The following is a 135,508-nucleotide window of genomic DNA, read 5'->3' as shown; positions in this document are numbered from 1 at the left end:
ATATGGACTGATGCAAAGTGAAAAGGTGGTCTGTGGTCTGACAAGTCCACATTTCAAATTATATTTGGAAACTGTGGACGTAGTGTCCTCCGGAACAAAAAGGAAAATAACCATCTGGATTGTTATAGGCGTGAAGTTTAAAAGCCAGCATCTGTGATGGTATGGGGGTGTATTAGTGCCCAAGGCATGGGTAACTTATACATCTGTGAAGGCACCATTAATGCTGAATGGTCCATACAGGTTTTGGAGCAACATATGTTGTCATCCAAGCAACGTTATCATGGGTGCCACTGCTTATTTCAGCAAGACAATGCCAAGCCACGTGTTCCAACAGCGTGGTTTCGTAGTAAAACGGGTGCGGGTACTTTCCTGGCCTGCCTGCAGTCCAGATCTGTCTCCCATCGAAAATGTGTGGTGCATTATGAAGCGTAAAATACGACAACAGAGACCCCGGACTGTTGAACGACTGAAGCTCTACATAAAACAAGAATGGGAAAGAATTCCACTTTCAAAGCTTCAACAATTAGTTTCCTCAGTTCCCTAAACTTTTATTGAGTGTTGTTAAAAGAAAAGGTGATGTAACACAGTAGTGAACATGCCCTTTCCCAACTACTTTGGCACGTGTTGCAGCCATGAAATTCTAAGTTAATTATTATTTGCAAAGAAAAATAAAGTTTATGAGTTTGAACATCAAATATCTTGTCTTTGTAGTGCATTCAATTGAATATGGGTTGAACAGGATTTGCAAATCATTGTATTCCGTTTATATTTACATCTAACACAATTTTTCAACTCATATGGAAACGGGGTTTGTAGAACACTGGGGTCCAAACTTGTGATTTACATAACTGAGGCGTATTGCAAAGCACTCCTTTAAGTCCTCCCCTTTTTGGCAGTTAGAAATACTTTTCGGAATGTAAATTATGTGAGTAAGATCTTGCTGTAGCTTGTTTACTTCCAAAGCAGTCAGTTGTCATTTATTCAACATATTTACTTCGACAAGTGGTGTTCCTCAAGGTTCCAATTTAGGTCCTCTCTTTTTCATTGTTACTGCTGTCTAACCGGTGACCCGCAATTTCAGTACAAAAAACTGCAAAAAATGCTGTCATAGAGATGTTGATTTACTAGTTTTTTTGCAAAAAGGTCTTTGAACACAGCAGAGTGCTCCTTTAACGCTGAGAAAACAAATAAACCAAAATCAACTGTCTACTGTAGAGGACGCTAGTTCTACGGAATATACAAAATAAGACTAATAGGGCTGCAACGCATTGTGGGAGCCGGGCAGTCCTTTTTGCTGGACGTAGGTTGTGTTTACATGGCTGTACCGTACCCGCGGTAATTGTGAGAGAGAGCAACAAACTGGATCCAAATGGATCCTACAAAATAAAAAAGGGACTGCACTGGGAAAAACTGTAGCCACTTCCAACGTCTCCCTATCTGGAAAAAATAAGTTACATTGGTGGAATTGATCCATATGAGCACGTCCGATAGACAATATATTTGAGAGAGCTGCCGCCATTGTCGGAGTCAAACTTGTGTTTATTTTTTCAACAGAGTCAGATTTTATACGGGTGAAGAATTTCAGAATACAAAGTCTGTTACGGCTCATAGTCTTCCATTCAAATTGCGCATAATCTGCTGCTTAAGTTTCCGAGATGGAGTTAGGGTGCCCAGTCCAATTTCATTCCTATTATTCCTTTCAAATACTTTGATCATTGTGCTACAGCACTAAAAATAATACAAATTTATTTTTGTCCTGTAAGAAAACAGACATCATACTTTTTTCTAAAATACTATACAGTGTTTGTCGCCTGCAGCGAACTTGGCTAAGCTGACAGGTTGCTAAATCTTACGTGTGTAACTGAATAAATTCTGCTTTGATTAACAGTGTGAAAATGCAGGGAACACACCAACCATCATGTACCAGGTGATGGCGTTAAAAGTCATGTTTGATCGTCTCACGGCCGCTATCCATACTGAGTGTCAAGCAGGGAGGTAATTGGTCCCATTTCTATAGTCTTTGGTATGACTCGGACGGGGTTTGAATTCAAGACCTACCCTTCTTAGGGCGGACAATATTTTCGCCACACCTAAATGTGTGTGTGACAATCATAGGTTCGCATTCACAGATTAGCTGTCTCTTTATTAGTTTCATAACCTGACTTTCTTTGGCTTTGAGAAAAATCTCACCAAATATTTTCTTCCTTGAAGCGATAATGGCCACGATTGATGCCGTATGTTTGTTCCACGTTTTGAACTTGTTAAAGAATAAAACAAAACTTGACCACAGAGTCTTGCATTGAGCCAGGTGATCAGGCGATTGATTGGTTGAAATTTTTATTAGTAGATTGCACAGTACAGTACTTATTCCATACAATTGGCCACTAAATGGTAAAACCCCAATAAGTTTTTCAACTTTTTTAAGTCGGGGTCCACGTTAATCAATTCATGGTAAATTCAGAGTCCAGCAAGACCCACAATGCAATGCCTTTCCATGTCACATTTTCCAGCAAGAAGTCTGGCTCCCTGGTCCTTTGCTTTGTGGAAATGTGGCCCCCGGCACGATTTGGTTGAATATCCCTGCTGTATACTGGCTACTCTAAAGTTGACTGGTCTGTGATGTTGATTGAAAAGATGTTTTAAAAAGGACGCGACTCGCTTCTGTGAGATACTGTTATTGACCGGAGAAAAGATCGGTTGGTTAGTTAGTTAGGCGTGCTGGTTCCCCTCTGTGCAGTGGCACTGGAGCATGCGCTTAATTAAAAGGCTGCAAAAAAAAAAGACTGCAACCGAGTTCTTTCTCCAGGAATGTCAATCATTAGCTGACTGCGCAGTCCTTAAAGGGGAACATTATCACAATTTCAAAAGGGTTAAAAACAATAAAAATCAGTTCCCAGTGGCTTGTTGTATTTTTTGAAGTTTTTTTTCAAAATTTTACCAGTCCCGGAATATCCCTAAATAAAGCTTTAAAGTGCCTTATTTTCGCTATCTTCGAAACCACTATCCATTTCCCTGTGACGTCATACAGTGCTGCCTATACAAACAACATGGCGGTTACCACAGCAAGATATAGCGACATTAGCTCGGATTCAGACTCAGATTTCAGCGGCTTAAGCGATTCAACAGATTACGCATGTATTGAAACGGATGGTCGGAGTATGGAGGCAGATAGCGAAAACGAAATTGAAGAAGAAATTGAAGCTATTGAGCGAATAGCTATTGACGCTATTCGGCCATAGCGTGGGTGTACCTAATGAAGTGGCCCATAGAATGGCTGCCTTATCAGCATCGCCGGTAAAATGTGCGGACCAAACGATCAGGACTTTCGCATCTTGTGACACTGGAGCAACTTGTATCCGTCGATTGGTAAGTGTTTGTTTTGCTTTAAATGTGGGTATCTAGTTATAAATGTACATACAGCTAGCGTAAATAGCATGTTAGCATTGATTAGCATAGCATGTTAGCATCGATTAGCTGGCAGTCATGCCGTGACCAAATATGTCTGATTAGCACATAAGTCAACAACATCAACAAAACTCACCTTTGTGATTTCGTTGACTTAACGGTTGCAAATGCATCTGCAGGTTATCCATACATCTCTGTGCCATGTCTGTCTTAGCATCGCCGGTCAAATGTGAAGACACTTTGCTACATTCAATGGGGGTCTGGCGGCAGATTTCTTGCCAGTGGTGCAACTTGAATCCCTCCGACAACACACCGACGAGGCATGATGTCTCCAAGGTTCCAAAAAATAGTCGAAAAAAACGGAAAATAACAGAGCTAAGACCCGGTGTTTGTAATGTGAAAATGAATATAGCGGGTGTGTTACCTCGGTGACGTCACGTTCTGACGTCATCGCTAAAAGAGCGATAAACAGAAAGGCGTTTAATTTGCCAAAATTCACCCATTTAGAGTTCGGAAATCGGTTAAAAAAAATACATGGTCTTTTTTCTGCAACATCAAGGTATATATTGACGCTTGCATAGGTGTGGTGATAATGTTCCCCTTTAACTGTTACAGACCATCACCGTATTCCGCCCTCTGCCTTTTGAAGCTGTGTAGTTTTGGGGCAAAAACGCTTCCACATGTTTCGAGACTCTTTCACCTCGTACAATAAGTCGTCTCTTCCGATCGTGGCTTGCTTTCTTGCGGCTCTTCTGGATGTGGCCGCCATATGAGGACTGCAGTGAGGTCTGGTGGTCGCCTGACTCCTCGAAAGGCGTGAGGTCATAAGCCGCAGTGAAATGTGGTCGATGCTGGATGGCGCCTTTTCAACAGCCAGGTTCAAACTTTTACACGCAGGTACCAAAACATAAAAAAAGCGCCTTTAAGGAACAAGGCAGACAATAAATCGCACACTTTGGTCCTCTCCAAGTTTGTCCAGGGTGGACCACACATGACAGGGCTCGCCTTTTGCTCATCCAGGGCTTTTGTCAGCATGAGTGTAGTGGTGTTGCCCCACAGCCCATTCACCCTGCGTCCTCTCCGTGTGCAGACAGCCACAGGCTTTTGTTGAGTTATAGTGTCCTCAAATAAAGGGGCTTCCTCCCTTTAACAGCCCCCAGGAGCTCTGGTGCTCCACTTCCCATTGTTTCCAATGAGGTCCCGCTTTTACAACTAGGTGAGAGGGTGTCAAATTGAGAATGAAATATGGCCGGCTCCCCAAACGTGCGTCTCCGTGATTTTCGGCGGCGGCCGTTTGATGGGGAGCGGTAACGCGAGCTGAGAGAGGTTTTTCATACTGAATTACGTCACGTTGGTATCCAAAGGATTGCATAAACCAAGGTACATTTAGTAAGATCACAATCCCCGAGTTAAAGGCCTACTGAAATGAGATTTTCTTATTTAAAACGGGGATAGCAGGTCCATTCTATGTGTCATACTTGATCATATTGCCATATTTTTGCTGAAAGGATTTAGTAGAGAACATCAACGATAAAGTTTGCAACTTTTGGTCGCTAATAAAAAAGTCTTGCCTGTACCGGAAGTAGCAGACGATGTGCGCGTGACGTCACGGGTTGTGGAGCTCCTCACATCCTCACATTGTTTATAATCATGGCCACCAGCAGCGAGAGTGATTCGGACCGAGAAAGCGACAATTTCCCCATTAATTTGAGCGAGGATGAAAGATTTGTGGATGAGGAAAGTGAGAGTGAAGGACTAGAAAAAAAGTGGGAACGATTCAGATGTTATTAGACACATTTGCTAGGATAATTCTGGAAAATCCCTTATCTGCTTATTGTGTTATTAGTGTTTTAGTGAGATTATATAGTCGTACCTGAAAGTTGGAGGGGTGTGGCCTCGGGTGTGGTGACCGCCAGTGTCTCTGAGGGAAGCCACGTTTCTCGACGAGGCGAAGCGAAGGCAGCCGTTGGGGCCGGGCTGAGCTTTTTTTTCCCCTCCTCTACGGTGGAAGCATCCCACGTTCAGGGGCGGCGGTCGGAGGAGGCAAGAGAGTAGCAGCTGCCTCTTTGACAGGTGCAAGAGGAACGACGCAAGCTCCGTTCATTTTTACGGTAAGAGCCGACTTATTACCACAATTTTCTCACCGAAACCTGCCAGTCACATGTGGTAGAGAACCATGTTCGCTTGACCGCTCTGTTCCATAGTAAAGCTTCACCTTCGGGAACGGGAACAAGGAAACACCGGCTGTGTTTGTGTTGCTAAAGGCAGCCGCAATACACTGCTTTCCACCTACATCTTTCTTCTTTGACGTCTCCATTATTAATTGAACAAATTGCAACGGATTCAGCAACACAGATTTCCAGAATACTGTGTAATTATGCGATTAAAGCAGACGATTTATAGCTGGGATCGGGCTGGAACAAAATGTAAGCTGCAATCCGAGACGTCACGCGCCCGCGTCATCGTACCGTCGTTTGACAACAGGATACTTCGCGCGAAATTTAAAATTGTAATTTAGTAAACTAAACCGGCCGTATTGGCATGTGTTGCAATGTTAATATTTCATCATTGATATATAAACTATCAGATTGTGTGGTCGGTAGTAGTGGGTTTCAGTAGGCCTTTAAAGGGGAACTGCACTTTTTTTGGCATTTTACCTATACTTCACAATAATTATGAGAGACAAGAACACACGTCATTTTTTTTATTTTTTAAAGGATTTTAAAGATGAAAAAAAAAATTTAAAAGATGCGGCTATTGTGAGTCACCGTTGCAGCCTTCAAAGCCTCAAATAACTTCAAAACCCTCCATTAACATTTCATATAAACACTGCAAGTATATATATATATATATATATGTATATATACATATATATAATGTAATGTACTAACAGACACCTTCATAACAACATGTTACATGTACAGTATACACACTGCAAGTATATATATAATGTAGTAACAGACACCTTTATAACAATATTTAATAAGTACAATATACACCTGCAAGTACACATATAATGTAGTAGCAAACACCTTCATAACAATATGTAATATGTTTTATATTTTAGATTTAGAACTATTGGTCCCCTTTGGGGAAATTCATTTTTATATATACACAACTGCAAATATATACACTACAGGCCAAAAGTTTGGACACACCTCGTTCAATGCGTTTTCTTTATTTTCATGACTATTTAGATCAGGGGTGTCAAACTCAAATACAGAGTGGGCCAAAATTTGAAACTGAACAAAGCCGCGGGCCAAGGTTGAACAAATTAACCTTTTAATAGGGACCCAAACAAGTTTTGCATTAAATATTGAACAAGCGAGACTTATATAACTTTATAGTGACATGCAAAATCGAGTTTCAAATAATACTAATATAAAAATAGCAATGGCATATCAAATCAAATTTAAATAGAAATTGAATGCCTCTTTTCTATTTGCAGCCTTCTCAGGTAAATATCAAAATAAACTTTTCCCACCGGCTAATAATACATTTTTGTATTGTAGCGTCCAGGAAGAGGTAATGCTGCAAGGGATTCTGTGTATTTGTTCTGTTGTGTTTATGTTGTGTTACAGTGCAGATGTTCTCCCGAAATTTGCTTGTCATTCTCGTTTAGTGTTGGTTCACAGTGTGGCGCATATTTGTAACAGTCTTAAAGTTGTTGGCGCAGTGGGAGAGTGGCCGTGCGCAACCCAAATGTCGCTGGTTCAAATCCCACCTAGTACCAACCTCGTCACGTATGTTGTGTCCTGAGCAAGACACTTCACCCTTGCTCCTGATGGGTGCTCCTTGGCGCCTTGCATGGCAGCTCCCTCCATCAGTGTGTGAATGTGTGTGTGAATGGGTAAATGTGGAAGTAGTGTCAAAGCGCTTTGAGTACCTTGAAGGTAGAAAAGCGCTATACAAGTACAACCCATTTATTTATTTATTTATACAGCCACCCTCAGTGTGACCTGCATGGCTGTTGACCAAGCTTGCATTGCATTAGCGTGTGTGTGTGTGTAAAAGCCACATATATCATGTGACTAAGCTGGCACGCTGTTTCTACGTAGGAAAAGCGGACGTGACGAAAGGTTTTAGAGGACGCTTGAGGCAGTGCCTTTAAGGCACGACCCCAATATTGTTGTCCAGGTGGGAATCGGGAGACATTTGGGAGAATGGTTGCCCCCTGTGATTTTCGTGAGGGGCAATGAAATTTGGGAGTCTCCTACGAATGAACACATGTGGAAATATGTACTTAACAACACAATAGAATAGAGTTTTATTTGTTATTATTACAGTGAACAGGAAAATGGAGCAGATCCCCTAAGGTGCATAAAAAATAATTTAGTAATATAAAAGTAAAAAAAAGAAGATATGTATCTATATATATGTATATATCCACACACATGTATATATCCATACATATGCATATATATACATATACAAATATAACATTATTGCACATTAGTCGGAAAAAATTCAAAGACATGACACATGAGGACATGACGGACACATTGTGCTCACAATGTCACATAACTGAAAACATGTTTCATATTTTAGTTTCTTCAAAATAACCACCCTTTGCTCCGATTACTTTTTTGCACACTCTTGGCATTCTCTCGATGAGCTTCAAGAGGTAGTCACCTGAAAATGGTTTTCACTTCACAGGTGTGCTTGAAGCTCATCAAGAGAATGCCAAGAGGGTGCAAAGCCGTAATCACAGCAAAGGGTGGCTATTTTGAAGAAAGTATAATATAAAACATGTTTTCAGGACGTAACTCCACATGTGTTCATTCATAGTTTTGATGCCTTCAGTGACAATCTACAATGTAAATCAGGGGTCACCAACGCGGTGCCCGCGGGCACCAGGTAGCCCATCAGGACCAGATGAGTAGCCCGCTGGCCTGTTCTAAAAATAGCTCAAATAGCAGCACTTACCAGTGAGCTGCCTCTATTTTTTAAATTTTATTTATTTACTAGCAAGCTGGTCTCGCTTTGCTCGACATTTTTAATTCTAAGAGAGACAAAACTCAAATAGAATTTGAAAATCCGAGAAAATATTTTAAAGACTTGGTCTTCACTTGATTAAATAAATTCATTTTTTTTTTTTTACTTTGCTTCTAATTAACTTTCAGAAAGACAATTTCAGAGAAAAAATACAACCTTAAAAATAATTTAAGGACTTTTAAACACATATACCTTTTTACCTTTTAAATTCCTTCTTCTTCTTTCCTCACAATTTAAATCAATGTTCAAGTAAATTTATTTTTTTATTGTAAAGAATAATAAATAAATTTAAATTTAATTCTTCATCTTAGCTTCTATTTTTGACGAAGAATATTTGTGAAATATTTCTTCAAACTTATGATTAAAATTCAAAAAGATTATTCTGGAAAATCTAGAAAATCTGTAGAATCAAATTTAAATTTATTTCAAAGTCTTTTGATTTTCTTTTAAAAATTTTGTTCTGGAAAATCTAGAAGAAATAATGATTTGTCTTTGTTAGAAATATAGCTTGGTCCAATTTGTTATATATTCTACAAAGTGCAGATTGGATTTTAACCTATTTAAAACATGTCATCAAAATGTATATTTATTGTGAGAAATCATTAAGATGATCAGTGTTTCCACAAAGATGAATATCATTAATTATTAATAATAACATAGAAATGAATGTAAATTGAGCAAATTGGCTATTTCTGGCAATGTATTTAAGTGTGTATCAAACTGGTAGCCCTTCGCATTAATCAGTACCCAAGAAATAGCTCTTGGTTTCAAAAAGGTTGGTGACCCCTGATGTTAATAGTCATGAAAATAAAGAAAACGCATTGAATTTGGAGAAGGTACGTTTTTATTGTAACTTTTTTTTACTAGCTAATCCACGAGTCACGGTATTAGAGATGAGGAAATGTCCTTGATCCAATGGGAAAATGTGCGTTTAATTGAATGACATTGGATGCTAAATGTCTTTATGGAAGTCCTGAATTTTTGTTTCGAATCTATAGTCTACTTGCAAATTAACAGTCAGAAGTGCTTAAACTTTTTCCACCAAGAGCCACATACACAAAAATTAAAGAATGCGTGGCCATTTTTGATATTTTCCTACTGAAAAAATGCCAAAAACAGGAAGATAATATATATATATATATATATATATATATATATATATATATATATATATATATATATATATGTGTGTATATATAGTATATATACACATACATACTGTATATATGTAAAGACAAAACTGTATGTTATAAGTGATTAAGTATATTATTATTGATTATTAATTTGACATGTTCAGCTTTTCTTATTAAATTATAATTTTTTGGCTTTTTCTTAATTTTTAGAATTGTATTTTTCCAACAACATGCTGTGGGCCAACAAAACTCGGGCTGCAAATGGCCCCCGAGCCGTAATTTGCACACACCTGGTCGAGCTCTACCACTGTATTTTCCCAGTTATAGAGTGCACCGGTTTATAAACAGCACCCACAAAACTGTAGAAGAAAAGAAGAAAAAAATGTGTTTCCATATATTAGCCGTACCGGACTAAAAGCCACTGATATATACGTTGGTAGCTCAGAGAGGAGATGTTTATGTACATACCTTAATTGGTTCCAAACGGTGCTTGTCACATGGCAGTAAAACAGCTGATCAAACAACACAGAAGTCATCGTCATGGTCCCGGAAGCTTGCTCTCCAATCAGCTGAACAGACTCTCCATGGTGACGTTTTGGTGAATGTGTTAAATTGAAAGGATGCAAAAATAATGCCATTGTATGTTAATAATACTAACACATACTCTCGTAAATGTGTTAGCATAGTAGCTAGTGCTAACAACGCTAGCTTAAATACATTACGAGAGCACATACAATTATTGCTTGAGAACACTCCTAAACACATCACACATGGGTTGGTTTAGTAAGTATGAATTGTTTTAGTTTTATTGTACAAATTTCAATGGAGTGATGAAAGAAGACTCAATACAATGGATGTCTAGAAGAAGGAATGGCACTTCTACACCCGGTTCAAAGCACTAAACAGAAGTAAATACCATAGGTTTTCGCTCCCCAGCACCTGCAGTGAGCAAACTCGTCCAAAAGATGGCGCCATAACACAAACAATAACACACTGTCAGTGTCTGTTGAAAACTATTTGTTGAATTCAAAACAATATAGCCTTTATCAAGATTTGTCACAAATCTTGTCTGATTGAGATTTTATGTTTTATCATTTTTGGGGGGAACTTTGAGTACATGTACTATTTCATGATCTTGGCAATGTTTATGATGCTTGTCATGTGGTAGGTGTTTGCATAGCGTATCTAAGATGTTACTTTATCCGTATGTTTAAATGGATGCCCTGATCTTGCTGGCCGCAAAACAAGTTTACCTTCGGGTACTAATAAAGTAACCTAACCTGACCTAACCTATGAATTAGCTGCACGGTTTTATAAGCCGCAGGGTACAAAGCGTAGGAAAAAAGTAGCAGCTTAAAGTTGGGATTTTAGGATAGTAGACTATGCCAGACTAGATCTGACCAATTTAAGTCTATGAGCATGAACTGATGAGGCCACCTCGGACGTTCTAAGACAGTGGTTCTTAACCTGGGTTCGATCGAACCCTAGGGGTTCGGTGAGTCGGCCTCAGGGGTTCGGCGGAGGTCAAAACACACCCGACCGATCGTGTCAATAAAAACTTCTCCCTATTAGGGTTTTACGGATACGGCAACAGCAGAAGTCACACTGATCTGTAATTTGTTGTGAATTTATGCACTGTGTTGGTTTTGTTCTTTGAACAAGGTGATGTTCATGCACGGTTCATTTTGTGCACCAGTAAAAAAACATGGTAACACTTTAGTATGAGGAACATATTCACCATTAATTAGTGGCTTATTAACATGTAAATTAGTAACAAATTGCCCCTTAACTAGTCATCATTAAGTACCGTTTAATGCCTTATTCGGCATGGCCTCATTATAACCCTAACCCTCTAACCCAGGGGTCACCAACCTTTTTGAAACCAAGAGCTACTTCTTGGGTACTGATTAATGCGAAGGGCTACCAGTTTGATACACACTTAAATAAATTGCCAGAAATAGCCAGTTTGCTCATTTACCTTTAATAAATAAATAAATAAATAAATAAATATATATATATATATATATATATATATATATATATATATATATATATATATATGTATATATATATATATATAAATGGGTATTTCTTTCTGTCATTCCGTCGTACATTTTTTTTTCCTTTTACGAAAGGTTTTTCGTAGCGAATAAATGATGAAAAAAACACTTCATTGAACGGTTTAAAAAAGGAGAAAACAGGAAAAAAATGAAAATAAAATTTTGAAATATAGTTTATCTTCAATTTCGACTCTTTAAAATGAAGAGAAAAACTAGCTAATTTGAATCTTTTTAAAACATTTTTAAAAAGAATTTATGGAACATCATTAGTAATTTTTCCTGATTAAGATTCACTTTAGAATTTTGATGACATGTTTTAAATAGGTTAAAATCCAATCTGCACTTTGTTAGAATATACAACAAATTGGACCAAGCTATATTTCTAACAAAGACAAATCATTATTTCTTCTAGATTTTCCAGAACAAAAATAAAAATAAAAAAAAATTCAAAAGACTTTGAAATAAGATTTCAATTTGATTCAAAAGATTTTCTAGATTTGCCAGAATAGTTTTTTTTTTATTTTAATCATAAGTTTGAAGACATATTTCACAAATATTCTTTGTCGAAAAAACGAAGCTAAAATGAAGAATTATATTAAAATGTTTTTATTATTCTTTACAATAAAAAAATAAATTTACTTGAACATTGATTTAAATTGTCAGGAAAGAAGAGGAAGGAATGTAAAAGTTAAAAAGGTATATGTGTTTAAAAATCCTAAAATCATTTTGAAGGTTGTATTTTTTCTCTAAAATTGTCTTTCTGAAAGTTATAAGAAGCAAAGTAAAAAAATAAATGAATTTATTTAAACAAGTGAAGACCAAATATTTTCTTGGATTTTCAAATTCTATTTGAGTTTTGTCTTTTTTAGAATTAAAAATGTGGAGCAAAGCGAGACCAGCTTGCTAGTAAATAAACACAATTTAAAAAATAGAGGCAGCTCACTGGTAAGTGTTGCTATTTGAGCTATTTTTAGAACAGCCCAGCGGGCTACTCATCTGGTCCTTACGGGCGACCTGGTGCCCGCGGGCCCCGCGTTGGTGACCCCTGCTTTAACCCTAACCCTAACCAAATAACTCTAAATTAAGTCTTTGTTACTTAGAATATGTTCCCCTAGTGTCCCAAAAACCTCTAAATTAAGTCTTTGTTACTTAGAACAATGGTTCTGAAATGGGGGTACACGTACCCCTGGGGGTACTTGAAGGTATGCCAAGGGGTACGTGAGATTTTTTTTTAAATATTCTAAAAATAGAAATAATTCAAAAATCCTTTATAAATATATTTATTGAATAATACTTCAACAAAATATGAATGTAAGTTCATAAAGTGTGAAAAGAAATGCAACAATGCAATATCCAGTGTTGACAGCTAGATTTTTTTTTGTGGACTTGTTCCATAAATATTGATGTTAAAGATTTATTTTTTTGTGAAGAAATGTTTAGAATTGAGTTGATCAATTCAGATGGATCTCTATTACAATCCCCAAAGAGGGCACTTTAAGTTGATGATTACTTCTATGTGTAGAAATCTTTATGTAGAATTGAATCACTTGTTTATTTTTCAACAAGTTTTTTAGTTATTTTTATATATTTTTTTCCAAATAGGTCAAGAAAGACCACTATGAATGAGCAATATTTTGCACTGTTATACAATTTAATAAATCAGAAACTGATGACATAGTGCTGTATTTTACTTCTTTATCTCTTTTTTTCAACTAAAAACGCTTTGCTCTGATTAGGGGGTACTTGAATTAAAAAATTGTTCACAGGGGGTACATCACTGAAAAAAGGTTGAGAACCACTGACTTAGAACATGTTCTCCATACTAAAGTGTTACCAAAAACATTACTTTGTCTTGAATTTGAAAAAAAACATTTTCTTTTTCACTAAGAAGGGTTCGATGAATGCGCATATGAAACTAATGGGGTTTGGTACCTCCAACAAGGTCAAGAACCACTCTTCTAAGACAAACCAAACAGTCCAGTTGCGATCGATGCAATGCCCTGAGGTGACAATGACCTGGATAAACGACAACATTCATAGACATCTACTATTTTGTCACGTGATATAAACCAACAGTAGTCTCCATGTTTAGAAAAACACCTGATGTCAGGAAAATAGCCGGGATCCTAAGAATCAGCTGTCTGCAGCAAGTCAAGAGTGAATCCGTTCAAAAAGGGGGTTACTGGAAGGTTATGGGGCTAACAAGCCTCCCAGTCTGACCTGAGTTTGCCAGCCGCAAACCAGCTAAGTCAATATCAAGACGCTGGCTGCCCCACCAGTTGACCTTTTTCTGCCTCTCTCAAGGCGTAAAAAAGGATTGTTGTTACAGTAGAGTGATAGGCTTTTATTGGCCTTTATAGCCGAGGCTTTTGTCAGGCCTGTGTCCTGCTAATACCCGTTGGCAAGTCATTTAAAACCCGGAGAATGCCTACTTTTTATAAGGTAGCTCACACACAAGTGAGAGCCATTCTTTGCCGCCGTCCCCAATGACGGTCGAGTTAAAGACTGACCTTCCTTTTGCCCCTCTGCGGCCTGGATTTATGGCGCGTCTTGGGACTTTAATTTGACTCGTTTAAATAGATTACATTAGGCTCAAACCGCCGTCTGGCTTTGAGCGTTCAGCTTCCCTACGCGGGGGTCTTTTGATGGCGGACGTGTTCGGACCGGAGAGGAATGCGGCTTTATCGTCAGGTGACGATGACCACGTCCTGTCATTGTCAGGCCACGACGGTCAGGGGCTACCTCGCCGTTAGCTTTTATTTTTTTTTTACACACGGCGAGAAGGTGCGGACCAGGTGTGAGGTGCTGCTCAGGTCGTTGCGGCTATGACAGGGGAGAACGGGCCGTAAAGGCCCCGGGGCCACGGATTTATTGGTCATCTGCTGCTCTCAAAAAGGTCAAGGGTCAGGGATGCTTGACTTGTGCGACTTTATATTAGTCAGCTATCTTAGGTGAACTTAGAACTGTAGCTTAGTGCTGCAATTACACTTGTGCTTTGGTACTTTTGTCAAGGCAAAACATTAAAAAAAGATACCTGGTGCAGGTTTTGGTGTTTTTGTCGTTGGACCAAAGTTAAGAACATGCATAAAGTAAGGATTTGCTGTAACTGTCCTGATTAGAAGTGGGTAGTAATGCGCTACATTTATTTAAAGTAACTTTTTAGATAAATTGTACTTGCCAGAGTAGTTTTAATGTAACATCCTTTTAACTTTTACTTGAGTATATTTGAGATGAAGAAATGCTACTATTACTATGTTACTTTTATTAATAACACAATTATTTTATTTTCTTAGACTGACCATACGACCTCTTTTCACCATAAATGATTCCCGGGCGCGGGACCGCTGCTGCCCACTGCTCCCCTCACTCCCCAGGGGGTGTTCAAGTGGATGGGTCAAATGCAGAGGACAAATTTTACCACATCTAGTGTGTGTGTGACAATCATTGGTACTTTAAGTTTAACTTGATCTTTTCCTGGGACATGTCCTCTTTTGCGGGGCTGTCCGGGCTGTCCGGGTGGAGTTTCTTAAATGCCTCAAATGTCCGGCATTTTGAGTTAGGGTTGCGTGTATTTTCAATGTACCTTCAGGGTTAAGAAGGGTTAAAAACAAAACAAATTGTGAAAGGTGTGCGCACAGCAGCATTCACGATGGAGGGGCAGAGACAGAGAGTTATGATAAACATGCATGCATCGCCGGGCTCTGCTTTTTATCGATAGATTTGTCAGATACATTTTTTTATTATCAATAGCAGGGGTGTCGAAAGTGTGCCCCTGAGGCCATTTGCGGCCCACAGCTAATGTTTAAAAGGCCCACAGCACATTCTAAACATACTATTATCCATCCATTCATTTTCTACCGCTTATTCCCTTTGGGGTCGCGGGGGGCGCTGGTGCTTATCTCGGCTACAATCACATACTATTATAATAAACAAAAACATAACAAAAATGAAACAAAAAAGCTTAAAGGTGAAATGTAATTTTGAAAAAGTTGCATTGTTGACTAATAAAACAGAGCTGGTTTTTTTTTTTCAAACTGCTCAAAACATAATATTGAATCAATATCAATTGTATTATGAATTATTGACCTATCCAAGGTTCCGATTACTTGACATCAAAAATTCCACTTTGAAAAGTATTTTTGGTGGAAGGGTTTGCATATTTTGTGTGTTTGCTATTAAAAACATAATTTTGTTTGACACAAAACGGCGGAAAAAAAACAAACAAAAAAACTAAAACACTTTGAAATGAGAGATACGTCTCAAGTTGATGTAGATTTAAGCGTTAAATATAAAATGCATGTATGCCCTGGCACACCATTATCATCATTTCATGACCAAAGCAAAACACTTTTATACTGAAATAAATACACCTACAACTTATAAAATAAAACCATAGAAAAAACTACCAGCAGCAATAAAATTTAGATACATGAAGGAAAGAAGAAAGTGAATTAATGTTTATAACTGTATACATTTACATATGGATAAAAATTTCTTCTTTTTTTATCATTTTTAAATTAATTAAGTAACGATTATAACAACCTTTTTCCAAAACACAACGTTTATAATTTTTTTGCAAAACGCTTACAAATAAATGGGACCCCAAAAATTCACTATGGGACACCATTTTTATGACTTGATGGGGTCCCTGGGACCCCATTATGAAAATTCCTGGCGCCAACACTGCCGTCAACAGAGGAGAAAAAATTCTTTATTTAAATAAATATATTATTTATAAAGCATGTTCGGGTATCATTTGCAAATTTTCACCCTTGGCACGCATATATGTGTCCTCTTTTTTGGACTTCAGAATATGGTCAGCCTAAATTATTTATTTTTATGTCAGCGACCATGAATTGATTTAGGTGGACCCCGACTTAAACAAGTTCATTTAGTGTTTAATTGTACGGAATATGTACTGAACTGTGCAATAATAAAAGTTTCAATCAATCAATCAATCAATCAAAGCGAGTCTGGTTCTGGCAGCCACTGTCACGTGACTCTGTTTGACCAATCCGACGTAATCAGTAGTGACGTTTGATTACATTTCGCCAATAAAACAATCACATAGTACAGTTATAGGAAGCTGGAATAGGTCAGTATTTTTAATGTGAATGAAAAAATACACTGATTTACTTGTTAATAAGTGTCAGAATGTTCCCAAATAAGACACTTTTATTACATGACATGACACCAGCACATCCGGGCTGTTTGAGACAACTGCTGAATAGAAACCTAAAACAGTTTACCAAAAAATCGATCTTTTTGTATGTCTCTGATGAGCCTAATAACCACAAGTGTCATTTAAACACATTAAAACATTTCCAACAGCATCAAAAATCATTGGAAAGTTAAACTTATCTGTTCCGTAGATCCGTAATGTTAAAGTTACAAACACTAGCTTTTTACAAGTAGCATTATCTTCTTCTTCTTATCTTCTTTTTTTTTTTTTTTTTTTCCCTTGGCCTCAGTCTGCACCCCCACTCCAGGGCCTAGGCTAAGACCGATTTTTTAATTTTATTTTAATCTTCTACATGTTCGCTTGACCACTCCGCTTCACAACAAACAAAGAAACACCGGCTGTGTCTCGGTGCTAAAGACTGCTGCAATCCTCCGCTTTCCACCAACAGCATTGTTCTTTATAGTCTCCATTATTAATTGAACAAATTGCAAAAGATTCAGCAACACAGATGTCCAAAATACTGTGTAATTATGCGGTTAAAGCAAATGACTTTTAGCCGAGTAGTGCAGCGCTAATATTTCCTGACAGTCCATGATGTCACGCGTACGCGTTATCATTCCGCAACGTTTTCAACAAGAAACTTGCAGGAAATTAAAAATTGCAATTTAGTAAACTAAAAAAGCCGTATTGGCATGTGTTGCAATGTTAATATTTCATCATTGATATATAAACTATCAGACTGCGTGGTCGGTAGTAGTGGGTTTCAGTAGGCCTTTAAGAGCATGGAAACTAGAACTTCACATGTTGCTGGGAAAATAGAAGAAACAGAATTATTTGACACATCAGACTCATTTAGTACGTAGGAACGTACTGACTGTAAAAATAGAAAGTGACATGATGTCAGACAAGGCAGCAAAAAATCTTCAATGAGAAATTTAAAGGCCTACTGAAACCCACTACTACCGACCACGCAGTCTGATATATATATATACATTTTGGCCAAAACAGAGCGCATTTTAATTTCTTACACACTTATTTTATATGTTGACCAGAGGGGGAGCACTTTTAAAACCGGCACGCAGTCAATTTGAAAAATCCCTCCTTTTTGGAACCACCATAATTTTGATAGATTTCACCACCAAATGAGACATTCTCTCCAAGATGCAATAGTTTTCTCTATTTGGACCATGACTTCGGTCCTAACTTGTTCACCGGTCCTCATATGGACGGTACCTTTCCTTGTTGATGTCTCAAGAAGGGTAGAAATACAAGAACACACACACTCACACCAACTACAATTGTAGTCCAAGGAACATTAAAAAATAACTACTAAATAAATCAGAAGTTACACAATACTTGAGTAGTTATTTCACAGAATACTCTTACTTGAGTATAATTCGGGCTACTCTGGTCGTGATATAAACCAACTCTTAACTTTTAATGGCTACTACTAAGATTGCCTTGGTTTTAACATGTCATTTAGAACATGTCCCCGCCCCTTAAAGACTTGCTAATGGGACAGGCTGCCGGGTCTTTAGGACGAGCACAAAGGACTGAAGGTCTGCTGTGAAAGGCCAGCTTGTCCTCCCTGGCCTTGGCCGCTACAATGGCTTTGTGCCAAACAGTACGGAAGCATGGGGGCTCGAGTGCCTTCAGCAATCAAAAAGAATTCCCGGGACAATTATTAGATAAATATGTCTTTTTCCAACACAAGCTGCTCGAGCTTCCTCTTCCCGGACAGATCGCGTCGTCCGCCCACCTTGTGTTATTTGGACACGAAAAAGCGTGTGAAGAGCACAGACGGCTGCGAAGACGGCCAATGACAGACTGTCAATCAGACACGGAATATTATCTGGACTTATGTTCAGACTTAGTGACATTTCAAGTCAGTCTACAGAGCATTGTGCGAAACTGATAGGAACGTAAGCGTTAAAAAAAGTTGGTCTGCAGGCAGTGGTTTGCACTTCCTCTTTTCAACATGTTCCAAAAGGAGTAGGAAGAAGCAGAGCTTATTGAATCCTACCTTTTCCATCACATAGCAAATACTCACTTCCTGTTCTCAATTTTTTTTTTACAATATATACACTCCATAAATATTAACGTCAAAAATAAATCAATAATAATCAGTGAAGTAAGTTGTATTTCATACGGGAGATAAATACTATTCCTAATAATAATAATGGATTAGATTTGTATAGCGTTTTTTAGACCAGTGGTTTTCAAATAGGGGTACGCGTACCCCTGGGGGTACTTGAAGGTATGCCAAGGGGTACGTGAGATTTTTTCAAATATTCTAAAAATAGCGTTACATTCAAAAAATATGAATGTACGTTCATAAACTGTGAAAAGAAAGGCAACAATGTAATACTCAGTGTTGACAGCTAGATTTTTGGGGGACATGTTCTATAGATATTGATGTTAAAGATCTCTTTTATGTGAAGAAATGTTTGGAATTAAGTTCATGAATCTCTATTACAATCCCCAAAATTGATGATTACTTCTATGTGTAGAAATCTTTATTCATAATTTTTAGTTATTTTTATATCTTTTTTTCCCAAATAGTTCAAGAAAGACCACAACAAATGAGCAATATTTTGCACTGTTTTAAAATGTAAGAATCTGATGACATAGTGCTGTATTTTACTTCTTTATCTTTTTTCATCCAAAAATGCTTTGCTCTGATTAGGGGGTACTTGAATTAAAAAAAAAAGTTCACATGGGGTACATCACTGAAAAAAGGTTGCGAACCACTGCTTTAGAAGACCCTATGTTGTCAATATTCAGTGTTTTATCGTTCATAGATAATATTGTAAATGCCACATTCTGTACTTTCTGGGTGTCTCATTCAGTAAAAAAATAAATAAATTCCATTCCGTTTTTTAAGGCTGTTTGTCATAACGTTTTTAGCATTCAGTCAGACATTATTGTGATGTTTTGTATTAGTGTTCCTAAAAATCAGATATACCCGCCCACAGACAATTTTTTTTTCTCGAAGTTAGGCCCCTGAGTCAAAATAATTTCCCAAGCCTGGTCTAAAATGTTCATGATGGAAGAAAGCCCGTCGACCTTCCCTGCTTCCTTCTAAAGTCCTTTGTTTTATCGTCATGGAGCAGACCAGGAACATCCTTTTGCTTTCTTAAAAGACGCTCGCTGGGAGTTGAACTTTGCCGACAACAAAGTCAACCGAAAAAGTTGCGACTGTCCTAAGATTTGACCTGAAGCCGTCACTTTTGTTTTCTGAGGCAACAGGAAGAGCCTCATGTTGTGACATTCCTGCAGAGGTCAGCTGCAAACTCCCCAGGGAGTTTGACTGGATGGGCAGGTATGTACAGTTAGGGTTGCGTTGAGGAGTAGAAGGTGTGCTTCCACCCCTTTGGACGGGAGGAAACGGGGCTAATAATTGACGTGGTTAATCGTGGAAACTTTACTTTTTGAGTGGAAGGAGTTCGAAATGACTTGCGATGACAGTTCCTTCCAATAAGACTTTTCTATTGAATTGACTCCGGGTTCAAGTAACTCTCTTGCCGTCTCAATGGTTTTCAGTGAGGCAGTGTTGACATACTTGCCAACACTCCCAAATTTTCCGGGAAACTCCCAAAAATCTACTGGGACAACCGTTCTCCCGGATTTCTCCCGATTTCCGGCCAGACCTGAGTGAGGAAAGCCTGTTGTCACGTATATATGTCTCCGTTATCCATAGGTTTATCTATAACCCATAGAGTAGGCAGTAGAGATGCACGGATAGCCAATTATTTCATCCGCATCCGCATCTCCAAGGTCGTCAGCCACCCGCCGTCCACCCAAACCAACATTTTATCAGGATCGTACTAGCGGGGTGTATAAAAAAGTCAGGATGTGTCATGAATACAAAGGATTCTGGGTATTTGTTGTTTTGCGTTTATGTTGTGTTACTGTGAGGTTGTTCTCCCGAACTGTGTTTGTCGTTCTTAATTGGTGTGGCTTCACAGCGTGGCGCATATTACTAACAGTGTTAAAATTGTTTATATCACAACCATTAGTGTACTCTGTGTCACCCAGTATTCCTTGCAGTCGTGTGCCTGTTGCCGCGGAAGCCACACACAACATGATGCTGGACTGACAAGCAGATTGTACATGTTGAAGAAGGCGACAAAGCCAATGGCTCCATTGCACGCCCTAATACTTATTATCTGGGTGACTGCCGGCAGTCATTCAAGAGAATAGTAGCGTCTCCTATTGTCTTCTTCGCTTTATGACACAGGTCTTGAATGGCTCTTTGAATGGCAAAGGATACCGATCCCAGAACCATGTATATCAAATATTTCCGGATGGTTCAACCGCCACCCGCCCGAATCTAAGTCAAATCTATTTTTTCGTCATGTCAACCGCCCGACCCGCGGTTTATCCGCGAACTCTGTGGATGAGACCGCAAACCGCGCATCTCTATTAGGCAGGCACGGAGCTATTTATCAGCGTGTGTTTATCCCAGACGGAACGTTAATACACTGACACACAACATCCAGGTTCCCATCGTGCATTGCTTCAAAACTACGGCAAGTAGTAATGTCCAAAAAAACGTAACAGAGACGAAGCAGAAGAACGAAGAAGAGACACGGCGACGACGAGTAAGAAGAAGAAGTACGTTTGCAAGTTAAAAAATGATTGGAAAAAAATAATTCCAGTTCATTCAGGATAGTTTGAAGGGAAAGGGGTATGCTGCCTGCAAATTTTGTAGATTGGACTTCTCCATAGAACACGGTGGCCTGAACCGATATACTCATTCATGAACAGATTATTTATATATATAAATATATATGTAAGAAACACTTGAAAATATATAAGCCCACCCCCCAACCCCCATCTCCCGAATTCTGAGGTCTCAAGGTTGGCAAGTATGTACATCAGTGAAATGAATACACCGCCGTATACTTAAAATGGCCAAAATATTTAAATATTACATGTTTTTACAAATTACTACATCATATATATATATATATATATATATATATATATATATATATATATATATATATATATATATACATATATATATATATATATATATATATATATATATATATATATATATATATATATATATATATATATAAAAACATACATACAGCCTGTAAATAAAATAGTGTTGGAGGGTTTTTTTAAAAGGGCTTTATAGGCAGAATAGAGCAAATCTCATTACTTCCAGTGTTAGCTACCTCGTACTTGCCAAAAAATAAGAATGCTTTAAAAAAAGCATTCTTATTTTTGTCTCACATGAACGATAGACAAAATTCCCCAAAAGGTGCTGTTCTCATTTCAGTTACAATATCCATCCATCCGTCTTCTTCCGCTTATCCGAGGTCAAGTAATAATGTTCAAAAACATAACAGAGATGAAACAGAAGAACAAAGAAGAGACAGTCATGGCGACAACGAGTAAGAAGAAGAAGTACGCTTGCAAGTTCCAAAACGATTGGAAACAAGAATTTCAGTTCATCCAGGACAGCTCGAAGGGGAAGGGGTATGCTAGGGAGAGATGAAAGATTCCAGACTGTGGTGCATTTGATGAAGGCACTTTTGTGCGTGCCAAACAGCAATGTTTTAGTACGACTTTGGCAAGCTACGAAGTCGCACCACTTGATGGATTATACTGTGCTTCAACATACGAGTATTATTATGGTGTGTGTATAAGGTAAAACATATTATCTGGCGTTTTGTTTTGCAATATTATGCAAAAGCAATTTTTCTCACCTTCTGGTACCTGCTGATCTGCATTTGGGATCTGCATAAGACCTGAAAAATTGCGCAAGTCCGCCTTTGTAGTTTGTGGCGACACCATAGTCGATAAACTTCTTTTTTTCATCATCAGAGAGGGTGTTCTGCATGGTTAGTGACAGAGAATAGAACGAGGATGGACAATTCAACCCTAAACTCACTCCTTTCCTGCAAATTAAATTTCACAGATGTTGCCCATACCTATGCTCCTTCAAAAGCTGTGCTACTGGCTGCAAAGCATGGCACTTTCAAATACCACAATGAGTAGAGGAGTGTAATGTGTGTGTATATCTGTAAATAAATTCTAGCTATAAATATACTCCTCCCCCCTTAAGCCCACCGTATTTATTGACTTATTTGACTGGGACAGTACAATTAAACATTGCTACCCATTGGTAACAAATTTCAAAGAACATAAGACTTCTAGCCACAGGCTCCGGTCCTCTCCTAGGTTTTATCATAGTCATCCACATGACATTCCACTGGGTTGTGAGTTTTTCCTTGCCCTTATGTGGGATCTGAACCGAGGATTTTGTTGTGGCTTGTGCAGCCCTTTGAGACACTTGTGATTTAGGGCTATATAAATAAACATTGATTGATTGATTGATTGACATCACTACAGGACACGTTCGGCAGCTTTCCCAAATCTCATCAATTGAACGTGCTCATATCGGTCAATTCCACCAGTATTACCTATTTTTTAAGGTGGTGAGTCTTTGGAACAGTGCTCTCCCTTGATTTGTTTCTTCTTCGATACGGTCCTTTTTAATCCAGTTGGTAGATCTCTTCCAGAATATGGGTAGTGAGTACAGCCATGTAAACTAAAGCGTCTAGCAACAATAGGCCCTTTTCCACCGCAGGGACTTTTCTAGGAACTTTGGGCAAGTTGTTCTGTTGAAGGTTGATTGGTTGAACACAGTTGGGGGCATTCCTAAAACTTCTCTTTCAAACACATGACCGCCATCGGAATGTAAGTGACGACTTGTTTATTTTGTTATTTCTTGTGTATTTCTATGACAACAAACTTGACAATGGAGAGAAAGAAGAATGAAAGGAACTTTTGAAATGCAGCAACTTTTGTGGGACATCTTTGTGTTGAAGAACTCTGATCAGTGGAACTATCTTGTAGTGTTTTTACTCAGCAGTAGTCTTCAAACTATGTGTACGTTTTTTATTAGTTTTACAAACTTGCGAAGCTACGAGAAGTGGATGGACTCTTTTAAACGTATTTAAGGAGGAGTATGAAATGGCGACATCAGCTGCTTACTACTCGGACTTTGTTGGATAAATGTGAAATAAAGGAGGAAAATAAAACATCAAATATTAACTATTGACTTTATTATATGTTGTAAAAGTAGTCAATGACACTCTATTTGTGTTATTAGCCTCAACCCCAATCAACAGAATGCTAATGCTAACAAGCTAACGCTAAAGCTGTTGTATTCATGTTGTCAATGTGAGATAAACACTCAATCAATCAATCAATGTTTATTTACATAGCCATAAATCACAAGTGTCTCAAAGGGCTGTACAAGCCACAACAACATCCTCGGTAGAGCCCACATAAGGGGCAAGGAAAAACTCATCCCAGTGGGACGTCGGTGACAGTGAAAATGATGACTACGAAAAACCTTGGAGAGGGCCGCATATGTGACATTTATTATTTATATATTATTTACATACAAACACTGATATGTGTTATTTATACATCGTTATTTCCAGATAAACACTGACATTTATTATTTATATATTATTATTTACAGATAAACACTGACATGTATTATTTATATATTATTTACATACAAACACTGGCATGTGTTATTTATGTATTGTTATTTATAGATAAACACTGACATGTATTATTTATATATTGTTATTTACAAATAAACACTGACATTAATTATTTATATATTATTTACATACAAACACTGATATGTGTTATTTATATATTGTTATTTACAGATAAACACTGACATGTGTTATTTATATATTGTTATTTACAAATAAACATTGACATGTATTATTTATGTATTATTTACATAAACACTGACATGTGTTATTTATATATTGTTATTTACAGAGAAACACTGACATGTATTATTTATATATTGTTAATTACAGATAAACACTGACATTTATTATTTAAATATTGTTATTTACAGATAAACACTGGCACGTATTATTTATATATTGTTATTTACAGATAAAAACTGACATTTATTATTTATATATTATTTACATACAAACTCTGACATGTGTTATTTATATATTATTATTTACAGATAAACACTGACATGTATTATTTATATATTGTTTTTTACAAATAAACACCAACATTTATATATTATTTACATACAAACACTGACATGTGTTATCTATATAATGTTATTTACAGATAAATACTGACATGTATTATTTATATATTGTTATTTACATATAACCACTGACATTTATTATTGATATGTTTTTATTTACAAATGAACACTGACATTTATTTTTGATATTTGTTATTTAAAAATAAACACTGACATTTGTTATTTATATTTTATTTACATATAAACACTGACCTGTAATATTTATATATTGTTATTTACAGATAAACACTGACACTTATTATTCATATATTGTTATTTAAAGTTCAAGTAAAGTTAAAGTACCAATGATTGTCACACACACACTAGGTGTGGTGAAATGTGTCCTCTGCATTTGACCCATCCCCTTGATCACCCCCTGGGAAGTGAGGGGAGCAGTGGGCAGCAGCAGTGCCGTGCCCGGGGAATCATTTATGGTGATGTAATCCCCAATTCCAACCCTTGATGCTGAGTGCCAAGCAGGGAGGTAATGGGTCCCATTCTAATAGTCTTTGGTATGACTCGGCCGGGGTTTGAACTCACAACCTATCAATGTCAGGGCGGACACTCTAACCACCACATTTCATTTAAGAATTTGCACACAAAACAATTATGACGTGCGCATTTTCCGCGGACGGAGAGGGTAGGGCATCTTGAACGGTGGCATTGTGTGTGTGTGGACAAAGATAAGGTAGGTGGGACAGAGCCTGGATAACCTATGTAAAGTGTAGAGTCTCCAATTGACATGGGAAAAAAATAGAGTACCTTGAGAAAGCCCACCGGCGGCCGGAAATGAGAGACTCAAAATAATCTGCGAGTCAAATCGGGGCACGGTCGCCCACTACCATCTATGTTTGTGTTCTTTGTCAAAACGGCAATTTATTCATGGAAATAACAAACCATGTCAGGGAAATTGGGGTAACACAGCACAAGCTCAGGGGCCGGTGCCGGAACCAGTGCCCAAGTACCAATTCCAATACGGCATGAATAGGGCCAGAATCGTCCTGAGCAGACACGGTATAAATAAATATAAATGGTTGGATTTGGCCTGCGAGCCGTCTCTAGGGGACCATTGGCCTAAAGAGTGTTTGCCCTAAGAGACCCGCTTCCATTCAGAGATAGACTTCTATCGGTTCTTCTCACAGGATCCAGTGTTTGAAGTGTCAGAGGAGGGGCAGATGCCTTACCGCCACTGCATTACCCTGCTGTGACTGGCTGCTCTGAGGTTAAGGGGGCCGGGCTGAGGTTAAGGGGGGCGGTGGCTTTAGGTAAGTGAAGGAGACAAGAGTTTGGGAGAACCATCTGGTTTGCACTCCTGCATGTACACACATCTCCCAAACACTCCCAGTCTCGTGACGTGATGTCGGTCCAGTGGAGACAGCTGACTGATGCTACTCCCACCCCGGAATAAGAGCGCTGAGGATCATGCGTAGTACCAGTTGCAGAGGAAACGAGGACAGACCGCTGATAAGATCTCTTTTCCTGCTTGCCTCAGGAGAGTTGGCCCAGACTGAGGTAAGAATGACAAGGGGATGTAATCTTAAGAGTTTTGTCAGTGACAGGAAAAGTGTCGTTGAAGGACACACACTAGCAGGTCCTGGTTTCCCTTTGGAGGGTTCCAGAGATTTTTGTCCAAACTGGATTTGCCAGGATGCCAAGTGATGGCAGCCTGTGTGTCTGCATGCACACCCTGGTGGTCCCACCCGGGTAGATTCTAAGTCAGGGTTGTCACCACGTATCCATTTGGTGGAAGAAAAACAACCCTCTCACCACAAAAAGGGTCAGACCAAACAAAAAAGAAGTAAACTCCTGCCTGGTTCTCTGGTTGAGTTGCCCTCATTTCAACTGTTTTTAAATCTAAACAGGTTTGCAATGTTTTCCCTGCCGGGCAACTTTTTGACAGGGCCTTGAAGTGCTTGCATACTTTTCTAAAACTATCTTGTCAAACGCGAAAATGGATTAGTCCGGCGAACGAAAAAAATGGTGTTTTCAGCGTCATGCGGAGCCTGCATTGCTGAGCTGGCAGCAGCCAAGTTAAACACTTCGGGCCGGACTAAACTGACTGAGAGCTCTGTGTCGGGCTTGTGTGCGCGTCCATCATCGCAGCCTAGACAGTGATTCAGACCAGAAGCTGCTTATTTTTCCTGTGCAGCCTCCCTGAACTTTGTCACAGCCTACGCTCCGGTGTCTGGACATCACAGGACTCCATGGTTTAAGAGTGCTGCTGAATACTTTTGAAAATGCCAAGGGCAGCCTAATTTATTGGCGATCCATAGTAAGAGGTCCTGTGAGTGCCACAAAGTCGTAAATAACATAACACGTGATGCAGGGGAGAGGTGACTGCAGATCAGAGAGAGGCTCGTTTGTTCTAAAATAGCTTCTGGGAAGCATAACTCATTAGAGCCAGTGCATTACAAATATCTTGTGGGGTTTTCTAGGCTGCGTTCGAGCAGCATCAAATGTGTATTTCCCTTAACTTCCATCAAAGGGGTCTCCTTTGCCCTCAGTCAGATATGCAGGCCCAGAGCTTCCAAAGCCATGTTAACAAGCGCCTTCACAAAAGAGCTGAGGGGAGGTTAACATCCAGGACTGCAGGGGTCTGGCTAGTGTGGGTGGAGGGTGGCGGTTCAGAGGGTACGGGAGTGGCAGGGGGGGGGGGGCGGTCGGTTATGGTCTGAGGTGAGAAGGAGGGAGTTTAGGACTAATGTCACAAAACATAGGCCCCTTGTTCACAGAGCAGGGGGTCCGGACATTTAAAAGGCAACACAAGTGATGAGTCAGTGAGTTGGCAAGTCAAGCTAAGCATGGCCAAGTTAGCTGGCTCAGTGCTTCTGTCATTCAAGGGAGCACTGGAGGCAACACTCAGAGGAAATGAGGCTGTATGGAAACCAATGGAACAATTAGCATGTGAGCAGATGTTGCTTGTATAAGAAAAGAAGGGAGCTCTGACGAACACGAGGCCATGAACATCCTGGATTGCAATTTGCAGTCCTTGGCTGAAAGTTGACATTCCTGCGATTTAGGTTTGCTTCTGTACCAAACAACCTTGTCCAGACTAAACATCTTCTTGTAGAGCCCGGCCGGAGTCTTGGTCTGAACCTGCCTCCCAACCAAGGGCGCATTTTTTGCAGGTTATTTTGGAGGGATTTGCAAGTCAATGGACGCGAGCGAAAGACAACGGATTGCCTTTCTTCTCTTCCAGGACAGGTTATCTGGCTTTGTGGGCTTTAAGTGACACGTATGAGATAAGACACCACAAAAAAAAAAAGACGAAAAGTGAGATAAACAAGCTCTTGATGGTACAAGCCACCAGCGGACTCCTCGACAAAGGCGCCATTGTTGGGTGATTAATGGGAGATGTCATAAAGCAAAGGTGCTTGACTTGACATTTTGTTCCAACTTGAAACAGTAAAGTGGGGGCGCGTCCAAACTGCTGACCCGCATCTCGTATCGCAACATTTCACTGAAAACTAAACAAGTGAAATAAGAGAAAACGTTTAAAGGTTACAAATCACACGAATGCTAAAAATTATGGGGTTTTTTCAACTGGAGGTTTTTATTCTTTTAAAATATGTTAAACTACTTGACATACAGTACAGGCCAGTTTGGACACGCCTTCTCATTTAATACGTTTTCTTTATTTTCATGACAGAAGGCATCAAAACTATGAATGAACACATGTGGAGTTATGCACTAAACAAAAACAGGTGAAGTAACTCAAAACATGTTTTATATTTTAGTTTCTTCAAAATAGCCACCCTTTGCTCTGATTACTGCCTTGCACACTTTTGGCATTCTCTCCATGAGCTTCAAGCACACCTGTGAAGTGAAAACCATTTCAGGTGACTACCTCTTGATGGATAGATAGAGATCCACTCACACACAGTATATATACATACATAATATATATATACATACATACATACATACATACATACATATATATATATATATATACACACACATATATATATTGGGACGGCGTGGCACAGTGTGAGAGTGGCTGTGTGCAACCCGAGGGTCCCTGGTTCAATCCCCAACTAGTACCAACCTCGTCACGTCCGTTGTGTCCTGAGCAAGACACTTCACCCTTGCTCGTGATGGGTGCTGGTTAGCGCCTTGCATGGCAGCTCCCTCCATCAGTGTGTGAATGGGTAAATGTGGAAGTAGTGTCAAAGCGATTTGAGTACCTTGAAGGTAAAAAAGCGCTATACAAGTACAACTCATTTATTTATATATACATACATAATATATATATATATATATATATATATATATATATATATATATATATATATATATATATATATATATATATATATATATATATATATATATATATATATATATATATATATATATATATATACATACATACATACATATATATATATATATATATATATATATATATATATATATATATATATATATATATATATATATCCACACATGAATTTTTTTTACCATGAATTAATTCACATGGACCCCGACTTAAACAAGTTGAAAAACTTATTTGGGTGTTACCATTTAGTGGTCAATTGTACGGAATATGTACTGAACTGTGCAATCTACTAATACAAGTTTCAATCATTCAATCAAAATATATACACACACACACACATGTATATACATACACATATACATATATATACACATACATAGATATATTTATACATATATATTTTTTTTTTGGGGGGGGGGCATTATTGTTCACATGTCAAAGGTGTACAAAATACAAGCATGTTTAACACATATAGATTATTTTCTTTCATGAAGAAAAGAATATAAGTTGTTGTATTACCTGATTCGGATGACTTGCATTAATTGGAATCAGACAAGATTCCCAGTAGTGCTAAAAACTTCCCCATGTTCACCCTTGAGTCAAGGATGTCGTTTGAGGCTTGTGCAGCCCTTTGAGACATTTGTGATTAAGGGCTATATAAGTCAACGTTGATTGATTGCTCTGATTACTGCTTTGCACACTCTCGGCATTCTCTCGATGAGCTTCAAGAGGTAGTCCCCTAAATGGTTTTCACTTCACAGGTGTGCTTGAACCTCATCGAGAGAATGCCAAGGGTGTGCAAAACAGTAATCAGAGCAAAGGGTGGCTATTCTGAAGAAACTAGAATACAAAACATGTTTTCAGTTATTTCACCATTTTTTGTTAAGTACATAACTCCACATGTGTTCATTCATAGTTTTGATGCCTTCAGTGACAATCTACAATGTAAATAGTCATCAAAATAAAGAAAACACATTGAATTAGAAGGTGTGTCCAAACTTTTGGCCTGTACTGTATGTTGACCTACAATAGGTTCCTAGGACATTTAAGATCTAATAAAATAAAGTAAAAAGTAGCAAAGTGGCCCCCCCATTATCGCGAACAGGGGAGCGTTGCTTCGGCGTAACCCCAAGGATGCAATGAAAGGCAGGCGGAATGCGAGTAAAACAAGATGTATTACTTACGAGGACGCGTGGAACCAAAACAGCACACGAGGCATCAGTCTCGAAAGGAAGAATGGTGGAACTAAATGGAACCAATTAAACAAGGACAGGTGTGCTGACAGAACATGGAACATAAAGTAAAAGTGCTGCAAAACACAGAGAACAAACAGGAAACGCTGACAAAACAAGAGCACCAGGACAGGAAGTGATTATAAACGAAGGAAAAGCCAAACAAAGTATTCATTATGTACCAGCATAATGACAACATTAAAATACAGTAGTGTAGTAGACCTAAGTACTCATTAAGTACCATCATAATGACAACTTTAAAATACAGTAGTGTAGTAGACCTAAGTATTCATTAAGTACCCCCATAATGACAACATTAAAATACAGTAGTGTAGTAGACCTAAGTACTCATTAAGTACCATCATAATGACAACATTAAAATACAGTAGTGTAGTAGACATAAGTACTCATTAAGCACCATAATAATGACAACATTAAAATACAGTAGTGTAGTATACCTAAGTATTCATTAAGTACCCCCATAATGACAACATTTAAATACAGTAGTGTAGTGAGCCTAAGTATTCATCAAGTACCACCATAATGACAACATTAAAATACAGTAGTGTAGTAGACCTAAGTATTCATTAGGTACCACCCTAATGACAACATTAAAATACAGTAGTGTAGTAGACCTAAGTATTTATTAAGTACCACCATAATGACAACATTAAAATACAGTAGTGTAGTAGACCTAAGTATTAATTAAGTACCACCATAATGACAACATTAAAATACAGTAGTGTAGTAGACCTAAGTATTCATTTAGTACCACCATAATGACAACATTAAAATACAGTAGTGTAGTAGACCTAAGTATTCATTAAGTACCACCATAATGACAACATTAAAATATAGTAATGTAGTAGACCTAAGTATTCATTAAGTATCACCATAATGACAACATTAAAATACAGTAGGGTAGTAGACCTAAGTACTTATTAAGTACCACCATAATGACAACATTTAAATACAGTAGTGTAGTGAGCCTAAGTATTCATCAAGTACCACAATAATGACTGTTAATATCTTGTTACTTTCTCTTTTAAGATGTTCTATCTACACTTCTGTTAAAATGTAATAATCATTTATTCTTCTGTTGTTTGATACTTTACATCAGTTTTGGATGATACCACAAATTTAGGTAACGATCAGATACCAAGTAGTTACAGGATCATACATTGGTCATATTCAAAGACCTCATGTGTCCATGGACATATTTACTGAGTTTATAAACATAATATATTTTTTTTTAAAATGTAAAAAGATTTTTTGATGCTAAAAAATATAGATGTAATCAAAGTAGTATCGACTAAATACACTCTTGTACTTGGTATCATTACAGTGGATGTCAGGTGTAGATCCACCCATGGCATTTGTTTACATTGTGACGCCTGTGAGCTATTGTATCCTCCTATGGTGTGTAGTGAAGCATGTTTAGCAAGTCCTCGTCCTGCAGTGATAATAATACTTGCAAGAAACTTACTTTATTTGTCACTATGAAGGCCAGGATTAGTGATTTATAAGTAGTTAAAACACTGTGAATGGATGTTAGCTGCTAGCTTGTTAGCCATGTCTTAGAGCAGTGGTCCCCAACCTTTCTTGTAGCTAAATAATATATAATCCATCCATTTTCTACCGCTTATTTATTTATTTATTTTTTTTGTCATGAAAAAGGGAGGATTTTTGAGTTGATGCACTAATTGTAAGTGTATCTTGTATTTTTTGTATTGATTAAATAAAATTAAAAAATAAAATAAAAATAAAAATAAATTAATAAAAAATTCCTCTGCAGCCTGGTACCAATCGAGCCGCGGCCCGGTACCGTCTTACAGCACCTCTTCCTGAGGGCGTTTCAGTGTTATAACTTCACCTTTATCTTTAGTTTTTAAACCAAAATGGGTCTGTTCTCCCTTTTCTGTCTACACTCTGCTTCTAAGTACTCTGTGAACATGCTCCCCTGCTTGTAAAACCAGCAATATCACGGCATGACGACGCAGCGTCATGGCCAAGAATTGGCACTTTTTAAACAGAGTATAGTACCGTTTTTGATTCATTAGTACCGTGATACTATATTAGTACCGGTATATCATACAACCATAGTCCATCCATCCATCCATCCATTTTCTTCCGCTTATCTGAGGTTGGGTCGTGGGGGCAGCAGCCTAAACAGGGTAGCCCAGACTTCCCTCTCCCCAACCACTTCGTCCAGCTCCTCCCGGGGGATCCCGAGGCGTTCCCAGGCCAGCTGGGAGACATGGTCTTCCCAACGTGTCCTGGGTCTTCCCCGTGGCCTCTTACCGGTTGAACGTGCCCTAAACACTTCCCTAGGGAGGCGTTCGGGTGGCATCCTGACCAGATGCCCGAACCACCTCATCTGGCTCCTCTCGATGTGGAGCAGCCCCATCCTGACCATTGGTGAGGATGGGAACGTAGATCGACCGGTAAATTGAGAGCTTTGCCTTCCGACTCAGCTCCTTCTTCACCACAACGGACCGATACGGCGTCCGCAATACTGAAGACGCCGCACCGATCCACCTGTCGACCTCACAATCCACTCTTCTCTCACTCGTGAACAAGACTTGAACTCCTCCACTTGGGGCAAGATCTTCTCCCTCCCCCCAGATGGCACTTCACCCTTTTCCGGGCGAGAGCCATGGACTTGGACTTGGAAGTGCTGATTTCTGTATATTCCTTTAAATATTCAACCCTAGTTTGAATATTTAATAATAAAGCACCAATTACTTAATTGATTCTTTGGCATACCACTAGTGGTAACCGTACCACGGCTTGAGAATCTCTAAACTAGACCAATACCTAAGGTGTGGAATGTCAGTCACAGATCAGAGTCAGGCTAGTTTTTTTATCTAAACACGCCAAGAAGAGGTTTGGCATACTACTGCTACTATCTGACAAAAAGTCGCTCTAAACAACGATGCGTGTACTGGCCTGGTGGTGAGTCTTCGGGTGTGCGTCCTCTTCGACCATCATGTCTGTGTTCAAAGGCTCAGTGTGTCTGGTTTGGTCAGCTGTCCCTCTCTGTGGCCCCAGGTGCCCTTTTCAACCATATGGGGGGTGGTTGTAGTCAAGGCTGCTGGACACTGGCCGGACTCCTTTTTGATCTCAGCTAGAGTCCATTGGTCTTTGAGAAACGGCCACAACTGGACACGCAATCACCTCATGGTCTGTTGTGTGCACTCGGCATTTACGAGGCACAACACGCAAACATGCTGCCCTTTGAAGGACAACACGACACTGTCAAGTTATTCATCGTACGTTTCACTAGTAGATGTAGCAGCAAGGAGGAATTTAAACAAATGAAGTCATCATCCAGCCATCCATTCATCCAAATTCTTCCGCTTATCTGAGGTCAGGCCACGGGGGCAGCAGCCTAAGCAGGGGAGCCCAGAATCCCCTCTCCCCAGCCTCTTCGTCCAGCTCTTCCCGGGGGATCTCGAGGTGTTCCCAGGCCAGCCGGGAGGCATAGTCTTCCCAACGTGTCCTGGGTCTTCCCTGTGGCCTTCTACTAGTCCGATGTGCCCAAACACCTTCCTAGGGAGGCGTTCGGGTGGCATCTTGACCAGATGCCCGAACCACCTCATCTGGGTCCTCTCGATATGTAGGAGCTGGTTTTAATTTGAGCTCCTCCCTCCTTCTCACCCTATCTCTAAGGGAGAGACCCACCACCCGGCGGAGAAAACTCATACCCGCCGCTTGTACCCGTGATCTTGTCCTTTCAGTCATAACCCAAAGCTCATGACCATAGGTGAAGATGGGAATGTAGATCGAATGCTAAATGGAGAGCTTTGCCTTCCGGCTCAGCTCCTTCTTCACCACAACGGATCGATACAGCGCCCACATTACCGATCCGCCTGTCGATCTCACGATCCACTCTTCCCTCACTCGTGAACAAGACTCCGAGGTACTTGAACTCCTCCACTTGGGACAGGGTCTCCTTCCCAACCCGGAGATGGGACTCCACCCTTTTGCGGGCGAGAACCGTGGACTCAAACTTGGAGGTGCTGATTCTCATCCCAGTCGCTTCACAGTCGGCTGCGAACCAATCCAGTGAGAGCTGAAGATCCTGGCCAGATGAAGCCTTCAGGACCACATCATCTGCAAAAAGCAGAGACCCAATCCAGCAGCCACCCAACCGGATCCCCTCAACGCCTTGACTGCGCCTAGAAATTCTGCCCATAAAAAGTTATGAACAGAATCGGTGACAAAGGGCAGCCTTGGCGGAGTCCAACCCTCACTGGAAACGGGTCCGACTTACTGCCGGCGATGCGGAACAAGTTCTGACACTGATTCTACAAGGAGCGGACCACCACAATCAGACAATGAAGTGATCATGGTTATTGTTATTATCGCCATATTGTTGAATGTAATACTTCATTTGTGGTCCTGAATCAAACTAAGACGGGGAAGGTGTGACGCTGGTTGGGAGAGTGGCCGTGCCAGCAACCTGAGGGTTCCTGGTTCGATCCCCACCTTCTACAAACCCCGTCTCGTCCGTTATGTACTTGAGCAAGACACTTCCCCCTTGCTCCTGACGGGTCGTGGTTAGGGCCTTGCATGGCAACCCCCGCCATCAGTGTGTGAATGTGTGTGTGAATGGCTGAATGTAGAAATAGTGTCAAAGCGCTTTGAGTACCTTGAAGTAGAGATTTCCAATAATATCTGGCTGCCTATATTATATACTTTAAAATTTAATATCGGAAAGTATCGGTTTCAAAGTAATTGCTATCATTTTTAAAAAGTTAAATTCATGACTTTTTAAAACTCCGCTGTATACACGGACGTAGGGAGAAATACAGAGTGTCATTAAACCTTAAAGGCACTGCCTTTGAGTGCCAGCCAATTTACTAAATATCTACGGCTTTTCACACACACAACAGCCATACAGGTCACACTGAGGGTGGCTGTATAAACAACTTTAACACTGTTCCAAATATGCGCCATACTGTGAACCCACACCAAACAAGAATGACAAACACATTTCGGCAGAACATCCGCACCTTAACACAACATAAACACACTGGAACAAATACCCAGAACCCCTTGTAGCACTAACTCTTTCAGGACGCTACAATATACACCCTCCGCTACCCCCTACCCAAAACTCGCCCCCCTCAACCTCCTCATGCTCTATCAGGGAGAGCATGTCCCAAATTCCAAGCTGCTGTTTTGAGGCAAGTTAAAAGAAATAATGCACTTTGTGACTTCAATAATAAATATGGCAGTGCCATGTTGGCATCACAACGAAATTAGGCATAATAATGTGTTAATTCCACGACTGTATATATCGGTGTCGGTTGATATCAGAATCGGTAATTAAGAGTTGGACAATATCGGATATCGGCAAAAAAAGCCATTATCGGACATCTTTAGTTAAAAGGTAAAGTACCAATGATTGCCACACACACACAAGCTGTGGCAAAATTATTCTCTGCATCACCCTTGATCACCCCCTGGGAAGTGGGGGAGGTGAGGGGAGCAGTGAGCAGCAGTTGTGGCTGCGCCCAGGAATCATTTTTGGTGATTCAACCCCCAATTCTAACCCTTGATCCTGAGTGCCAAGCAGGGAGGTAATGGCTCCCATTTTTATAGTCTTTGGTATGGTGGTTCTTTGGTCAAAGTGTTGCATAGACGATGTTTTACAGATCATCTTCAAGCCGCTTTCTGACAGTCGCTTCCGGATGCGTCGTTTTGTGGGCGGTCTTATTTACGTGTGGACAGCGTCATCTTTGTTGTAGAGGTGTAGCGTGCAAGGACGGGAGTGAAAGAAGTGTCAAAATATGGCGCTAACTTTTTTAATGACATTCAGACTTTTTTTCAATCAATAACGGTGCAACATCTTCTCATCCGTGGCTCATTAGTGCAACAACGCCGGAAATGTGTCCCGTGAAAAAACTTCCAAACAAAACTCTAATAACTAAAGTTCCTTGGGTGAATAATGTAAACTCACTACACCGGTAGTTTTTTAAAACTTCCTTAGCGAGTCTACTGACAGATGTAAGTAAGAACTTTACACTACTTTATAGTAGAAATGGCAACAGCGGAGGATGAATGTCTCATAACAAGAAGATGTAGAAAAAGAAGTGTCACGGAGCGGTGGTGACGAACCCCAAGATGCAGAGATGACAGGCTTGGAAAATGAAAGCATGATTTTAATGTTAAAATAAAAGGCAAGGAAAACGCAAACCAGAAACCAGGAAACAGCAAACAGGGACAGGAGTCAGGATCCAGGGAATAGCTCTCAGTTTCCAAAAAAAAGGCAGTCCACAGCATACAGCAAACAATACTCCAGCACTCACTGGAGGGCAAGGCAGGTTTAAATAATGCCTCTGATTAGTGCTCAGGCAGCAGGTGAGCGGGTGAACACTAATCAGAGGCAGGTGGAAATAATAAGTAACCATGGTAACTAAAACAAACAAGGGTGCACAAAAAACAGGAACCGAAGGGAGTCTTAGATTGAAAATAAAAAAACTTAATCCAGACCACAGATCATGACAAGAAGGAGCTTAGCCACTACAAAGGCGGACGCGCGCATATTTTGAGGATTTATGCAGATTCCAAATACACATCAGCAGGTACCAGAAAGTAAGAAAAAATGTGTTTTGTATAATATTGTGAAACAAAACTCCAGATATTAAGTCTCCTAATAGGTGCCATTTGGGGGTCCTTATACACACACCATAATAATACCGTATGTCTGATTACATCAATATTACTTGGCATCACAACATTTTCTTTCACTTTTTTAAAATTTATACTACGTTTATAAACTGAGGAAATACATCCCTGGACGGACCGACCGACAGACCGACCGACCGACAGACCGACAGCCCGACAGAGAGACAGACAGACAGACAGACAGACAGACAGACAGACAGACAGACAGACAGACAGACAGACAGACCGACTGACCGACAGACCGACTGACAGACAGACCGACTGACCGACAGACCGACCGACGGACAGACAGATTGATCGATAGATCGATAGATAGTACTTTATTGATTCCTTCAAGAGAGTTCCCTCATGAAAATTAAACATGAGGACTTTGAATATGACCAATGTATGATCTTATAACTACTCGAAATCAGATTGATACCTAAATTTGTGGTATCATCCAAAACTAATGTAAAATATCCAACAACAGAAGAATAAGTGATTATTACATTTTAACACAAGTGTAAATAGAACGTGTTAAAACAGAAAATAACCAGATATTAACAGTAAATGAACAAGTAGAGTAATAATGAATTTTTACAGTTTGTCCCTCATCATTTTAACAAAAATAATAGAATGATAAATGACACAATATGTTACTGCATAGGTCAACAGCTCAATTTTGAGTCTTTGTTCGCTTGCTTACTTCTAAAAGACAAGTTGTGTAGTATGTTCACTGTTTTATTTAAGGACAAACTTGCAATAAGAAACCTATGTTTAATGTACCCTAAGATTTTTTGTGGTCCCCTTTATTACGAAAAGTATCGAAATGTACTGAAAAGTATCAAAATAAATTTGGTATCGGGACAACACAACTTAGGCCCTGTGATGAGGTGGCGACTTGTCCAGGGTGTAGCTGAGATAGGCTCCAGCGACCCCGAAGGGAATAAGCGGTAGTAAACGGATGGATGGACAACACAACTTACTTGTGTGTTTTCCCACTAAAATGCGTGCAAACGTTTGTCAATACTAACTCCTCCCTAAACTCTTTCCAATGTCAACATAACCAAAGAAATTGTTACTGATCAGTCCGCGTTTGTCGGCCCTTCAGCTGACCCGTGCTTGCAAAAACAGAGCGCGAGGCCACCCCTGCGCTGGGTTGCCCCCCACCCTCTGTGACGTCGTCGCTCTGGTGGTCCGGCCCTCTCTCCAGCCTCACCTGTCTGCCAAGGCGGTGTCCACCCGCGGGACGACAGGGCGGATCAGACGGTTTGCCGACGGCAGGTTGGAAAACAAACAGTCCCGGGCGGAAAGGGTGATGAAGGGAGAGACATTCCGCATATGGTGGCCTTGTCCGGGTGTCAGGCCAGTGTTGACACAGACCGCCGGTTCAACTGATCAAGCCGGGTCACTTCTTTTTACACACTGAAGGACACACAGCTATGCTTGTCACATTCAAAGTGTCTAAACCAGGGGTGTCCAACGTACTGCCCGCGAACAGGTTTTATCCGGCCCGCAGGATGAGTTCCCTAAGTATAAATATGAGCCGAAATTCTTGAATGAAAGAAACTGCTTTTCTAAATGTGTCCACTAGATGCCGCAATAGCAATTCTTTGTATCTTTGTAGATCAGGGGTGTCAAACTCAAATACAGAGTGGGCCAAAATATAAAACTGAACAAAGCCGCGGGCCGAGGTTGAACAAATTATTAATAGGGACCCAAACAAGTTTTGCGTTGAATATTGAACAAGCAAGGCTTATATAACTTTATAGTGACATGGAACATCTAGTTTAAAATAATAATAATAATAACAATTTAAAAATATCAATGGCATATCAAACAAAATTTAAATAAAAATCGTATGCCTCTTTTCTATTTGCAGCCTTCTGAGGTACATATCAAAAATAAACTTTTTCCACAGGCTAATAATACATTTGAAAATAAAATAACAACAATGAATCAAACTGAAGCCTTGAAGTAGCAATAGAGAGTGCATGAATAAAACCTTAATTATTGCTCAGTTTGCTACACTGATTTGCTTTAACACTGAATATGGAACAAGCAACGCTTACATAACTTAATCATGCAAAAGCAACCATCAAAAAACAAACGAAAAAACATCATTGGTACATTAAATAAAATAAAAATAAAAAAATTATTAATGCTTCTTTTCCATTTGCAGCCCTATGAGGTAAATATCAACATTAACGTTTTCACAGGCTAATGAATTTGAAAATAAAATAACAATGAGGTGGGCGGGGTTGGGGGGACGGGGTGTGTATATTGTAGCGTCCCAGAAGAGTTAGTGCTGCAAGGGATTCGGGTATTTGTTCTGTATGTTGTGTTCAGTGCGGATGTGTCTGTCATTCTTGTGTGGTGTGGGCTCACAGTGTGGCGCATATTTGTAACAGTGTTAAAGTTGTTTATACGGCCACCCTCAGTGTGACCTGTATGGCAGTTGACCAAGTATGCGTGGCATTCAATTAAGTGTGTGTAAAAGCTGCATATATTACCTGGCTTTGCCGGCACGCAGTTTGTATGGAGGAAAAGCGGACGTGACGACAGGTTGTAGAGGACGCTAAAGGCAGTGCCTATAAGGCACGCCCCCAATTTGTTGTCCAAGTGGAAATCGGGAGAAATTTGGGAGAATGGTTGCCCCGGGAGATTTTCGGGAGGGGCACTGAACTTCAGGAGTCTCCCGGGAAGTATTAGCCGTGAATGCGGTGTTACAGCGGCACTGCCGCTGTATAATACCGGTTGGCCAGGATCTAATGTTAATTTAATATTGCCTCAAGGGCCAAATTAAATTACACGGCGGGCCAAATTTGGCCCGCGGGCGAGAGTTTGACACCCATGTTGAAGATGATGCTACATATGTAAAAAAAAAATAAACCACATGATGTTAGTGCACCAGTTGAGGAAAATAAGCAAACTACATAAATAACATCCTGTAATTTGATTTTGAAATTATTATTTTTTATCTTTATAGATTGAAAATGAAGACTAATGAGCTGACTGATAAACATTATCACATCATTTATTCAGAAAGTATAAATAATGACAAGTTGATAGAATACTAGTAACCACAACATGTAAGCTTAAAAAAACCCCAACAACATTATGATTTGTAGAATTTCAGAATGTGCTTGTTCTATTTTTAAACAAATAAAACAATCTGAAGTTGTCTTTATTTTTAAGTTATTGTGCCGTGATTTTACCAGTCTGGCCCACTTGGGAGGAGATTTTTCTCCATGTGGCCCCTGGTCTAAAAACTTCATTGTGGTCTACATAACATGTGATGATGGTCAAAATGTTGCATGGATGATGTTTTACGGACCGTCTTCAAGTCGCGTTGTGGGCGGTCTTATTTACGTTGCTCACATTGGACGGCGTCTTCTCCCCGCCATCCATGTTGTAGTTTTAGCGCCTCCATAGCATACTTGCCAACCTTGAGACCTTCGAATTCGGGGTTGAGGCGCAGGCAACATACCGATTCCCCTTCGAGCCGTCTTGACTGAAATTAAATTCTTTTTTACCAATCATTTTGGAAGCGTACTTCTTCTTATTATTATTATTATTATTATTCGTCGTCGCCATGTCTCGTCGTCATTCTTCCGCTTTGTCTCTTTCTTGTTGTGTGTGCAGTTGTGCACTGAGCTCCAAAAGCCGTAGATGTTATTGTAGGGTACCGGAAGAGTTAGTGCTGCAAGGGGCTCTGGGTATTTGTTCTGTTGTGTTTATGTTGAGTTACGCCATTCTTGTTCAGTGTGGGTTCGCAGCGTGGCGCATATTTGGAACAGTGTTAAAGTTGTTTATACGGCCACCCTCAGTGTGACCTGTATGCCTGTTGTACAAGTATGCATTGCATTCACTGGTGTGTACGTATGTGTGCTTAAGCCAGTCAAAATATCATACACCATGTCACTAGTTCTTGACATCTTCGAGTAAAGACGATTGTTAAACCCGTCCAACGCTACATTATTGAGGAACTGGGCCGGCACAATGTTAATATGGAGGAAAAAACGGACGCCTGGACAGCATGGGACTGTAAAGTGGTGAAGGTTTCAGGTGAGAGAGGACGCTAAAGGCCCCCAATAATTGGTGTCCAGGTGGAAATCGGGAGAAATTCGGGAGAATGGTTGCCCCGGGAGATTTTCAGGAGGGGCACTGAGATTCGAGAGTCTCACGGGAAAATCGGAAGGGTTGGCAAGTATGCTCCAGAGCGAGTCTACTTGTAGATAAAAGTTAAAATCATACGCTGCTTTATATTAGAAATACCACCGGAGGATGCACGTGCATGTACGAGACAGTCTGCCCCACGACAAGAGGATGGTGAAAGAGAAGGAGCTTATTGGATACAATGGCGGACTTTGGGTAAAATCATCATCATCGGCGGTCACTAGAACCAGTATGACGATCCTCCTGGTAGGGGTGTATCCCTTTATGGAGGATGCCTGCACGTGACTTTGTTTATCGTAGGGAGACTGGTGCACGGACAGACACCACACGATCCTTGACAGAATCGGGTCGGAGTCCAAGATGACTGGGCACCCTTTTCTGCTGCAGCCTTCTTCCGCCGTCGTAGCCGTAGTGATAGTTCTTAAAATCTACCGTCTTCCGCCTGCTCCGCTGTTGAGGTCTTCACCGTATCCCTGGCTAGGAGGGCAGTTAGGTACTAGGCCTCTGCCAAGGGGCACCTAGGGTAACAGTAGTTAAGGGGTTAAGGTCCTCCATAGAGGAGCCTCCACTGCCGGATGCACTTTAACCTCATGCCCAGGACACAAATATATATTATTACTATTAATATTATTATTAATTATATATTAATACCATATATGGGCATATCCACTGACGTCAGAGGGCAGAGCCAATTCCAAACGGTTCGATAAGCGGAAGTGTGAAGGAAAGCAAAAATGTTTTGTAAAGATCTCCGCCGTGCCTTCACCGTTCAAATTCAAATTTCCAGGACTTATGCAGATCCCAAACACAAAGATAGGAAAAGATGGGTTTTGCATAACAGGGCCCCTTTAAGTCATGGTACATTTAACAAGGGAGTGAAACGATTCCTAGACTAATCAGTTTAACTCCATTTCAGAAAATCCATCCATCCATCCATTTTTCTACCGCTTGTCTCTTTTGGGGACGCGGAGGTTCTGGAGCCTAGCTCAGCTGCATTCGGGCGGAAGGCGTCGCACACCCTGGACAAGTCGCCACCTCATCACAGGGCCAACACAGAAAGACAGACCTCATTCGCACACGAGGGCCAATTTAGTGTTGCCAATCAACCTATTCTCAGGTGCGTGTTTTTGGGCGGTGGGAGGAAGCCGGAGTACCCGAAGGAAACCCACGCAGCCACGGGGAGAACATGCAAACTCCACACAGAAAGATCCTGAGCCCGGGATTGAACTCAGGACCTTCGTATTGTGAGGCACATGCACTAACCCCTGTGCCACCGTGCGGCCCCATTTCAAGAAATGATAGATTTTTTTCTGCTATTTAAAAAAGAAATACAGCTAAATAGCTCAAACTGTTAACATGTAGCATGAGTGCGAGGCTACGTTCACACTGCAAGGTCCAATTCAGATTATTTGGTCAAATCTCATCTTTTTAGTGGCCGTTCACACTACCAAAAAAAAAAAAAAAAAGGGATTTCTGATGTGAATGCAATCGGACCCGCATGCGGACATGACGTCACACGTGCTGCAGTGTTCACGGAAATAAATGGAAAATGGGTTATACTTGTATAGCGTTTTTCTACCTTCGAGGTACTCAAAGCGCTTTGACACTATTTCCACATTGTCTTGCCCAAAGGCACAACGGACGTGAGGAGGTTGTTAGAAGGTGGGGATTGAACCAGAAACCCTAAGATTGCTGGCACGGCCACTCTCCCAACCGCGCCACGCCATTGCTTCCACTCTAGTCCGTCTCAGGTGTGGCGCATTTGTGGCAATTTCAAAGGTTTTGTGCAATCAAAGTCGACATTTTCTGAACCATATTATTGTGTGCAGAACATGGGTGTCAAACCTGCGGCCCGCCGGACGAGTTTGCTAACTTTAAAAATGCGCCAACATTTTGAATGAAAGAAACTGCTGTTCTAAATGTGTCCACTAGATGTCGCAATAGCAATTCTTTGTATCTTTGTAGATGAGGCTACATATGTAAAAAAATAAAAATAAACCACATGATGTTATTGCACCAGTCGAGGAAAATTATCAAACTCCATAAATAACATCCTGTAATTTTATTTTTATATTATTTTTTTATCTTGATAAATTGAACATTAACGCCAATGAGTTGACTGATGAGTATTATCACGTAATTTATTCAGAAAGTATAAATGACGACAAATTAAGGTAGAATACTACTAACTACAACATGTAAGTGTAAAAAAATAAATAATAAATGAATAAAATAAACATTATGATTTGTACATTTTCAGAATGTGCTTGTTGTATTTTTGAACAAAGAAAACAATCTGAAGTTGTCTTTATATTTAAGTTATCGTGCCGTGATCTTACCAGTCTTCTACTGCCTTGGTGTAGAATATTAAAGGGGGCAAGGATTCTGGCTCTGGCAGTTTTTTGGGGTATTTTGCTTCAAAGAGAGAGACAGGAGGGGTTGACGTTTCATGCGAGTTCCTAAAAACATATTGTTTTTACCACTTTTATGCATCCGTTGTCAACTATTTATTTTGTGATCGTCTATCTTGGCCAATAATTATGACACTTTCTGATGGTGTTCTGGTTGGATAAATGCAACCTGAGTGCGGAATTGTTCGTATTGAGGACTGTAAAAGTCTTATATAAGTGTTATAATGAAGACAACTCATGATGTAAGTGTCTATATTAGTTATACTAGCCTACTATCAAAATGACTTTAAAAGTCTTATAAAAGTGTTATGATGAAGACAACACATGATGTAAGTGTCTATATTAGTTATATTAGCCTACTATCAAAATGACTTTAAAAGTCTTATATATGTGTTATAATGAAGACAACACATGATGTAAGTGTCTATATTAGTTATACCAGCCTACTATCAAAATTACTTTAAAGGTCTTATATATGTGTTATGATGAAGACAACACATGATGTAAGTGTCTGTATTAATTATATTAGCCTACTATCAATGTGACTTTAAAAGTCTTATATATGTGTTTTGATGAAGACAACACATCATGTAACTGTCTATATTAGTTATATTAGCCTACTATCAAAATTACTTTAAAAGTCTTATATACGTGTTATAATGAAGACAACACATGATGTGAGTGTCTATATTAATTATATTAGCCTACTATCAAAATGACTTTAATAGTCTTATATACGTGTTATAATGAAGACAACACATGATGTAAGTGTCTGTATTAGTTATATTAGCCTACCATCAAAATTACTTTAAAAGTCTTATATACGTGTTATAATGAAGACAACACATTATGTAAGTGTCTATATTAGTTATACCAGCCTACTCTCAAAATGACTTTAAAGGTCTTATATATGTGTTTTGATGAAGACAACTCATGATGTAAGTGTCTATATTAATTATATCAGCCTACTATCAAAATGACTTTAAAAGTCTTATATATGTGTTTTGATTAAGACAACACATGATGTAAGTGTCCATATTAGTTATATTAGGCTACTATCAAAATTACTTTAAAAGTCTTATATAAGTGTTATAATGAAGACAACACATGATGTAAGTGTCTATATTAGTTATATTAGCCTGCTATCAAAATGACTTTAAAAGTCTTATATATGTGTTATAATGAAGACAACACATGATGTAAGTGTCTATATTAGTTATACCAGCCTACTATCAAAATTACTTTAAAGGTCTTATATATGTGTTATGATGAAGACAACACATGATGTAAGTGTCTGTATTAATTATATTAGCCTACTATCAATGTGACTTTAAAAGTCTTATATATGTGTTTTGATGAAGACAACACATGATGTAACTGTCTATATTAGTTATATTAGCCTACTATCAAAATTACTTTAAAAGTCTTATATACGTGTTATAATGAAGACAACACATGATGTGAGTGTCTATATTAATTATATTAGCCTACTATCAAAATGACTTTAATAGTCTTATATACGTGTTATAATGAAGACAACACATGATGTAAGTGTCTGTATTAGTTATATTAGCCTACCATCAAAATTACTTTAAAAGTCTTATATACGTGTTATAATGAAGACAACACATTATGTAAGTGTCTATATTAGTTATACCAGCCTACTCTCAAAATGACTTTAAAGGTCTTATATATGTGTTTTGATGAAGACAACTCATGATGTAAGTGTCTATATTAATTATATCAGCCTACTATCAAAATGACTTTAAAAGTCTTATATATGTGTTTTGATTAAGACAACACATGATGTAAGTGTCCATATTAGTTATATTAGGCTACTATCAAAATTACTTTAAAAGTCTTATATAAGTGTTATAATGAAGACAACACATGATGTAAGTGTCTATATTAGTTATATTAGCCTGCTATCAAAATGACTTTAAAAGTCTTATATATGTGTTATAATGAAGACAACACATGATGTAAGTGTCTATATTGGTTATATTAGCCTACTATCAAAATGGCTTGAAAAGTCTTATATAAGTAATAGTCAAATCAACGTCAGAACCCGACATTGTTTAAACGTTGTCAGAAAGCATGTTTTTTCAATGTTGTATTTTTGTTGTAGAATATTGGTTGGGAAATGACCAAAATTCAATGGTTAAATCAAAATCACAACCTGACATTGATTAAACATCAATAAGCATGTTGTTTCAAGGTTGTATTAATGTTGTAGAGTTTTGGTTGGGAAATGACCAAATTTAAATGATCAAATCAACGTTGTATTTTTGTTGTAGAATATTGGTTGGGAAATGACCACATTTCAATGGTCAAATCAACATCAGAACATGACATTGATTAAACGTTGTCAAAAAGCATGTTGTTTCAACGTTGTATTTGTGTTGTAGAATAGTGGTTGGGAAATGACCATATTTCAATGGTCAAATCAACGTCAGAAGCCAACATTGATTAAACGTCGTCAAAAAGCATGTTGTTTCAACGTTGTATTTGTATTGTAGAATATTGGTTGAGAAATGACCACATTTAAATAATCAAATCAATGTTGTCAAAAAGAATGTTATTTCAACATTGTATTTGTATTGTAGAATATTGGTTGGGAAATGACCAAAATTCAATGATAAAATCAATGTTGTCAAAAAGCATGTTGTTTCAACGTTGTATTTGTGTTGTAGCATATTGGTTGAGAAATTACCAATTTTCAATGATCAAATCAATGTTGTCAAAAAACATGTTATTTCAACGTTGTTTTTGTATTGTAGGATATTGGTTGGGAAATGACCACATTTCAATGGTCAAATCAACATCAGAACTTGACATTGATTAAACGTTGTCAAAAAGCATGTTGTTTCAACATTATGTTTGTGTTGTAGAATATTGGTTGGGAAATGACCAAATTTCAATGGCCTAATCAACGTCAGAACCTGACATTAATTAAACGTTGTCAAAAAGCATGTTGTTTCAACATTGTATTTGTATTGTAGACTATTGGTTGGGAAATGACCCAATTTCAATGATCAAATCAATGTTGCCAAAAAGCATGTTATTTCAACGTTGTATTTGTATTGTAGGATATCGGTTGGGAAATGACCACATTTCAATGGTCAAATCAACATCAGAACTTGACATTGATTAAACGTCAAAAAGCATGTTGTTTCAACGTTATGTTTGTGTTGTAGAATATTGGTTGGGAAATTACCAAATTTCAATGGCCTAATCAACGTCAGAACCTGACATTGATTAAACGTTGTCAAAAAGTACACTGTTTCCACGTTGTGTTTGTGTTGTACAATATTGGTTAAGAAATGACCACGTATCAATGGTGAAATCAACGTCACATCCTGACATTGATTACATGTTGTCAAAAAGCATGTTGTTTCAACGTTGTATTTGTGTTGTAGAATATTGGTTGGGAAATGACCACTTTTCAATGATCAAATCAATGTTGTCAAATAGCATGTTATTTCAACATTATATTTGTACTGTAGTATTTTGGTTGGGAAATGACTAAATTTCAATGGTCAAATCAACTTCAGAAGCCAACATTGATTAAACGTCGTCAAAAATCATGTTGTTTCAACGTTGCTCCACATCAGCATTTAATTCAACAAGTTGTCAACGTTGTTTCAATGTCTTGTGCCTGCAGGGATTGAGTCAAGTGTGAGACAGACGGGTCCCATGCAACGTCAAATGAGATCTGTGGCTCTTTAGCACCGCCCTGGTGGCCACCTGGAACTTTTTCAAAAATGAAAAAATATGGGGGGGAAAATATATTTGTTTTTTTTTTTCTTGTGGCTTGTGCAGCCCTTTGAGACACTCATGATTTCAGGCTATATATGTAAACATTGACTGACTGATTGATTGTTTTTATATTCTTTCTCTACTAGGACAAACATGAAACCTTTCTAATTGTTGGAAAGCCCATTGTCTAATATGTTTGTGTTTATGCTTCACTGATGACAGTATTTGTCCGACTAATTTTGGCGGTCCTTGAACTCACCGTCATTGGTTTACATGTACAACTTTCTCCGACGCTGCCACAGAAAGACCTGTTTTATGCCACTCAATATTTGACTCATTTTGCCCACCAAATGTTTTATGCTGTATGTGAATGCACAAACGTTGGGTTTGTTAAAGGTATACATGTGTGTGGAGAGGCGGAGCTGGCAGTCCGACAGCGAGGTAGGCATACTTGCCAACCCTCCCGGATTTTCCGGGAAACCCCCGAAACTCAGCGCCTCTCCTGAAAACCTCCCGGAAGAAATATTCTGCCAAAAATCTCCCAAAATTCAGCGGAGCTGGATGTCGCGGACTAGAGTGGGGACAGCCTGTTTTCACGTCCGCTTTCCCACTATATAAACAGCTTGCCTGCCCAATCACGTTACAACATCTACGGATTTTAATAAAAAACTGCACACACAAGGAGACGAAGCAGAAGAACGAGGAACTTACAGCCATGGCGACGCCGTCTGTAATAGAGTGATTCTATGTTGTCTGTCGCCATCTCCTGGTGAATGTTGGCTATAACGTTATGGGGTTGCTTTTTGATTGGCCAATGATGAATGTGGTGTTGCGCACCTGACGGCAATTTCGGCAAGTGACTCTCGCCAGTACGCAAATGGCAGAAAAAAGGTTACTCAAATGAAAGGTAATTGTTTTGTTTTTTTAGTAACCAGCAAGCACAGTACAGCTAGTAGGACAACTGTGTTTTTATTACTGTGTATTTTTTAGATGCCGTCTGAAATTCAGCTATTTCTTTTATATATATATATATATATATATATATATATATATATATATATATATATAATAAAATAAATATATATAGCTAGAATTCACTGAAAGTCAAGTATTTCATACACGCCCCTGACCACGCCCCCCCACCTCCGGAAATCGGAGTTCCCAAGGTTGGCAAGTATGGAGGCAAGGCACACCGCTGCCCGCTGCAAGATGCCGGCGAGGAGGTGTGGCCGGCAGTCCGACAGCGAGGCAGGGCAGGCCTCCTCGCTGCCATCTTGGGCCGGGCTCCGGCGTGCCCTGCCAGCTCCGCCTCTCCACACACATGTATACCTTTAGTAATAATTTCCAGGAGGTATCTAACCCTCTGAGACAATTACTTACATGTATTGTCTTCATTTTAACACTTACATAAGGCTTTTAAATTTTTGCGGCTCCAGACAGATTTGTTTTTTGTACTTTTGGTCCAATATTGCTCTTTTAACATTTTGGGTTGCCGACCCCTTACGTTAGGCTCTCAGCAGTTTGTTCTTTGTGAGTGACTTCACAGACTTTTGAAGGCCGGATACAAATGTCATTATCATGACTTCTTCCCCTCCCTCTCTCCTGTGTCTAGTGAGAAGCAGAGTCTGATGAGCCTAGCGGGCGCAACAGTGGTGGCGGCGGCGGCGGGCTATCAGGGCGGAGGAGGGGCGCGCCAGAGAGATTTGATCATGGAGCAGAAAGTCAGCAAACTGACGTCCGGCTTCCAGCGCAGTTCCACCTCGGACGACGACTCGGGCTGCGCGCTGGAGGAGTACGCCTGGGTACCGCCCGGTCTTCGCCCTGAGCAGGTGAACAAAGATGCTGCAACCAACTTTGCCGATCGTGGAAACGAGGCTTCGGGTTTTAGGGCTAGTTGAGGGATGTCTAAGAATGACCCCTTGATTTTTACACTCATGTACGGTATTCGCAGCGCTTCACTTTCCCCACATTTTTATGTTACACAGCCTCATTGGTTGTTGTCCTCAAAATTCTACACACAATACCCCATAATGACAATGTGAAACATTTTGGGTTTTTTTTATTTGCAAATGTATTAAAAATCAAAAACTACAAATTCACATGTACATAAGCATTGCTCAATTATTTCTTGATGCACCTTTGGTTGCAATTACAGCCTCAAGTCTTTTTGAATTCTAAATCTTTGGGCACTTTCACTCAGTCCTCTTTGCAGCAACTCCCAAGCTCCATTATGTTGGATGGGAAGGGTTGGTTTTCATCCAGCATGTCTCTGTACAATCCTGCATTTATCTTTCTCTCTATCCTGACTAGTCTCCCAGTTTTTGCCGCTGAAAACCATGATGCTGCCACCACCAATGTTTCAAAGTAGGGATGGTATTGGCCATGGTTTTCTCCAAACATGACATCCGGCATTCACGCCAAAGACTTCAACCTTTGTCTCATCAGACCAGAGAATTAATTTCTCATGGTCTAAGAGTCTTTCAGGTACATTTTTGCAAACGTTTTTTTACTAAGAAATGGCTTCCGTCTGGCCACTCTACCATACAGCTTGAACCTCTCTCCACAGAAGTGAAGTGAACTATATTTATATAGCGCTTTTTCTCTAGTGACTCAAAGCACCTTACATAGTGAAACCCAATATCTAAGTTACATTTTAAACCAGTGTGGGTGGCACTGGGAGCAACGGCAGTGACTAGAATGGCGGAAGCGGGGATCGAACCTGCAACCCTCAAGTTGCTGGCACGGCCGCTCTACCAACCGAGCTATACCACCCCGAGAGGAATCCTGTAGCTCTGACAGAGTGACCATGGTCTTGGTCACCTCCCTGACTCGACTAAAACGAATGCAGCAATGTTCAGAGACATCCCGGATGAAAACTTCCACTTCCCATCCAACCTGATGGAGCTTGAAATGTGCTGGAAAGAGAGAAAGTGCCCAAAGATAGGTGTGCCGAGCTTGTGGCATCGTATTCAAAAAGACTTGAAGCTTTAATTGCTGCATAAACAAAGTGAATACTTATGTACATGTGATTAGTTTGTGTTTTATTTTTCATATATGTGTAGATAAATAAATAAAAAAAAGTTTCACATTGTCATTATGGGGTGTTGTGTGTAGAATTTTGAGGACAATAAGGCTGTAAGTGAAGTGAAGTGAATTATATTTATATAGCGCTTTTCTCAAGTGACTCAAAGCGCTTGACATAGTGACACCCAATATCTAAGTTACATTTAAACCAGTGTGGGTGGCACCGGGAGCAGGTGGGTAAAGTGTCTTGCCCAAGGACACAACGGCAGTAACTAGGATGGCACAAGCGAGAATCGAACCTGCAACCCTCAAGTTGCTGGCACGGCCGCTCTACCAACCGAGCTACACAAAAAGTGAAGCTTTGTGAATACTTTCTGTAATTAATCGCCGACACAACCAATCCTCAATGAGGCGGGTCGTTATTCTGGTTGAGGTGTTCTCATGCCAGACTTTTATAAATATTCATACTCAGTTCCAAATATGGTCAACATTTTTCTTAGCCTACACTCAGTTGAGCGCCATTCTTGCGAACCGTGATAACAAATGATCTTTTTCCTACGTACGCTGAATATCCCCTGGATGGAGGATAAAAATAGCAATGACTTCATTCTCATTCCTGACTCGGCGAGTGCTTGGCCCAGATAAATGATGCTCGGCCAGTTGAGGTCTCAGAGAAAGGAAGCGAGCCCTCACGGAAGATCAGAACAACACAATTCAGAAAAGCTCAATCAGCTTAAAAGGTAAACTTAGACTACGTTTACACTGCAGGCAGAAGTGGGCCAGATCTGATTTTTCTTATTTTTGGATCTGATTTTTCACAAAGGGGGCCCAATGTGGCCTCCATATCACTTGCATGTGCACTTTAATAAAGTAAAAACTAAGGAAATAGACCAGGAGGAAATCGCTAGTCGCTAACACTACAAAATAAAATAAAAAAGTGTTGTTTTATGTGAAAGTAAAGTAGAGTAATATGAAGTATAAATGGATGGACAGGCATGGTCAAAAGTTTACATACACTTGTAAAGAACATAATGTCATGGCTGTCTGGAATTTTCAATACTTTCTACAACTCTTATTTTTTGGTGATAGAGTGATTGGAGCACATACTTGTTGGTCACAAAAAATATTCATGAAGTTTTTTTTTTTAATGAATTTATTATGGGTCTACTCAAAATGTGACCAAAAGTACACATACAGCAATATTTGCTTACGTGTCCCTTGGCAAGTTTCACTGCAATAAGGGACTTTTGGTAGCCATCCACAAGCTTCTGGTTGAGTTTTTGACCACTCCTCTTGACAAAATTGGTGCAGTTCAGCTAAATGTGTTTTTTTTCCTGACATGGACTTGTTTCTTCAGCATTGTCCACGCCTTTAAGTCAGGAAAACCGTAATTTTAGCCTGATTTAGCCATTCCTTTACCAAGTTTGACATGTGTTTGGGGTCATTGTCCTGTTGGAACACCCAACTGTGCCCAAGACCCAACCTCCGGGCTGAGGATTTTAGGTAGTCTTAAAGAATTTGGAGGTAATCCTCCTTTTTCATTGTCCCATTTACTCTCTGTAAAGCACCAGTTCCATTGGCAGCAAAACAGGCCCAGAGCATAAACCTACCACCATCATGCTTGACGGTAGGTTTGATGTTCCTGGGATTAAAGGCCTCACCTTTTCTCCTCCAAACAAATACATGGGTATTGTGGCCAAACAGCTACATTTTTGTTTCACCTGACTTCACATGGAAAAAGATAAGACCTTCTGGAGAAAACAAAAACAACAACTTTAGCTGAACTTCACCACTTTTGTCAAGAGGAGTGGTCAAAAAAATCTACCAGAAGCTTGTGGATGGCTACCAAAAGCGCCTTATTGCAGTGAAACTTGCCAAGGGGCATGTAAGCAAATATTAACATTGTTGTATGTATACTTTTGACCCAGCAGATTTGCTCACATTTTCACTAGACTCATAATAAATTAATAAAAGAACCAAACTTCATGAATGTTTTTTGTGACCAACAAGTATGTGCTCCGATCACAAAAAAATAAGAGTTGTAGAAATTATTGGAAACTCAAGACAGCCAAGAACAGGCGAGCGGTCCACCCCCTGGTCCTGACTCTGGACAGCCAGGACTTCCTCCATGGCCCCCTTCCACAAAAAAGAGGGGGGCAGCGTAGAAAAGAAAAGAAAAGAAATGGCAGATCAACTGGTATAAAAAGGCGGGTCTATTTAAAGGCTAGAGTATACAAATGAGTTTTAAGATAAGACTTAAATGCTTTCTACCCTAAAATGTTGTTAAAATAAAGCCAATAATGCCTTTTTTTTTGTGGCCCCCTTTATTTAGAAATGTATCGAAGAGTTTCGAAATAAATGTTGGTACCGGTAACAAAATATTGGTATTGGGACAACCCTTGTCTGAATCCAATGCGACCGGAATGTGACTTTTTTGTCATCTTGTGGCGAGCCACGTCACGCCGGAAAAATACAGTTGCCAGGAAGTGGATCCGGTTTCGGTGAGCAAAGTCTATTTAAGACGATCTCATTTCCAGTGCATCACTTGTCAAGAGTGCACAAATAATAGTCTATATATAGTACATGAATATATGTTTGGATTCTGAAGAAATAGCGATTGTTGGAAGACCGAAATTGACCAGTCCCCAACCACCGGTCTGGAAAACGGTAGCAGTCCGTGACGCATTTGCAACCGGGCCGCACAGAAACAAAAATTAATTCATAAACTACGACTTGACTTTGGCCTGTCCCACTAAACACACCTATAAGATTGTTAATAGATGTACAGTTGTGTTCATAAGTTTACATACCCTGGGAGAATTTATTCTTCTCGACCATGCAGCCCATTTTTCTTCAAGTGAAGTGAAGTGAATATATAGCGCTTTTTCTCTAGTGACTCAAAGCACTTTACATAGTGAAACCCAATATCTAAATTTTACATTTAAACCAGTGTGGGTGGCACTGGGAGCAGGTGGGTAAAGTGTCTTGCCCAAGGACACAACGGCAGTGACTAGGATGGCGGAAGCAGGGATCGAACCTGCAACGCTCAAGTTGCTGGCACGGCCGCTCTACCAACCGAGCTATACCGCCTCAAGTACTTCCTTATTGTGCATCTTGAAACAGCCACACAACAATTTGTTAGAGAGTCCTCTATTTCAGCTGAAATTATTCGTGTATTTTTATTTTTTTATCTCGAACAATTTTCCTGTCAGTGTGGCTGAAATCTTTGCTGGTCTAAATGTATCCCTCATTTTCCACTTCTTAATCAGCGTTTGAACACTGCTGATTGGCAGTCTCAATTCCTTGGCTATCTTTTTATACCCCTTTCCTGTTTTATGCAGTTCAATTAACTTTTCAATTACCTTTGACAATTCTTTTGCCTTCCCCAATACTCGGAATCCAGAAACATCCGTGCAGTACTGGATGAAAGATGCAATGGTCTGTCAGAAGCCCAGAAACTCACTGACCTTTCATACACACACATCAATTACAAACAAACATGTCACAGGTGAGGATTGGAACCTTGATGAGCCATTCAAACCTGTTTTTGTCAACTTTTGGGCATGTTATCAGATCAAAGTCACTGGGGTGTGTCAACTTTTGATCAGGGTCATTTGGGTACTTTCTTTTGTCATTTTTAATTGAAAAGAATAAATACAGTTGTTTGCCAATAAATAGCTTCACACAACCATTAAGCATGAATGGAAGAAGGGTTCTAATCCGCACCTGTGACATGTTTGTTTGGCAGACCATTGCATCTGCACGGATGTTTATGGATTCCGAGTCATGGGAAAGGCAAAAGAATTGTCGAAGGATCTGCAAGAAAAGGTCATTGAACTTCATAACATAGGAAAGGGGTATAAAAAGATAGCCCAGGAATTGAGAATGCCAATCAGTAGTGTTCAAACGCTGATTAAGAAATGGAGAATGAGGGATTCATTTAGACCAGCAAAGATTTCAGCCACACCAGCCAGTAAAATTGTTTGAGATGAAAAATAAAAATTCACGAATAACTTCAGCTGAAATACAGTACTCTCTGAAAAATTGGGGTGTGGCTGTTTCAAGATGCACAATAAGGAGGCACTTGAAGAAAAATGGGCTGCATGGTCGAGAAGAAATAAATTCTCCCAGGGTATGTAAACTTATTAGCACGACTGTATGTTACAACTCCTTTGTTATAGTACATTATCAATCAATCAATGATTATTTATATAGCCCTAAATCACTAGTGTCTCAAAGGGCTGCACAAACCACAACACAAATCACAACGACATAAGGGAAAGGAAAACTCACACCCAGTGGGACGTCGGTGACAATGATGACTATGAGAAACCTTGGAGAGGACCGCATATGTGGGCAACCCCTCCCCCCCTCTAGGGGAACCGAAAGCAATGGATGTCGAGCGGGTCCAACATGATACTGTGAAAGTTCAACCATAGTGGATCCAACACAACCGTGAGAGTCCCGTCCACAGTGGAGCCAGCAGGAAACCACCCCAAGCTCTGGACGAGTGGTCCATCCTGGGTCCCGAATCAGGACAGCCAGCACCTCATCCATGGCCACCGGACCGGACCCCTTCCAGTGGGACAGAGGAGAAAAATAATAGAAACGGCAGATCAACTGGTCTAAAAAGGGAGTCTATTTAAAGGCTAGAGCAGGGGTAGGGAACCTATGGCTCTAGAGCCAGATGTGGCTCTTTTGATGACTGCATCTGGCTCTCGGATAAATCTGAGCTGACATTGCTTAACATGATAAGTAATGAATGATTCCACTTGTAATCACAGTCTTAAAAATACCGCACCTGTTCAAGAAGTTGCGTAATGGTAAGAAGTTATTCATTTATTATTGGTTAGTGTGGGGCTTTCCCCTCTGGGGGTTCTTCAGACCACCAAGCACCGAAATGAGAGCCTGTTTCAGGGTTACAATATTGTTTTATTTTTCAATAAGTCTCTCAGTTGCTGTCCAGAAATTGTATTTTTGTCTTTCGTTCTCGCTCGCGCTCTGGCTCCAGCCCCAACCCCGTCTCTCCTACTGGCTGCTGCTTATAACAGAGCGACAGGTCAAGGCCCAGGTGGACCATCTACGCACCTGTCGCTGATTTCGAGGCCTGTCCTGGCACACCCCAGTTAGCTTCAGAATAACAATGTTATTACAAAGAATAAGAGACCTCTTATACCCTAGAAATGTTGGTCTTACTTACAAATGCACACATTTAGTTGTGTTCAGTGTTAAGAAAAATATTATATGGCTCTTACGGAAATACTTTTTGAAATATTTGGCTTTTTGGCTCTCTCAGCCAAAAAGGTTCCTGACCCCTGGGCTAGAGTATACAAATAAGTTTTAAGGTGAGACTTAAATGCTTCTACTGAGGTAGCATCTTGAGGGCATTCCAGAGTACTGGAGCCCGAACGGAAAACGCTCTATAGCCCGCAGACTTTTTTTGGGCTCTGGGAATCACTAATAAGCCGGAGTCCTTTGAACGGCAGATTTCTTGCCGGGACAATACAATCGGCAAGATAGGCTGGAGCTATATATATATACACACATATACGTATACAATGTTCATGTGCCAAAGGTTTTTATAGAAAGCGGGTCCGTGGAAATAATGCCGACATTAAAGCGATCCCTGGTGGAAAAAACAAACTTGTCTCAACAGACAGGATGTGAGGGTTTTCTTCACAAACTGCAGTCTGGTCAAGTCTGCTTGTGATTATCAGAGATCTGTTGTGGAGGACTCGGTGGGTCCAGCATCCTGCTGCTCGCAGGATCGGGAATTGGGGGGCCGACTTTTTAACAAGCCTTTTCCTCCACAAACACAAGCAGGGCTGTTAGTCGAGCCCGGAGGGCAGCCGGAGTAATGTGGCATGTTTCCTAAACCCGGCTCTCCCCGGTTCCTCTATCTCTGTGTTGAACCACACACATGGACGCCAAGGAGGGGATGGAGAAGCACAATAAATAATACAGGGCTTTTTTTTTTTTTCTTTGGCTCAACTGTAATGTCTTTACTGCACCCGTCATTCTGGGAAAGGAACACATAGCCGAGCCCCCGTGGAGCGAGATGAGGGGTAATAGCGGCGTCAAAATGTGCATAATTTACGACGGGGTGGTGGTGATGGGCTTGATTGTCAGGCTAAATTGCTGTTCGCTCCCCTTCTGGAGCTGCAGGAAGTCCCCCGACACACAAGACCAGCACGTCCCACCTCTTTATCTGGCGGGCCGTAATGGCCCATCCCTCATAAAGTTTACTCTCCGAGTGGTCGGCCCCCGAAAAAAAAAAGGTCAAAGTGCCAGCAAAGACCGGCGTGCATTGTCCTGTCCCTATAGAGACAAGCTTATGATTGTAAAAACTCATTTGACCTGTTGACCCGGGATGATTTATGAAGAACCCGCTTCCCCGGTTTTCCGTAACTAGGAATAAAGCAAATGTAACTGGATTACCGATGCCATCATTTCCATGAATTGATCAACGTGGACCCCGACTTAAAGAAGTTGGAAAAACTTATACGGGTGTTACCATTGAGTGGTCAATTGTACGGAATATCTACTATACCGTGCAATCTACTAATAAAAGTTTAAATCAATCAATCAATCCACTCTTCATCCTGGGCACAGCAGTGGAGATCGTAAGCAGCACTAAGTTCCTGGGAGCGCAGATAACTGACAATATGACCTGGTCCCAACACTGCAAAAACTGAAATCTAAGTAAGATTAAATATATCTCAAATAAGGGTGATATTTGCTTATTTTCTGTCTGATTAGATCATTTTAAGCAGATTTTAAGTATTTTACTTGAGGCTGCGGAACCTCTTTCTAGAGTCCAGCAGTGAAAACAGTCTAAGGAGTCTCTACGGATTTTCTTAGCCCTGGTCAGGCGGCGGCTTTTTGCGTTTTCCTAGATAGGAGGAAGAGGTCCTCACCACTCTGCAGAGACTTCCACATTCCAAAAACTGAAATCTAAGTAAGATTAAATATTTCAAATAATTGCGATATTTGCTTATTTTCTGTCTAATTAGATAATTTTTCTCACTAAGCAGATCTTAAGTGTTTTACTTGAGGATGCGGAACCTCTTTCTAGAGTCCAGCAGTGAAAACAGTCTAAGGAGTCTCTACGGATTTTCTGAGCCCTGGTCAGGCGGCGGCTTTTCGCGTTTCCCTAGATAGGAGGAAGAGGTCCTCACCACTCTGCAGAGACTTCCACATTGCAAAAACTGAAATCTAAGTAAGATTAAATATTTCAAATAAGGGTGATATTTGCTTATTTTCTGTCTGATTAGATCATTCTTCTCACTAAGCAGATTTTAAGTGTTTTACTAGAGGCTGCAGAACCTCTTTGTAGAGTCCAGCAGTGAAAACAGTCTAAGGAGTTTCTATGGATTTTCTGAGCCCTGGTCAGGCGGCGGCTTTTTGCGTTTCCCTAGATAGGAGGAAGACGTCCTCACCACTCTGCAGAGACTTCCACACTGCAAAAACTGAAATATAAGTAAGATTAAATATCTCAAATAAGGGTGATATTTGCTTATTTTCTCTCGGATAAGATCATTCTTCTCACTAAGTAGATTTTATGTTAGAGTGTTTTACTTATTTTAAGGGTTTTGGTACTAAATGATCTCAGTAAGATAGTACAGCTTGTTGCTGATATGTTATGAACTATATTGAGCAAAACATGCTTGGAACGAGAATATAAACTGTTGCAAAGCTGTGTCATCAACCCTCACAAGTATAACACTGCTTTTTCAAAGTAATAATTTCTTATTTCAAGCATGAAAAAAAAAAAATGACTTTGACACAATTGTGTCTCATCATTAAAACGGATGACATCCAAATGGACTTTGCTGTTTAATTTTCAATGAACAATAGAACATACATACTCATATAGTAGTACAGTTACTATTTAAACATTTTAACATGTGAAATTTCAAGCTATTTTGAACAGAAATATTTAATTTGGCGCGATGATGTCATGTTATGGATGGGAAAATGCATTTTTAGACCACTGGACTTGCCTGAGCGGCTAGTAGACCCCGAAAGTAACAAGCGGTTGCCTTGTCGCCTTTCCATTAAGAACAATGAACTAGTTTTTACAAACCCCGTTTCCATATGAGTTGGGAAATTGTGCTAGATGTAAATCTAAATGAAATACAATGATTTGCAAATCCTTTCCAACTCATATTCAGTTGAATGCACTACAAAGACAAGATATTTGATGTTCAAACTCATAAACTTGTATTTTTTTTTTTTGTTTTTGAACACTGACTTTTTGCAGTGTACACAGCGGAGCTCCTGTAAAAAGAGCTCAGCAGCGCATTCCCTTTTTGCGTCGGATGAAAAGAGCACCTATTCTGACCACGTTCTACAGAGGCACTATATAGAGCTTACTTCCCTACTGCATCTCTGTCTGGACTGGAGCCTGCAGTGCCTCAGACTGCACAGCAAAAAGTCAGTGTTCCAAAACAAGAAAAACATTTTTTTTTTACTTGAACTAAGCAAATATCTGCCAATAGAACAAGAAAATTTGGCTTGTCAAGACTTTCCAAAACAAGTAAAATTAGGTAACCTCAATGAACCCCAAAATGCATTGAAATAAGTATATTCACACTAATAACAAGTGCTCTTTTCTTGGTAGAAAAAAAGGACCTTTTTGCTCAATATGTTGAAAAATATGCTTAAATTAAGTACATGCTAGTGCCATTATCTTGACATAATGATATGCGCCCGGCGTTACATTTCTTGCATTTTCCCCATCTATAACATGACATCATCGCGCCAAGTGCATGCTCTTTCAGTCAATTATATATATATATATATATATATATACATATATATATGTATATATATATATATATATATGTATATATATATATATACATATATATATGTATATATATATATATATATATGTATATATATATATATATATATATATATATGTATATATATATATATATATAAATATATATATATACATATATATATATATATGTATTCTCCCACCTCCAAAGACATGCACCTTGGGATAATGTAGGTTGATTGGCAACACTAAATTGGCCCTAATGTGTGAATGTTGTCTGTCTATCTGTGTTTGCCCTGCGATGAGGTAGCGACTTGTCCAGGGTGTACACCGCCTTCCGCCCGGTTGTAGCTGAGATAGGCACCAGCGCCCCCCGTGACCCTAAAGAGAATAAGCGGTAGAAAATGGATGTATGTATATTTTATATATATATATATATATATATATATATATATATATATATATATATATATATATATATATATATATATATATATATATATATATATATATATATATATATATATATATATTTACAGCCCAGCACCCAACCAAATATTTTTTAAATTATAATTTTGAAGAATTTATCTGAATGTGAATGAACTATTTCCGTCAGTTTGCTGTACTGTGCCAACTGTACTATATGAGTTCTATTGTATAATTGAAAATTAAACACCAAAGTCCATTTGGCCGTCATCTGTTTTAACGATGAGAAACAATTGGGTCAAAGTCATGATTTTTTTTTTTTTTATGCTTGAAATAAGAAATTCTTACTTTGAACAAGTAGTTTTATACTTATGAGTGTTGATGACACAGATTTGCAACACTTGATATTCTAGTTTCAAGCATGTTTTACTCAATATAGGTCATCAAATCTCAGCAACAAGCTGTTTTATCTTCCTGGGATCATTTGGGACCAAAACCCTTAAAACAAGTAAAAATCACTCTAACATAGAATCTGCTTAGTGAGAAGAATTATCTTATCGGAAAGAAAATAAGTAAATATCACCCTTATTTGAGATATTCAATCTTACTTTTGCAGTGTGGAAGTCTCTGCAGAGTGGTGAGGACCTCTTCTTCCTATCTAGCAGATCGCAAAAAGCCGCTGCCTGAACAGGGCTCAGAAAATCTACAGAGACTCCTTAGACTGTTTTCACTGTTGGACTCTAAAAAGAGGTTCCGCAACCTCCAGGTTCTGTAACAGCTTCTTCCCTCAGGCCGTAAGACTCTTGAACGCATCATAATAATCCCCTCAATTCCACCCCAAAAACAGATTAACTCGCTGGAATAAAAAGACAATATAACATCCATCCATAAACGTGGATGCCTATGCAAAAGTGCAATATATTTATCTTTACAGTAATCTATTTATTTATATCTGCACCTTATTGCTTTTTTATCCTGCACTACCACGAGCTAACGTAACAAAATCCCATTCTTATATGTACTGTAAAGTTCCAATTTGAATGACAATGAAAAGGAAGTCTAAGTCTAAATCTAATCTTCCTCAGGTCCAGTCCTACTTCTCCTGCCTGCCAGAAGAGAAGGTTCCGTACGTCAACAGTCCGGGCGAGAAGTTCCGCATCAAGCAGCTCCTCTATCAGCTGCCGCCGCACGACAACGAGGTACGACCGAGCACGGTGTCCACAAAAAACAAGGCCCGGTTCTTGTTCAAATATTGAATGTTACACTATATAGCCAAAAGTGTTTGGCCTTTACTCACATATGAACGTGAAGTGCTATCCCATGGAATTGTCCAAAATGTTTTGGTATCCTGGAGCATTCAAAGGTAATTCCACTGGAGCTAACTGAACTCCTGAAAAACAACCCCACACCATAATTCCTCCTCCACCAAACTTCACACTCTGCACAATGCAGTCCGAAATATAGCGTTCTCCTGGCAACCTCCAAACCCAGACTGCTCCATCAGATTGCCAGATGGAAAAGCGTGATTCAACACTCCTTGCATTGGACTTGGTGATGTATGGCTTAGATGCAGCCACCGGCCATGGAAACCCATTCCATGAAGCTCTCTGCGTACTGCACGTGGGCTAATTGGAAGGTCACATGAAGTTTGGAGCTGACTGTGCAGAAAGTCTTTGTACTATGCCCTTCAGCATCCGCCGACACCTCTCTGTCCGTTTACGTGGCATACCACTTGGTGGCTGAGTAGCTGTTGTTCCCAAACTCTTCATTTTCCTTATAATAAATTTGACATTTGAATATTTAATTTCACGACTGGATTTGTTGCACAGGTGGCATCCTATGACAGTTCCACACTGGAAATCACTGAGAGCGGCCCGTTCTTTCACAAACGTTTGTAGAAACAGTCTCCATGCCTGAGTGCTTGATTTTATACACCGGGCCAAGTGATTAGAACACCTGATTCTCATCATTTGGATGGGTGGCCAAATACTTTCGGCAATGTAGTGTATTTGGAAAAAATAAGGATAAAAGATAGGCTGAGTCAATTTAGGTTTTGAATAGATTGTATTTGACATCTTCTCAGCTGTTTAAAATTGGTGCAGTAGATCGTAAGTTTTGTATGAAGTGTCGGCCAGCTGAGGAAACTCTTACTCATTTATTGTGGGAATGTCAGAGAATTAAAGAGTTATGGTTGAAAAAAACAAAATAAGCACTGCAAACTTGTATTCTTGGTGATCTGTAAAAAGTAAAAATGCATTTAAAGTACCGATGATTGAACTGAACTGAAACTTATAAAAAATGATTCACCCTTATACAATATCGTACCCCAATATCCTACTGCGCAATATTACCCTTCGAGTGCGATACATCTGTATGTTGTATACAGTGGGGCAAAAAAGTATTTAGTCAGCCACGGATTGTGCAAGTTCTCCCACTTAAAATGATGACAGAGGTCTGTAATTTTCATCATAGGTACACTTCAACTGTGAGAGACAGAATGTGAAAAAAAAAAAATCCAGGAATTCACATTGTAGGAATTTTAAAGAATTTATTTGTAAATTATGGTGGAAAATAAGTATTTGGTCAACCATTCAAAGCTCTCACTGATGGAAGGAGGTTTTGGCTCAAAATCTCACGATACATGGCCCCATTCATTCTTTCCTTAATACGGATCAATCATCCTGTCCTCTTAGCAGAAAAACAGCCCCAAAGCATGATGTTTCCACCCCCATGCTTCACAGTAGGTATGGTGTTAATGGGATGCAACTCAGTATTCTTCTTCCTCCAAACACGACGAGTTGAGTTTATACCAAAATGGATACATGGATGATACAGCAGAGGATTGAGAGAATGTCATGTGGTCAGATGAAACCAAAATAGAACTTTTTGGTATAAACTAAAGTTGTCATGTTTGGAGGAAGAAGAATACTGAGTTGCATCCCAAGAACACCATTCCTACTGTGAAGCATGGAGGTGGAAACATCATGCTTTGGGGCTGTTTTTCTGCTAAGGGGACAGGACGATTGATCCGTGTTAAGGAAAGAATTAATGGGGCCATGTATCGTGAGATTTTGAGCCAAAACCTCCTTCCATCAGTGAGAGCTTTCAATGGTTGACCAAATACTTATTTTCCACCATAATTTACGAATAAATTATTTAAAATTCCTACAATGTTTTTTCACATTCCGTCTCTCACAGTTGAAGTGTACCTATGATGAAAATAACAGACCTCTGTCATCATTTTAAGTGGGAGAACTTGCAGAATCGGTGGCTGACTAAATACTTTTTTGCCCCACTGTATCTATATATTGTTCTGTATATTGTACAGTTTTTTGTATATTGTACAGGATTGTTTATCGTTTTTATTGGATAGTAGTCTTGTTTATTTCAATCCTTATTTCTTATCTTTATTACTGATGTGATTTATTTTTATTCCATAAAACCGTACTTTAAATTTGAGTCCTTATCCTCGTTATATCCAAATATAATGACAAAGTGAAGTGAATTTTATTTATATAGTGCTTTTCTCTAGTGACTCAAAGCGCTTTACATAGTGAAACCCAATATCTAAATTTCATTTCGACCAGTTTGGGTGGCACTGGGAGCAGGTGGGTAAAGTGCCTTGCCGAAGGACACAATGGCAGTGACTAGGATGACGGAAGCAGGGATCGAACCTGGAACCCTCAAGTTGCTGGTACCAACCGAGCCATACTGCCCTATAAGTCCATTATTTTCTATTCTATTGTCACACACACACTAGGTTTGGCAAAATTATTCTCTGCATTTTGACCCATCACCCTTGTTCAGCCCCATCTTCTTCCGCTTATCTAAGGTCGGGTCGCGGGGGGAGCAGCCTAAGCAGGGAAGCCCAAACTTTCCTCTCCCCAGCCACTTTGTCCAGCTTTTTCATTTGTTTTAACTATCAAATTAACCTAAAATATGACTTATTTTATGTGTGGGGAAAATATTGGACACTGTGTTTTTAAGGTTATAAGATGTGATGCAAGTTTAAGCCACTATTGCTCATTTTTTAAATATTTTTTATTTTTTTCATAATCACTGCTATGTTGGAATTGTTATTGCAATTGATACTGTTAATGAAATGAAGAGCATAGAAGAAAAGGTCATTTCGGGGCGGTATAGCTCGGTTGGATGAGTGGACGTGCCAGCAACTTGAGGGTTCCAGGTTCAACTCCCGCTTTTGTCATCCTAGCCACTGCCGTTGTGTCCTTGGGCAAGACACTTTTCCCAGTGCCACCCACACTGGTTTAAATGTAACTTAGATATTGGGTTTCACTATGTAAAGCACTTTGAGTCACTCGAGAAAAGCGCTATATAAATATAATTCACTTCATTTCAAACATCAGTATTCGAGGACAACTTTAAAAGAATTGTGTATATCGGTGGTGGGGGATAAAATATGGAAATCTCTTTAAAATGAGATAAAAGATTGTAGAAATATATTCCCATTGAAAAAAATATAGAAAGACAGAACAATATGATCATAAGGAAAGATGTCCGATAATGGATTTTTTTGCCGACATCCCGATATTGTCCAACTCATAATTACCGATTCCGATATTAACCGATATCGATATATACAGTCGTGGAATTAACACATTATTGTTGCCTATTTTGTTGTGATGCCCCGCTGGATGCATTAAACAATGTAACAAGGTTTTCCAAAATAAATCAACTCAGCATGAGAAGGTTGAGGTGGGCGGGGTTGGAGGGGATAGCGGGGGGTGTATTTTGTAGCGTCCCGGAAGAGTTATTGCTGCAAGGGGTTCTGGGTATTTGCTCTGTTGTGTTTATGTTTTGTTATGGTGCAGATGTTCTCCCGAAATGTGTTTTGTCATTCTTTGTTAAAGTTGTTTATACGGCCACCCTCAGTGTGACATGTGTGGCTGTTGATCAAGTTTGCCTTGCATTCGCTTGTGTGTGTGAAAAGCTGTAGATATTTTGGGATTGGGCCGGCACTCAAAGGTAGCGCCTTTAAGGTTTATTGGCGCTCTGCACTTCTCCCTACGTCCGTGTACACAGCGGTGTTTTTAAAAAGTCATATATTTTACTTTTTTGAAACCGATAATTTCCGGTATTACATTTTAAAGCATTTATCGGCCGATTATATCGGCATATCGGACATCTCTAATTATTTTACAAACATTTTTGTCTGGTTTTGTATCATCCCGTGAGGTGTTTATTACTTTTTTTGTTGGGATAGTACTTCAAGAAGTTTTGCACTTGATTTTTTTGTGTGTTTTCTGTTTGTTTTCATTATATTTGGATGTATTTGTTTGGTTTGTATGCTTGTGAATCCATTAAGTAAGACTACTTATTATGTTGAAGGGGGGCAGGAAATATAAGATTTTCATCATCCTGTTCCTTCTCAAGCATAGGTTGTAAAAATATGTGTTTAATTGCTAAAGTTGAATTGTCTATTGATCAAAAATGCTCATCCGTGAAGGAAATAAATATAAAATGAATGAACGTTATTATTCAATTTGTTTGACCACTTCGTTAAACCTATTCTGTTCATAACTTTTATGGACAGAATTTCTAGGCGCAGTCAAGGCGTTGAAGGGATCTGGTTTGGTGGCTGCAGGACTAGGTCTCTGCTGTTTGCAGATGTGGTCCTGATGGCTTCATCTGGCCAGGATCTTCAGCTCTCCCTGGATCGGTTCGCAGCCGAGTGTGAAGCGACTGGGATGAGATTCAGCACCTTCAAAAGTCAGTCCGTGGTTCTCGCCCGGAAAAGGGTGGAGTGACATCTCCGGGTTGGGGAGGAGACCCTGCCCCAAGTGGAGGAGTTCAAGTACCTTGGAGTCTTGTTCACGGGTGAGGGAAGAGTGGATCGTGAGATCGACAGGCGGATCGGTGCGGCGTCTTCAGTAATGCGGACGCTGTATCGATCCATTGTGGTGAAGAAGGAGCTGAGCCAGAAGGCAAAGCTCTCAATTTACCGGTCAATCTACGTTCCTATCCTCACTTATGGTCAAGATCTTTGGGTTATGACCGAAAGAACAAGATCACGGGTACAAGCAGCTGAAATGAGCTTCCTCCGTCGGGTGGCGGGGCTCTCCCTTAGAGATAGGGTGAGAAACTCTGTCATCCGGGTGGAGATCAAAGTAAAGCCGCTGCTCCTCCACATGGAGAGGAGCCAGATGAGGTGGTTCGGGCATCTGGTCAGGATGCCACCCGAACGCCTCCCTGGGGAGTTGTTGAAGGCATGTCCGACCGGTAGGAGGCCACATGGAAGACCCAGGACAACTTGGGAAGACTATGTCTTCCGGCTGGCCTGAGAACACCTCGGGATCCCCCGGGAAGAGCTGGACGAAGTGGCTGGGGAGAGGGAAATCCGGGCTTCCCTGCTTAGGCTGCTGCCCCCACGGCCCGACCTCGGATAAGTGGAAGAAGATGGATGAATGGATGTTTGACTACTTTTGGATTGTTTTGCGTCGTGTTTGTTTGTCCTCTCAAAGCCTCTGTCGATTTCTATTCTGAATGTTTGGTTTTCCAATTGTATTATCATGGTATTATTTTTTTGGATTGATTAATTAAAAAAAAACACACAAAGAAAACCAAGGCCCGGTTCTGATGGTCGCCTGCAGCCCACTGGGGGATTGTTGCAGACATCCAGCGTGGGCACAATGTGACTTTTGACTGGATGATGTTTGCCGGGAGCCGCCCTGCCCCTCGTCCTGGATTCCTGTCGTGGCCGTGGGTTTTTACAAGGACCGCTCGGCAGGGGGACGAGGGCCGGCGAGTGAAAGGTGGCTTTATTCGATGCCACCACCAAGCTCCCACTCGGCTGGCTCTCTCCCTTTTGTTGCCCGTCTTCTCCATTTCACTCCAAACAGAGGCCCTTGTTTGCGCAAACGTCTGCTTTGCCTCTTGTTAAGTCCTTGGGAGACATCAAGGGGGCTTGTTGTAAAAAAATCAGGTTCTCAATCAGGGCCAGTGGGGTGGAGATATATTAGGGGGAGAAGGAAGGGCAAGCCGGGGTCAAGAGTTCCCTTTGTTCGCCTCTCTGCAGCCTAAATTTACAACCTTGCAATCCACCTCCGTGTCATTGCCATGCAGCCATGTTAGACCTCAGAATGATCTTGTTCATCCACAGGTCCGTTATTGCCAGTCCCTCGGTGAGGATGAGACCAAGGAGCTACTTATGTTCAGCATCCAGAGGAAAAAGGAGGCCCTGGGGAGAGGAACGCCCAAAATGTTGCCCCGCAATCGCATGCCCTACATTTGTGAGCAGGTATGTCCTTCACCACCTCAGGACAAATCTTCTACCAGCACAGTCTTCACATTCATCAAAGTTAGGATGTTTTCCCCCTAAAATAATCTTTCATTATTGGAATGCTTTGTAATGTTCTTCAAAGCCAATTGTTAGAAAATGTCCCAAACAAATACAACTATTTCCCTAAGTCGGGGCCTGCATGAGTAGAAACCAAAATGGTCGACTGCCTGCGCATCGGACTTGATTATTTTCACAAGTAAGAATTTACACTGATTCTTAAGAGGTAGATTTATTTGCCAGAACAATATGAAGGACACAATATTGAGATTTAGTTGCGAGAACAATATTATGAAGAACAATGCAAGATTTCGATTTAGTTGCCAGAATATTACAAAAAACAAAGCAAGATTTAGATTTAGTTGCCAGAACAATAATATGAAGAACAATGTAAAATTTAGATTTAGATGCCCGAATCATGATATGAAGAACAATGCAAAATTTAGATTTAGTTGCCAGAATAATAATACGAAAACAAAGCAAGATTTAAATTTAGTTCCCAGAACAATAATACGAAGAACAATGCAATATTTAGATTCAGTCGCTAGAATAACAATACAAAAAACAACAAAATACTTAAGATTCAGTTCTCAGAACAATGCAAGAATTAGATTTAGTTCCCAGAACAATAATACGAAGAACAATGCAATATTTAGATTCATTCGCTAGAATAACAATAATACAAAAACAACAAAATACTTAAGATTTAGTTTGCAGAACAATGCAAGAATTAGATTTAGTTCCCAGAACAATAATACGAAGAACAATGCAATATTTGTTTTCAGTTGTTAGAATAACAATAATACAAAAAAAAAAAAAAAATACTTAAGATTTAGTTCTCAGAACAATGCAATAATTAGATTTAGTTCCCAGAACAATAATACGAAGAACAATGCAATATTTGGATTCAGCTGTTATAATAACAATACAAAAAAAAAATACTTAAGATTTAGTTCTCAGAACAATAATACGAAGAACAATGCAATATTTGGATTCAGTTGTTAGAATAACAATAATACAAAAAAACAACAAAATACTTAAGATTTAGTTCTCAGAACAATGCAATAATTAGATTTAGTTCCTAGAACAATAATACGAAGAACAAGGCAATATTTAGTTTTAGTTGCTAGAATAACAATACAAAAAACAACACAATACTCAAGATTTAGTTCCCAGAACAATAAAACGAAGAACAATGCAATATTTGGATTCAGTTGTTATGATAACAATCATACAAAAAAACAACAAAATACTTAAGATTTTGTCCTCAGAACAATGCAATAATTAGATTTAGTTCTCAGAACAATAATACGAAAAACAATACAATATTTGGATTCAGTTGCTTGAATAACAATAATACAAAAAACTACGAAATACTTAAGATGTAGTTCTCAGGACAATGCAATAATTACATTTAGTTGCCAGAACAATACAAAAAACAAAACAAGATGTAGTTGCCAGAAAAATAGAAATAGGAAAAACAAAGCAAGATTTAGCCCAAGTTGCCAGAATGATAATATGAAAAACAATACAAGGATTAGATTTAGTTGCCAGAACAACAGTACAAAAAACAACACAAGATATTGTTGCCAGAACAATAAAAGCGAGATTTAGATTTATTTGGCAGAATAACGATGATATGAAGAAAAAACAATTTGTCAACTTCACTACATAGCTCAGATGTATTTATTAGCTTAACATATTTTGAACCACATGTTTATTGAACTTAAGTATTATTGTGGCCCCCCAACACCCTTCTATCTTCCTATTAATGTGGCCCTGGGTGGAAGAATCTGCCATAAGTAAACAATAGCATTTTATGACTGGAAGTAGGTTGTTTTCTACTCTACACACACAGTACTACTCTGTCAACCATCAACTTCTAGTCTCCACTGGTACTTGCCAAACATAGTACCGCTGAAATAGCGAGATGAGTCATTTTTCAGACCCGAGCCAAAGTTTTCTCCGCTGAGTGGCTCAGTACAGTCTTCCCCTCAATATTTAACAATGAGGGGCTCATAAAACTTGTCAAAACAGCCTTGATGTTGCTTTCCTTGGAACATTTAGAATACCCGAGATGTCAGCTGTGACCAATAACAGTCGAAACATCTAATCGCCCGTGTCATTGTGTCCGCAGTGCGGCGAGAGCATCAACAGCGGTGAAATGGCGGTGTTAGCGTCCAGGTCGAGCCCTGGAATGTGCTGGCACCCGGCGTGCTTTGCCTGCTCCACGTGTAGCCAACTGCTGGTGGATTTGATCTACTTCTACCACAACGGCAAGATCCACTGCGGAAGGCACCACGCCGAGCTCCTCAAACCTCGGTGTGCCGCCTGCGACGAGGTAGAAAGAAAAAGCATCTTGGGGGGGGGGGGGGGGGGGCGGACGTAGTAGGGAGCTTTAACAGGTTTCTGGAGGACACAAGGTTAAAAACCTCTGCATCTCTTTGCCTACAGATTATATTCGCTGACGAGTGCACAGAGGCTGAGGGGCGACATTGGCACATGAAGCACTTCTCCTGCTACGAGTGCGAGACCATCCTGGGGGGACAACGCTACATCATGAAGGACGGAAGGCCCTACTGTTGTGGCTGCTTCGAGTCTCTGTACGCAGAGTACTGCGAGGCTTGTGGAGAACACATCGGTAAGACTGGAAGTTCCTCCCCAAGTACGCGAGTGCAAACAGAGATCGTGCCTACAGTGCATCCTTTGGCAGAAATTACAACCTCAAGTCTTTTTGAGTACGATTCCACAAGCTTGGCACACCTATCTTTGGGCACTTAAACCAGTCCTCTCTCAAGCTCAATCAGGTTGGATGGGAACTGTTGGTTTTCATCCAGGATGTCTCGGTACAATCCTGCATTTATCTTAGTCTAGTCAGCGGCCGAAATTGGTTTTCTCAGAAGGGTGGCTGGCATCTCCCTTAGAGATAGGGTGAGAAGTTCAGTCACCCGAGAGAGATTCGGAGTAGATTCGCTGCTCCTTCGCTTGGAAAGGAGCCAGCTTAGGTGGTTCGGGCATCTAATGCGGATGCCTCACAAGCGTCTCCCTAGGGAGGTCCTCGTTGCACGTCCCACTAGGAAGAGACCCCGCGGCAGGCCAAGGACCAGATCGGGTGATCTTCTCTGTGGCCTGGGAACGCTTCGGAATCCCCCAGGAGGAAGTTGTTAATGTTGCTCTGGAGAGGGAAGTCTGGGGGTCTCTGCCGGAGCTGTTGTCCCCGCGACCCGATTCCGGATAAGCAGTTGAAGATAGATGGATGGATGGATGGATGGATGGATGGTCAGGGAGGTGACCAAGAAGCCCACGGTCACTCTGTCAGAGCTACAGCATTCCTCTGTGGAGAGAGGAGAACCCACCAATCAGGCTTGTATGGTGGAGTGGTCAGACGAAACCATTCCCTACAAAAGTTTGCCAAAATGTACCTGAAATACTCTGACCACGAGGAACTAAATGCTCTGGTCGGATTAGACAAAGAACAAAGTCTTTAGCGTGAATGCCAGGCATCACGTTTGGTGGAAACCAGGCCAATACCATCCCTCCAGTGAAGCATTGTGGGGGCGGCATCATGATTTGGGGGTGCTTTTTAGCAGCAGGAACTGGGAGACTAGTCAGGACAGAGAGAAATATGAATGCTATGTGCAGAGACATCCTGGATGAAAACCAACACTTTCCATCCAACCTGATGGAGGTCGAAAGGTGCTGCAAAGAGGAAAGAGAGAAAGTGCCCAAAGATATGTGTGCCAAGCTTGTGGCATCGTGTTTAGCAATTGCCGCCAAGGGTGCATCAACAAAGGATTGAGAAAATGCTGTGAATACTTATGCAGATGTGATTTTTTTTTAAAAGTTTTTAATGCATTTCCAACTAAAAAAATGTTTTTCAAAATGGAATACATTCATTGAGGACAAAAACGAATGTATTCCATTTTGAACTGGGACTGTAACATAAAATGAAGCGCTGAGTATGTGAATTCCAAAGAAAGAAACAACTTGTAGACTTGATCATTAAACAAAAATACCTGCAGGATGTCTTCTTTTATGGCTGTCTCAACAGTTCCCCGTTTTCCAGGTGTTGACAACGCCCAGATGACCTACGAAGGCCTCCACTGGCACGCGACTGAGAGCTGCTTTAGCTGTGCCCAGTGCAAAAGCTCCCTCATGGGCTGCCCCTTCCTGCCCCACCAGGGTCACATCTACTGCTCGAAAGCCTGCAGTCTGGGGGAGGACGTGCATGCCTCGGATTCCTCCGACTCAGCCTTCCAGTCGGCGCGCTCACGGGACTGTCGTCGCAGCGTCCGCATGGGTAAGAGCAGCCGATCGGCCGATCAGTGCAGACAGTCGCTCCTCTTTTCGCCGGCGGTCAACTACAAAGTTCCTGGATTCAGTGGAAACCCTGACGACACCATGACCAACAAGCTCGCCCATTTGAACTTATCGGACGAGCATTTCTGGAGAGAGCGTGGTGAGGAGACAGAGGCACCTGAAGATCAGGGGGAGGAGTGGGCAGAGCACGAAGACTACATGACTCAGCTACTATTGAAATTTGGGGAAAATGGAGTCTTCAGACAGGGCAATGACTCCAGACCCACAGATTTTTGGGTTGCGGAAAGAGAAGCGAGATTGAAACAGGACTCCTTCAAAGCCAGTAGCAGCGGTGGAGAAGGAAGAGCAAGTCTGGCCAGCAAGAAGTACCAGGCCGACATGTACTGGGCCCAGTCACAGGACGGGCTCGGGGATTCGGCCTACGGTAGTCATCCAGGTCCGGCTAGCAGCAGAAAGATCCAAGAGTTGGAGCTAGACCACGGAGCTGGAGCTGGAGCAGGGATGGGAGATGAGTCGCGGTGGTACGGTGGCTCTTTGGAGTGCATCACAGACGAATTCAAGAAGACCAATCAGAGTGTCCGAGACTCCATGGACTCACTGGCTCTCTCCAACATAACTGGTGAGAAGCGGCATGATTTACCTTTCCACAATCATCATCTAATTAAATGTTTTTTTCGTTTGCTAGGCATCTCAGTTGATGGTGACAGCAAAGACAGACCTGTGGTGTACTCCATGCCAGGCTTCCACGACCTGGAGACAGAGGACTGTGAGAAAACCAGCAACATGGGAACACTCAACTCCTCCATGTTACACAGGAGTGCTAATTCCCTGAAGAGCCTTGCATCCGAGCACGAGGACGAAGTGGAGGGAAACGTCGCAGAAGAAGCGGCCCAACCTCCAGACGACAGACCGAAGCCACACCTGCCTGCTCTGAGGAGAACACGCTCGCAATCGAGGCAGCAGCAGGTGAAATTCTCAGACGACGTGGTAGACCGTTACGGAGATCCCCCGGTGCGGCAGCCTCCGATGAGTGAACGGACTCGCCGGAGAGCGTTCCACTTTGAGGAACAGGGTCAGGAGGTTCACTCCGGGGGCCGGAGCAATCACCACCACAGGAGGCGTCGCAGTCGCAAGTCTCGCTCCGACAACGCTCTCAACCTTCTGCCTAAAGACCGGGGCTACAAGGCGGACCACAGAGGGCATCGGCGAGACGAAGCCTTCCATGGTGCCGCGGGCGCCATGTCAGACTACAGGCTTCAGGGCTCCGCCATGGGGAGGTTCCTAGATCTGTGCGGCGAGGATGACGACTGGTGCTCTACCTGCTCGTCCTCTTCTTCGGATTCTGAGGAAGAGGGCTTCTTCCTGGGTCAGCCAATACCTCAGCCCAGGCCACTTAGACACTACTATACCGAAGACTTGCCTAGCCCTGTGGGAGCCATGTCCTCCCCTCCATATGGCCAACGGACTAAATCCAAAAAGAAAGGGCGAAAGGGGAAAAACTGTATTATTTCATAGGCTTTTGTCCCAGAACTGGGCTATTCTCTGCTTTTGTTCACTGTGGTGTGCCTGCCTGTCTTATATCATATTTCATTGATAGCTTCTGAGGCATTACAATCTGCTGGTAAATTACAACAATATTGAGTTCAGAGTAATGCATATTTATATATTAAAAAACAAAAAAACAACAACCTACATAAGGCTATTAATAACAAATGTATATTCTGTATGTTTTTTTTGTTTTTTTACCCATGGTTTAATGACATGTTCTTGTACAAAAATGGTATTAACATGAACTAATGGTAGTTTTTTATCCTCCTTGATGTATTTTAGCCAGCTTGTGCAGCACGGACTAAAAAATAAAAATACAGGTTTATTAAAAAAAACCAAACAGTCATGTTTTAAGTGTAAGTCAACAATTTCAATCTGTATAAATGTATAAACTGGAGGATAAGGTTAAAATAGATCATTGTAATAAAATATATAATGTCAAGATGTGTGTACTCGACTCTTTTCCCCACCCATGAAAATATACCAAAAAAAAGTTAAGAATTTCATTCATGGCAAATCTTTATTTTAAAATAGTCTAAAATGAGCGTTGCGTAGTTTGTGTTTGAAATCCATCAAACACTAAAATAGCACTCTCTCGATCACAGAGATATAAACATATAGTAACCATGTTTGTTGGTCCCAAAATACTGTTACAAGGTATTGTTTGGATGATCCGACACACATTTTTAAGACATAAGGGTTGGTTGACCAAATCCCTGTTGACATTTTCAAAGTATTGCAAGATTTCTGTGTCTGAACAAAGATTTTAAAAGCAGTTGGAGTTTACTTTTAAGACTTGAATAAAACATCAGCCATTTTAGGAAGACATCTTCATTTCTATACCAGTTTTAAAACCAACCTCAGTGCAACTTTGTTTTTGTAGAATGTATTATCTTCAACCGGACTGTCCTTAATGTTGTCCAGGTAAAACCTACAACGATAAAAAAAGGAAATGGATTTCACTCAGCGATATACAGTGGGGCAAGAAAGTTTTTAGTCAGCCACCGATTGTGCAAGTTCTCCCACTTAAAATGATGACAGAGGTCTGTAATTTTTAATCATAGGTACACTTCAACTGTGAGAGACAGAATGTGAGAAAAAAATCCAGGAATTCACATTGTAGGAATTTTAAATATTTTTTTTGTAAATTATGGTGGAAAATAAGTATTTGGTCAACCATACAAAGCTCTCAGGAGGAGGTTTCGGCTCAAAATCTCACGATACATGGCACCATTCATTCTTTCCTTAACACGGATCAATCGTCCTGTCCCCTTAGCAGAAAAACAGCCCCAACGCATTGTGTTTCCACCCCCATGCTTCACAGTAGGTATGGTGTTCTTGGGATGCAACTCAGTATTCTTCTTCCTCCAAACACGACAAGTTGAGTTTATACCAAAATGGATACATGGATGATACAGCAGAGGATTGGGAGAATGTCATGTGGTCAGAAGAAACCAAAATATAATCTTTGGTATAAACTCAACTCGTCGTGTTTGGAGGAAGAAGAATACTGAGTTGCATTCCAAGAACACCATCCCTACTGTGAAGCATGGGGGTGGAAACATCATGCTTTGGGGCTGTTTTTCTGCTAAGGGGACAGGACAATTGATCCGTGTTAAGGAAAGAATGAATGGGGCCATGTATCGTGAAATTTTGAGCCATACCCTCCTTCCATCAGTGAGAGCTTTGAATGGTTGACCAAATACTTATTTTCCACCATAAATTACAAATGAATTCTTTAAAATTCCTACAATGTGAATTCCTGGATTTTTTTTCACATTCTGTCTCTCACAGTTGAAGTGTACCTATGATGAAAATTACAGACCTCTTGTCATCATTTTAAGCGGGAGAACTTGCAGAATCGGTGGCTGACTAAATACTTTTTTTGCCTCACTGTATAGACTTCCCAAATAACACTAGTTGAATGCAGTATTGACTATTTTGGTGAGCAAAAGTGCAGATAACATATTAAAAACATTTCAAAAATGACAGCATGATTAAAACAAAGTAGTTAAAATCAGAGTTTGTGTCCCTGGAAGAATTTTTGTGTTTATACTCCAATATCAGGTCGAGGTGGCCGGCAACTCCAACGCTTCATCGAGTTCTTTCACGTAGCGCCTGAGGGCAGTGAGGTAGTGCTCATTGATCTCCGACAACTTCGCATCGACCGCTCCCTGAAGCAGAGTCTCCAAAGTGGGCTCCTGGGACGCCAGCATCTTTACCACCGTGACAAAAGTTTCACAGTCCTGTTTAAAATGCTGCAAAAAAAGGTGAAAAAAAGAACACATTTATTGGCTTCGGAGATGGGAGGTGGTCGGGTCAAAATGGGGCTGGGGATTAGTCAGTAAGGGACAAAGTTAGGCTTGCGGTTTGGTATTCTGGTCCAAAACAAACATACAAACAAAAAAAAGACACTTGGTTCACATTTTGGCTGTGCATCCACACTGCTCATTTTACCTGCGCCATTACGGTTTTGCAATTGTTGCCATTGTTTTGTCTGTAAAGTACCACCAAATTATGGGCAAACTTGCATGAAACCAAAACTGAACAACTGAATCCTTATGGGCCTGATCAAGTTCATTTCTACTACACAATGTTTAAGTGTGTGTGCGCGCGCGCGTGTGTGTGTGTGTGTGTGTGTGTGTGTGTGTGTGTGTGTGTGTGTGTGTGCTAGCCGCCTCACAGACAAATATTGTAGAGACAGTAGAGATGCTTGCGAATAAATCAATACTTTCAGAGGGATTTCTACAGGTTTCAGAACATGTTATTCTTTTTAATGCCACATAAAAAAATCCCTGCGTGTATATATTTACACAAACACATACACATAAATATATATATAAATGCATAAGCATAAAAATACATACGCACAAAAATGCACGCGCACACACACAAATATATATATATATATATATATATATATTTACTCACATACACAAATATATACACATATAAATATGTATACACATTTGTTATATAAATATATATACACATTTAATACATATGAATATATATGTATATATATATAAAAATAAATATACATAAATATATATCTATATATATATAGATATATATTTACTCACATACACAAATATATACACATATAAATATGTATACACATTTGTTACATAAATATATATACACATTTAATACATATGAATATATATGTATATATATATAAAAATAAATATACATAAATATATATATACACACACACATATATATATATATATATTTGTGTCTTTATATATATATATATCTATGTATATATATATATATATATATACATATAAATCTATTTTTATATATATATATATTTACTCACATACACAAATATATACACATATAAATATGTATACACATTTGTTACATAAATATATATACACATTTAATACATATGAATATATAAACACATATGAATATATATATATATATATATATATATATATATATATATATATAAATATATATATATATACACACACACACATATATATATATACATACATACATAAATATATATATTAAGACACAAATATATATATATACATAGAAATACATATACATAGAAATATAAAATTATACACATAACTATAAATATATAAATTTTAATATATATACATATAAATATATATATATATATATATATATATATATATATATATATATATATATATATATATATATATAGATATATACAAATATATAAACACATAAATATAAATATATACACATATAAAAGAGTGCTCAAGATCCAAAAGCATACCACTTCATCAGTGAAGCATGGTGGTGGTAGTGCAGTGGCGTGAGCATGCATAGCTGCCAGTGGAACTGGATCTCTTATATTTATTGATGATGTGACAGCTGACAAAAGCAGCAGAATGAATTCTGAAGTGTTTCGGGCAATATTATCTGCTCACATTCAGCCAAATACTTCAAAACTCATTGGACGGCGCTTCTCAATGCAGATAGACAATGACCCTTGGCATACTGCAAAAGCAAACAAAGAGTTTTTTAAGGCAAAAAAGTGGAATGTTCCGCAATGGCCAAGTCAATCACCTGACCTGAATCCCATTGAGAATGCATTTCACTTGCTGAAGACAAAACTGAAAGGAAAATGCCCAAAGAACAAGCAAGAACTGAAGACAGCTGTAGCGGAGGCTAGGGCTGGGCGACATATCGATATACACGATATATCGCGGGTTTGTCTCTGTGCGATATAGAAAATGACTATATATTGATATTCGAGTAAGGCTGGGCGATATGACTAAAAAATGTATCACGATATAAGTGTTTCATATCAGTCGATATCGGTAATTATTGATTAAAAAAACAAAACTATTCTAAATAAAGACCAGGAGCAAAAAGGCTGAATTTAAAGACTTTTATTTTAAATATAACCTTTAGAACGAGGTCAGCATTATGAAAAACAGTCAAATAAAGGAAAATACTGGTCGATGTGCAAATAATGTCATTAAATAAATGCTTAATCCAACAAAATGTGCAAAATATTGTAATTAAGAAATTAGTAGTGTACAACTCAGGCTTTAAAGCCATATTTGTAACAATATATGCAATAATAAAACAGTCACATATTAAGCAAGCAGAAACAAACGTTTTACAGAATATTGTGAACGTCGGAATAAACTTGCGTCTGAACATCTGTGACAAAATACTGACATAATGGTGACGTGACGTTTCCTTTTTTATTTACAATTTCCTTTCGTGCTGCCGCACTCATATTCCCGTTTCGTATCACTCCTCGTCGTCAGCAAGCCGTTGTTGCTTTTTTTTTTCTTCCTGTTAGCATTTCCCAGATTGCCTTGCGGTTTCAGGCTCGGCCGTAATAGGTCGAGAGGTCAAAACCCTTCCTCTGCCTACACCCCCCAGAATGCCGTGCGGTTCCACATCGGCCTTTCTTCCTATTTTTTTCTAACAGAACTCAGTGAAACTATCGAACGTTCTATCGGCCCCATTTTCTGTTGATATTGATCACGTCTATCGCGATATATATTGTTATTGTTTTATCGCCCAGCCCAATATTCGAGTATACGTTCTCACGTAGTTGCTTTAAGCTGAGGATATTACGTTACAGGCTCTTCTTCACTCTTTCCAGTCTCTCCTTCTCACAGACAGGCGCACTTTCTTACACACTTCACTTACTGTCACGTCATACGTCACATACGTATACGCCCTCGCGGAGCAGAGAGGTAGCAGCATGGGTGACGTTAGCGGTGATGCTAGCAGAGCCGTGCGAGTGGTAATACGAGAGAAAGAAGGTGCGAATGAAGGAAGAATTAATTCCCAAGAAAAAAAGCAGTTGGTCCATCGTCTGGCGGTGGTTTGGCTTCAAGCGTGAATATCTCGAACAGACAACCGTAATTTGTCAAGCATGCGGCAAAAGCGTTGCTATAAAAAGGAGCATTAATGCTAATGCATCATTTGAAAAGTCACCTGCTAGAGAATGAAGAGTGCTTACTCCGCATCTCAACATCTCCATTCGGTGCCACACGCCCACACCATCAAAATGCCAAGGCAAACATTTCCAGATCAACACCGTATGAAAAAAATAGTCAGCAACAGAATTTAATAACGTCCGTAGTAACCTACCACATAGCGAAGGACGAACACTATTTGATTTCCTATTATGCAGCTCATTTTTATTTGACACTTAAAATGTCTGACAATCTTGCACTTTCTGTTTTGAAATGACATGAATGTTTGTGCCACTGCTTAACAACTGTTTAGCAAATACAGTTTTGGTCAATTGACTAAGTTGTGATTTTCTTCTCTGCATGAAAGTTTAAAATGAGCATATATTAATGCAGTGTGAAGAAGAATGTTTTAATGTAGACACATAGAATCATCATACTGCTGTGATTATATGCATCAAGTGTTCATTCAACGCCAAGGCAAAATATCGATATAAATATTGTGTATGGCCTAAAAATATATTGATATTAAAAAAAGGCCATATCGCCCAGCCCTAGCGGACCAAACACAGCGGCTGGTGATGTCTATGGGTTCCAGATTTCAGGCTGTCATTGACTGCAAAGGATTTGCAAGAAAGTTTTAAAAAGTGACAATTTGATTTATGATTATGTCAGTTTGTCCAATTACTTTTGGTCCCTTAAAATGTGAAAGGCACATATAAAGTGTGTTGTAATCCCTACACCGTTCACCTGATTTGGACGTAAATACCCTCATATTAAAGCTCAAAGTCTGCACTTAAAGCACATCTTCCATCCATCCATTTTCTACCGCTTAGCACATCTTGATTGTGTCAATTCAAATCCATTGTGGTGTTGTACAGAGTTGGAATACTGAAAATTGTGTCAATGTCCAAATATTTATGGACCTAACTGTATTTTAGTAACAATATACATTTAGAAATACAAACCCTGTTTCCATATGGGTAATGAAATTGTGTTAGATGTAAATATAAATGGAATACAATGATTTGCAAATCATTTTCAACCCATATTCAGTTGAATATGCTACAAAGACAACATATTTGATGTTCAAACTGATAAACATTTTTTTTTTTTTTTGCAAATAATCATTAATTTTGGAATTTGATGCCAGCAACACGTGATAAAGAAGTTGGGAAAGGTGGAAATAAAAACTGATAAAGATGAGGAATGCTCATCAAACACTTATTTGGAACATCCCACAGGTGTGCAGGATAATTAGGAACAACAGGTGGGTGTCATGATTGGGTATAAAAACAGCTTCCCAAAAAATGCTCAGTCTTTCACAAGAAAGGATGGGGCGAAGTACACCTCTTTGTCCACAACTGCGTGGGACAATAGTCACATAGTTTAAGAAGAATATTTCTCAAAGTGCAATTCCAATAAATTTAGGGATTTCAACATCTACGGTCCATAATATCATCAAAAGTTCAGAGAATCTGGAGAAATCACTCCACGAAACCAACATTGAATAGCTGTGACCATTGATCCCTCACACAGCACTGTATCAAAAGCAAACATCAATCTCTAAAGGATATCACCACATGGGCTCAGGAACACTTCAGAAAACCACTGTCACTAAATACAGTTTGTCGCTACATCTGTAAGTGCAAGTTAAAACTGTACGATGCAAAGCGAAAGCCATTTATAAACAACATCCAGAAAAGCCGCCGGCTTCTCTGGGCCCGAGATCATCTAAGATGGACTAATGCAGAGTGGAAAAGTCTTCTGTGGTCTGATGAGTCCACATTTCAAATTGCTTTTGGGAATAATTGTGTCATCCGGACCCAAGGGGAAGCGAACCATCCAGACTGTTATCGACGCAAAGTTCAAAAGCCAGCATCTGTGATGGTATGGGGGTGCATTAGTGCCCAAGGCATGGGTAACTTACACATCTGTGAAGGCACTATTAATGCTGAAAGGTAGATACAGGTTTTGGAACAACATATGCTGCCATCTATGCGCCATCTTTTTAATGGACGCCCCTGCTTATTTCAGCAAGACAATGACAAGCCACATTCAGCACGTGTTACAACAGCATGGTTTCGTAAAAAAAGAGTGCTGGTACTTTCCTGGCCCGCCAGCAGTCCAGACCTGTCTCCTATTGAAAATGTGTGGCGCATTATGAAGCGTAGAATACGACAGCGGAGACCCCGGACTGTTGAAGGACTGAAGCTCTACATAAAACAAGAATGGGAAAGAATTCCACTTTCAAAGCTTCAACAATTAGTTTCCTCAGTTCCCAAACGTTTATTGAGTGTTGTTAAAAGAAAAGGTGATATAACAAAGTGGTGAACATGCCCTTTCCCAACTACTTTGGCACGTGTTGCAGCCATGAAATTCTAAGTTAATTATTATTTGCAAAAAAAAAATTTAGTTTATGAGTTTGAACATCAAATATCATGTCTTTGTAGTGCATTCAATTGAATATGGGTTGAAAAGGATTTGCAAATCATTGTATTTCGTTTATATTTACATCCAACACAATTTCTCAACTCATTTGGAAACAGGGTTTGTAAACAACTCGGTCGCTAGAGCCTGGCAGCTGTTCCTAAGCGCTCCTTTCCGATACTTGAGTGAATTTAATGAACCCGTTCCTGGTAGCCTTATTCCATGAAACAGGTGTGTCTGTGTGAGTGTCAGAAAGGGTTCATGTGAGTATACTTAAATAAAAATAAAAAAAAGTGGTGGGGACGCGAGGTGTCAAAGTCTTGCAGGGGACTATGGCTTTTTTACACCACATTGTAACAAGCTTTTGCTTCGTTCCAAGACTTTACTGCTGACCTGTTGAAAAGTTTCTTTGTAGGCGTCCCAGGTGCAAGCTCACAACAACCTTTATCACCTGAGAGAGAGAAATCTTAATGTGGGACCAGTCACTCAAGGGGGGCAGGTCGGGACAGCCAGGTCATCCAGGGTTGACCTAATGCCGTCCAGGACAACTTCACTCTTCAAACTAGGGCCACTGGGGCTAACAAAATACAACTATCATTTGAAGAGCCGAGTCAGAGTTTGCCCGTTTCTCTCTCAGGCTAATACGGGGGTGCTCAATGTCGTTTAGACAATTGTAACGCCATGCTCTCTAGTTTTCCCGAAAAAGAACATCAGAAGTATAAATGTACGATAATGGCTTTGTTGACGATAACCGATATCATCCAACTCTTAATTACCGATTCCGATATCAGCCGATACCGATATATACAGTCGTGGAATTAACACATTATTATGCCTAATTATGTTGTGATGCCCAGCTGGATGCATTAAACAATGTAACAAGGTTTTCCAAAATAATTTAACTCAAGTTATGTAAAAAAAAAAATGTCAACATGGCACTGCCATATTTATTATTGAAGTCACAAAGTGCATTATTTTTTTAAACATGCCTCAAAACAGCAGCGTGGAATTTGGGACATGCTCTCCCTGAGAGAGCATGAGGAAGTTGAGGCGGGCGGGGTTGAGGTGGAGGGGTAGGGTGTGGCGGGGGGTGTATATTGTAGTGTCCTGGAAAAGTTAGTGTTGCAAGGGATTCTGGGTAATTGTTCTGTTGTTTTTATGTTGTGTTAAGGTAGGGATGTTCTCCCGAAATGTGTCCGTCAGTCTTGTTTGGGGTGGTACATATTTGTAACAGTGTTAAAGTTGCTTATACGGCCACCCTCAGTGCGACCTGTATGGCTGTTGAACAAGAATGCCTTGCATTCACTTGTGTATGTGAAAAGCCGTGGATATTATGTGATTGGGCTGGCACACAAAGGCAGTGCTTTTAAGGTTTATTGGCGCTCTGTACTTCTCCCTATGTCCGTGTATCACTCTGTACAGTGGCGTTTTCACTCATAAATTTTACTTTTTGAAACCCTCCATCCATCCATCTATCTATCCATTTTTCACCGCTTGTCCCTTTCGGGGTCCGATACCAATAATTTCCGATATTACATTTTAAAGCATTTATCGGCCGATAATATCAGCAGTCCAGTATTATTGGACATCTCTAATCAGAAGTTTACAATTATTACAAAACTCAGAGGGCGGGAGCACATTACACCAGTTTTAAAAGTCGCTCCATTGGCTCCCCGTATGCTTTGAGGTCAATTTTAAAGCTTTGTTTTTAGATGTTTTAATTATCTATCTGACCTGATTTTACCGTGCCAACCTTTGTGGATACTGAGGTCTGGCACTGGCTTTGTGTTTTTTACCAAATACCAGAACAAAGACCCACAGTGAGGCGACATTTAGCCATCATGGCCCCACCTGTGGAACAGCTTGCCAGAGAGCCTCAGGACTGCACAGACCGTCTGGAAATAAAACAAAAGGCTAAAACTTACCCTTTCAATCAGGCTTTTTACTTGGCATACAAGTGTCCCTCTCAGCTCTTTGCTGTCTTTGTCAACACAAGTCTTTTTAATAAAAAAGGTAAAAAGCATTATCAAAATGTTCAATTATTGGTTTTATTCATTATTTATATCTAGTTTGTATTGTTTTATACATGTAAATGATATTTATGATAAGTAATATTTTTGGGGTTTGGATTAATTTAATTTAATTTAATGAGTTCTTATGGAAAAAATGGCTTAAGTTTTTCCACAATTTAGTTTTCATTTGACTATATTGAACGGATGCTAACAAAAAACGTTTTTTTCTGGGGGGAAAAACAGAATCTTATATTCAGGTTGAAATTACATTTCTTGCTAAATTTGTATTTTTGGCTTAACTTAAATGGCTTAAGTTTTTCCACAATTTAGTTTTCATTTGACTATTTTGAACAGATGCTAACAAAAAACGTTTTTTTCTGGGGGGAAAAACAGAATCTTATATTCAGGTTGAAATTACATTTCTTGCTAAACTTGTATTTTTCACTAATTTGTCAAGCAAGTCTTAGAAGACAAAAAAGCAGGCTAATAGCTGAAATAGCCACAAAACTAGCCTGAACAAACACAGGAAATAGGTGCTTCGTAAACCGTAATAAGTCTACAAAAAAAACTGCTTTGCAGCCGCTCTAAATTGGGAATGAACAAGTAGGTTAGTAAGAATCGGGAGAGAAGATAATAAATATAGGCGTACTGTACACTTAAAGGGGAACTGCACGTTTTTTGGGGGAATTTGCCTATCGTTCACAATCACAAGACAAGGTGACAAGTTTTTTAATTTTCTTTGGCATTCTAACATGTAAAAATAACCTTGTTTAATGTGGCTAGCGAGGCAGCAAATAAATTCTACCTCTGAATCACTTTAAAATTGCATTTAAAACCACCAACAATACTTCATTTACATTCCATAACCTGTACAATTACGTTGGTTTAAGCGTTGTTTCATGTCGGCTTAGCCAGTTTTGAGTCCAATGTGGCTGTTAAAGTGTACCAACTTGTCGAAAAATGACCTTGTTCTTGTACTGTCCAGGTGGGAGGCATGATTTATGATCTAAAATAACTGATAAGGAGCAAGGAAGCGAGGAAGCAGCAGACCACTTGATGTAAACATAGGCACACAAGAAATGATCATGGCGCGCTATAAATAGTGCATCTGCGTTAACGCTTATAATACCAATAACACTAAGGCTTGGTTAATATCCCATTCATACATCCATTTTCAACCGCTTTGTCCCTTTTGGCGTTGCAATGGGTGCTGGAACCTATCTCAGCTGCAGTCTGGCGGAAGGCGCGGTACACCCTGGAAAAGTCGCCATCTCCTCACAGGACCAACACAGATAGACAGGCAACATTCACACTCACATTCACACACTAGGGCCAATTTAATTCAAGTCCCGAAATGTAAAGGGAGTATTTTCGGCAGCTTTTCAATGGTTATTTATTGGATTTTATGAGCGAAATGGTGGGAGCTCCCATTGGCTCCACTGTAAGCAGATGTTTATTTACATTTACTTAGTATTTAGAATGCTTAAAATAAATGTATCTGTTGTCATGTCTTTCATAATTATTGTAAACGTATACAAAAATCCCAAAACAGTGCAGTTCCCCTTTAAGGGAAGTGCAGATAGATTTACATATTGCTAGTGTCGATACCGAGGGTAGTATGATATTATAATAGATACTAGACGGAAAACATCCATTTGTATTTTCACAAACTCATTTCGGTCGTCTTGTCAATGTTTACAAACTCGGGAAATATGTTAATGGTCACAAGAGGACTTTGAGGGCAAAAAACAAAGATTTTACAAGAGTAGTAGAAAGTAGCTTTTGATTTTTTCGTTGTTGTGTACTATTGACTTTGTTTAGCGCAAACAGTTGTATGTACTACAAATTCAGATTTTTTTTTAAATTAATTTACAAAACCCAAAAGCAGTGAAGTTGGCAGTGTGTAAATGGTGAATAAAAACAAAATACAATGATTCGCAAATCCTTTTCAACCTATATTCAATTGAATATACTGCAAAGACAAGATACTTAATGTTCTATCTGCTAAACTTTGCTACTTTTTGCAAATATTAGCTTATTTGGAATTTGATGCCTGCACCATGTTTCAAAAAGCTGGCACAAGTGGCAAAAAAGACTGAGAAAGTTGAGGAATACTCATCAAACACTTATTTGGAACATCCCACAGGTGAATAGGCTAATTGGGAACAGGGGGGTGCCATGATTGGGTATAAAAGCAGCTTACATGAAATTATCAGTCGTTCACAAACAAGGGTGGGGCGAGGGTCACCACTTTGTGAGCAAATGCCTGAGCAAATTGTTTAAGAACAACATTTATCAACCAGCTATTGCAAGGAATTTAGGGATTTCATCATCTAAGGTCCATAATATCATCAAAAGTCTCTGGAGAAATTGAATGCCTATGACATTGGATCCTTCAGGCAGTTCTGCATCAAAAAGCGACGTCAGTGTGTAGAGGATATCACCACATTGGCTCAGGAACACTTAAGAAAACACTTAAGAAAACCACTGTTGGTAACTACAGTTGGTCGCTACATCTGTAAGTGCAAGTTAAAACTCTACTATATAAAGCGAAAGCCATTTATCAACAACACCCAGAAACGCCGCCGGCTTCGCTGGGCCTGAGCTCATCTAAGATGGACTGATGCAAAGTTGAAAAGTGTTCTGTGGTCTGACGAGTCCACATTTCAAAGTGTGTTAGGAAACTGTGGACGTTGTTTCCTCCGGGACCAAAGAGGAATGGTAAATGGGTTGTACTTGTATAGCGCTTTTCTACCCCTTTTTAAGGAGCCCAAAGCGCTTTGACAGTATTTCCACATTCGCCCATTCACACACTGACAAACAAGCGCAACGTTCAATAGCCAGCCTCTGTCTCCCATTGAAATTGTGTCGCGCTTTATGAAGCGTGAAATACCACAACACAGACCCAAGAACTGTAGAACAACCTAATCTGTGCATCAAGCAAGAATGGGAAATAATTCCACCTAAAAAGCTTCATAATTGGTCCCCTCAGTTCCCATACGTTTACGGAGTGTTGTTAAAAGGAAAGGCCATGTAACACAGTGGTAAAAAATGCCCCTGTGCCAACTTTTTTGCAATGCGCTGCTGCCATTAAATTCTAAAGTAATGATTTGAAAAAAAAAAAAAAGAAGTTTCTCAGTTCGAACATTAAATATCCTATCTTTGCAGTCTATTCAATTGAATATAAGTTGAAAAGGTTTGCAAATCACTGTATTCTGTTTGTATTTACGATTTTTAATGTCCAAACTTCACCAGGTTTTGGGTTTTGTAATATTGTGTTGATATTTTTACATTGTCAACAGCAATCCCCATGTATTCATAAAAACATTTAATACATGTGAGTAGGAGTGTAACGGTACGTGTATTCGTATTGAACCGTTTCGGTACGGGGGTTTCGGTTCGGTGCAGAGGAGTACCGAACGAGCTGTAAGCTAAAGTCTTAACAAGCTGCTTTCTGCCTCTGTCTCAGCACCCAGCATTGTCCCGCCCACACAACCATCTGATCGGTTACATACAAAGCCAATCAGCAGTGCGTATTCAGAGCGATGTAACAATCAATCAGCAGTGCGTATTCAGAGCGCATGTAGTCAATGCTTCAGCGTCGAGCAGATATGTGTTTAGCAGGTGAGCAGCGGACAGTTATAAAAAACACCTCCCAATCACAATTAATACTAACATCACTATGAGCCCGTTGACCTTCTAGAAACTTAAACTGCAGTTCAGCTCGCTCGCAGTTCTGGCTTGAGGTAAAGGCTAATTAGCTTTTAGCGTAACGTTAGCTCTTTTTGCTGTGTGTGTGTGTGTGTGTGTGTGTGTGTGTGTGTGTGTGTGTGTGTGTGTGTGAGTGTGCGTGTGTGTGCGGCAAAGCCCTGTCCGTCTTGTTATTTCACTTGAACTCCATGGTGTTCAGGGATGAATAGTCTCTCCTATTGCTATCTTACTATTTTTTCAGGAATAGTTACATTAATCATTAGTAATGTAGCGGCCTGGTTTTGAATGGCAGGGTCCCTGCTATCACATGTTGACAAAAATATAACATTTACATAATAAAAGTCAACTACGGGCTTCCCAAATGCTGTAATAAATTAAGCATGATGAGTTGACTTTAAACTGTTTAATGTTGAACTTTTTATATGTAAAAGAAAGAAAAGTTTTGTCATTTTATTTAATCTGAGCAACAACTTGAGGCAGTTTAATGTGGATTAACATGGGCAGGATTATTATAGTGTTCCCAATGTTAAAAGTATAAAGCCATTGTTTACAAATTTGGTAAATAAATAACCAAAACATTTATATTTTCTTGTTTTCTTACTGTACCGAATGAACCGAACCGTGACCTCTAAACCAAGGTACGTACCAAACCGAAATTTTTGTGTACTATTACACCCCTACATGTGAGCTGTATACTCTCAAACTCATAAAAACATTTACACTATAACCTGTTAGCAGAGATAAGGTAAAAAGTACTTCTTGCCAACTTGAAACCAATGTTCCCTCTCAAACCAGGTGTAAGGTAGGCGGGTAAATAGGACATACAAAAAAGGCATCGCTCATAACGGACAAATAAAAGAAGAAAGTCAAACAGCACAGGGCTACCTCCAGCCTGTAGAAAAGTGCAGTTCTATTTCTTCTAGTGTTAATTATTTGGTTGAACTCGCTGCAGCATGCTCTTAAAGTCATTGACTTGCTTCATTCCTGCACTCTAAGCCCGCTACTCTCTTTTAGGGCTCGAGCAGGAGGGAAACTACAGAATCGAATCTAATGGTAGGATACAGTTTGTTATTACAGCTATGAACGGAATACTTGTAATTATTTCTGCACAACAACCAGCTTTGTGCTTACAGACAAGCCAGGAGAAAAATAATCCTCGACTGTGATGCTTTAAAGTCTGTGATGACAGTTCTCAGCGCCACAAAACATAACGACATAGTTATTCTGCACCTGCGACCACATGCGCTGTAACCCATGAAGTTGACAGTGCTTAATAGGACAGGAAAAGTTTTAAATAACAATTTAATGCTCTCAACTGTCACAAAAAACAAACAAAAAAAACAGGCGTCAATAACTGGATAATACATCTAAGATACTGCCAAAATACTGACCCAGACAGACATCTCGGGCTCTGTGTCGAATCGGTACTTTTATAAGCATCGACCGAATGCCATTCGTATAACCAGGTATCAATTGACGTAAAATGTAATATTTTCATATTTTGCACATTTGTTGCTCGTGATGTTACGTCCAGTTACCACCCAGCCATCCCAAGAGAAAAATAACCATTTGAACTGTTATAGGCGCAAAGTTGAAAAGCCAGCATCTGTGATGGTATGGGGGTGTATTAGTACCCAAGGCATGGGTAACGTACACATCTGTGAAGGCACCATTAATGCTGAAAGGTACATACAAGTTTTGGAGCAACATATGTTGTCATCCAAGCAACGCTATCATTGACGCCCCTGCTTATTTCAGCATAACAATGCCAAGCCACATTCTGCATGTATTACAACAGCGTGGCTTCCTAGTAAAAGACTGAGGGTACTAGACTCACCTGCCTGTAGTCCAGACCTGTCTCCCATTGAAAAAGCCTAAAATACTACAACGGAGACCCCGGACTGTTGAACAACTTAAGCCAGTGGTTCTCAAATGGGGGTACGCATACCCCTGGGGGTACTTGAAGGTATGCCAAGGGGTACGTTAGATTTTTTTTAAATATTCTAAGAAAAGCAACAATTCAAAAATCATTCTATAAATATATTCATTGAAAAATACTTCAACAAAATATGAATGTAAGTTCACAAACTGTGAAAAAAAAAATGCAACAATGCAATATTCAGAGTTGACAGATAGATTTTTTTGTGGACATGTTTCATAAATATTGATGTTAAAGATTTATTTTTTTGTGAAGAAATGTTTAGAATTAAGTTCATGAATCCAAATAGATCTCTATTACAATCCCCAAAGAGAGCACTTTAAGTTGATGATTACTTCTATGTGTAGAAATCTTTATTTATAATTAAATCAATTATTTATTTTTCAACACGTTTTTAGTTATTTTTATATATTTTTTTCCAAACAGTTCAAGAAAGACCACTACAAATGAGCAATACTTTGCACTGTTGTACAATTTAATAAATCAGAAACTGATGACATAGTGCTGTATTTTACTTGTATTTACTGCTGAATTTCCCCCAGGGATCAATAAAGTACTTTCTATTCTATGTCTCTTTTTTTCAACCAAAAATGCTTTGCTCTGATTAGGGGGTACTTGAATTGAAAAAAATGTTCACGGGGGGTACATCACTTAAAAAAGGTTGAGAACCACTGACTTAAGCTGTACATCAAGCAAGAATGGGAAAGAATTCCACCTGAAAAGCTTCAAAAATTGGTCTCCTCAGTTCCCAAATGTTTACTGTTTGTTGTTAAAAGGAAATGCCATGTAAAACAGTGGTAAAAATGCCCCTGTGCCAACTTTTATGCAACGTGTTGCTGGCAATAAATTATAAGTTAATGATTATTTGCAAAACATGTTTGAACATTAAATATCTTGTCTTTGCAGTCTATTCAATTGAGGATTTGCGAATCATTGTATTCTGTTTTTATTTACGATTTACACAATGTGCCAACTTCACTGGTTTTGGGTTTTGTACAGAAAACAAGCATATAATTAAAAAAAACGACCTTATAATCAGCCTTTATAACAGAATACTAATGCACACATGACTTTGCATTTAAAAAGGGATGGCTGCTTTTTGACCTGCATGTTGTGTGAAAGTGTTCCAAACAAGTTCTTTATAGGATCTTTAAACCCAGATGCTATGGGGCCACACGGGTCGGGAGTCCCTGAGAAGAGCTGCAACATTAACCCGGAGGAGGAGGAACCTTGAAATCAGATCTTTGTGGAGGTACAAATATGTGAACATGCTCAGGAGTGTGAGCAGAAATATTAAATTGAGGGCAGGTTGGTAGTGAGATTACACATAGGGCCCTCACATGCAAGTCTCAAATGATGCAGGTGGGGGTCCAACATAATAGGGGAGCATTCTACAGTAAATGAGGACTCGAGGGCTGGTACACATTAGGTGATATTAAAAGCCGAGCTAGTAGTGGAAATAGTTCATCTGCGCTGATTGAAACGATGAAGGGAACTCCCTAAGAATCACTCCTAAAATCATCCCGGTTTTGAAAGGATTCTTTAAAATAATTTATAATTATTTTACCAGCTTTCCCACCATCGAATCTGTACAGCCCAGGACAGATGTTCCCGTGTTCTATGCGCCCCCAACCCCAAGCAGCGCTGGGAAACAGCCGGTTTAGCATGTGTGCGCTAATGCCAAGAGACGTACCACTGTGTGTGTGTGTGGGCCGCCTGACGTCCCGCAGGCCAATTCCTACCCCGCTTTAATAGGAACAGATAAGTGGTACGTACCGTGGTGCGGAGGGGCGGGAGAACGAAAGTACGCCTGCTCTAAATAGCAGGGCTTCACAGAACCTGTGGACTAGTTTTCATTGTGCAAGTCTTGTAGTGTCTCCCATACATTCATCCCTTCATGGCGGGCTGCCACGGATGAATTTCGACCACCATGAATAGATTTACCTTTCTACCCGTAAACATGTTCTACTGTATGTTTATGCACGTTTGGGGTGAACTTGTTTTGGTACTGTTTAATTTGAAACTGCAACTTCTGATCAATCGCAGCCCTTTTTGGTCATTAAAGTCATTACCAATATGCTATTTGCCAATATGGTGAGAAAAGTTCACTGTTGTTCTGATGAAGCGAAGGTGTACTTCAGCGGCGTCCAACTCAAATACAGAGTGGATCAAAATTTAAAACTGAACAAAGCTGCGGGCCAAGGTTGAACAAATTAACCTTTTAATAACATTTTTTGCATTGAATGTTCAACAAGCAAGGCTTATACAACTTTATAGTGACATGCAAAATCGAGTTTCAAATAATAATAAATAAAAAATATCAATGGCATATCAAATAAAATCTAAATAAAAATTTAATGCCTCTTTTCTTAAGTAAATATCAAAATAAACTTTTTCCACAGGCTAAAAATAAATTTGAAAATAAAAAAACAATAATGAATGAATCAAACATTCAAGCCCTGAAGTAGCAAGATAAAGTGCATGAATAAAACGTTAATTATTGCTATAACTCAATAATGCAAAATCAACTTTCAAAAAACATCAATGGTATATTAAATACATTTTAAATAAAAAATTGAATGCATCTTTTCTATTTGCAGCCTTCTGAGGTAAATATCAACATTACCTTTTTCCACAGGCTAATAAATTTGAATATAAAATAATGAATAAATCAACCATTCAGGCCATTTTACTGCTCAGTTTGCGACACACTGATCTAATCTGATGTGTTCAAGCCAGATACCTGGCATCTTTGTTCGTAGCAGGGGGTGTATATGGTAGCGTCCCGGAAGAGTTAGTGCTGCAAGGGCTTCTGGGTATTTGTTCTGTTGTGTTTATGTTGTGTTACGGTGCTAATGTTCTCCCAAAATGTTTTTGTCATTTTTGTTTCTGTGGGTTCACAGTGTGGTGCACATTTGTAACAGTGTTAAAGTTGTTTATACGGCCACCCTCGGTGTGACCTGTATGGCTGTTGATCAAGTATGCCTTGCATTCACTTGTGTGTGTGTGTGTAGAAGCCGCATATATTACGTGATTGGGCTGGCACGAGGTTTGTATGGAGGAAAAGCAAACGTGACGACAGGTTGTAGGGGATGGTTAACTTTCGGGAGGGGCACCGAATTTTGGGAGGGTTGGCAAGTATGAGTATTAGCGGTGATTGCGGTGTTACAAACTCCAGGTTGCATATTTTATGACTGTCTCAGAATCCTGCTCGGAAAGCCCAGGGGTAGTAGTGCCAGCAAGCTAATTTGTGATTTTGGGATAAACACCTTCCACACCACCCTGAGAAAACTGATGTTTAAGTTTATATGTATACAGCAGAGGTCCGAAAATTATCTTATTGTACAGATAACCAATCCTAGGTGTAGTTCTGTTAGGTACCAATCGTATATATGGAAACACTGGTATCTGTGCCTTTAATAGAATGAGTAGACATTTTTTAAGGATTAATATACACTTTTTATTGCTGCTTTTATTTATTTATAAATGGTAAATGGGTTATACTTGTATAGCGCTTTTCTACCCTCAAGGTACTCAAAGCGCTTTGACACTATTTCCACATTCACCCATTCACACACACATTCACACTAGGGCTGGGCGATATATCGATACACTCGATATATCGTGGGTTTGTCTCTGTGCGATTTAAAAAATTACTATATCGTGATATTCGAGTATATGTTCTCACACAGTTGCTTTTAGCTGCGGGCATTACACTGCATGCGTTTCCCACTCTTTCTTGTCTCTCCTTCTCACAGACATAAACTAGCGCACCTTCTTATAAATGTCACGCGTGTAACGTCACACGCCCTCCCTGAACAGAGGTGTAGCTACATGGGTAACATTAGCTGAGATGCTAACAGTACGCTGCGAGTGGTAATACGAGAGAGAGAAGGTGCCAATCTGGTAACAAATGAAGGAAGAATTAATTCCCAAAAAAAACAGTACGGGATGTTTCGGCTTCAAGCGGGAATATGTTGAACATTTATGCGGCTTATTGAAATATCTTGTGTGACATCATGCACAAAAGTGTACTTTGTTTTGATATGTCATCTTAGTGACATCATGCACAAAAGTGAGCTTGTTTTAAAATGTATTTGACAATCTTGCACTTTCTGTTTTGAAATGACATGAATGATTGTGCTACTGCTTAATAACTGTTTAGTAAATACAGTTTTGCTGAATTGACTTAGTTGTGATTTCCCTCTCTGCATGAAAGTTTAAAATGAGCATATATTAATGCAGTATGAACAAGAATGTTTTAATTTAGACACATAATAATCATACTGCTGTGATTATATGCATCAATTGTTCATTCAAGGCTAAGGCAAGATATCGCGATCTATATCGTGTATCGCGATATGGCCCAAAAATATCGAGATAATAATAAAAGGCCATATCGCCCAGCCCTAATTCACACACTGATGGCGGGAGCTGCCATACAAGGCCCTAACCACGACCCATCAGAAACATGGGTGAAGTGTCTTGCTCAAGAACACAACGGACGTGACGAAGGTGGCAGAAGGGGGGGATCGAACCAGGAACCCTCAGATTGCTGGCATGGCCAATCTCCCAACCGCACCACGCCGTCCCCAAGATGCCTTTTATTGAATATGCACAAACAGTGTTTTAATATTATGTGATAATGCCCTTTGTATTGTACTTTTTTGTTTTATGTACTCTATGATAATCTGGAAAGCTTCACATTTTGTTATGTTACAGCCTTATTTCAAAATGAAATAAATACATTTTTGTCCTCCAAATTCTACAGACAATATCCCATAATGACAAAGTGAAAATGTTTTTTTTTATGTACTCAAGTTTTTACAGCCTTTTCTCGATACTTACACAAGCAATTACAGTCTCAAGTATTTTTGAATACGAGCTTGGCAGACCTATGTTTTAGTAGTTTCGCACAATCCTCTTTGCAGCGCCTCTCAAGATCCATCAGGTTGGATGGGAAGCGTTGGTTTTCATCCAGTATGTCTCTGTGCATTGCTGCATTCATCTTAAGGCATATCCCCACAGAAACGCTTGTTAAATTTTTGTTTTGGGTTTAAAAAATCAATGCTTCCCCAAGTGTCCTGCCAATAGTGAGTCACATCCAGGCGGAAATGTTTCCTGGGTGAATATGATGTAATACAGTGTCTTGCCATAAGTGGCGCTGTAAGGAACCACCAAAACTATAGTAGAACAAACTGCACGCGCATGAAGTTCTATTCTCTCAGAATCATAACAAAAAAGTGATAATGGCAGATGCACGCACAGAAAGGGACTTTTGTTTGGACAGACCACAAGTTGGAATTACTACTGAAATATCAAGAGAATGCTGATTGGGAGTTCTAAAGATTCTTCATCAACTGAAACTCGACTCATTCTACAGCTTCTCCTCGAATACTTGCAGTCATCGACGTCATCATTCTCGGCCACTGAGGTGGCTTCGGTGAAAAGCTTCACTGTTTCCACTTAAGAAAGGTTTTGTGGGGACAGGTCTTTAGTCTAGTGAGGGAGGTGACCAAGAACCTGATGGTCACTCTGTCAGAGCTACAGCCTTCCTCAGTGGAGAGAGGAGAACCTTCCAGAAGGATACTCCACCAATCAGGCCTGTATGGGTGGCCAGAAGGAAGCCATTTCTTAGCAAAAAGTTTTCCAAAATGCACCAGAGACACTCTCAGACCATGAGAAACTAAATTTTTTGGTCTGAAGAAAGAAAGCTTGAAGTCTTTGGCGTGAATACCAGGCATCATTATTGGAGGTAACCAGGCACCGCTCATCACCAGGCCAATACCATTCCTACAGTGAAGCATGGGGGTGGCAGCTTATTTTTTTTCGCAGCAGGAACTGGGAGACTAGTCAGGATAGAAGGAAAGATGAATGCAACATTGTACAGAAACATCCTGGATGAAAACCAGGGAGATTAGGAGGTATTGCAAAGACAGATAGGCAAAGAGAAAAGGGCCAAACTGCCCAAAGATAGGTGTGTCAAGCTTGTGGCATCGTTTAAAAAAAGACTTAAGGCTGTAATTGCTGCCAGAGGTGCATCAACAAAGCATTGAGCAAAGGCTGTGAATACTGAGGTACATGTGATATTTTTTTTGTAACAGATTTGTAGAGACAAGCGTTAGAAAATGGATGAATGGATTTGTAAAATTTAACAAAACATTACAAAACCACTTCTCACATTGTTACTATGGGGTATTCCATTTTGGAATAAGGCTGTAAAATAACAAAATGTGAAAAAAAGTGAAGCACTGTGAATACTTTACGGATGCACTGTGTTTAAAAAATGAATGGCTTTTAAGCATGGGTGATATCTAATTGATGTTCTGGCAGGATAATAGTTAGAATGACAGCTGTGTGTGTTTAGTAAATAGTGTCTGGCTGCTAGAGAAATGAGCTACTTATTGTGGCGAACCTGCACATGCAGATTAAGGACTACAGTTTAATTGACACATATCAGGGTTTCCCGCAGTGCTTTGTTGTTAAGGCGGCCACCTTAACGACCAAGAGCCCCCGCCTAAACTAAAGTCTTTAAAAAAAATAAAAAATCTTAACAAGTTACTCTGCTTAGTTCTGCGTCTGCCTCTGTCAGTATGTTTCTGCAGCACCCAGCCACAGAACCATCTTATTGGTTACACGCAGACCGGTGACAGCCAAATCAGCAGTGCGTGTTCAGAGCGCATGTAACGTGGAGCGAGCAGAAAGGTGTTTTTAGCAGGCAAGGCAGCGGACTCTCCCCAAATGATAATAAACACCTCCCAGTCAACTACTAGTAACATCACTATGAGCCCATTGACGTTCTAGAAACAAGCGGCAGCTCAGCTTACTCGCAGTCTTTGAGATGAAGGCTAGTTAGCATTTAGCGTAACGTTAGCTCACTGTGCGGTGTGTGTGCGCGTGTGTTACGGACAGCAAAGCCCTGTCTGTCTGAGAAAGACAAGCATTATTGACTTACAGTTAAAAACTAAGTTATTTCACTTGACCTTTTTTGTGTTGATTGACCTGTGTTCAAGCAGCAAAAAAGGACATTATGATAAATGAAGAGTTTCTGTCTCTGAGAGTTGATATAATAATGTAACTGCATCATAAAGCCTACATGAACTCCATAGTGTTCAGGGATGAATAGTCTCTCCTATTGCTATTGTACTATTTTTTCCAGCTATAGTTATATTAATCATTAGTAATGTAGCAGTCTAGTTTTGAATGACAGGGTCCCGGCTATCACATGTTGATAAAAATATAACATTTACATAGTAAAAATCAACTACAGGCTTCCCAAATGCTGTAATAAATTAAGGAGAGACCCCAAAAGGGACAAGCGGTAGAAAATGGATGGATGGATGAATGGAGTTGAGCATATGTCAGCATGTGGCTCCACTTTTAACTTTTTTTTTTTTCAAACGCTTACTCACAGTAACTCATTAATTTGACTTTGTAGGTCATTATTTTAGTATCTCAGGTAACTAGGACTGTTATGTTTTTACTTTACGGAAAAAATATCGAGTTATATATTGTATATTGCCATTCAGCAAATGGAGCGGAAAAAACAACCAAAAGTTGTAGGCTTCTTCACGCGACGAAGCCGGCCTACGTCACCGCAGTCTGTAGTCTATTGCCCCCCAGGCTGTGGTGGCAGCGACAAGGTGGAGAGGTGATGGCGACAGGCCGAGTTCCATCGACCCTTACACCCACCCATTCCCTTCCCCGGTCTGTCCGCCGGAGAGACACCACCTTAACTAACACATTTTCTGGGAGAAACACTGCTTATTATATAAAAGTATAATTTGGTGAAATTATACATTTTTCAGTTCATATGTAAATATGTTTATCCTATTAGATTAAAAAATACTGTACTTGGATATTTCAGTGTCACACTTTACATGTAAATTGCTTCGTTTTTTTAATTTAGCGTGTTGGCCCTGCGATGAGGTGGCGACTTGTCCAGGGTGTACCCTGCCTTCCGCCCGATTGTAGCTGAGATAGGCGCCAGCGCCCCCCGCGACCCCGAAAGGGAATAAGCGGTAGAAAATGGATGGATGGATGGAAATAGCAACTATAATAATTATAATAATGAGGCCTTGTCAAGCCAAATTTCTTCCCCCCTACAAAAACCTTCCCCCCCATTTACTTCCGGGGTCATAATTAATACAGACATTTGTTAACGCTATATTATAAAATTATAACGCTATATTATAAAAATACAGACGTTTTGTTAACGCTATATTATTAAGAAAATTAAAAAACAATTTACAAACACAAGCTATGGGATGACGCATTTACTTCTGGGGTCACGTTTCCTCTTATGTCATCCCATAGCTTGTGTTTGTAAATTGTTTTTTAAATTTTTTTATAATATAGCGTTAATAAAACGTCTGTATTTTTATAATATAGGGTTATATTTTTATAATATAGCGTTAACAAAACGTCTGTTTTAATCATGACCCAGGAAGTAAATGGGGGGGGCGTTTGCAGGGAGAAGAAATTTGGCGTGACAGCCTAGTTAGACATTGTATGTCATTGATATGGGACATGCAGTCTTTGAGGTTTATTAACTTACTATTATATAGTTGAATATTGTCTTTTAATGCATGATACCTAATTCGAAATAAACTATGTGCCTCCATACTTTTGTACATCTATAACTCCTTGCCAGTTTACAACAAAGTGTAGGCCACTAAATAGTTGGAAATGTCCACCCACATGATGTTGGAAAATTATTTTGATCTCAAGAAAAATTATTTTCCTAACAAGTGTATGGATATACTCCAGTTCTTCAATATCTCAAGCTTGTATAGTTGCCTCTAATCCTTTGCTAAACCCAGACATCTGCGCAGCCGATGAAAACAGAACGGTGGCCATATTGAGATGTTTGCCCCCCACAACCAGAAGTAAGGCAGGTTCTAGGTAACGTGGATGCAACCCAGCAATTTAATTTAAGACCTGCCTTTTCATCCTAATTACCTTTTTAATATCCAGTGCCTTGGCTTTAATGGCTTCAGATCGTCGGGCCATTACGACTTCATCTTGAGTCGTCTTGGCCTCTGCGCTGGGAGGGGCCACCTCTACCACCACCTTCTCCTCCACGTCTGCGCCGGAGTCAGAGGGTTGTTCCTATTGGGAGAGCAAAAAGGTCAAGAGTCAACAGCGAGGTCACCAGGTTCACAAACTGGTTCTGATTTCAAAGCGCTTTCAAATAAGACACAACTTTGCTCTTGAAGTAGTGTTGAGTTCTTGTTTTGGTACGAGCGCCTGTTTACGCGAGCCACATGTCGACAGCAGAGATGACACAAACGCATCTAAAACACTTGAATACTATTTTAGTATACAAAGACCATACAATGCTCATGTCAGTTCCTTATTTTTAACTACCGAATAAGCACTCTACAGAGTCTATTAACATCACTATTAGGGCTTGGCGATGGCCTTTTTTTAATATTTCGATAATTTTAGGCCATATCGCGGTACATGATATATATCTCGATATTTTGCCTTAGCCTTGAATTAACATTTGATACATATAATCACCGCAGTATGATGATTCTGTGTCTACATTGAAACATTCTTGTTCGTACTGCATTAATACATGTTCATTTTAAACTTTCATGCAGAGAGGAAAATCACAACTAAGTCCATTGACCAAAAGTGTATTTATTAAACAGTTATTAAGCAATGGCAAAAATGTTCATGTCATTTCATAACAGAAATTGCAAGATTGTCAGAGAAATTTTAAAACAAGCTATTAGTGCACTTTTATGTATGATGTCACTAAGATGACATATCAAAACAACACTAAAAAAGTGCACTTTTTGTACAGAATACCACTACAGTAATTTAAAACAAATAAAGTGCACTTTTGTGCATGTCTCACAAGATATTTAAATAAGTGTCAAATAAAAATGAGCTGCATAATAGGAAATAAAATAGTATTCGTCTTTTGCTATGTGGTAGGTTCCTGCGGACATTATCTCCTTTTGTTGTTGTTTCATACGGTGTTGATCTGGAAATGTTTGCCTCGGCATTTTGTGGGTGTGGCACCGAATAGAGATGTTGATATGCGGAGTAAGCACTCTTCATTCTTTAGCAGGTGACTTTTCAAATGATGCTACATATTAGCAGTAATGCTACTTTTGGTAGCAATGCTTTTGCCCAACACTTAATAAATTACGGTTCTCTGTTCGACATATTCCCACTTGAAGTCAAACCACCCCCAGACGATGGACCCCCTGCTGTTTTTCTTGGGCATTAATTCTTCCTCCATCTGTTACCAGATTCGCACCTTCTTTCTCTCGTATTACCACCCGCACCACAGCTAACATTACCCATGCTATCTCTCTGCTCCGGGTATAAGTATGTGACGTATGACGTGACAGTATGTGACGTGTGTAAGAAGGTGCGCTTGCTCTCTGTGAGAAGGAGAGACAAGAAAGAGTGGGAAGAGCCTGTAGTGTAATGCCAGCAGCTAAAAGCAACTGCGTGAGAATGTATACTCGAATATCACGATATAGTCATTTTCTATATCGCACAAAGACAAACCCGCGATATATAGAGTATATCGATATATCGCCCAGCCATAATCACTATTACATATTCTTAATCCTTTCTTCTCCATTAGAAAAACACTTAGTGCACATTAGAAATATCAGTAACTGCTGAGACACAGAGAATGTGTTAGAATAAAAAACTACTTCCTCCTAGTCTTTTTCGGACATGTTGAATTGCGCAAGTGCAAACGTGGTGTACCATAATCTGGTCTGAAATTAACTAGATCCTTACCATTGACAATGAAGCCGTTTGAGGAGTTTCCTCCACGGGGCTGCTCGGAGTGGGCACTGTTACAGTCAGGGTTTCATCTATTGAACGAAAAAGAAATAGTACGACAAAATTTAAGGCGAAACAGGCAGTGGATCAAAAGAAATAGTAAGACAAAATGTAAGGCAAAACAGGCAGTGGATCAAGTACCAACCAAATATTGGGTACGTTCATGCTTGTCATGTCGGCTTGAGGGAGAAACGGCAACTCTTGGTTTGGTCAAGTGTGAACGCAATCATATATACCCGAGCTTGAGAGATTATTACCAAGTAAAGCATATCAATTAGAGACAGGTCTTATCTCAAAACACTTTTGGTTGGGATGACCCTCAGTCATGAAAGCTGTTCAATCGACTCCTTACTTTATGTATACGTTTACTGCAAAGACTTTCAGTTTCAGTTTACTTTTCAGTTTATGGCCCCGACTTGAGTACCGAACCACAAGTGTGAACACAGTCTTAATTAAACAGTCTCTAAAAGAGTTGCATGGATTTTTACTGTTGCATTTCCTGGATCAACATGTTACAGGTGATAATGATCGCTGACTATAAACCTTGCACATCTTAAGTTTATCCAGCAGTTTAATCACCTAAAATTGAATGTTTGTAAAAAAAAAATAAAAAATAAAAAAGAAGATAGTTCTATATGTTTATAGACACTGAGATAATGCACACCAAAACCCCACAACCCCACTTCAGCATGCTCCCCTGGCCTAATTAGTGTTCCAGATGGAAGTGGGCGGTACAACAGTTTTTTTCTCAGGTTTATTGCATCTTCAAAAGGTTGGAGCAACAAAGAACGACATTTTCAGCACATAAATACGCTTGTGCAGCTTTGGAAAAAATCAAAGCAAAAGCCATTACGATTCGCGCTCGCTCTAATGATCTCCACCTTGTCGAATGAATTGAAAACATCTCTTGTAAACCCGGGCCTTCTTTTTCCTTGGGTGGACGTAAAAGTCCTGAAGCGAGCATGTGAAATGAGGAATCCAACGTGATCCTGAGGACATGGTTGAGCCTCAAGGCAATCTACTCCCTCGCTGAGGAGGTCAGGATGTGAAGCCGAAGGACCCAAATAAACCAAGGTTATCTTTTTTTTTTTTTACCCCCATCCCCAAACTATGAAAGTGCATGTGATGGTTGTGCCGATAATAAATTAACATGTGACCAACTAGCATTACACGCCACCTGTGGAAACAGATGCCTTCATGGGAAGGTTTCATTTTACTGGACAGTTAGGTGATAAGCATCATAATGATTTATGCTTCGTTGGCAGTGAGATGTGAGGATAACGCATTCATGTGTGTCCTTAATATTCCATAAGGTGTTGAAATAACACAAACAACTACCGTATTTTTCGGATTACAAGTCGCTCCGGAGTATACGTCGCACCGGCCGAAAATGCATAATAAAGATGGAAAAAAACATATACGTCACTAACATAAAATCTTCATATTTAATTGCGGGCCGCGTGTCTGAGACCCCTGGTTTACACATAGCACAAAGCAAAAAAAAAATCTGTATACAGTGTTATTTCATTATAAATGTCAAGAGTCTTGTGGCTCCCATTATTTTCTTTATTTTGTGAAATGGGTCAAAATGGTTCTTTTAGTGGAAAAGGTTGCTGACCCCTGCAGTAGGTCTATCGTAAAACTGTTGCGACGTGTGGGTTCATTTATTATTTGAGTAAGACCACAGCTATCAATTATAGTCTGGAGCCCCACGCACGGTGGGTCCGATAGGGTATTCATATGGATATTAAAGTCCCCCATTCTAATTATATTATCGGCGTGCGTCACTACATCAGCAACGAACTCTGAGAATTCACTGATAAAATCCGAATAGGGCCCTGGGGGGCGGTAGATAACAGCCAGGTATAGAGGCAGCGGTGTGACAGACCTCATAGTAGGCACCTCGAATGATTTATATTTATTATTTAGGTTAGGACTAAGGTTAAAGTTTTCGTTGTATATTAGTGCGACCCCCCCCCCCCACCCGTTTTAAGGGGACGGGCAATATGCGCATTCGTAGTTAGGAGGAGATGCCTCATTTAGCGCAAAAAAGTCGTCTGGTTTAAGCCAGGTTTCGCTGAGACCGATGACATTAAGATTGTTGTCTCTAATGACCTCATTAACTAATAACGTTTTGCGAGACAATGATCTTATGTTTAAAAAGCCCATATTATAGGTAGTGGGCTGTTTTAAGGAGTTTTTGATCAAACTATCCGTAGTAGCAATATTAATAATGTTGCGTTTATTATGCGTAGTGCACTTAAAATAATTACGACCATATCTAGTAATTGATATGACGGGAATTTTCAGATTGTTTGCTTGGTGCTGTGATAAACTGAACGCATCATAATTTGCCACTTCAGTAGAACGCATGTCCAACAGAAAAAACATTATGTGAGTTGTGAATTATTCTAAGAAAATTGCTATGTGTGCAGGGATTATCAGACCTGCCGCTGACTAGTTCTAATTTAACTGACTCCTCACCCAGACTAGCAGGCTTGCGTATTCTATTTAAATCCAGCTTCAGGTAGTCCAGTTTGTTCTCCAGGGAGCGGACGTTTGAAAGCAGGATGGAAGGAAGCGGCGTTCTGTGGGGATTAGCCTTTTGCTTTGTTGCTAGCCCCGCTCGGCATCCCCACTTCTGCTTCCGATCACACTGCTTACGTGTCTTTGTTGACGGTCCCCGCTGGTACTATACTCCGCTGCGTCAAAGGGCGCTGGATGTAGCCGGCGAAAATATGATATAGACATAATATATCAGTATATACAATATACTGTACACATATTATGTAAATGTTACGTATATTTGTTATATTTTATATCACTATATTTAGTCTATTCATTCCTGCATTGTCCTTTCCATCCTTACACTTTCCATTATTGTAACTGAGCTACTGTTTGGAACAATTTCCTTTGAAGATCATTAAAGTTTGTCTAAGTCTAAGTCTTTTAAAACATTTCCTGTATAGATAAATGTTTCATGCTGGCAACAGTTTGACCCTAAAACAACTTAATTCACTTGACATTAATTAATTTGGGAAGAAAAGCTTTGAAAGCACACAAAATGGAATTGGATTGTGTTCGTACCATGATGTTGCATTTGTTTTCATTCCATCACCTCAGCTGTTCATTAGCCACAAAAATGCTTACTCTTTGGAGGCTGGGCAGAGCCTTTGTCCGACTCAGAGGAGCAGGTCTTCTTGGCAGGTGGAGGGCCTTTCCTCTTTCCGGAAAAACGCTCAGACTCGTTCTTGGAGGGCCTGTGATGACTACGATCCTTTTGACTGAAAGGGAACCACGACATGAAAATAAGGCAAGATATAGTTTAAATGCGTCCTGTCAAACCATTCATTTTGAATTTTGATTAATCGTGATGATTGCAGTAAATTATTTGCTTGCATAATTTAAATTACCGTATTTCTTTGAATTGCCGCAGGGCATATAGTATGCGCCTGCCTTGAATCACTTCGCAAAATAATTAGCGCATGCTTAGTATTACCGCCTGGTCAAACTTGTGACATCACGAGTGACACATCCCCAGTCATCATTTTCAAAATGGAGGAGGTAATTTGAAATTGTATAAAGAGAAGAAGATTAAGAGCTATTCAGTAGGATTTAAGGTCCAAGCTTACATCACACTCAAATTTTTACTGCATGCCTTTGGTAAGTGCAGGAGTGAGGAGAGGTTTAAATTTATTAGCGCCTGCTTACTTTTACCACATGCCTTTGGTAAGCGCAGGAGTGAGAAGAGGTTTTAAATTAATTAGCGCCCCGGCGGCAATTCAACAAAATACGGTAACTTTTAAAAAGACCCCAATATTTTGACATGAATGCAATTTCATTGTTAGAATGTTGTACCCGATATTAAAAAAAATATATTGTACTTAAAAGCACATTATGTATTTACCCTAAACTTGGCAACAGTTTGGAAAAAGTTAAATCTATATACTCAGGGCATTTAATCGATCGCAACTGGACGAGAAGATGTTTCGCGTCTGATCCAATAGGCCTCGTCAGTTCATGCTTTTAGACCTACATTGCTCAGATCTAGTCTTATGGACGGATTGGTTAGATCTAGGCTAGCGGCTGGTGCAAACACCCCAAGTATTTACACTCCAACAACAGGAGGGTGTGCCTGGGCAAGGATGGTTCTGCCTTATTGTGGTGAGAAAAACTCTGACATATAGAATTGCTAAGTATGTGGCCACCATCTTAGCACCTTTGTGCTACGATGTCCAATGTTCCATGGACTTTGTGGCGAAGATCAGAGACCTAAAACTGGACAACATTGGTTTCATTTAACGTCACCTCCCTATGACAACCCAGGATGCAGTAGAGACTGTAAGGCAACGTCTACTAGGTGATTGATTTTCTCCCTCTCTGTGTGTGTGTGTGTGTGTGTGTGTGTGTGTGTGTGTCAGTCATTGGTACTTTAACTTTAGTTTACTGTGTGGAACAATTTCCGTTGTGGATCAATACAGTTTGTTTAAGTGCCGAAGTGCGAAAAGCTGGTGAGTCGTCACATATAATTGCACTGTTGAAGGACAATGTCGTGGTTGTCTTGAGTTTCCAATCATTTCTACAACTCTTATTTTTTTTAGATAGAGTGATTGGAGCACATACTTGTTCGTCACAAAAAAAATTCATGAAGTTTGGTTCTTTTATGAATTTATTATGGGTCTACTGAAAAGGTGACCAAATCTGCTGGGTCAAAAGTATACATACAGCAATGTTATTATTTGGTTGCATGTCCTTTGGCAAGTTTCATTGCAGTAAAGCGCTGTTGGTAGCCATCCACAAGCTTCTGGCAAGCTTCTGGTTGAATTTTTGACCACTTCTCTTGACAAAATTGGTGCAGTTCAGCTAAATTTGTTGGTTTTCTGACATAGACTTGTTTCTTCAGCATTGTCCAGACATTTAAGTAAGGACTATGGGAAGACCATTCTAAAACCTTAAGTCTAGTCTGATTTAGCCATTCCTTTACCACTTTTGACGTGTGTTTGGGGTCATTGTCCTGTTGGAACACCCAACTGCGCCCAAGACCCAACCTCCGGGCTGATGATTTTAGGTAGTCCTGAAGAATTTGGAGTTAATTCTCCTTTTCATTGTCCCATTTACTCTCTGTAAAGCACCAGTTCCATTCGCAGCAAAACAGGCCCAGAGCATAATACCACCACCACTATGCTTGACGGTAGGCTGGTGTTCCTGGGGTTAAAAGCCTCACCTTTTCTCCTCCAAACATATTGCTGGGATTTGTAGCCGAACAGCTCAATTTTTGTTTAATTTGACCACAGAACTTTCCTACAGAAGGTCTTATCTTTGTCCATGTGATATCAGATGAAACAAAATTTGATGATAGGAACTACTAGTTAGAGCCGTGTATACAGAGAGTATGGCCAACTCTGTTTCAAAGTCGGTAGCAAACATGGCGCCCTGTATTGATTTAGGAGATTCTCTGGCAATTCCCTGATTGGTCGGAAGGCCCTCACGTGACTATAGGGCGTCATGTTTGCTACAACCCTTGCAACAGAGTTCGCCATACTCTCTCTATACACGGCTCTGCCATTAGTGGTACACCAAAGTGTTTTATTTTTAAATATTCAAACACAATGTTACTGTTCAACTACCGTATTTCCTTTAATAGCCGCCAGGGCGCTAATTAATTTAAAACCTCTTCTCACTCCTGCGCTTATTCAAGGCACGCGGTAAAAGTAAGCAGGCGCTAATAAATTTAAAACCTCTTCTTACCCTTGCGCTTACCAATAGCATGCAGTAAAAAATTGTGTGATTAAAAAACAAAATAATAATAAAAAATTATTCTGCAGCTGCGGCCCGGTGGTTGGCGACCACTGCTCTACAACATGTCATCGCGACCGCCTTTACACATCGCTATCTGCGTGCCGGCCGGACGCATGCATTTTGCTGCTTCTCATACGAGATTGCAATGCATACTTGGTCAACAGCCATACCTTTTACACTGATGGTTGTGATATAAACAACTTTAACACTCTTACTAATATATGCCACACTCTGTGAACCCATACCAAACACATTTCTGGAGAACATGGCTCTGTAACACATTATAAACGCAACATAAGAATTACCCACAATGCTATCCATCCATGACTCTTTGCTATATTATACACGCGCCCACCTCAACCAACGCATGGAGAGGGGGGGTTTGGTGCTAGTGAGGTGTTTGATATAGCCAAGAGTCATGGATGCATGGCATTGTGGGTAATTCTTATGTTGTGTTTATAATGTGTTACAGAGCCGATGTGCTCCCGAAATGTGTTTGGTGTGGGTTCACAGAGTGTGGCACATATTAGTAAGAGTGTTAAAGTTGTTTTATATCACAACCATCAGTGTGATCTGTATACCTGTGGAACAAGACCCCTGGTTTACACATAGTAAAAGTAAAAAAAAACTCCTCCGCCATTTTGAAAATGACAACAGGGGAAGCGTCACTCGTGACGTCACAAATTTGACCCGGCGGTAAAAGTAAGCATGCGGTAATAAATTTGGGGAGCGAGTTTGACCCGGCAGTAATTTAAGGCAGGCGCATATTACATGCCCAGCGGCTATCCAAGGAAATACAATATATGTAATATTACAATGGCCAAAATATTACATATACTTGCTAAATAAAACCTCTGCCTTGTTTTTAATAAATACTTAGGCCTACTATTCTATTGTGACTTATTATTGGTCATTATGGTGGTACTTGGAGAGCCAAGCGTTTTCTGAGGTGGTACTTGGTGAAAAAACTTAGAGAATCGCTGCTGAAGAAGTCCGTTCTCCAATGTAATGGTACAAAATTATTACTTCATAAAACTACTGTAGTTGTTAGTAATACTTTCTATCGTATTGTTTTTATACAGTATTATCTAAATACTACTTATCTAGCTATCTTTTTTCTTTTTAAAGGGCATGTTACATTTTACAATTGCGCTATATTGGGGAGGGCCTACCACCAATCAAAATACTATCAAATCCATTTTCTTTTTTTTTAAATGGAAGACCATTTCAGATACAAGTGTTTTGAATTAGGAGCTCTGTCACAAAACCAATGAAGTTAAGTTCAAGTCTAAAAGTGATAATAAAACATTTTTTAAACAGGTTACAGGTTTAAGAAGTTCTTCTTGGCTGCTGACATGACGCAGCCAGTATGTAATAACTTCTTTTAAATGTTTTTATCCTTATTTTGATTGATTTTTCAAAGTTAGGGATCATGATTCTGATGTGAATCTATTTCTGGAGCACCCCTAATGGATAGTGAATCTTTAAAGCAACATGTAATACAAGCTGTACACGGACTACTTTGAAGTAAATCAAAGTTGATTTTCCTTTGCATTGTGCCTTAGGTTAAAGTTAAAGTACCAATGATTGTCCCACACACTCTAGGTGTGGCGAAATGTGTCCTCTGTATTTGACCCATCCCCTTGTTCACTCCCTGGGAGGTGAGGGGAGCAGTGAGCAGCAGCGGTGGATGCACTCAGAAATAATTTTTGGTGATTTAACCCCCAATTCCAACCCTTGATGCTGAGTGACAAAATGGGTGGGAGGTAATGGGTCCCATTTTAGTAGTCTTTGGTACGACTCGGCTGGGGTGTGAATTCCCGACCTACCGATCTCAGCGCGGACACTTTAACCACAAGGCCACTGAGCAGGTTAGTGTTATTTTACTTGACAAAGTCTGTATAATAAAAATGTAATATGCTCATGTGTGACTTGATATAGAACTTTTGTACACAAGGATTAAAAATGTTTGAATGACACTGACATAAAAGGAAGTGACTTACTTTTGAGAGTGGCCCCGACCTCTGGTATTGTAATAAGGACCGGGTTGGCCATTTTGCCTGAAAAACAGAACACACAGTAAATGAAAATGTGCCCCTTCGCTATCATTACTGGTTTAGGAGGCAAAGTGGATAATGGTTGGGTGAATGGAATTAAACGGCCATTGAAGGGAAGAAGGCAAAAACCACAAAGATTTAAATTCAGACCTGCTGAGGCACACTGATCAATTTGTGGAAATAGCGGCAATCTTTCACTTTGGTCTGAGAAATAAGACCAACTCAGCACTGTCTACCCTCAATTGAAGGCAGGAACCACTGGTGAATTCAATCTAAATAAGGAGCTGAAAGTCAAGGGATGGATGGCAACGACCCAATTCCCAACATCTGTCTTAAAGCGATCAACGCCCTCCATACATGGACGCCTGTCTTTACGTGTATGTGTAGAGGTGTGAATGTTCCAAAAGCACATGACTGTTGAGGCCTCTGTCTCAACTCAATGGACCATAGCTACCCAGTGATGGCAGCATTCCTGCAGAAAAAGAGACTTGAATGTACAGAAAGTGGTGGTGGTAGCATTCCGACTATATTGGAGGTTAGAAATATTGGAGGCTATACAAGGAGGCCACAAAACGCAGCGATCATACACAACCACAACATATCCCAGAAGACACTATACATTCCAAGACATTAGCAAGCTTATTTACGTCCCTGTAATTGTTAGGTTTGGTAATGGTTTATTTTCTTGGGGACATGCTGAACCGACATGACATCGTGATAGGAAAAAGCAGAGCATTGTTAATCCTACCTCTTTCCATGTCTCAGAAATGACGGATTGTGTGACATCTGTGTTGGATTTTCAAAGCAAATAAAGGAACAGAAAAAATAAACAGTGCTATAAAATAAAATTCATCAAAAAGATTGCTGTAAAGTGGAACCTCGATTTGTTAGGGAACTTTTAGATGTATGACCTTTTAAATGGAGCCAAAAGTGTCACCGTGTGCAAACCATGTCTTAGGGCAGTGGTTCTCAACCTGTTTTTAGTGATGTACCCCCTGTGAAATTGTTTTTAATTCAAGTACCCCCTAACCAGAGTAAAACTTGTAGAAAAATAAACAAGTGATTCAATTATAAGTAATGATTTCTACACATAGAAGTAATCATCAACTTAAAGTGCACTCTGGGGATTGTAATAGAGATCCATGAACTTAATTCTAAAAATTTCTTTACAAAAAAAGAAATCTTTAACAACAATATTTATGGAACATTTCCACAAAAAAATCTAGCTGTCAACACTGAATATTGCATTGTTGCATTTCTTTTCACAGTTTATGAACTTACATTCATATTTTGTTGAAGTATTATTCAATAAATATATTTATAAAGGAATTTTGAATTGTTGATATTTTTAGAATATTTTAAAAAAATCTCACGTACCCCTTGGCATACCTTCAAGTACCCCCATTTGAGAACCACTGTCTTAGGGTACAAACACGTCTTTCATTCATTAATTGTGTGTGCCGCTGGAAGCCTAAGGGCGCTGAGGACATGACTTCCTGTGCAGTACAGTAGACATGGGCGTAGGGCTGGGCGATATATCGACATACTCGATATATCGCGGGTTTGTGTCTGTGCGATATAGAAAATGACTATATCGTGATATTCGAGTATATGTTCTCACACAGTTGCTTTTAGCTGCGGGCATTACACTGCATGCGTTTCCCACTCTTTCTTGTCTCTCCTTCTCACTAAGAATTAAACAAGCGCACCTTCTCTATACGTCACGCGTGCAACGTCACACGCCCTCCCCGAGCAAACAGGTAGCTAGATGGGTAACCTTAGCTGAGATGCTAACGGTGCGTTGTAAGTGGTAATACGTTAGAGAGAAGGTGCAAATCTGGCAACAAATGGGGTAAGAACTAATTCCAAAGAAAAATAGCACGGGGTGCATCGTATGGCAGTGGTTTGGCTTCAATCGGGAATATGTTGAACATTTATGCGGCAAAAGCATTGCTACAAAAAGTAGTAGCACTGCTAATTTGTAGCATCATTTGAAAAATCACCCACTAGAGAATGAAGAGTGCTTGAAACTGCATGTCAACATCTCCGTTCGGTGACACACCAACAAAATGCCGAAGCAACTATTTCCAGATTAACACCGTACGAAAAAAAAATCAACAACAGAAAGAGATAATGTCTGCAGGAACCTATTACAGAACTATTAAGCAGCTCATTTTTATTTGAGTTTTTTTAAATATATTGTGTGACAATATGCACAAAAGTGCACTTTATTTCTTTTTAACTATTGTAGTGGCGTTCTGTACAAAAAGTGCACTTTAATAAGTGCTGTTTTGATGTGTCATCTTAGTGACATCATGCGCAAAAGTGCACTAATAGCTTGTTTTAAAATGTCTCTGACAATCATGCACTTTCTGTTTTGAAATGACATGAATTTCTGTGCCACTGCATAATAACTGTTTAATAAATACAGTTTTGGTCAATTGACTTAGTTGTGATTTCCCTCTCTGCATGAAAGTTTAAAATGATCATATATTAATGCAGTATAAACAAGAATTTTTTAATGTAGACACATAGAATCATCATACTGCTGTGATTATATGCATCAAGTGTTCATTCAAGGCTAAAGCTAAATATTGCGATGTATATGTATCGTGACATGGCTCAAAAATATTGAGATATTAATAAAAGGCCATTTCGCCCAACCCTAGATGGGCGTGGCCATTTTGGAGAGGCTGAGCCCTCTACGTCGCATCCTGTTTATGCAGGCTATTACTCGGTCGCCATTCCCCAAGTTTTGTCCATTTTGTTTACCAAATAAGGGTCCTAAAAAAAGAAGGGAATTGCTGTGGACTTACACTTAGAAAAGAGAAGGGGAATCATTATCCGAACCGTAAATCACTGCCCCTCCTTCTCGCACTATCCTCTCTCTGTCTCCAGAAATCTTCTCTTGGTCCAAATGAGCTCTAACGTGCCTTTACAGGAGAATGGGTTTCCTATTTTTGTCTGCACCAATGGAACCCAGCATTGTGCAGTGTTCCTTGGACTGTCTGCCAGTAGAGCCCAGAACTACCAGGATGGCCTTGGTGGTGATCTTTTTCACTCTTCTCGCCTATCCACCTGGCCAGCACATGTGTCACTTTTGGCTTCCGACCACGTCCTCTGATATTTTCTACAGTGTAAAAACGTCTTGTATTTTAAATAATACTTTGCACTGTAGCCATTGGAAGATGAAAACATTTAGATATGCCCTTTCCGGACTTGTGAGCACTCATAGGTCCCCAGTGAGTTATTTTGTCCAAGCCATGACTTTCCACAAACCAACTGCAGAGAGCTGCTGTTTTTCACCTGTTGACTTGATGAAAACAGCTATTTCCAATGAATCAGGGTAATTAGGATGCTTTACAACAGCTTGGACTATTTGGAATGGTATAGAACTTTTGAGTTTTCCCATGGACTCTGACAGTTTGCTAAAAGTATGAATCATTTTAGACATGCCACTTTTTCTTCAAATGTAAATAAAACCTGTGAAACATGTTTTCCCCACAATGATGTGTTTTGTAAATAGTTTTATCTTCTGCCTGTGTTATTTCCAGTCAAGACAAAACTTGCTGGTTCAATAAAAGTAACTTAACGTCAAAATTTGACAGAGGTGTGGATAATTTTGGGCTTGACTGTGTGTGTCTGTATATACAGTATACACACACAGCACAGGCCAAAAGTTTGGACACGCCTTCTAAATCAATGGGTTTTCTATATTTTCATGACTGTTTACATTGCAGATTGTCACTGAAGTCATCAAAACTATGAACGAACACAGGTAGAGTAATGTACGTAACAAAAAAAGGTGAAATAACTGGAAACATGTTTTATTTTCTACTTTCTTCAAAATAACCACCCTTTGCTTTGATTAGTGTTTTGCACACTCTTAGCATTTTCTCGATGAGCTTCAAGAGGTAGACACCTAAAATGGTTTTCACTTCACAGGTGTCATAGTTTTGATGCCTCCAGCGACAATCTACTATGTAAATAGTAATGAAAATAAAGAAAACACATTGGATGAGAAGGTGTGTCCAAACTTTTGGCCTGTACACACAAACACACACAAAGTTACTGAACCGATTTCCACTCACTGTATCGCTTCATATTGCATCGTTCTAAAGAAAAAAAAATATTGTGGTTAAATCGTATCGGCAATCACAAATACCGAATCGAGTCATTGTTAAAACGAATCGTTTTAACCCTAAAATAAAATAATTGAATATATGTGTGTGTGTATATATATATATATATATATATATATATGCAAACGTTTTCAATTTTTTCATTTTATAAAATAAAAAAATGGATCATATATATATATATATATATATATATATACGAACACACACACACATATTCTATTTTTTATTTTATATATTTTTTATTCTAATCGAGTTATTGTCATCACACATATATTCTATTGTTTTATTTTAGGGTTGGAACGACTTGTTTTAACAGTGACTCGATTAGAATATAGAATATATGTGTGTGTGTGTGTGTGTGTATATATATATATACATATATATATATATTTATATATATATTAAAAAAAAAATCCCCTGACGATTGAGGGAACCCCTCATGAAACAGTTCTGTAGAGATGAAGTAGTCTTGTGATTTTTCCCACACACACACACACACACACACACACACACACACACACACACACACACACACACATATACATACATATATATATTCATTTTTATTTTTATTTTAGGGTTGGAACAATTCGTTTTAACAATGACTCGATTTGGTATTTGGGATTGTCGATACGATTCAACCACAATATTTTTTTTGAACGATGCGATATGAAACGATACAGTGAGTTGAAATTAATTCTGTATCTTCTCGGCAAAACAAATCAAACAGCGTGACTGTTAAATAAATAGTGGATACTGGACAGGTTCCTAATATTACTGTTATTTTTTGTTGTTTTTTTTTCCTGTTATTTATGTATAAAATAATTCTGAATATAAACAAAAAAGTAAACAATTAATGACCAATGCATTCACATCTTATTCGAATAAAGTGCAAGCAACACTTGTCTGCCCACATTTTCAACATTCAAGTAATTTTAAAAAAAAGTACAGTAACCAACATTTTAAAAGTAGATTTACCTGCTAAATATAAAGTTCCCCGACCTGGCCATACAGCATCTGTTCTCCACCTTGATGTCGCAGATGACAGAAAGGGTCTCAGGTGTGCGGAAGCATGTATGGCCAGGTCCACACGAACACTGATTTGTATAAGTGTTCATAAAAATAGATATACCGGCCCCCAGACACATTTTGTTTCCCTCTAAATGTGGCCCCCCAAGTCAAAATAATTGCCCAGGCCTGGTTTAAAGTGTGGTTAAAGCCAGCAAAGCGTGTTGTTGAGCTTTGGAAACGACGGCGCACAGCCACGATATCATCAGTACAAGCAGTGTAGAAGCATACGTCGAGCTGAGAGTTTCGCAACTCGACAGTTTGGCCAGCATTTGCAAAAGTCTGCCTTTTTAAAGGCAAAAGTATGCATTTGCGTATGGGCAGGACGCCTGTCTCCATCCTTCCATTGTCTACCCCTTGTCCCGTTTAGGGTCGAGGGGGGGGGGTTGCTGGAGCCTATCTCAGCTGCATTCGGGCGGAAGGCGGGGTACACCCTGGACAAGTCGCCACCTCATCCCAGGGCCAACACAGATAGACAGACAACATTCACACACTCGGGCCAATTTAGTGTTAGCAATCAACCTATCCCCAGGTGAATGTTTTTCTCCTCGCTTTCTAATTTCCTTTTCCTCCTTCATCCATCTCTTGGTGCAACTTGCTACGCTGTCACTTCAGAGGTGGCGGTCGCGATTTTTGTAGCTTAAAGTTGTGTAGCGGCTTTAAGTTATTTTGCTGTGTTGATTGCATTTTTTATACATTTTGCAATTGTTTTGTAATCATTGATATAGTCTTGTTGCATTTGTTGCCGGATTTTCCTGATTTTTGTTTTGATGATGTGACAGACTGAAAAAATAGATTTAACGTTTAACTTCTACATTTTTAAGCGTGTTGAAGTTCATATTAAGTCTGCCGATCTTAAATGCAATGTTTTCTTTTTTTAAATATAGATCAAATCAAACGATTGCCTTTTAAAATGATTTTGTGTTGGAACATGTCTTCCGGAAGGCAAACTTGTCAAGCATAAATCATTACATTTGAAATTTGGGAATAAAAATCAATCTATCGATCAATTGTTACACCCCTAGTAATAACCTACTTAGTGGCCTTGTGGTTAGAGTGTCCGTAGGTTGTGAGTTCAAACCCCGGCCGAGTCATACCAAAGAGTATAAAAATGGGACCCATTGCCTCCCTGCTTGGCACTCAACATCAAGGATTGGAATTGGGAGTTAAATCACCGAAAATGATTGCCGGGCGCGGCCCCCGCTGGTGCTCACTGTTCCCCTCACCTCCCAGGGGGTGAACAAGGGGATGGGTCAAATGCAGAGGACAAATTTCACCACACCTAGTGTATGTGTGACAATCATTGGTACTTTACTTTAAACTAATATATATATGTACATACACACAGACACAGTGTCTTCAAAGGGTACATTATTTTACTAAAATAGGGTTTTTGTCAAGCCTTCAACCAATTATTCTTGTTTAAAAATAATAATAATACTGGATTAGATTTATATATTGCTTTTCTAGACACTCAAAGTGCTTCACAGAGAAGTGGGAACCCATCATTCATTCACACGTGGTGGTGGTAAGCAACTTTCATAGCCACAGCTGCCCTGGGGTAGACTGACGGAAGTGCGGCTACCAGTTTTCTACCTACGGCCCCTCCAACAACCACGCATCATTTATTCACCAGTGTCGGCGGCACCGGGGGCAAGGGTGAAGTGTCCTGTCCAAGGACACAACGGCAGCGATTTGGATGTAAGGAGGCGGGGAGCAAACCTGCAACCCTCAGGTTTCTGGCACAGCTGCTCTACCCACTACGCCATACCGCCCCCGTTGATTTTTACGGGGAACTCTGCATCACCATACAAACTTTAACGATCAACAAACCATGTTCAAAAATCGGTTAAGTTTGTAAATCAATGTTTCACTGTTCAGTACAATAGAAAAACACCCCAAAAAATAGTACAAACAATATCTAGTAAACCAAATATAACGAATATATGAGGTGGCGACTGCGATGAGGTAGAGACTTGTCCAGGGTGTACAACGTCTTCCGCCCGATTGTAGCTGATATAGGCACCAGCGACCCCAAAGGGAATAAGCTGTAGAAAATGGATGAATGCATGGACAAATCTATTTGAATAATGGAAAAAAAAGTACAGCATGAAATAGAAAAATAAATGTTAAAACATGATACAAAACATTGTATAATAGACAGTATAGGTAAATCCATGCTATATATACCCATCTATAAAATACAAACATGTTGCTTGATATTGTTAATTTAGCATACATTTTTTCACTGTTAATGATATGGATAGTCATCAATCCAATGCAAAAAAGAGGCTAGGATTAATCTGCACGGCTCTCGATATCCATGATATGTGAGAGTCTTTTAACTAAAGCGGGAATGGTCCGCCTGTTTTTCCTATTAGGGTGGGCTAGAGAGGGGTTCTCTGGCGGTGAGTAGACACTAGTGCCCTTTGTCCCCCATTTTAGCCTGGTATGACTCCTAGAAAGGGGGGTGGGAGCCCATAAACTGTTGGTATGTTGGAGGTGGCAGAGGTGAGAAGTGTGTGTGTGTTGATGTAGCGTTTACAGCAGCTGGATTTAGCGACTCAGTCCAGGATTAAGCTTTTGGGTTTACGAAGAAATGTTTCTAAATGTATCTTCCGTAAGTGTTAATGAAGTAATCTGCCTTAGGGTCCAGGGAAATGTAGTACAAATAATACATGTAACATAATCTAAAACTTAAATAGTCAAGCAATCCCTTATAATTATATTACAGAAGGAAGAACATTTTAAAACTGGCATTTTGTCTCCATCTAGTGGATAGTTTGCGTAATTACAACTTTAAACAGAATAGATAAGTGGTTCTCAAACTTTTTTTCACAAAGTACCACCTCAGAAAACACTTGGCTCTCCAAATATCACCATCATGACCAACATTAAAACACAGTAGTGTAGTAAGAGTAAGCATTCATTAAAAGCAAGGCTGAGGTTTTATTTACCAAGTATATTTAATGTTTGGGCAATGTAACATTACAGTTTTGATCAGTAAAAACACTGCACTTCTTTGGCGTACCACTATAAGGGGCCCGGGTACCACTAGTGACAGAGTCATGCATAAATTAAGTATAGACAACTAAACAGGCGCCATGTTTGCTTCCAAAGACGTGTGCTGCTGTGCCCGGAAGAATGCAATTTCTGTTGTTTTGACTAGAAATGTCTCATATCGGCCGATAAATGCTTTAAAATGTAATACCGTAAATTATCGGTACCGGTTTTATAAAGTAAAATCTATGACATTTTAAAACGCCGCTGTACGGAGTGGTACACGGACGAAGGGAGAAATACAGAGCGCCAATAAACCTTAAAGGCACTGCCTCTGCGTGCCGGCCCAATCACATAATACAGTGGGGCAAAAAAGTATTTAGTCAGCCACCGATTGTGCAAGTTCTCCCACTTAAAATCATGACAGAGGTCTGTAATTTTCATCATAGGTACACTTCAACTGTGAGAGACAAAATGTGATAAAAAATCCTGCAATTCACATTGTAGGAATTTTAAAGAATTTATTTATTTATTATGTGGAAATAAAAAGTATTTGGTCAACCATTCAAAGCTCTCACTGATGGAAGGAGGTTTTGGCTCAAAATCTCACGATACTTGGCCCCATTCATTCTTTCCTTAACACGGATCAATCGTCCTGTCCCCTTAGCAGAAAAACAGCCCCAAAGCATGATGTTTCCACCCCCGTGCTTCACAGTAGGTATGGTGTTCTTGGGATGCAACTCAGTATTCTTCTTCCTCCAAACACGACGAGTTGAGTTTATACCAAAAAGTTATATTTTGGTTTCCTCTGACCACATGACATTCTCCCAATCCTCTGCTGTATCATCCATGTATCCATTTTGGTTCAAACTCAACTCGCCGTGTTTGGAGGAAGAAGAATACTGAGTTGCATCTCAAGAACACCAAATCTACTGTGAAGCATGGGGGTGGAAACATCATGCTTTGGGGCTGTTTTTCTGCTAAGGGGACAGGACGATTGATCCGTGTTAAGGAAAGAATGAATAGGGCCATGTATTGTGAGATTTTGAGCCAAAACCTTCCATCAGTGATCGCTTTGAATGGTTGACCAAATACTTATTTTCCACCATAATTTACAAATAAATTATTTAAAATTCCTACAATGTGAATTCCTGGATTTTTTTCCCCCCACATTCTGTCTCTCACAGTTACAGTGTACCTATGATGAAAATTACAGACCTCTGTCATCAATTTAAGTGGGAGAACTTAAATTGACTGACTAAATATTTTTTGCCCCACTGTGTCTACGGCTTTTCACACACACAAGTGAATGCAAAGCATACTTGGTCAACAGCCATACAGGTCACACTGAGGGTGGCCGTGTAAACAACTTTAACACCGTAACAAATATGCGCCACACCAAACAAGAATGACAAACAATTCAGGAGAACATCCGTACCGTGACACAACATAAAACATAACAGAATAAATACCCAGATCCCCTTGCAGCACTAACTCTTCTGGGCCGCCACAATGTAAACCCCCCGCTACCCCCCCACCTCAACCCCGCCCACCTCAACCTCCCCATGCTCTCTCAGAGAGAGCATGTCCCAAATTCCAAGCTGCTGTTTTGAGGCATGTTGAAAAAAAATTATGCACTTTGTGACTTCAATAATAAATATGGCAGTGAAATGTTGGCATTTTTTTCCATAAAGTGAGTTGCTTTATTTTGGAAAACCTTCTTACATTGTTTAATGCATCCAGCTGGGCATCACAACAAAATTAGGCATAATAATGTGTTAATTCCACGACTGTATATATCGGTGTCGGTTGATATTGGAATCGGTACGTAAGAGTTGGACAATATCGGAATATCGGATATCGGTAAAAAAGCCATTATAGGACATGTATAGTTTTGACGTTAAGTTTTCCCAATGAAATACACTAAAATAATATGTCTATACTGTATATTAGGGGTGTGGGAAAAAATCGATTCGAATAAGAATCAAATTGTTTACGTTGTGCGATTCGGAATCGATTCTCATTTTTAAAAAATCGATTTTTTAAATTTTTTTAATTTAGAATTTATTTTTTTTTAATCAATCCAACAAACCACTACCCAGCAATACCATAACAATGCAATCCAATTCCAAAACCAAACTTGACCCAGCAACACTCAGAACTGGAATAAACAGAGCAATTGAGAGGAGAAAAACACGGCACAGAACAAACCAAAAGTAATGAAACAAAAATGAATATTATCAACAACAGTATCAATATTAATTATAATTTCAACATAGCAGTGATCAAAAATCCCTCGCTGACATTATCATTAGACATTTATAAAAATAATAAAAAAGAACAATAGTGTCACAGTGGCTTACACTTGCATTTCATCTCATAAGCTTGACGACACACTGTGTCCAATGTTTTCACAAAGATAAAATAAGTCATATTTTTGGTTCGTTTAATAGTTAAAACCAATTTACATAATTGCAATCAGTTGATAAAACATTGTCCTTTACAATTATAAAAGTTTTTGTTTTTTTTTCAAATCTACTACTCTGCTAGCATGTCAGCAGACTGGGGTAGATCCTGCTGAAATCCTATGTATGAATGAATACAGAATCGTTTTGAATCCGAAAAATATAGTTTTTGAATCGAGAATCGAATCGAATTGAAAAAATCGATATATCATCGAATCGTGACCCCAAAAATCGATATTGAATCGAATCGTGGGAGACCAAAAGATTCAAAGCCGTACTGTATATAGTCGTAAATATATTGCAGCTCATGAACTTACAATAAAACATGCTTTTATTTCGTCAAAGTATAATTTTGCAGCCAAACATAACGCATTATGCTGCTGCATCCATGCAATGTTTAGGGACCTGCAGTAGGGTTGCAGTTCGGCCGCAACTGTTGCCTTCTTGCAACAAATCATAGGTAAGAGAAACTGGCAGAGACTTTAACATCAGGGAGAAAGAGCATATAAAAAAATGTAAAAAAGAAACATCAAAAGCATGCACACAAGCCACCAGACGACACGCAGAACAAGAACAACTGAAGTCTGACCACTGCAAGGAGGAGAACCACCTCATGGATTGGGACAACGCACCTGTCATCGGCACTGAGAGCAACAAATACCATCTTTGGATAAAAGAAGCATTCGAGATCCGGAAAGGCGCCGCCCAGACTGAACTGGGACGAGGGGGCGTACCAACTTTTCCAGACCTGGGACTAAGTCCTGAAGAGGTCGGACTGCAGATGGCGCTGTCAGCCTGCTACTACATGCAGGAAGACAGCACCAAAAACTGTTTCAATCAGCTGACCAGACACATCACAGCAACATCACGTGACAACCTCTGAGGAAGGCAACAGTTGTGGCCGAAACCGTCAGGTACGGAAATAAACACAGGTCTGTCTGTAAGAATAAGAAAATCGCATACATTTTTGAAGACCTAATGAACCTCTTTGGATTAACTAGGTTATTGGTATTTGGTCTAGAGCAGTGGTTCTCAAATGGGGGTAAGCGCACTCCTGAGGGTACTTGAAGGTATGCCAAGGGGTAGGTGAGATTTTTTTAAAATATTCTAAAAATAGCAACAATTCAAAAATCCTTCTATAAATACAGTATATTTATTGAATAATACTTCAACAAAATATGAATGTAAGTTCACAAACTGTTAAAAAAAATGCAACAGTCCAAAATTCAGTTTTGGCAGCTAGATTTTTTTTGGACATGTTCCATAAATATTGATGTTAAAGATTTCTTTTTTTGTGAAGAAATGTTTAGAATTAAGTTCATGAATCCAGATAGATCTATATTACAATCCCCAAAGAGGGCACTTTAAGTTGATGATTACTTCTATGTGTCGAAATCTTTATTTATAATTGAATCACTTGTTTATTTTTCAACAAGTTTTTAGTTATTTCTATATCTTTTTTTCCAAATAGTTCAAGAAGGACCACTACAAATGAGCAATACTTTGCTCTGTTATACAATTGAATAAAAAAGAAACTGATGACATAGTGTTGTATTTTACTTCTTCGTCTCTTTTTTTCCAACCAAAAATGCTTTGCTCTGATTAGGGGGTACTTGAATTAAAAAATGTTCACAGGGGGTACATCACTGAAAAAAGGTTGAGAACCACTGGTCTAGAGAAACAGGAAGTTATCGATATTGGTTTGAAAATAGCAGTCAATCAAAGTTTACTTATATAGCCCTTAATCACAAATGTCTCAAAGGGCTGCACAAGCCACAGCGACAGCCTTGGCTTAGGCAAGAAAAAATTCAACCCAATGGGAACAACGAGTAACCTTGGGACTGCAGATGTGGGGACCCCCCCTGGGTGACCGGTGCAATGGATGCCGAGTGGATACAGTTAATAACTTGAGAGTCCAGTCAAAACACCCACAGAGACTGAAAAGGTGTGTTAAATTTTGTGATTGGCGCAATTTTTTGGACAAGTTTGCTCACTGCGGGTGCTGCGAGTCGAACGTCAACAGAATTTATTTCTGTTTAGTGCCTTGAACCGGAACTAAAAGTGCAGTTCCAGCCACTAGTTGTCCTTAGCATTTGTACTTGTATGGTTTCGTAGTTCATCACTCAGAGTAACGTTTGTAAGTTTTACAATACAACTAACACGATTCATACCTACTAAACCGTTCCATGTATTGTTTACTCCTAAAATGTATCTCTTGTTTTTCATTTTTTTTAAGAGTCAGTAATGGCCATAGGGATCCATCGAGGTGTGTGTATATATATATATAATAAATAATGCCAGTCACAACTTGTGCTCAGCTGGGAAAAGAAGTGTATATATGTATATGTATATGTATATATATATATATATATATATATATATATATATATATATATATACACTTATTATTTCATCCTTTTACTTATTATGAACTGTTACAGGCGTATTAAATAATGTATTAAATAATCCTGCTAATATTAAAAACATAACTTAATAGAATGTGGGGATATAAAAGGGATCCGGTGCTATTAGACCGGGCGGAAGCGGAAATAGACGTCACACACCACCCGGAGAATATGCTATATTCTACTGCTGTAGCTATTAAAATCGATCATTTCATCGTTGGCGGTAACTTATAAAAACTGAAAAGGGCTGAACAAAAATGGCACCGAAAAGGAGATCATGTACTGCAGATTACAAGCTGGACATAGTGAAATATGCAGCAGAAAACGACAATAGGAAGCGGCGCATACCTTTGGAGTTGGCAGAGTTGTTTAGAAGCGACATCGAGGAAGAAGATTTCATGGGATTTATCGATTATGAGTGACAGATTGTTTGGTAAACGTTTAGCATGTTCTATATGTTATAGTTATTTGAACTACTCTTACCATAATATGTTACGTTAACATACCAGGCACGTTCTCCGTTGGTTATTTATGAGTCATATAACATGCACTTATTCAGCCTGTTGTTCACTATTCTTTATTTTAAATTGCCTTTAAAATGTCTATTCTTGGTGTTGGATTTTATTAAATAAATTTCCTCCAAAAATGCGACTTATACTCCAGTGCGACGTATAAATGTCTTTTTCCCTCTTTATTTTGCATTTTCGGCTGGTGTGACGTATACTCCGGAGCGATTTAGAATCCAAAAAATACTGTACATGTTTTTTTGTTGTTGTTGTTTTACTTTTGTGGTTGTGTGTAGAAATGGCTGGTTGCATCAGCTCAGCTCTTTTAATGTCTTTAATGTTTTTTGTGTTATTTGAGGTTTCCCTTTTACGCACACGATTATGTGTGCTATGGCTATGAGTTTTTTCCCCCCTTAGCCTCAGTCTGGACCCCCTTTCCAGAGACCCAGGCTCGGACTGAATATTTTTTTTCTCAACCCCTCCCGTTTCTCACCTTTCTTGTAAGTGGCACCGGATGTTGGGTGACCCATCAGCAATCCTGTTCCGTCTCCCTGTAATCTTCTATCCTTCTGTCTCCCTGTTATGTTTGTCTGATCTTGAATGGGGTTGTGCTGAAAATCTTAATTTCCCCTCGGGGATTATTAAGAGTATTTCTGATTCTGATTGTCGCTCTTTTATCGCCTGCTTTTTGTGCATACTTAGCAGTGTGAGTCACCGGTTTTCCTTTTTCTCCAACCCCGCCTCAATCGCTCCTCAGCCTTCTCTGAACTGGACACTGGGGATTTCCTGCTCCCCTACACACAAAATCCGAATTAAAATAAATGATTTTCTTTTGCGCGTACAAAACATGCATTTTGCAGTTCCATCCACAATGCCAGTATGAACCCCTGACATTTCACACAGGGGGCTTGTGTACCTTGCGTTGATTAAACTCTGTCCTCGCGGAAGAAAGAAACACGACAGCAGCCCAAATACTGTAAATGAAGCAAACAATAGAACTCACCTTGAGCGCAACTGATGCCTCAAATCATCTCTGCCATAACGTGGACGCTGATAGGGTGGCTCCTGATGAGAAAGGAGGGAGGGAAAATAAAACTCACAAAAAATTAAATAATTGTGATGTATCGCATTTTCTCCAAAAATTGCCCAATGTTGCGTTTTTGGCTTTTGGCCGGAGACTTCTAGCACTGAAACATTGCCGAAACAGGATGCTTTGAGTACTCAATGCAAGAGAGATGCACAGATGATATGAATTAGCTTGAAAAATGTCTAAACTATTTAGTTATTTAGTTTTTGTCCATATAAATCATCATCATCAGAAATCAAAGTATTCCGATCGCCACTCTGATTATGTGGAGAACACCACACTGAAAAGGAAAGTGGGCCCGAGTGCATCAACTATGTCAGTGTTTTGCCTTTACATTATTGTTTTTATTTTATTGTTCAAATACCAATGGTAAATATTTTTAGAATTTTAGAAATTTTTAGTTCTTTGAAAGATAACTATTAATTTCTACAATGGCAATGATTTCATTTTAGTGAGGTTACTATACAGTTATAGCCATTAATGCAATGTAATGATAATACAAAACCAGGGAAGTTGGCACGTTGTGTAATTCGTAATTAAAAACAGAATACAATGATTTGCAAATCCTTGTCAACTTATATTCAATTGAATAGACTGCAAAGACAAGATATTTAATGTTGGAACTGAGAAACTTCTTTTTTTTTTTGCAAATAATCATTATACTTAGAAGTTAATGGCAGCAACACATTGCAAAAAAGTTGGCACATGGGTATTTTTACCACTGTGTTACATCACCTTTCCTTTTTAACACTTAGTAAAAGTTTGGTAACTGAGACCAATTTTTGAAGCTTTTTTTAGGTGGAAGTCTTTCCCATTCTTGCTCGTTCAACAGTCCGGGGTTTCCATTGTGGTATTTTAGGCTTCATATTACGCCACACATTTTCAATCACAGACAGGTCTGGACTAAGGGCAGGCCAGTCTAGTACCCGCTCTCTTTTACTATGAAGCCACACATGATAACGTTGCTTGGATGGCAATATATGTTGCTCCAAAACCTCTATGTACCTTTTAGCATTAATGGTGCATTCACAGATGTGTAATTTACCCATGACTTGAGCACTAATATACCAACATACCATCAAAGATGCTGGCTTCTGAACTTTGAGTCTCGAACAATCCGGATGCTTCTTTTCCTCTTCGTTCCGGAGAAACAGTTTCCAAAAACAATTTGAAATGTAGACTCGTTAGACCACAGAACACCTTTCCACTTTCCATCAGTCCATCTTAGATGAGCTCGGGCCCAGCAAAGCCGGCGGCGTTTCTGGGTGTTGTTGATAAATGGCTTTCGCTTTGCATAGTAGAGTTTTTACTTGCACTTAAAGATGTAGCGACAAACTATAGTTACTGACAGCGGTTTTCTGAAGTGTTCCTAAACCCATGTGGTTATTTCCTTTACACACGTCAATTTTTGATGCAGTACCACCTGAGGGTTCAAAGGTCAGGGGCATTCAATGTTGGTTTTCAGCCTTGCTGCTTACGTGCAGTAATTTCTCCAGATTCTCTGAACCTTTTAATGATAATACGGACCATAGATGGCAAAATCCCTAAATTCCTTGCAATAGCTGGTTGACAAAATGTTGTTCTTGAACAATTTCCTCACGCATTTGTTCACAAAGTAGTGACCCTCTCCCCATTATTGTTTGTGAATGACTGAGTATTTCATGGAAGCTGCTCTTATACCCAATCATGGCACCAACCTGTTCCTAAATAGCCTGTTCACCTGTGGGATGTTCCAAGTAAGTGTTTGATAAGCATTCCTCAACTTTCTCTGTCTTTTTTGCCACTTGTGCCAGTTTTTTCAAACATGTTCCAGGCATCAAATTCCAAATGAACTAATATTTTCAAAATATAAAATTTTCTAGGTAGAACGTCAAGTGCCTTGTCTTTGCAGTCTATTCAATTGAATATTGGTTGACAAGGATTTGCAAATCTTTGCATTCTGTTTTTATTTCCAATTCACACAACATGCCAACTTCACTAGTGTTGGGTTTTGTAATTGGCATAATAATTTCCGTGTTTCAGTTTTCGGACTTCATTTTCTAACTTTCGGCCCAAGGTTTTCATTTGGGTGCACCACTAACAAGTTAGAAATAACAGTGTGATAGCAAGTTAACCTGATGGTGGGGTGGTGACTCGCTACGGACATTGCCATAGTTGGGGTTGTCGTCGTAGTATCGGCTTGGAGGGTAGTCGTCTTTCACGTGGCGGTCTTCACCATGAAAATTAGGGCCTTCTTGATAATTTGGACGGTCCCCATAATTTGGAACTCCATTGTACCACGGATCATCAAAAGCTCGGTCATAGGCTACCGCCCCTGGGTGGGGATTCCTCCTTTCAACAATGTTGACCACTCGATGCAAAGTGACCTGAAAATACACAGTTTAATCAGATTCATGTAACAGATAATAAATAGTTGTAATACACAATTACAATGTCAGCATTGGAGAATTCCACACTTATAGTCGGAAATTTAATTATAGGAAAAACGAATTTAAAAAAGAGGGACTTGTGTCACACTGGTTTTGTGATAGGACCAAATTCCAGTGTGACTTACCTCAAAAAATTACAAGCCAAAATGTCATCTTCCGCACTAAAAAAAGTATGTTAGGTTGTTTTGATCATCTAATCTAAAAATGTATTTTTATAGATATGTGCATACTAGTTGTAGCTATTACGCTGTCCTAGTTTTTATTTGTATTTATTTTTATTATCTTTTTATCATTATAATTTTTTTTTAATACACTGAGCAAACAACCTCAAAGAGCTACAATGTAAAGTGCTTATTACAAATAAAATATATTATTATTATTATTATTATTATTATTATTGATATACTTACCAGCCAAGTTTTAACAGAAAGCTTTTCAAACAGACTTTAAAAATAAAATAAAATAAATAAATACAGTTTGCTTGTTTAATGCACACCAGGGTTTGGATGATCACGTGTACATATGAGCACACAAACTGGCCTAGCAGAGCAAGTGCACCGGGACTTGTTCTGTTCTGACTGATCCAAACGAGACAAATGTGAACATACCTGTAGGGAACTCTACATGCACCAATGACACAGACCAATGTTAAATTTGTACCGAAAAAAATAGTTACCATGTTTCATTTATGTCAGTACATACTTTTTTATGTAGTCATATCCTGTGCAATATTTCAAACATAGATAAACTCATGTATGCTTGTCTGGTATAATGTTCCATGCGTAAACACATCTGTTAATGCGAACCATATGTGCAATAGAGTTATCTGCAACACTTAAACTCAGCCAAAAGTTTCTTTCCTAAAGCCCATTTATTACAAGCAGCAAATTAGCCCACTTGCACCTAAGCACTAAGAACTTTTCCATTAACTACAATTGTCAATAGTTTATTCCTTATCCGTCCGATGCTGAAGTCATGCAACAACCCACTGTTATAAATGTATCTTCATGTTATTATTATATCCAAGTCTGTGTATTTATTTCTACTGTTTATGTCTGAAGTTGGTGTTGTCTATCTTTTATGTGAATGATCTTTACGTGTTCGGAAAGTGTTCACAGCGCTTCACTTTTTCCAGATTTTGTTATGTTACTGCCCTATTCCAAAATGGAACAAATTCACTTTTGCCCTCAGAATTCTACAGCCCAATAATGACAATGCGGAAAAAAACAAACATTATTGTTGGTTTTAATTTTTATTCTTATTGTAATGTTTTTATTTTATTTCCACTAATACCCTCAGTGTTTACTTTTTACTTTTAAAATTTTATCTTAATTCTGTACACTACTGCTGGAATTTAAATGTTCCTGATGGAACTCTCCTGAAGGAATCAATAAAGTATCTATCAATATCGTATTGTGAGATTTTGCTATTGTTACTTGCCTAATGCTTAGCAAACCATTTCAAAGTGTGCACCAATATTTATTCTGTCAGGTCCATTGTACCCAACCACAAGCGTCAACACCGCCTAAAACAACATCTTACCTCCCTTGTGTCCATCTCTGTAATGTGCTGCTCGTAACACTCTCGTAATGAGGACCACCGCTGTCGGAATGCCACTGAAAAGGACAAAGGACATTTTCCGTACATTAGCTGCAAGACTTGTGTCAAACCATTTTAATACCGCTCCAGTTGGAATTGCCTGGAGCAAAAATCTTACTATCTTGTTCTGCAATAGGAGACCGTTGACCGATTACAAAGCAGTTGGGTCCAAATGTCTCACAGAGAAGCTAGGCCCCTTTTGTCGGTAAAAATAGGCGCAAAAGCATTGTCTAGAGTTTGTTGTGAGTCAGAACAAAGACTTTGTCGTAGCAAACTGTAAAAATTACAAGCACACTCATAAAAATGATTTTGTAACAAGCTGGTGAGGGAACAGGTTATGTAAAGGGGAAGACTACAGTATACAGTATGCTTACTGTTCGATTCCGGTGATTGATGCACAATCTCTTCTTACGATTCAAAATCCAGCACTCCGTTCAACGGGTCCTGTCCCCTCAGCGCAGACAGTTTTACCGGCTGCTCCACCGACGTAGGGTCTACTCAGCTGGATGGCGAGGCAATTCGCCTAGTTCTACTATCCTGTGTTGGTTCAGCGTAGTCCCGCTTCCTTTTTTGGTCTACCCGGTAGAGAAGCCTACAGTATCTCGTAAGACCGAGTCAAAAAAAACCAAATCCCGCTGTTTAATGGTAGCTTGCCTCTAATGAATCTTGGCTCTTGTTACTGACTAGGTTACATTCGAGGGCAGGGGAAAGAAAACACCCTTCAGGACATATTGTAAGTGGACTGCATTAGAATGACCCTTCAGAGCTAGGTGTTGGACACATTGAAGTCCTAATGTTTTACATCAAGGACGCAATGGTACAATGAGGCATGACATTTTGATTATTTTTATGATGCTTTTTATTGCAGATTCAATTATATTGGCCACAGTATACTTGTTGCTACCCTCCAACCGGCAGAAACTGGATCCCCCAGAGATTTACCCAACATCCTCTTTTTCCCTCTCCACCTGTTAACCAGTTCCGTGTTTTAGTTCCGTGTTTCTCATCAGCATCACGTTGAACTTTAAACACTTCTACTACTCAGTGGCCTAGTGGGGAGAGTGTCCGCCCTGAGATCGGTAGGTCGTGAGTTCAAATCCCGTTTGAGTCATACCAAAGATTATAAGAAAAATGGGACCCATTACCTCTCTGCTTGACACTCAGCATTAAGGGTTGGAATTGGGGGACCCACTTTGCTACCCCCTTGAGGAGCTCTGACTACGAAATATGAATGAACGATATCATCATCATCGGCGGTGTATCCCTCTATGGAGGGTGCCTGTGCGTGACTTAGTTTAACATGGGGAGACTGGTGCACAGACAGTAACCACATGATCCTTGACAGAATCGGGTCAGGGACCATCGCAGTCATTGTGGTAGTTCATAAATCTACCGCCTTTCGCCTGTTCCGCCGTTGAGATCTTCACCGTATCCCTGCCTAGGGGGAAGTCAGGTAGTAAGCCAGGGCCACCTGGGGCAACAGTAGTAAAGGGGTTAACCTCTTAGGGCTAGGGATGTGCGTATCGATCCTGTGATATCAATATATCGATACTCACACGCTACTCATTTGGCATCACTTTTCTGAAAAAAGTATCGATATAAACCAAAAAACGGCGTGTGGGGGGTGCAAGCATCACTTTCAGATGTTTTTGATTACTTACTTAACTTACTATGTGCTGGGACACCCCTGTACCTGGCAGAGTATAGAGCTGGCCCAGTCACGTCACAGGAGACAGCGAATGAGCGTCGTCAACGTGCAACATACACACAGCCAGCCGACAGCAATGCAGCCAGGCCAGGAGGTCAGCGCGGCCACAGATGCGGGAGCCGGAGGAATGGAAAAGCCAGAGACGCGATAATGGGAGACAAGAAACGAAGCGTGGTGTGGTGTTATTTTTCACCAGTAGACAAAGCCACGGCACGGTGCGAACTGTGTGACAAACAAGTGCCACACAGCAGCAACACCAGCAATTTATTTAAACATATAAAGACCACACATCCCGAGAGCCACAGTGAGCTGGTAAAAAGACAGGGTCACGCTGCTGTGAAAGACCCTGCACCGCCACCCGCAGCCCGGCAGAAGACCCTGCACGAAAGTCTGCAAAAAAGCCAAGTGTATCCAGGTAGCCTAGTTAGTGTCCGACCTTTGACAGTGTAGTGATAAAGTCTATAAATATTCCGATCACAATCTACTAATAACATACACTTCAGGTGAAGGGGGAAATTATATCCAGTGTTGTCCAATTGTTGACTTAAAACAGGCATTGTTTTTTGTTATTTTTAGTAATGTTTACTGAATTTTTTTTTTTAAATAATTTTCCTAAATTCAAATAATTTCCACACAGGGGAATTTACTGTTAGTTGAAAATTGCTTGATTATTTAAAACAAGATAAGAGAGAGATAACATTTGGAGATTCTTCATCTTTGCATTACAGTTGTATTTTTTTCCAAGAAAATCTTGAAATATATGATTGAATGTGATTTAGGTTTTAATCTGTAACATGATTTTTTCCATTTCGAAAACATTAGCCTATTTTATATTTCATTAATTGCTAATTATATCACAAACTTTAAAAAATAACTGCAGCTTCTTGCGATTCGGATTCGACAGTTAATTGGAAAGCCCTAATATCTCATTAAATCCTTAATATCTTTTATAACAAATACATTTTATCTTCCCTATTGTGACATGAAAATGTTATTCTTTTCAGATGAGTCTCATAGAGCACGTTAGATCACAACAAGCCTTGCCAAAATGATTGTGAAGGACTTGCAACCCATTTCAATAGTAGAGGACCAAGGTTTCCGGCATTTTATGAAGGTGGTAGATCCTCAATACCAGATCCCTAGTCGGAAATCCATGATGACAGGTGAAATTCCCAAACTGTACGAGCATGCACAAAAAACAGTAAAGGACTCTATGCAATCAGCAAGCAGTGTGGTTTTAACAACCGACATGTGGACTGCAAGAACCACTGAAGGTTATTTGACTCTGTCAGGACATTTTATTGACAAAGACTGGCAGATGCAGTCTTGCAACTTGCAACAATCCATGTAGCTGTGCAGCACACAGCAGACAATATATCTGAACTCCTCAAAAAAACAACTGATGAATGGGGCATCACCAGTAAGGTTCATGCGGTTGTTACAGACAATGGAGCCAATATGGTCTCTGCTGTGCGTAAAACTTGTTGGAAACATATTCCTTGTTTTTCTCACACACTCAACCTCATTCTGAAGTACTCCATTAAGGCTGACACAAGTCTTGAGTCCAGCTTTGAGAAATGCAGTGTCATTGTTCGGTTCTTCCATCACAGCACCAGAGCAATTGACAAGCTAAAAGAAGTACAAAATCAGTTGAATTTACCACAACATAAACTAATCCAAGCAGTAGATACTAGATGGAACTCTGTGTTGTACATGATTGACAGACTGTATGAGCAACAACAAGCCATCACAACAACACTTTGTCTTCTCGGAAGAAACAACATGTGCCTATGTGATGAAGAATGGTCCCACATCAGGCAGAGCAGTGATGTCCTCAGGCCTTTTGAAGAGGCCACCAAGGAGGTTTCAGCAGAGCAGTATGTCACGATTTCCAAAGTCATACCTCTGGTCTGTCTTCTCCAGAAGGTAACCACATCTGCTGACCAGGGTAACAGTCTGGCTTCACAACTTGCTGCACAATGCAAGCGAAGGTTCCAAAACATTGAACACAACAACACTCTTGCAGCCAGCACCTTTTTGGACATTCGCTTCAAAAACATTGTGTTCAGTGATTCTGCAAATGTGGATATGATTAAATCACGGATCATCACAGAAATGCAAGCCCTGGCCTGCGCTGAAACACAGTCAACAAGACATGAGGCCGACGCGACAGCATCAACTGTGACACAAGAGTCACCTGCTGAGTGCTCATCATCCAAGGGAATATGGCAGGAGTTTGACAGTCATGTTCTGGCTTTTCAGAGTAATCGCACAGCAAACACAGATGCGTATGTTGAAATGAGAAGATACATGGAGGAAAAGGTGATCCCAAGGAGTGAGGACCCTTTGGTTTGGTGGAAAAAAAATTAAACACATTCCCAATGCTGAACAAAGTTGCGAAAAAATACCTTGGAACTATTGCAACGTCTGTTCCAGCAGAGAGACTCTTCTCTAAGGCCGGAGAAATAATCAGCCAGAGGCGTAATCGTATCAAAGCAGAAAACGTGAACATGTTACTTTTCCTGTACAGCAATCTGAGACTTCAGTAAAGTGTGACGTATGATGACATATCTCGAGTACACTAAAGGTGTGATGGTGTCAGACATTTTTGTAGATAATTTTTCCAAGTTCATTTTCTCAGGGAACTGTCTTTCGTATGCAGGTTTATAGGACAAGAAAATCCTAGTTTATTGTGATAAGGAAATTATTGACTTTGCTTCAGAGAAGTGTTATAAGTTTAGTTCCACAAAGAAGTTTGAAACATAACATTGTTATGAATAATTTTTTTAAAGCTTTTTCTACCAATACTTTTTTTTGAGAAAAAAGAAAAGTGAAAATGTGTATATTTTTGTTTATATTTAATTTATTTTTCATATTTATGTTATTTATGGGCTTCACGGTGGCAGAGGGGTTAGTGCGTCTGCCTCACAATACGAAGGTCCTGCAGTCCTGGGTTCAAATCCAGGCTCGGGATCTTTCTGTGTGGAGTTTGCATGTTCTCCCCGTGAATGCGTGGGTTCCCTCCGGGTACTCCGGGTACTCCGGCTTCCTCCCACTTACAAAGACATGCACCTGGGGATAGGTTGATTGGCAACACTAAAATTGGCCCTAGTGTGTGAATGTGAGTGTGAATGTTGTCTGTCTATCTGTGTTGGCCCTGCGATGAGGTGGCGACTTGTCCAGGGTATACCCCGCCTTCCGCCCGATTGTAGCTGAGATAGGCGCCAGCGCCCCCCGCGACCCCGAACGGGAATAAGCGGCAGAAAAATGGATGGATGGATGGATGTTATTTATTTTAATTTTACTTTTATTTTATATTTACCATAATAAATGTGGTATAAATGGTCTGTATTTGTCTTGTGATTAGTCTTAAATAATAACAATAGTAATAATATTTTTGACTGACAAAAATTGCCAATAATAAATTAATGGTATCAGTATCAGTATCGGTATCGATGAAAATGTAAGAAAAAGTATCGGTATCGTATCGAATCCTAAAAGTGTGGTATCGCCCATCCCTACTTAGGGCCCCAAGACCCCATAGAGGAGCCTCCACTGCCGGATGCACTTAACGATATGGACAATACCTCGCCATACTCTCTAGAGTGGCTGTGATGATGACAGTGCACATTGGTAAAATCTAAATGGGATGCAGAGAAAATTACAGTGTATCCATCCATCCATCCATTTTCTACCGCTTATCCCTTTCGAGGTCGAGTGCTAAAGCCTATCTCAGCTACAATCGGGCGAAAGGCAGGGTACTACCATGAATTGATTAATGTGGACCCCGCCTTAAACAAGTTGAAAAACGTATGTGTCACCATTTAGTGGTCAATTGTAAATATGTACCGTACTGTGCAATCTACTAATAAAAGTTTCAATAGGTTTCAAGGTTTCTCATAGTCATCATTGTCACTGCCATCGACGTCCCACTGGGTGTGAGTTTTTCCTTTCCCTTATGTGGGATCTGTACCGAGGATGTCGTTATTGTTTGTGCAGCCCTTTGAGACACTTGTGATCTAGGGCTATATTAATAAACATTGATTTATTGATTGAATCAATCACCCTGGACAAGTTGCCACCTCATCACAGGGCCAACACAGATAGACAGACAACATTCACACTCACATTCACACACTAGGGTAAGGATGGGCAATATAACAATATATTCGATATATCACGGGTTTGTCTCTGTACAATATAGAAAATGAAAATATCGTAATATTCGAGTATACAGGGACGGCGTGGCGCAGTGGGAGAGTGGCCGTGCGCAACCCGAGGGTCACTGGTTCAAATCCCACCTAGAACCAACCTCGTCACGTCCGTTGTGTCCTGAGCAAGACACTTCACCCTTGCTCCTGATGGGTGCTGGTTGGCGCCTTGCATGGCAGCTCCCTCCATCAGTATGTGAATGTGTGTGTGAATGGGTAAATGTGGAAGTAGTGTCAAAGCGCTTTGAGTACCTTGAAGGTAGAAAAGCGCTATACAAGTACAACCCATTTATCATTTATACGTTCTCAAGCAGTTGCTTTTAGTTGTGGGCATTACACTGCATGCATTTCCCACTATCTTGTCTCTCCTTCACACAGATAGCTAAACAAGCGCATAATCTTACATATGTCACGTGTGCAACGTCACACGCCCACCCCGAGCAGAGAGGTAGCTACATGGGTAACATTAGCTGTGATGCTAACGGTGCGTTGCGAGTGGCAATACAAGAGAGAAAAGGTGTCAATCTGGTAACAAATGAGGGAAGAATTAATTCCCAAGAAAAACAGCTCGAGTGCATCGTCTGGCGTTGGTTTGGCTTCAAGCAGGAATATGTTGAACAATTATGCGGCAAAAGCGTTGCTCAGAAAGTAGCAGCACTGCTATTTAATTTCCTATTATGCAACTCATTTTTAATTGACACTTATTGAAATATCTTGTGTGACATCATGCACAAAAGTGCACTTTATTTGTGTTAAACTATTGTAGTAGGGCTGTGCGATATATCGATATACACGATATATCGCAGGTTTGTCTCTGTGTGATATACAAAATGACTATATCGTGATATTCGAGTATACGTTCTCACGCAGTTGCTTCTAGCTGCTGGCATTACACTCCAGGCTCTTCCCACTCTTTCTTGTGTCTCCTTCTCACAGACAGCAAGCGCACCTTCTTACATACGTCACATACTGTCAAGTCATACGTCACATACATATACGCCCTCGCGGAACAGAGAGGTAGCAGCATGGGTAACGTTTGCTGTGTTGCGAGTGGTAATACAAGGGAAAGAAGGTGCCAATCTGGTAACAAACAAAGGAAGAATTAATTCCCAAGAAAACAGCAGGGGTCCATCGTCGAGCGGTGGTTTGGCTTCAAGTGGGAATATGTCGAGGTTTGTCAAGTGTGGTGCAGAAGCGCTGCTACAAAAAGTAGCATTACTGCTAATGTGTAGCATCATTTGAAAAGTCACCTGCTAGAGAATGAAAAATGATTACTGCGCATGTCATCATCTTCTTTTTGTGCCACACCAACTAAATGCCGGGGCAAACATTTCCACATCAACACCGTATGAAAAAAATAGTTAACAACATACGGAGATAACGTCCGCAGTAACCCACCACATACCGATTTGATTTACTATTATGCAGCTCATTTTCATTTGAATGTTATTGAAAAATCTTAAGCGATATCATGCACAAAAGTGCACTTTATTTGTTGTAAACTATTGTAGTGGCTTTCTGTACAAAAAGTGCACTTTAATTTTGTGTTATTTTGATATGTCATCTTAGTGACGTCATGCACAAATGTACACTCATAGCTTTTTTTAAAATGTCTCTGACAATCTTGCACTTTCTGTTTTGGAAATGACATGAATGTTTCTGTCTTAATAACTGTTTAACAAATATCCATCCATCCATTTTCTACCGCTTGTCCCTTTTGGGTTTACGGGGGGTCGCTGGAGCCTATCTCAGCTGCATTTGGCCGGAAGGCGAGGCCACCTCATTGCAGGGCCAACACAGATAGACAGACAACATTCACACTCATATTCACACACTAGGGACCATTTAGTGTTGCCAATCAACCTATCCCCAGGTGCATGTCTTTGGAAGTGGGAGGAAGCCGTAGTACCCGGACGGAACCCACGCAGTCACGCAGAGAACATACAAACTCCACACAGAAAGATACCGAGCCCGGGATTGAACCCAGGACTACTCAGGACCTTCGTCTTGTGAGGAAGATGCACTAACCCAGCGTTTCTCAAAGTGTGGGGCGGGCCCCACTGGTGGGGAATAGACACATGACAGGTGGGGCGCGAGGTACGGGAGGAAATTTCACTTTAAATATATTTTTAATTATATTCTTAGATTATTTTTTTTTTACTATGCTTTCATTTTCTATACACACTGTAAATCACCTAGTGATTCTGTCTGTGAAATCCGTTATGTAAATAAGTGTGAATTACTTATTTTTCCTCTAGGCTTTAAATTTCTAGATAGGAGCGAAAGTTTGACAGACATAGCAACAGCAACTAATGTGGGCGGGGCTAAGCGGAACAATCTTTCACGCGGATGGGTAGCAGGCTAATGTGTGGACCACAATTACACAAAATGGATAACTTTGTGACTCGCACCTCAAAGGTCGTCAATTCTGAGCCGGCGCCTGCAGAGAAACAAAAATCTGACGGGCTTAATCAACCAAAAAGCCAACCGAAAAGAAAATAAGGGTATCTTGCGCTTGGATTCACGGCAACGGTGGTGGGGGCAGAGGAGGGACCCCTGTGAGACCGTTAGCAGCAGACAGCATGAGACCCAACAAATTAAAGAGACACCTCGAGACCACACACCCCAATCATGCCAATAAGCTACTTGATTTCTTTCAAAGAAAACTGGCAGAATAGTTATTCTATTTATTATTGAACTTGATGCAAGTTATACCACATCTGCACAGTTATTTTATTTATTGTTGAACTTGATGTTATTTTATGTTATTGAGTTTGAATGTATACAATTTGAATGTTACTTGACGTTCAATAAATATGAAAATGTTAATCATGGCATTAGTGTTCTGTTGGGGCGATGGGGGCAGGTGGGGCTTGAAAACTCCCCCTTGTCCAAAGTGGGGGATGACAAGAAAAATTTGAGAACCACTTCACTAATCCCTCTCCACCTTGCTGCCCAGTTTAATATATATAAAGTTTTGCTGAATTGACTTAATTGTGATTTCTCTCTCTGAATTAAAAAGTTTAAAATGAGCATATATTAATGTAGTATGAAGAAGAATGTTTTAATGTACAAACCCCGATTCCATATGAGTTGGGAAATTGTGTTAGATGTAAATATAGACGGAATCCAATGATTTGCAAATCATTATCAACCCATATTCAGTTGAATATGCTACAAAGACAACATATTTGATGTTCAAACCGATAAACTTTTTTTTTTTTGCAAATAATCATTAACTTTAGAATTTGATGCCAGCAACACGTGACAAAGAAGTTGGGAAAAGTGGCAATACATACTGATAAAGTTGAGGAATGTTCATCAAACACTTATTTGGAACATCCCACAGGTGTGCTGACTAATTGGGAACAGGTGGGTGCCATGATTGGGTAGAAAACAGTTTCCCAAAAAATGCTCAGTCTTTCACAAGAAAGGATGGGGCGAGGTACACCTCTTTGTCCACAACTGCGTGAGCAAATAGTCAAACAGTTTAAGAACAACGTTTCTCAAAGTGCAATTGCAAGAAATTTAGGGATTTCAACATCTATGGTCCAAAATATCATCAAAATGTTCAGAGAATCTGGAGAAATCACTCCACGTAAGCGGCATGGCCGGAAACCAACATTGAATGACCGTGACCTTCGATCCCTCAGACAGCACTGTATCAAAAACCGACATCAATCTCTAAAGGATATCACCACATGGGCTCAGGAACACTTCAGAAAACCACTGTCAGTAAATACAGTTCGTCGCTACATCTGTAAGTGCAAGTTAAAGCTCTACTATGCAAAGCGAAAGCCATTCATCAACAACATCTGGGCCAGAGATGATCTAAGATGGACTGATGCAAAGTGGAAAAGTGTTCTGTGG

The 135,508-nt window shown here is 39.6% G+C and overlaps 2 protein-coding genes and 1 long non-coding RNA gene across 3 annotated transcripts in view; 1 reads left to right on the top strand and 2 right to left on the bottom strand.

Moving 5' to 3' along the window:
* Positions 1-26,191: 26,191 nt before the first annotated feature.
* On the top strand, positions 26,192-73,262 carry LOC133562915 (prickle-like protein 1). The gene is made up of 8 exons (XM_061916750.1): positions 26,192-26,391; positions 49,030-49,246; positions 60,741-60,854; positions 66,776-66,913; positions 69,090-69,293; positions 69,407-69,593; positions 71,019-71,891; positions 71,958-73,262. Exons 2-8 carry the CDS (start codon positions 49,046-49,048, stop codon positions 72,785-72,787), a joined length of 2,547 nt encoding a protein of 848 aa, XP_061772734.1. The 5' UTR covers positions 26,192-26,391; positions 49,030-49,045; the 3' UTR covers positions 72,788-73,262.
* A 59-nt stretch (positions 73,263-73,321) lies between these two features.
* LOC133562917 (periphilin-1-like) lies at positions 73,322-127,399 on the bottom strand. Its single transcript, XM_061916754.1, has 9 exons — positions 127,381-127,399; positions 125,663-125,736; positions 123,806-124,057; positions 121,608-121,669; positions 106,965-107,021; positions 102,313-102,446; positions 99,118-99,194; positions 97,306-97,455; positions 73,322-75,078 (listed from the first exon to the last, which is right to left on the bottom strand). Coding segments are annotated over exons 1-9 (1,002 nt in total). The 5' UTR covers positions 127,382-127,399; the 3' UTR covers positions 73,322-74,883.
* A 6,241-nt stretch (positions 127,400-133,640) lies between these two features.
* Positions 133,641-135,508, bottom strand: part of LOC133562919 (uncharacterized) — a 3,358-nt gene continuing 1,490 nt past the window's right edge. Inside the window, exon 3 of the long non-coding RNA XR_009808948.1 lies at positions 133,641-135,508. This exon is cut by the window's right edge and continues 451 nt beyond it. This is a non-coding gene — a long non-coding RNA (uncharacterized LOC133562919).

Source organism: Nerophis ophidion, linkage group LG12 (genome assembly GCF_033978795.1).
Source record: "Nerophis ophidion isolate RoL-2023_Sa linkage group LG12, RoL_Noph_v1.0, whole genome shotgun sequence".
Taxonomy (NCBI): domain Eukaryota; kingdom Metazoa; phylum Chordata; class Actinopteri; order Syngnathiformes; family Syngnathidae; genus Nerophis; species Nerophis ophidion.
Note: the sequence above shows the minus strand (reverse complement) of the source record. Positions and strands in the feature narration are given on the sequence as shown.

Bases quoted from the DNA above. Each gene is read 5' to 3' on its own strand.
- LOC133562915 (XM_061916750.1), top strand. From the start codon at position 49,046: ATGAGCCTAGCGGGCGCAACAGTGGTGGCGGCGGCGGCGGGCTATCAG. The intron at 69,294-69,406 runs GTAGAAAGAAAA...CTTTGCCTACAG, and splicing joins GGTGTGCCGCCTGCGACGAG to ATTATATTCGCTGACGAGTG. The intron at 69,594-71,018 runs GTAAGACTGGAA...CCCGTTTTCCAG, and splicing joins GGCTTGTGGAGAACACATCG to GTGTTGACAACGCCCAGATG.
- LOC133562917 (XM_061916754.1), bottom strand. The intron at 97,456-99,117 runs GTAAGGATCTAG...CTCTCCCAATAG, and splicing joins AAACGGCTTCATTGTCAATG to GAACAACCCTCTGACTCCGG. The intron at 75,079-97,305 runs GTAATTAGGATG...CTTTTTTTGCAG, and splicing joins AGGCACTGGATATTAAAAAG to CATTTTAAACAGGACTGTGA.